Raw genomic sequence first — 144,179 nt, forward strand, 5'->3', positions numbered from 1 at the left:
TACGCTGCCACCTCTACACTCTAACCACTAGGCTACGCTGCCACCTCTACACTCTAACCACTAGGCTACGCTGCCGCCCCTACACTCTAACCACTAGGCTACCCTGCCACCTCTACACTCTAACCACTAGGCTACCCTACCACCTCTACACTCTAACCACTAGGCTACCCTACCACCTCTACACTCTAACCACTAGGCTACCCTACCACCTCTACACTCTAACCACTAGGCTACCCTATCACCTCTACACTCTAACCACTAGGCTACCCTACCGCCTCTACACTCTAACCACTAGGCTACGCTGCCACCTCTACACTCTAACCACTAGGCTACGCTGCCGCCCCTACACTCTAACCACTAGGCTACCCTACCACTTCTACACTCTAACCACTAGGCTACCCTACCACCTCTACACTCTAACCACTAGGCTACCCTACCGCCTCTACACTCTAACCACTAGGCTACGCTGCCGCCCCTACACTCTAACCACTAGGCTACCCTGCCACCTCTACACTCTAACCACTAGGCTACCCTACCACCTCTACACTCTAACCACTAGGCTACCCTACCACCTCTACACTCTAACCACTAGGCTACCCTGACCCCTCTACACTCTAACCACTAGGCTACCTGCCACCTCTACACTCTAACCACTAGGCTACGCTGCCACCTCTACACTCTAACCACTAGGCTACGCTGCCACCTCTACACTCTAACCACTAGGCTACGCTGCCGCCCCTACACTCTAACCACTAGGCTACCCTGCCGCCTCTACACTCTAACCACTAGGCTACGCTGCCACCTCTACACTCTAACCACTAGGCTACGCTGCCACCTCTACACTCTAACCACTAGGCTACGCTGCCACCTCTACACTCTAACCACTAGGCTACGCTGCCGCCCCTACACTCTAACCACTAGGCTACCCTGCCACTTCTACACTCTAACCACTAGGCTACCCTACCACCTCTACACTCTAACCACTAGGCTACCCTACCACCTCTACACTCTAACCACTAGGCTACCCTACCACCTCTACACTCTAACCACTAGGCTACCCTACCACCTCTACACTCTAACCACTAGGCTACCCTACCGCCTCTACACTCTAACCACTAGGCTACGCTGCCACCTCTACACTCTAACCACTAGGCTACGCTGCCGCCCCTACACTCTAACCACTAGGCTACCCTACCACCTCTACACTCTAACCACTAGGCTACCCTACCACCTCTACACTCTAACCACTAGGCTACCCTACCGCCTCTACACTCTAACCACTAGGCTACGCTGCCACCTCTACACTCTAACCACTAGGCTACGCTGCCGCCCCTACACTCTAACCACTAGGCTACCCTGCCACCTCTACACTCTAACCACTAGGCTACCCTACCACCTCTACACTCTAACCACTAGGCTACCCTACCACCTCTACACTCTAACCACTAGGCTACCCTGACCCCTCTACACTCTAACCACTAGGCTACCTGCCACCTCTACACTCTAACCACTAGGCTACGCTGCCACCTCTACACTCTAACCACTAGGCTACGCTGCCACCTCTACACTCTAACCACTAGGCTACGCTGCCGCCCCTACACTCTAACCACTAGGCTACCCTGCCGCCTCTACACTCTAACCACTAGGCTACGCTGCCACCTCTACACTCTAACCACTAGGCTACGCTGCCACCTCTACACTCTAACCACTAGGCTACGCTGCCACCTCTACACTCTAACCACTAGGCTACGCTGCCACCTCTACACTCTAACCACTAGGCTACCCTGCCACCTCTACACTCTAACCACTAGGCTACCCTACCACCTCTACACTCTAACCACTAGGCTACCCTGCCACCTCTACACACTAACCACTAGGCTACCCTGCCACCTCTACACTCTAACCACTAGGCTACCCTGCCGCCCCTACTCTATAAACTATAGTTAGCAAACATTCAAACCCCCCCCCCCCCCCCCCCCCCCCAAAAAAAAACAGTAATTCGTAAAAGGTCACTTTGCGTGTAGAAGTTGTGCTTTCTGTAAAACGTATGTTTGAAGCAGATCATTATCAACCATAAATATAATCTAGACTCCTGTATAACCTACAACTCATGTAGTTTGTTAGTAAATTTTTTTTGTCAATTTTACGCTGGTCAGACAACACGGAGACTGACAATCCGTCTTAATGAACGACGCAGCAACATTACGCGCTGTACTCTCCACATTACTCTCCTGTAGAGAGTTCTTTGGATTTTTTTACATTATGCACATGACACCCATGTTGACTTAGCTAGAAGTTTGATTTGGTGTCCTTTCTGTCATTAATTGCAGGAGCTCACCTACTTGTTTTTTTTTTTTCAATTTTCGCCTAAAATGATATACCCAAATCTAATTGCATGTAGCTCAGGACCTGAAGCAAGGATATGCATATTCTTGATACCATTTGAAAGGAAACACTTTGAAGTTTGTGGAAATTTGAAATGAATGTTGGAGAATATAACACATTAGATCTGGTAAAAGATAATACAAAGAAAAAGCATACGTTATGAAAATAAAATGTTTTAATCATCTTTGAAAGGTCATAATGTATTATTCCAGGTTAGGCACAATTTCGATTTTGGCCACTAGATGGCAGCATTGTATGTGCAAAGTTTTATACTGAGCCATTGAACCATTGCGTTTCTGTTCAAAATGTTGTGTCAAGTCTGCCCAAATGGGCGTAATTGGTTTATTGATACATTTTCAAGTTCATAACTGTGCACTCTCCTCAAACAATAGCATGGAATTATTTCACTGTAATTGCTACTGTAAACTGGACAGTGCAGTAAGATAAACAAGAATTTAAACTTTCTGCCCATATCCAATATGTCTATGTCCTGGGAAAATGTCTTGTTACTTACAACCTCATGCTAATCACATTAGCACACGTTAGCTCAACCGTCCCACAGGGGGGGACACCGATCCTGTAGAGGGTTAACCGTTTGTTTGTAAATAGAGTGGTGGGTGGGATGTTGGGAGGCACCATTTTAAAGAGTTGTCTGACGAGATAACATGACAGTGCTTAATCACCGGAGAGTTGATGAAGTTTGTCATCGGATTAAACATCATAGCACAATTCACTGAGGAATGTTTTGTTGTTCTAACGTGCTTTGTGAAGAGGTGATTTCTTTTAACATCCTTCACCTTTTCATTGGCACATTGCATCCAATCTATTTAGGTACATTTCTTTGGCGTAAACATACTTTCTGTATGTTCTGAATATTCTTTGTCAGTACTACAGATTCGGCGTATATAATAAAGTTGGCTTATTGGTCAACTCTTTTGAGCGTTCACGGATGGTAACTATTTGCGAGCAATAAGAGGTTTTTATCTTTTGGGTTCCTGTAAACATCTTCAATTTAAGCCTACTAGAGAGCGTGTGCCCTCAGGCCTGGAGGAAAGCGAAAGTCATTCCGCTACCCAAGAATAGTAAAGCCCCCTTTACTGGCTCAAATAGTGACCAAGCAGCCTGTTACCAACCTTTAGTAAACTTCCGGGAAAAAATGTGTTTGACCAGATACAATGCTATTTCACAGTGAACAAATTGGCAACAGAATTTCAGCCCACTTGTAGGGAAGGACATTCAACAAGCACAGCACTTAACACAAATGACTGATGATTGGCTGAGAGAAAATGATGATAAGATGATTGTGAGGTCTGTTTGTTAGACTTCAGTGCAGCTTTTGACATTATCGATCATAGTCTGCTGCTGCTAAAACATATGTGTTATGGCTTTACACCCCCTGCTAAAACATGTGTGTTATGGCTTTACACCCGCTGCTAAAACATATGTGTTATGGCTTTACACCCGCTGCTAAAACATATGTGTTATGGCTTTACACCCCCTGCTAAAACATGTGTGTTATGGCTTTACACCCCCTGCTAAAACATATGTGTTATGGCTTTACACCCCCTTCTAAAACATATGTGTTATGGCTTTACACCCCCTGCTATAATGTGGATAAAGAGTTACCTGTCTAACAGAACACAGAGGGTGTTATGTCTTTACACCCCCTGCTAAAACATGTGTGTTATGGCTTTACACCCCCTGCTAAAACATATGTGTTATGGCTTTACACCCCCTGCTAAAACATGTGTGTTATGGCTTTACACCCCCTGCTAAAACATGTGTTATGGCTTTACACCCCCTGCTAAAACATATGTGTTATGACTTTACACCCCCTGCTAAAATATATGTGTTATGGCTTTACACCCCCTGCTAAAACATATGTGTTATGGCTTTACACCCCCTGCTAAAACATATGTGTTATGGCTTTACACCCCCTGCTATAATGTGGATAAAGAGTTACCTGTCTAACAGAACACAGAGGGTGTTATGTCTTTACACCCCCTGCTAAAACATGTGTGTTATGGCTTTACACCCCCTGCTATAATGTGGATAAAGAGTTACCTGTCTAACAGAACACAGAGGGGGTTCTTTAATGGAAGCCTCTCAAATATAATCCAGTTAGAATCAGGAATTTCCCAGGGTAGCTGTTTAGGCCCTTTGCTTTTTTTTCCATTTTTTTGTCTAATGACATGCCACTGACTTTGAGTAAAGCCAGAGTGTCTATGTATGCGGATGACTCAACACTATACACATCAGCTACTACAGCGACTGAAATGACTGCAACACTTAACAAAGAGCTGCAGTTAGCTTCAGAGTGGGTGGCAAGGAATAAATATTTCTAAAACTAAAAGCATTGCGTTTGGGACAAAACACTCACTAAACCCTGAACCTCAACTTAAATCTTGTAATGAATAATGTGGAAATTGAGCAAGTTGAGATGACTAAACTGCTTGGAGTAACCCTGGATTGTAAACTGTCATGGTCAAAACATATTGATGCAGTAGTACCTAAGATGGAGAGAAGTCTGTCCATAATCAAGCGCTGTCTGCCTTCTTAACAACACTATCAACAAGGCAGGTCGTACAGGCCCTAGTTTTGTCGCACCTTGACTACTGTTCCGTCGTGTGGTCAGGTGCCACAAAACAGGCCCTTGGATGTACACAGAGCTAATATTAATAATATGCATGTCAATCTCTCCTGGTTGAAAGTGGAGGAGAGATTGACTTCATCACTACTTGTATTTATGAGAGGTATTGACATGTTGAATGCATCAAGCTGTCTAAACTACTGGCACACAGCTCAGACACCTACGCATACCCCACAAGACATGCCACCAGAGGTCTCTTCACAGTCCCCAAGTCCAGAACAGACTATTGGAGGCACACAGTATTAAATATAGCCATGACTACATGGAACTCTATTACACATCAAGTAACTGACGCAGTAAAATTATATTTTAAAAATGGATTAAAAAAACACCTTATGGAACAGTGGGGACTGTGAAGCAACACAAACATTGGCAAAGACACACACACACTGTATTGTATTGTAATGTTTTTAAAATGGTATAAACTGCCTTAATTTTGCTGGACCCCAGGAAGAGTAGCTGCTGCTACATACAAATTCAAACACTGGTAGCTATATAGCTTCCCAGATGATTTATACACTTGTACAACAAAATGGGGTGGCAGGGTAGCCTAATGGTTAGAGTGTAGAGGTGGCAGGTAGCCTAGTGGTTAGAGTGTAGAGGTGGCAGGGTAGCCTAATGGTTAGAGTGTAGAGGTGGCAGGGTAGCCTAATGGTTAGAGTGTAGAGGTGGCAGGGTAGCCTAATGGTTAGAGTGTAGAGGTGGCAGGTAGCCTAGTGGTTAGAGTGTAGAGGTGGCAGGGTAGCCTAATGGTTAGAGTGTAGAGGTGGCAGGTAGCCTAGTGGTTAGAGTGTAGAGGTGGCAGGGTAGCCTAATGGTTAGAGTGTAGAGGTGGCAGGTAGCCTAGTGGTTAGAGTGTAGAGGTGGCAGGTAGCCTAGTGGTTAGAGTGTAGAGGTGGCAGGGTAGCCTAATGGTTAGAGTGTAGAGGTGGCAGGTAGCCTAGTGGTTAGAGTGTAGAGGCGGCAGGTAGCCTAGTGGTTAGAGCATTGGACTAGTAATCGAAATGGTTCCAAGTTCAAACCCCCGAGCTGACAAGGTACAAATCTGTCATTTTGCCCCTGAACAGGCAGTTAACCCACTGTTCCTAGGCTCTCATTGAAAATAAGAATTTGTTCTTAACTGACTTGCCAAGTTAAATCAAAAAATGAATAGTTTCAGTACCCTTGTACATTGAGAAGGAGATGGATTGGAATCTAGAGTTAATATAAGTAATTTGGTGCCAATGATGTACCTGTTCCATGCATCTGTAAGAAGTATTCATTGTCAAACAAAAAAATCATTTTTGGACAGAACAATTTTTTACAAATCTACCATGTAATTGGTCGGTGGTTTTTGTGATTTGCACCTGTTGAAAATACGATAATGCCTCGAGGCCAGCTTGATTCGCTATATTTGTATAAAGTGCAGCAACATGAAGTGTAACAAACCATTCTCCTTCATCAATGAGTGGATTTTCAACAAGCAACAAGCAACCTGTAGTATCTATAATGTAGGAAAAAGTCAGGTCACTCAAGGTTGAATATGGTAGACTACAAATTTCGATACATTTTCACCTTAACAACCAAACCAGAAACAATTGGTCTCATTAGGAAAATTTGTATGACACTTATGGACCTTATTAAGTCTTTTATATAATGGGAATTACAGGAAAATACATAATAAGGATTTTGAATTATTTTTCTAAAAGCCAGTTGCTCTGTAGACCAAGTTTTAATATGGAATCTAATTCCGTTTTGTGATTAGCTGTGTGGTTAAGCAGAAGGCGTTTATAGTACTTCTGATCGGCAAGCATTTCTTACATTTTCTCAACATACTTGCATGTGTCCTGTACTACAATACTAATCCATACCATCCCCCCCTAATCAAGAGTTTTTTTGTAAGGCTCTTATCATTTGTCAGCTGCTCTAATGCTAATCTCTCTGAGGAAGAACCGGTTGTTAATTCTATATCTCTTATGATTGTTCTGTTGTAAAGTTTGATACATTTTGATACAAGTATTGATCCAGGCTGTATCACAACCGGTTGTGATTGGGAGTCCCATAAGGCGGCGCACAATTGGCCCAGCGTCATCCGGGTTTGGCCGGTGTAGGCCGTCATTGTAAATAATAATTTGTTCTTAACTGACTTGCCTAGTTAAATAAAGGTTAAATATAAATATTTTTTAAATGATAGACGGATTAAAAGTGGGGGGAATAAAATTGCTCTTTGGTTTAAAGACAGATGATGTAGGAGGTCTTTTTTTGAGTGCGAACCAGCTAAACAATTTTGGAATTCTATAAAATGTTGGTCGAAACGCACCTTTTCTGAGGGCAGTGGTCACAACTTTCATATCAGGTTGTACAACATTTTACCCAACCATTTGTAATATTGTTCTTCAGGAAAGACATCCTGCAAAGACACCCAGCTCTGAGATATTGCTGTAAAATACCCCCCATCTACAGAAGATGGTTAGCTTCACCTCTGTCCTTTTGATTATTGGTAGATATTTGGAAATGTGAACCGTCTGGAATGTTCTCTATCCAAATCCACAGTCAAGAAATATCGACAATATTGGTATTTTTTCTGTCTAGCTCACCATTTAGAATATAACATTTCAGATGATCACACAAAATATAAAAATATTCAAAGATATACTGCCCCCCCCCAAAAAATCAACCCTCATTCTGTCTGTTGTTCTGATCCACAGGAGGTTGGCTAAATCCACACTACTGTTGATACCTCTGTTCGGAATCAACTACATCATCTTTGCCTTCATCCCTGAAGACATCAACACGCGAATCAGGATGGTCATTGACCTGATTCTAGGATCCTTCCAGGTAGGATGGTCATTGACCTGATTCTACGATCCTTCCAGGTAGGATGGTCATTGACCTGATTCTAGGATCCTTCCAGGTAGGATGGTCATTGACCTGATTCTAGGATCCTTCCAGGTAGGATGGTCATTGACCTGATTCTAGGATCCATCCAGGTAGGAAGGTCTTTGACCTGATTCTAGGATCCTTCCAGGTAGGATGGTCATTGACCTGATTCTAGGATCCATCAAGGTAGGAAGGTCATTGACCTGATTTTAAGATCCATCCAGGTAGGAAGGTCTTTAACCTGATTGTAGGATCCTTCCATATAGGATGGTATTTGACCTGGTTCTAGGATCCTTCCAGATAGGAAAGAACTAAGGCCTCCATGCAATAATATAGCATGTAGGCCTTAGTATATGATGACTTACTGTACAGTCAGGCTAAAAGTGTTGAGAATTACACAAATAATAATTTTCAAAGTCTTCTGCCTCAGTTTGTATGATGGCAATTTGCATATACTCCAGAATGTTATGAAGAGGGATCAGATGAATTGCAATTAATTGCAAAGTCCCTCTTTGCCAGGCAAATGAACTGAATCCCCTAAAAACATTTCCACTGCATTTCAGCCCTGCCACAAAAGGACCAGCTGACATCATGTCAGTGATTCTCTCGTTAACACAGGTGAGTGTTGAGACCATTGGGGTTGCTTCTCAGCCAAAGGAGTGGGGCTCACTCACAATTTTGCCTAAGAAAACAAGCATGAATAAAGAATGGTTTCTACACATCCTCCGAGAGCAACTTCTCCCAACCATCCAGGAACAGTTTGGTGACGAACAATGTCTTTTCCAGCATGATGGAGCACCTTGCCATAAGGCAAAAGTGCTAACAAAGTGGCTCGAGGAACAAAACATTTATATTTTGGGTCCATGGCCAGGAAACACCCCAGACCTTAATCCCATTGAGATCTTGTGGTCAATCCTCAAGAGGCGGGTGGACAAACAAAAACTCACAAAATCTGACAACTCCAAGCATTGATTATGCAAAAATGGGCTGCCATCAGTCAGGATGTGGCCCAGAAGTTAATTGACAGCATGCCAGGGTGGATTGCAGAGGTCTTGAAAAAGAAGGGCCAACACTGCAAATATTGACACTCTGCATCAACTTAATGTAATTGTCAATAAAAGCCTTTGACACTTATGAAATGCTTGTAATTATACAAAAAATATCTAAAGACACTGAGGCAGCAGACTTTGTGAAAATTAATATTGGTGTCATTCTCAAAACTTTTGGCCACGACTCTATAACTATCTTGTATTGAATTACGGAACACATGGGTCATTCTATGAAAATGGTGGCTTTCCTGTCCTGGCCCTATTCCCCAGGAAAAACAATTAAAAGTTCAAACAATTAAAAGTTCAAACAATTAAAAGTTCAAACAATTAAAAGTTCAAACAATTAAAAGTTCAAACAATTAAAAGTTCAAACAATTAAAAGTTCAAACAATTAAAAGTTCAAACAATTAAAAGTTCAAACAATTAAAAGTTAAAACAATTAAAAGTTAAAACAATTAAAAGTTAAAACAATTAAAAGTTAAAACAATTAAAAGTTAAAACAATTAAAAGTTAAAACAATTAAAAATGAGTTAATGAAACAAAAAATATAGTTTTTTTGTTTTAATTGAAGTGTTTTATAATTAATAAAACATATGTAAGACAGTTATATTGCAAACAATGTTTATATATATATATATATTGTAGAGCACGGTCAGTACCATGAAATTGGCTTGTCCCTCGGGTCAGGAGTCATGGTTTAGTGACATATTTTGAGTTTAAAAAATATATTTTTACTTTAAATGTCATAATACAAAGGAAAGTTATATAGTTATTTAGTGGACTAATCACATAATATGGCTTTATTTTTTGATAGATATGGCAAAATGAGGTGCTGCTGAAAAGCAAACTCTCTACAGACAGCGCAGGCATGCTGACCCACACCCAGAGCAGCCTACCTTCAACAAAAACAGCAGACTTAAAGGATTTAGAGAGTCAAAAAAGAGAGAGTGAAGGATCTCACAGAAAGGGAAAAAAAGACAGGAGCGAACAAAATGGCGGGTCAGACAGGCAAAACACAGATAGAGATTGAGATCAGGAATAACAGTGTTGACCCCCTCCATCCACTCCAGACAGTGAACCCAGTACTGCAGGGTCATAATTGCGACAATGTGTCTGTAGGAAGACATTTGTACTCTGTATCTACAGAGTTCGTCTGACAAGTGTATTGTGTTCTTTTGGCCCATCTTAATCTTTTCTTTTCATTGATATTGGGCAGCAGGGTAGCCTAGTGGTTAGAGAGTTGGACTAATAACCGAAAGGTTGCAAGTTCAAATCCCCGAGCTGACAAGGTACAAATCTGTCATTCTGCCCCTAAACAGGCAGTTAACCCACTGTTCCTAGGCTGTCATTGAAAATATGAATTTGTTCTTAACTGACTTGCCTAGTTAAATAAAGGTAAAATAAAAAATTGTATAGTAACTCCAGCATTTAAATTCTGTACAGCACTTTGTGACATCAGCTGATGTAAGAAGGGCTTTATAAATATTGATGATTGTCCAGTCTGAGATGTGGCTTTTTCTTTGCAACTCTGCCTAGAAGGCCAGCATCCCGGAGTCGCCTCTTCACTGTTGATGTTGAGACTGGTGTTTTACGGGTACTATTTAATGAAGCTGCCAGTTGAGGACTTGTGAGGCATCTGTTTCTCAAACTAGACACTCTAATGTACTTTTCCTCTTGCTCAGTTGTGCACTGGGGCCTCCCACTCCTCTTTCTATTCTGGTTAGAGACAGTTTGTGCTGTTCTGTGAAGGGAGTAGAATATAGCATTGTACGAGATCTTCCGTTTCTTGGCAATTTCTCACATGGAATAGCCTTCATTTCTCCGAACAAGAATAGACTGAAAAAGTTTTTTTGTTTCTGGCCATTTTGAACCTGTAATCGAACCCACAAATGCTGATGCTCCAGATACTCAACTAGTCTAATAACTAGTCTACCACACGGAACCCCACTAATCTACTGACGGAACGTAAGGGGTGGCTAACAGACCTCCATCCTATGCTAGCTTGCTACCGATGCCCTGGCTAGCTGTCTAAATCACCAACCAACCTCTCCACTCACCGGACCCTTTTGATCACTCGACTAAGCATGCCTATCCTTAATGTCAATATGTCTTGTCCATTTCTGTTCTGGTTAGTGTTTATTGGCTTATTTCACTGTAGAGCCTCTAGTCCTGCTCACTATACCTTATCCAACCTATTAGTTCCACCACCCACACATGCAATGACATCTCCTGGTTTCAACGATGTTTCTAGAGACAATATCTCTCTCTTCATCACTCAATACCTAGGTTTACCTCCACTGTATTCACATCCTGCCATACATTTGTCTGTACATTATACCTTGATGCTATTTTATCGCCCCCAGAAACCTCCTTTTACTCTATGTTCCAGACGTTCTAGACGACCAATTCTCATAGCTTTTAGCCGTACCCTTATTCTACTCCTCCTATGTTCCTCTGGCGATGTAGAGGTGAATCCAGGCCCTGCAGTGCCTAGCTCCACTCCTATTCCCCAGGCGCTCTCTTTTGACGACTTCTGTAACCGTAATAGCCTTGGTTTCATGCATGTTAACATTAGAAGCCTCCTCCCTAAGTTTGTTCTATTCACTGCTTTAGCACACTCTGCCAACCCGGATGTTCTAGCTGTGTCTGAATCCTGGCTTAGGAAGACCACCAAAAATTCTGAAGTTTTAATTCCAAACTACAACATTTTCAGACAAGATAGAACTGCCAAAGGGGGCGGTGTTGCAATCTACTGCAAAGATAGCCTGCAGAGTTCTGTCCTACTATCCAGGTCTGTACCCAAACAATTTGAACTTCTACTTTTAAAAATCCACCTCTCTAAAAACAAGTCTCTCACCGTTGCCGCCTGCTATAGACCACCCTCTGCCCCCAGCTGTGCTCTGGACACCATATGTGAACTGATTGCCCCCCATCTATCTTCAGAGTTCGTGCTGCTAGGCGACCTAAACTGGAACATGCTTAACACCCCAGCCATCCTACAATCTAAACTTGATGCCCTCAATCTCACACAAATAATCAATGAACCTACCAGGTACCTCCCCAAAACCTTAAACACGGGCACCCTCATAGATATCATCCTAACCAACTTCCCCTCTAAATACACCTCTGCTGTCTTCAACCAAGATCTCAGCGATCACTGCCTCATTGCCTGCATCCGTAATGGGTCAGCGGTCAAACGACCTCCACTCATCACTGTAAAACGCTCCCTGAAACACTTCTGCGAGCAGGCCTTTCTAATCGACCTGGCCGGGGTATCCTGGAAGGATATTGATCTCATCCCGTCAGTAGAGGATGCCTGGATATTTTTTAAAAATGCCTTCCTAACCATCTTAAATAAACATGCCCCATTCAAGAAATTTAGAACCAGGAACAGATATAGCCCTTGGTTCTCCCCAGACCTGACTGCCCTTAACCAACACAAAAACATCCTATGGCGTTCTGCATTAGCATCGAACAGCCCCCGTGATATGCAGCTGTTCAGGGAAGCTAGAAATCATTATACACAGGCAGTTAGAAAAGCCAAGGCTAGCTTTTTCAAGCAGAAATTTGCTTCCTGCAACACTAACTCAAAAAAGTTCTGGGACACTGTAAAGTCCATGGAGAATAAGAACACCTCCTCCCAGCTGCCCACTGCACTGAAGATAGGAAACACTGTCACCACTGATAAATCCACCATAATTGAGAATTTCAATAAGCATTTTTCTACGGCTGGCCATGCTTTCCACCTGGCTACTCCTACCCCGGACAACAGCACTGCACCCCCAACAGCAACTCGCCCAAGCCTTCCCCATTTCTCCTTCTCCCAAATCCATTCAGCTGATGTTCTGAAAGAGCTGCAAAATCTGGACCCCTACAAATCAGCCGGGCTAGACAATCTGGACCCTTTCTTTCTAAAATTATCTGCCGAAATTGTTGCCACCCCTATTACTAGCCTGTTCAACCTCTCTTTCGTGTCGTCTGAGATTCCCAAAGATTGGAAAGCAGCTGCGGTCATCCCCCTCTTCAAAGGGGGGGACACTCTTGACCCAAACTGCTACAGACCTATATCTATCCTACCGTGCCTTTCTAAGGTCTTCGAAAGCCAAGTCAACAAACAGATTACCGACCATTTCGAATCTCACCATACCTTCTCTGCTATGCAATCTGGTTTCAGAGCTGGTCATGGGTGCACCTCAGCCACGCTCAAGGTCCTAAACGATATCTTAACCGCCATCGATAAGAAACATTACTGTGCAGCCGTATTCATTGATCTGGCCAAGGCTTTCGACTCTGTCAATCACCATATCCTCATCGGCAGACTCGACAGCCTTGGTTTCTCAAATGATTGCCTCGCCTGGTTCACCAACTACTTCTCTGATAGAGTTCAGTGTGTCAAGTCGGAGGGTCTGCTGTCCGGACCTCTGGCAGTCTCTATGGGGGTGCCACAGGGTTCAATTCTTGGACCGACTCTCTTCTCTGTATACATCAATGAGGTCGCTCTTGCTGCTGGTGAGTCCCTGATCCACCTCTACGCAGACGACACCATTCTGTATACTTCCGGCCCTTCTTTGGACACTGTGTTAACAACCCTCCAGGCAAGCTTCAATGCCATACAACTCTCCTTCCGTGGCCTCCAATTGCTCTTAAATACAAGTAAAACTAAATGCATGCTCTTCAACCGATCGCTACCTGCACCTACCCGCCTGTCCAACATCACTACTCTGGACGGCTCTGACTTAGAATACGTGGACAACTACAAATACTTAGGTGTCTGGTTAGACTGTAAACTCTCCTTCCAGACCCATATCAAACATCTCCAATCCAAAGTTAAATCTAGAATTGGCTTCCTATTTCGCAACAAAGCATCCTTCACTCATGCTGATAAACATACCCTTATAAAACTGACCATCCTACCAATCCTCGACTTTGGCGATGTCATTTACAAAATAGCCTCCAATACCCTACTCAACAAATTGGATGCAGTCTATCACAGTGCAATCCGTTTTATCACCAAAGCCCCATATACTACCCACCATTGCGACCTGTACGCTCTCGTTGGCTGGCCCTCGCTTCATACTCGTCGCCAAACCCACTGGCTCCATGTCATCTACAAGACCCTGCTAGGTAAAGTCCCCCCTTATCTCAGCTCGCTGGTCACCATAGCATCTCCCACCTGTAGCACACGCTCCAGCAGGTATATCTCTCTAGTCACCCCCAAGACCAATTCTTTCTTTGGCCGCCTCTCCTTCCAGTTCTCTGCTGCCAATGACTGGAACGAACTACAAAAATCTCTGAAACTGGAAACACTTATCTCCCTCACTAGCTTTAAGCACCAACTGTCAGAGCAGCTCACAGATTACTGCACCTGTACATAGCCCACCTAAAATTTAGCCCAAACAACTACCTCTTTCCCAACTGTATTTAATTTTTATTTATTTATTTATTTTGCTCCTTTGCACCCCATTATTTTTTTATTTCTACTTTGCACATTCTTCCATTGCAAAACTACCATTCCAGTATTTTACTTGCTATATTGTATTTACTTTGCCATCATGGCCTTTTTTTGCCTTTACCTCCCTTCTCACCTCATTTGCTCACATTGTATATAGACTTGTTTATACTGCATTATTGACTGTATGTTTGTTTTTACTCCATGTGTAACTCTGTGTCGTTTTATCTGTCGAACTGCTTTGCTTTATCTTGGCCAGGTCGCAATTGTAAATGAGAACTTGTTCTCAACTTGCCTACCTGGTTAAATAAAGGTAAAATAAAAATAAATAAAAAAAGGCCAGTTTTATTGCTTCTTTAAATCAGCACAACAGTTTTCAGCTGCGCTAACATAATTGCAGAAGGGTTTTCTAATGATCAATTAGCCATTTAAAATGATAAACTTGGATTAGCCAACACAACGTCTCATTGGAACACAGGAGTGATGGTTGCTGATAATGGGCTTCTGTACGCCTATGTAGATATTCCATAAAAAATCTGCCGTTTCCAGCTACAATAGTCATTTACAACATTAACAATGTCTACACTGTATTTCTGATCAATTTGATTATATTTTAATGGACAAAAAAAACGTGTTTTTCCATCAAAAACAATTACATTTCTTAGTGACATTTCTTAGTGAAACTTTTTAACTGTAGTGTACATATTATCTGTAAGGTCCCTCAGTCGAACAGTGAATTTCTAACACAGATTCCACCACAAAGACCAGGGAGGTTTTCCAATGCCTCGCAAAGAAGGGCACCTATTGGTAGATGGGTAAAAGAAATAGACATTGAAAGCACTGTGAGCATGGTGAAGTTATTAATTACACTTTGGATGGTGTCTCAATACACACACTCACTACAAAGATAAAGCCGTCCTTCCTAACTCAGTTGCCAGAAGGGGAAGGAATCCGCTCGGGGATTTCACCATGAGGCCAATGGTGACTTTAAAACAGTTACAGAGTTTAATGGCTGTGATATGAGAAAACTGAGGATGGATTAACAACATTGTAGTTACTCCACAATACTTTTATTGAACCTTTACTTAACTAGGCAAGTCAGTTAACCTCTACGGGAGGAATAATACATTGTAGCCTTTCTCTTGCATTTCAAAGATGATACAAATATAAAAAATTAAAATGCATGTTTTCTTTTACCAGATCTAATGTGCTATATTCTCCTACACTAATATCACATTTCCACAATCTTCAAAGTGTTTCCTTTCAAATTGTATCAAGAATATGCATATCCTTGCTTCAGGTCCTGAGCCACAGTGTTACGGCTTTCTTCCGTCGAAGGAGAGTCGGACCAAAATGCAGCGTGGTTAAATCGAGACATCTTTAATGACGATAAATACGAAACATACAAAAACAACAAACGGAAATGTGAAAACCTACTACAGCCTGTCTGGTGACAACTAACACAGAGACAGGAACAATCACCCACAAAACACACAGTGAAACCCAGGCTACCTAAATATGGTTCCCAATCAGAGACAACGAGAATCACCTGACTCTGATTGAGAACCGCCTCAGGCAGCCATAGACTATGCTAGACACCCCTACTCAGCCACAATCCCAAAACCTATGAAAAACCCCTATACATAAACACAACACAAAATAAACCCATGTCACACCCTGGCCTGACCAAATAAATAAGAAAAACACAAAATACTAAGACCAGGGTGTGACACACAGGCAGTTAGATTTTGGTATGTCATTTTAGGCGAGAATTTTGGGGGAAAAGGGTCCAATCCTTAAATTAAGAACAAATTCTTATTTACAATGACAGCCTACAACAAGACACTAAAGTAATACTGAAACAAATGGGGCAAAGCAATTCACTTGTTGTCCTGAATACAAAGTGTTATCTTTGGGGCAAATCAAATACAACACATTACTGTGTACCACTGTCCATATTTTCAAGCATTATGGTGGCTGCATCATGTTAGGGGTATGCTTGTAATTGTTAAGGACTGGGGAGTTTTTCAGGATAAAATTTTTTAAATTAACAGAATGGAGCCTTGCTCAGTCTGCTTTCCACCAGACACTGGGAGATGAATTCACCTTTAAGCAGGAAAATAACCTAAAACACAAGGCCATATCTACACTGGAGTTGCTAACCAAGAAGACTGTGAATGTTGTGACCAAGCTACAGTTTTGACTTAAATATGCTTGAAAATCTATGGCAAGACCTGAAAATGGGTTTCTAGCTATGGTCATCAACCAATTGGAGCTTGAAGAATTTTGAAAAGCAAAGTGGGCATATGTTGCACAATTCAGGTGTGGAAAGCTTTTAGAAACCTCACCAGAAAGACTCGGGTGTAATTATAGCTGTAATTGCTGCCAAAGGTGCTGCTATAAAGTATTGACTTAGTGGTGTGAATACTAAATAAAAGTAAATTCGATTTTTCTGTAATTTTTTTTTCAATAAAATTTGCAAACGAACCTAAAAACATGTTTTAAGTTTGTAATTATAGGTTGTTGTGTGTAAATGGAGTGATCTGTTTTATTTATTTAAATCGATTTTGAATTGGGGGGTGTATTCATTCATGGGGAATAAATACTTTCTGAACGCGTTGTAAGGATATGAACAATATTCTGTAATTAGTCCCAGTCAGTCTAGTATGTTAACTGTTCAGGATGTAAAGAATGCAATATGTCTATGTTCTCTGCATTCTCCAAAAACAAACAGCGTAATACAGTCATAGGATTTGTAATAATGAGGTTTGATATCCTCCCTGTCCCCATCTGACTCCCATATGAGATTTACGTTCTGTGTTATGAGTTGAGGTTGAGGTTGAGCCAAACGGGCCATTTGCGGTAAAAGAGAAAGAGATACAGAATACCACAGGGAAACTGCTGCAGGAGCTTTTCCTGGCTATTAGGGAATATGAAGTAAACACTTGAATCATATGGCACAGAAAGATACATTTTCATCCATCTAACCAGTTAGATATGTGCACTAAATAGAACTGAATATATAGACAGATTATATAGCATAATGTACAACTCAAGTATGTAAACCCTCGACCCTTAAACTCTCAAGAAGCTCTCTCACAAGTCATTCTGACTTTATATTTTCTTTTCCAAACACCCAGGTCATTTGTGAGAGCAATGATCTAGTTGTTATGATAGCAGTCTTAATTTATATCTGCTTTAAACTCGTATTTTCCCTCGGGAAAAACCTCTCATGTCCTCTCTGCACAAAATTCTATCAGGCCCAGAATTAATGACCCTACCTCATGCTGAATTTGATCATAATCTTTGGGATCATTTTTCAGTCTTCCACAACTGCTCTGGCTGAGTCTCTCTGGGGCAAAGGCCTTTCTATGAAACAGAACACTCATCATCAGGAATCCTAATGATCGATTGTTGTCTCCTCTCTCTCTCTCTCTCTCTCTCTGACTCGCTTTCTCTGTCTGTCTCTCTCTGTCTCTCTCTGTCTGTCTGTCTCTGTCTGTCTGTCTGTCTGTCTGTCTGTCTGTCTGTCTGTCTGTCTGTCTGTCTGTCTGTCTGTCTGTCTGTCTGTCTGTCTGTCTGTCTGTCTGTCTGTCTGTCTGTCTGTCTGTCTGTCTGTCTGTCTGTCTGTCTGTCTGTCTGTCTGTCTGTCTGTCTGTCTGTCTGTCTGTCTGTCTGTCTGTCTGTCTGTCTGTCTGTCTGTCTGTCTGTCTGTCTGTCTGTCTGTCTGTCTGTCTGTCTGTCTGTCTGTCTGTCTGTCTGTCTGTCTGTCTTGTCTGTCTGTCTGTCTGTCTGTCTGTCTGTCTGTCTGTCTGTCTGTCTGTCTGTCTGTCTGTCTGTCTGTCTGTCTGTCTGTCTGTCTGTCTGTCTGTCTGTCTGTCTGTCTGTCTGTCTGTCTGTCTGTCTGTCTGTCTGTCTGTCTGTCTGTCTGTCTGTCTGTCTGTCTGTCTGTCTGTCTGTCTGTCTGTCTGTCTGTCTGTCTGTCTGTCTGTCTGTCTGTCTGTCTGTCTGTCTGTCTGTCTGTCTGTCTGTCTGTCTGTCTGTCTGTCTGTCTGTCTGTCTGTCTGTCTGTCTGTCTGTCTGTCTGTCTGTCTGTCTGTCTGTCTGTCTGTCTGTCTGTCTGTCTGTCTGTCTGTCTGTCTGTCTGTCTGTCTGTCTGTCACTCTCTCTGTGTCTCTCTCTCTCTCTGTGTCTGTCTGTCTGTCTCTCTGTCTTTCTGTCTGTCTCTCTGTCTCTCTGTCTTTCTGTCTCTATGTCTCTCTCAGGGGTTTGGGGTTGCAGTCCTGTATTGTTTCCTAAATGGAGAGGTAATAACATACACACGCCACTCCACAGACACAAAATGGTTCCTAAGATGAGCTGACAATGTTAGGCTAAATTTGGAATACATTTTTGGATCCAATACTGTAAACTTGACATTTTTCTCACACCGAGAGTCTCACTGTGTCTATATGTTAGACACAGAAAGAGATACACCTTGTAGATGAAGACTATCTCTTTCTGTGTCTATATCTTTTCTGACTTATCCCTCTTGCGGTGTCCTATCCCCTCTCAATCTCTCCCCTTCTGTTTATGTTCCTCTCTTCCTCCCTCTCACGTGCTCTCTCCCTCCTCTCCTCCCTCTATCCCCACCAGGTGCAGGGGGAGGTGAAGCGTAAGTGGCGGCGATGGCACATGCAAAGGTTTCTGGGTAAAGGAGACACCAAATACCAGCAGCCCCAGTATCTGGGTAGCAACGGTAACAACTTCAGCACCCAGATCACCATGCTGACCAGGTGTAGCCCCACCACACGTCGAGCTTCCGACTGCCAGGAACACTTCTCTGCTATCTGAGTCCAGCTCTGGGTGGTAACAGAGGGCAGAGAAGAGGAGGCAACAGAGATGAGCTGCACTGAAGCGCTGTTTAGTATTCAGTCAGCACAGTAGAGACCACCAGCCAACCACACACAACAACAGCAATGATAGGCTTAGATCAGGAAAGCCGCGGACCAATTTAACACAATTTATTTAGCTTGTTTTTTGTTTATTTTAGGAAATCAGTTCCCAAGTATTCATACCAACAAACAAAAGACCGACATCGTGTCACAATATAATCAAGGTATGAAATTATTGTTATTTTCAAAATGTATTTTTGGGCTTAGTTGTGGTTGCAGTGTACACATTTTTACATGGGGCAGGAGGTAGCCTAGCGGTTAGAGAGAAGCAAGCCAGCAACCGGAGGTTTGCCAATTCGAATCCCGGGTCTGACGGGAAAAATCTGGCAAAAAGTGAGCTGGCAACCGGAGGGTTGCTGGTATCAACACACTTAACCCTCCCCCACAACAACAGCTCCCCAGGCACTCAGTGTGGCAGCCTCGACACCTCCAAAACCTGTATACTGTATGTATATACCTACGTATGTATGTGTGTCTTTCGGAGGGGTTGGGTTAAAAGCGGAAGTTACAGTTCGGTTAGACTTTGTCTGACCAATTGACGAATAAAGTGATCTAAAGCTTCATAACTATGTTCCGGTCCTCCAACCAGCCGCAATGACAAAAATCAGCCCGTGGCTAAATCTAGTCACCTAATCCCTGGTCTACACTATGTGTTAAATCCAAAAAACCTTCCAGTTCAAATCACCATTGGATATATCTCTGTGTGTGTTGAGTGTTGTGTTAGTCCGTGTGGCAGGGTTGAAGGCAATTCCATTTTAATTCTAGTCAATTCAGAAAGTAAAACCAAATTCCAAATTTTAATCATGGAAAACCATTCAAGACAATTGGAATTTCAGTGTACTTCCTGAATTAGAAATGGAATTGACCCCAACTCTGCTGTGTGACTTGAGATAATCGTAACTTTACATTGGTCTCATAAGCTAGCTACAGAAGCCTGATCCCAGATCTGTAACATACTGTATGTGCTTTAGCCAACTTCTTTGTCATACATGTTTGACATGACAACAAATGAACATGAACAGAGAAGTTGGCCAACAGAAGAGCAACCGGTTATGAGCTACGACTAGGTATTAGGCTAGGAGCTGGGTAACAGGCTAGGAGCTAGGACTGGGTAACAGGCCAGGAGCTAAGACTAGGTAACACGTTAGGAGCTAAGACTAGGTAACAGACTAGGAGCTAGAACTAGGTAACAGACTAGGAGCTAGAACTAGGTAACAGACTCGGAGCTAGGAGTAGGTAACAGACTAGGAGATAGGACTAGGTAACAGGCTAGGAGCTAGGACTAGGTAACAGGCTAGGTGATAGGACTAGGTAACAGGCTAGGAGCTAGGACTCGGTAACATGTAGGAGCTAGGCAACAGGCTAGGAGCTAGGCAACAGGCTAGGAGCTAGGTAACAGGCTAGGAACTAGGACTGGGTAACAGGCCAGGAGCTAAGATTAGGTAACAGGCTAGGACTAGGTAACAGGCTAGGAGCTAGGACTAGGTAACAGGTACGGAGATAGGTAACAGGCTAGGAGCTAGGACTAGGTAACATGCTAGGAACTAAGACTAGGTCACAGACTAGAAGCTAAGACTAGTTAACAGGCTAGGAGCAAGGTAACAGGATAGGAGATAGCTAACAGGCTAGGAGCTAGGACTAGGTAACAGACTAGGAGCTAGGTAACAGTCTACGACCTAGAATTAGGTAACATGGTAGGACTAGGTAAAAGGCTAGGACTAGGTAACAGACTAGGAGCTAGGTAACAGTCTATGACCTAGAATTAGGTAACATGGTAGGACTAGGTAAAAGGCTAGGACTAGGTAACAGACTAGGCGCTTGGACTAGGTAACAGGCTAGGAGCTAGGACTAGTTAACAGGCTAGAAGCTAGGACTAGGTAACAGGTACAGAGCTAGGTAACAGGCTAGGAGCTAGGACTAGGTAACATGCTAGGAACTAAGACTAGGTAACAGACTAGAAGCTAGGACTAGGTAACAGGCTAGGACTAGGTAACAGGATAGGAGATAGATAACAGACTAGGAGCTAGCACTGGGAAACAGGCTAGGAGCTAGGACTAGGTAACAGACTAGGAGCTAGGTAACAGTCTACGACCTAGAATTAGGTAACATGGTAGGACTAGGTAAAAGGCTAGGACTAGGTAACAAATCAGGAGCTTGGACTAGGTAACAGGCTAGGAGCTAGGACTAGGTAACATGCTAGGAACTAAGACTAGGTAACAGACTAGAAGCCAGGACTAGGTAACAGGCTAGGACTAGGTAACAGGCTAGGAGCTAAGACTAGTTATTAACAGGCTAGGAGCAAGGTAACAGAATAGGAGATAGATAACAGACTAGGAGCTAGCACTGGGAAACAGGCTAGGAGCTAGGACTAGGTAACAGACTAGGAGCTAGGTAACAGTCTACGACCTAGAATTAGGTAACAGGGTAGGACTAGGTAAAAGGGTAGGACTAGGTAACAGACTAGGAGCTAGGACTAGTTAACAGGCTAGAAGCTAGGTAACAGGCTAGGAGCTAGATAACAGGCGATAGGACTAGGTAACAGGCTAGGAGCTCAGTAACAGGATTTGGTAACAGACTAGGACTAGGTAACAGGCTAGGAGCTGGGTAACAGGCTATGAGCCAGGGCTATAGATAACAGGCGGATAACAAGAGCTAGGTAAAAGGCTAGGAGCTAGGACTTGGTAACAGGCTGAACTAGGTAACAGGCTAGGAGCTAGGGCTAGATAACAGGCTAAGAGCTAGGACTAAGTAAGTGGCTAAGACTAGGTAAAAGGCTAGGTATGTTACGGGCTAGGAGCTAGGTAACAGGCTAGGAGCTAGGACTAGGTAACAGGCTAGGCCTTGGCAAGAGTCTAGGAGCTAGGAGTAAGTAAAAGGCTAGGACTAGGTAGCAGGCTAGGACTAGTTAACAGGCTAAGAGCTAGCACTAAGTAACAGTCTAGGACTTGGTAAGGGTCTAGGAGCTAGGACTAGGTAACAGGCCAGGAGCTGGGACTATGTAACGAGCTGGGATTATGTAACAGGCTAGGACTATGTAACAGGTTAGGATCTAGGTAACAGGCTAGGAGCTTGGACTAGGTAACAGGCCAGGACTAGGTAACAGGCTAGGACTCGGTAACAGGCATAGGCTAAGTCTAGGTAACAGGCTAGGACTAGGTAACAGGCTGGGAGCTAGGACTAGGTAACAGGTTAGGAGCAAGAGTGATTGACTGGCTGTGCTGGCCAGTTCACGTTACTCAACTTTAGAGTTACACGTTGTCGACGTGGCAGCATCTACATTGGAAGGATCTCAAAGTGAAACGTTATCCACGTGGTCTAGTCTATATTGGAAGCATCTGGTCTCGTCCCTTATCTATCTAGTATCCAGCTGTCCATGATCAACCATTGACGAAGACACTTTTATGTACCAGAATTATGTTGGGTTGAAACATAGCTGGATAACATTCCAAGAAAAGAAGATTGAAGCGGCAAGATGTTTTCATTGTAAGGCAGAGTCTCTTAGTGCATAGTTTGGTGTGCAGACAGTCAGGTATTTTGCTCTTACATTCCCCTCAACCCCCCCCCCCCCCCCTCCCCCTCTCTTAAAAAAATGTTTTGAGTTTCACTACAGATGCACCTGTATGTGTTTTTAATTAAAAACGTAAACTTATCCACTAAAGATCATAAGTGGGAAGGCCAGGCGGTTAGCCATGGTGTTTAGCCATATGGTGAAGTTTCCTCCTATAGCTCCTAACCTGTTGCCACCTCTACGAGGTAAGATATCTGATTTCAATGGTACTGAATTGTTTCCCACTTGGGTTTCTAAAACCTTTCAGAAATCTGTGTTGTTTACCTTGTTGTATTTCATTGTACGTGTGAATACGTGAATGTACCTCTCACCTAAACATGTCATACAATTGTTCCAGCTATGGGCGAATCTACATATACAGTAGGAATGAAGTACGTGTTTTATCATGTGTTTTATTGTGGTTATTTACAGTTCTCAGGTGTTGACTGGATTTCAATGCATATCATGTATTATGTCATTCTTTTAACGTTTATATTTGTGTTACATTGTTCAGTTGTATTATTTTAAACACACTGTAAACACATTGATATTCTCAGTCATTTGATAGGATATCTACAAGAATAACTTATGTTTGACATTCTACGGAATGCTTTGGAACATTCCGAACAACACAAAAAGCGTGGTGTAAATAAAGTGTGGTGTAAATAAAGTGTGGTGTAAATAAAGTGTTTTGTAAATATTGTGCAATTCTGCTTTTGGATTCAGTTTAAATGATGTTCTAGTAAAGACAGAAGCAAATGAAACCCTTTGTGTTTTCTTCTGTCGGAAACAATCTCTGTTCTCTAGTCCTCACGTTTACAACCAGGGAACACGATGACAAATAGATGACTTATCTTAATATATAAATGATATTTGTGATAGACATAGTGGCTCCTCAACCTGTGTCAGGAGACCTATTGTTGTCCGGGAGGGGGGGGGGGGGGGGGGGTATTTTCACAATGCAAATTGTTTATAAATTGTTTATAATAATAATAAATAATAATAGTAATAATAATTATAGGCCTTTAATCGGTTGCATTCAGTGATAAATTTGATCGTCACGATATTTGATGGTTTAAAAATATTCTAATGGTGGTCCTCAAGAGCTTTAGATAGTAATTTGGTGTTTCCCAGAACGGAATAGGGTCGGGAACCGCTGCCTTAGCACTAAAGAGTATTTCACTTCCTGCCTGTCCGTCTCTCAAACAGGAAAGTGTTCTTGGACAAGCCTATGATGATAGAGCAGCGATACTAAAGCCACAACTAGGATCAATCTTCTCTCATCATCACCTCCCTGAGTTAATCACAGACAGAACCAATGACACGCTTTTGACCTTGAGATAGTAAGTGATCAAGTAACATGAGTCCCAAATGGCACCCTATTCCCTATTATAGTGCACTACTTTTGCCCAGAAATAGGGTGCCATGTGTAACTTAGGCTATAACTGCTCCGGTCTGCCTCTGGAAGAAAAGAAAAAACATGGCCTCAAACACCCAGGTAACGTCCCCTAACTGTTTATGATAGGAACATTCCCTCAAAACAACCATTACAACAGCACCATGACCTACAAAACTGTTGAGAAGAAAGTCATTTGTTTTCATTAGCAGTAACATGAGATCCAGTGTACAAACCTATCATCCAACATCTAAATTGACTCCCAAGATCAAGAGGCGTCCATTTCAGTAATATTGGGAATTATAGAACATTGGGCCACTCCAAATACATCCTATATTTACCGAAAGGGTAACTTCATTATACATCTATAAGCGTTTAATGAACGTGATAACAGGTCCCAACCACATTATTAAAGGTTAATGAACTATATCCATAGCATATCTATTCATGGAATGCTACACAAGAGCTCATATTTAGGTAATTTTCAACCGGTCGCTGCCTGCACCTGCATGCCCGACTAGCATCACCACCCTGGATGGTTCCGACCTAGAATATGTGGACGTCTATAAATACCTAGGTGTCTGGCTAGACTGCAAACTCTCCTTCCAGACTCATATCAAACATCTCCAATCGAAAATCAAATCAAGAGTCGGCTTTCTATTCCGCAACAAAGCCTCCTTCACTCAAGCCGCCAAGCTTACCCTAGTAAAACTGACTATCCTACCGATCCTCGACTTCGGCGATGTCATCTACAAAATGGCTTCCAACACTCTACTCAGCAAACTGGATGCAGTCTATCACAGTGCCATCCGTTTTGTCACTAAAGCACCTTATACTACCCACCACTGCGACTTGTATGCTCTAGTCGGCTGGCCCTCGCTACATATTCGTCGCCAGACCCACTGGCTCCAGGTCATCTACAAGTCTATGCTAGGTAAAGCTCCGCCTTATCTCAGCTCACTGGTCACGATGGCAACACCCATCCGTAGCACGCGCTCCAGCAGGTGTATCTCACTGATCATCCCTAAAGCCAACGCCTCAGTTGGCCGCCTTTCGTTCCAGTACTCTGCTGCCTGTGACTGGAACGAATTGCAAAAATCGCTGAAGTTGGAGACTTTTATCTCCCTCACCAACTTCAAACATCAGCTATCTGAGCAGCTAACCGATCGCTGCAGCTGTACATAGTCTATTGGTAAATAGCCCACCCTTTTCACCTACCTCATCCCCGTACTGTTTCTATTTATTTACTTTTCTGCTCTTCTGCACACCAATATCTCTACCTGTACATGACCATCTGATCTTTTATCACTCCAGTGTTAATCTGCAAAATTGTAATTATTTGCCTACCTCCTCATGCCTTTTGCACACATTGTATATAGACCCCCCCTTCGTTTTCTACTGTGTTATTGACTTGTTAATTGTTTACTCCATGTGTAACTCTTTGTTGTATGCTCACACTGCTATGCTTTATCTTGGCCAGGTCGCAGTTGTAAATGAGAACTTGTTCTCAACTAGCCTACCTGGTTAAATAAAGGTGTTCTCAACTAGCCTACCTGGTTAAATAAAGGTGTTCTCAACTAGCCTACCTGGTTAAATAAAGGTGAAATAAAAAATAAAATAAAAAATAAAATAAAAATTTAATAAATGCATCATTGCAAAGACAGCGGAGTGTCAACATTATGGCCGATCTCAAAAGTGTGCTTCTGCCATACCAGTGTTAATGAATATATATGTGAAGTATGTGGACACTTACTGGGAAGGCTTTCCACTAGATGTAGGAACATTGCTGCTATAACAGCCTCCACTCTTCTGGGAAGGCTTTCCACTAGATGTAGGAACATTGCTGCTATTAACAGCCTCCTCTCTTCTTGGAAGGCTTTCCACTAGATGTAGGAACATTGCTGCTATAACAGCCTCCTCTCTTCTTGGAAGGCTTTCCACTAGATGTAGGAACATTGCTGCTATAACAGCCTCCACTCTTCTGGGAAGGCTTTCCACTAGATGTAGGAACATTGCTGCTATTAACAGCCTCCTCTCTTCTTGGAAGGCTTTCCACTAGATGTAGGAACATTGCTGCTATAACAGCCTCCACTCTTCTGGGAAGGCTTTCCACTAGATGTAGGAACATTGCTGCTATTAACAGCCTCCTCTCTTCTTGGAAGGCTTTCCACTAGATGTTGGAACATTGTTGTTATAACAGCCTCCACTCTTCTGGGAAGGCTTTCCACTAGATGTTGGAACATTGCTGAGGGGAATCATCCCACAGGTGTTCGATGGGGAGTGTGGTGTCGGGAAAATAAGCTCACACTCAATGTCAACCAAAACAAAGGAGATGATCGTGGACTTCAGGAAATAGCAAAGGGAGCACCACCCTATCCACATCGATGGGACAGTAGTGGAGAGGGTAGTAAGTTAAGTTCCTCAGCGTACACATCACAGAAAAACTGAAATGGTCCACCCACACAGACAGCATGGTGAAGAAGGCACAACAGCGCCTCTTCAACCTCAGGAGGCTGAAGAAATTTGGCTTGTCACCTAAAACACTCACAAACTTCTACAGATGCACAATCGAGAGCATCCTGTCAGTCTGTATCACTGCCTGGTACGGCAACTGCTCCGCCCACAACCATAAGGCTCTCTAGAGGGTAGTGAGGTCTGCACAATGCATCACCAGGGACAAACTACCTGCCCTCCAGGACACCTATAGCACCCGATGTCACAGGAAGGCCAAAAAGATCATCAAGGACAACAACCACCCGAGCCACTGCCTGTTCACCCCGCTATAATTCAGAAGGCGAGGTCAGTACAGGTGCATCAAAGCTGGGACCGAGAGACTGAAAAACAGCTTCTATCTCAAGGCCATCAGACTGTTAAACAGTGTCGTGTCTTTGGCTATGCTGGATTAAGTGATATGACATGCTATTCTATAAAATAATTTCTCCGTAATTAATATCACCTGATTGAGCTAATCATGTAAATGTAAATAACTAGAGAGTTGGGCACCACAAGGATATCCTTGTCTGTGGCGGGCCGGGCACAGTGCGCGCTAGCACGGTGTTTCCTCCGACACATTGGTGCGGCTGGCTTCCGGGAAGGATGCGCTCTGTGTTAAGAAGCAGTGCAGCTTGATTGAGTTGTATATCGGAGGACGCATGACTCTCCCATGTCTCTCCCGAGCCCGTACGGGAGTTGTAGCGATGAGACGAGATAGTAGCTACTAAAACAATTGGATACAAAATTGGGGAGAAAACAGGGTAAAAATTCAACAATTTTTTTTTTTTTACATTTACTAAATAATATTTATAGAGCTGTTATTTTTCCAAATAAACTCTTAAAGACCTAGTAATATTTTACATCAATATCAATCGTCACCTTAACTAATCACACAGAATCACACAATTAATCATAACTTGATTACAAATCACGTCACAAAGGAAAACGTCCCTAGCGGGCGGAACAGATATGACAGCTTGTCAGAAAAAGGGGCTGGGTTGAGTGAAAGAGCGGGAGACTGAGAACAAAAGGGAAAAAGCCGTGCCATCGTAAATACAGTATCTTATGCATTCTAAATTACCGCCCATTTGGAAAAGGAAAATGCAATAAATATTTATTCTGAGCTGCGCTTCAGTAGGTTGGTGGTAGATGGAAGGCCGTGTTGCCAAACTGAGTCCTTTGTCCTTTGAAGAATGTCTCTGGTGGTCAATTGGATACATTGTGGTAACGATAGACGGGATACTCTGTCTGTTCCTTCCTAGCCTGCGTTTGCAGCTGCGGCCGCTAACTCAACGGCTAGGAGGTATCACTTCTGTAGTGAATAAGAGTTCAAAGTTCATACCATTCGCAACCAAAGCTCACGCTGATGTTGGCTTCGTTCTGTAGTTATTATTTGAACCATTCTGACATCGGACCGTCGTCCCTACATCCTCCGAACAGGAGGTTACATTGTCGTCAAGGCTTTATATAGGAAGTGATAAAAGGGGTGTGTTTCATAGTTTACAACCTCTGTCTCTTCATGGGGGCGGTCCACTGAGTGAGCAGCCCTAACTTATGAAAACCCACATCTCACATTTTAGAAGCTAAAATCATATTTCATCCCATCACGAATAATTTCATATTCAAACATTTAAATTGAACAACAATTCCATGTGAATCCGATAACTCTGATGTGTAGACTTTCCACTGTAGAGTTTATGTCATCTTATCATTGATGAGAATGTCTCGGATGACAACCGAACTGACATCATATTCATTAAGTACCACTGCATATGTTCAATTGGTCGGATTACCAGAATATAGTTCATTTCCCCCCACCTACTGATGTTCCCAGAATCTCTATGTTAACCAAGTTTTTTTTTAAATGTAACCTCAGTAGGGTAGAGAGAGGAAAAAGGGGGAACGAGGTATTTGACTGTCATAAACCTATCCCCCAGGCTAACGTCATGACAAATGCCATCACTAACATTGAATGGCTGCTGCCAACATACTGACTCAAATCTCGAGCCACTTATATAATGTTTACATACCCCACATTACTCATCTCATATGAACAGGGGTATATACTGTACTCTATACCATCTACTGCAACTTGCCTATGCCGTTCGGCCATCGCTCATCCATATATTTTTATGTACATATTCTTATTCATTCCTTTACACTTGTGTGTGTATAAGGTAGTTGTTGTGAAATCGTTAGATTACATGTTAGATATTACTGCATGGTCGGAACTAGAAATACAAGCATTTCGCTAACATCTGCTAACTATGTGTATGTGCCCAATACAATTTTATTTAATTGGATTTGGGGTTGAGGTCAGGGCTCTGTACAGGCCAGTCATGTTATTCCACACCGATCTCGACAAACCATTTCTGTATAGAACTCGCTTTGTGAATGGGGGTATTGTCATGCTGAAACAGGAAAGGGCCTTCCCCAAACTGTTGCCACAAAGTTGGAAGCACAGAATCGTCTCAAATGTCATTGTATTCTGTAGCCGTTAAGATTGCTCGATTTTATACATCTGTCAGCAACGGTTGTGGCTGAAATAACCAAATCCACTAAAAGTTGCGTCCATATACTTGTATATGTGTAGTATAGCTACATACTTAAGTTGAAGGGGTGTCCACATCCTGCTGTATACGTTGTGTATAGCCTGTACCACCCCATCGACCAGCTAACCACCTCAGTCACCGGTTTCATTAGGAAATGCATCAGTGACGTTGTCCTCACAGTGTAGGTTTGCTGCTTTCCGCAATCAAAAGCCTTTGATTAACTTAGAGGGTGGAGCTGAACTGAAAGGACAGGGCTACTGCACACAGAGCTAACGCGGTCAACCCTGAGGCTACGGCTAAAGACAGGAACAAGTACAAGAAGTCCCGCTATTACCTCCGCAGAGTCATCAGACGAGCAAAAGGACAATACAGGAATAAGGTGGAATCCTAAAACACAAGCTCCGCTGCCCGTCGCAGGGGCTACAGTCCATAACGGATGACAAAAAAAGACCCAGCTGTGATCTGCCCAACGATGCCTCTACCAGATGAACTCATTTCATGCACCCGCAAGGCCACGGGGCCCGACGATATTCCAGGGAGTGTTCTCAGAGCAAGCACAAAACAACTGGCAGGCATATTTCAACATAACAAAAATATTTAAAAATGACCACTATCAATTCCTGTTCCCAAGAACTCTAATGGTGTAACGTCTCCTTCCATCTCACACTCTCAAACACATAGATCCCCTGAACGCAGCTCACTCTCCAGATCCCAATCACCTGAATTCTGATCACCTGTTCACACACCTGTATGTCATTATCACACACTATTTAGTTCAGGTCTTTGCACCACATCATTGTGAGGTATTGTTTGTTTTGTGACACACTTCTTTTCGGAGCTCTGTTTTTCCCATAATTTACTACTCCCGTGTATGATAGTTTTTGCCTGCCTCACTAATGACAACTTTTGCCTATTCCCTGCCTGTACTTTAGCCTATCGGATTACTGTTATCTACCTATTGCCTGATCTCCCAGACTACGTTACAAGCCTTTCCCTGCCTGTACTTTTGCTTTTTTGGACCCCCTGCGTATGACCTTCTGCCTGGCCCATGACCCAGAAATCTGCCTCCTCCTGTGGTTCTTTACAATAAACACCTGCACCAACTCTCTGTCTCCCATCGTGTTCATTACGGAATACCTCACCTATAATGACAGATGAATTCAGCGGAGCTGCAACTACGTCTAGCCCGACAAGAGGAACGGATCGAAGAACTCTGCGGACTACTTCGCCAGTCCATTCCTGCTTCCATTTATAATAAATACGACGGCTCCCCAGGGAAATGTCAAGGATTTCTCATGCAGTGACCTGTTCATAGACCATCAGCCCGCTGACTACACCTCTGACAAAGACAGGGTGGACTTCGTCACCTCCCTACTCAATGGCAAAGCTCTGGATTGGGTCACAGCCCTGTGAGCCGCTCAAAGATCTGATCTGTCCTCTGAATCGCGTTTCCACCTGTTCAAGGAGGTGTTCGACCATTCAGCTTCAGGTCGTCACACCGGGGACCTGTTATGTGAGCTGCGAAAGGGCTGTCGCTCCACCACTGAGTATGCCCGTACCATGGCTGCCGGCAGTGGATAGAGTCAACCAGCTCTCCTTACAGTCTACCGGAGGGGTTTTAATCGTGAGTTACAGACTGAACTGGCCTGCAGAGGAGATTTAATGGACCTAAACCAATACAGTCGCCCATGGCCTGCGGGTCTTCCACGCCCTTCTCTCGTCCACCACGGTCCAATAGTCCCGAACCCATGCAACTCGGCTACGCCCCTCTCATGCCTGCCGAGAGACGCCAGAGGTTATGTGAAAATCTCGGTACTTTGCTTCGTTCATCTTTGCCTCAATCCTGACTAGTCTCCCAGTCCCTGCCACCGAAAAACTTCCTCACAGTATGCTGCTGCCACCACCATGCTTCACCGTAGGGATGGTGCCAGGTTTCCTTCAAATGTAATGCTTGACATTTAGGCCAAAGAGATCAATCTTGGTTTCATCAGACCAAATAATCTTGTTTCTCGTGGTCTGAGAGTCTTTAAATGCATTTTGGGAACCTCCAAGATGGGCTGTCATGTACCTTCTACTGAAGAGTGGCTTCCGTCTGGCTACTCTACCATAAACGCCTGATTGGTGGAGTGCTGCAGAGATGGTTGTCCTTCTGGAAGGTTCTCCCATCTCCACAGAGGAACTCTAGAGCTCTGTCAGAGTGAGCATTGGGTTCTTGGTCACCTCCCAGACCAAGGCCCTTCTCCCCCGATTGCTCAGTTTGGCCGGGAGGCCAGCTCTAGGAAGAGTCTTGGTGGTTCCAAACTTCTTCCATTTAAGAATTATGGGTGCCACTGTGTTCTTGTTTTTATGCATGACTGCAAAGCAGGCACCACAACACTAAACATCACAGCACTAAACAATGTATTTGGCACGCCTGCTCCCGCTCCCCCTCTCTGGAGCTCGAGAGAGCCAGGCTGCCCTTCATTACGCACACCTGTCACCATCATTACATGCAGTAGCACTCATTGGACTCACCTGGACTCCTTCCCTTCGTTGACTGCCCCGTCTATATGTGTTTGTTCCTCAGTTGGTTCCCCGTGTCAGCATTATTGTCATTAATGTCGTTATTATTCCCCTGCCCAGATGCAGTTCCTGTTCTGTTTCATGTCTGTTGTTTATTAAATGTTCACTCCCTGTACTTGCTTCTCGTCACCCTGCGTCGATCCTTACTATAGTAATTGCACTGTAATGGTGACAAACAGTCCCACTGTTAGGGCCTACATAAAGCTGTCTCAACAGCAGAGCTTTATTTTCAGCACCATGGAGTGAATCCTTACTACCGCTACACCTGGCTATCAGCGGAACCTTGTTTGGCAGCAAAACAGTTCATTCAGCCTCATTAAATGCCTTTAAAAAAACATAGCTGATATGGCTGATTGACTTAAACAAATGTGGTTTCCACTGACAAGTGAGATGTACAAACTATGGCCTAAGGGAACGATGAGCGGACAAAAGACAATCCATAATTTTGATTAAGGCATTAATGTCCGAGTTTAGACAGATGTTGTCAGTATAACTACAGGTATTTGTTCTGCACTTTTGAAATATACTGAAACAGATTTCAGATCGTGGGTGGTTCTTACAGTATTCTCCCTGTACAGCAAGTCAGAACCGTTGGATAAATAAAGAGGGCATATAAGCAGACAATGAAAGCTCTTACAATATTCGATGATGACATGTATCAAAAAAACTGGTTATAGGCTACAAGTCAGAACAGTAGGCTAAGTTATTAGGGGGGAAAGGGACCAAATTATTAGGGTGAGGCACATAGGCTACTAACAGCTTACTACACAACATACACTTAGTATTACTTTCTTAGCTACAGTATACATATCTCCCTGGCATATTACATCATTTATGCAGCAGCAAACAATACATTTTTGGACTCACTGTTGGGCTGTCCTCACTTGAACAGGGAGGTCTGAGATTTCCCAGTTCCGAGTTTCCAGTTGTTTTGAATGCGGCAAAAGTCATGCTGGATTGATAGTATGGCCAATGTACTAAACCTTTTCTGGCCATGGTGTTGCATGTTAATGTTTATCCTTTTAAGCTTGGAAAAGAGACCCTTAAACCCAGGTTTGGACCACACACCCTCTCCACTGAATAGCAGGCAGGGGAAGCAAAATAGTGATTGCTTTGCAACACTTGCAGTTAGTCACTAACTCCTTCCAAACCACTCATTGTTGAATTTGCGATTTCCAACTTAAGTCCAATGGCCAATGAGCACCGATACGTTTTATCTATAATTTCTCTTCATATGACAAGGTTTGAAAAGGATTTGCTAGTAGATTGTCAAATGTGATTCATGATGATGACTAGTTTGCTAGCGAGTTTGCTTTTTAAAGTATGTTGTTGACATGATCAGTCCAATCAAAGCTATGGTAGATATAACGTGATTTGACGTTATTTTATCTGTGGCCAATGTCCTTGAGCAGTCTGGGAAGGGCACTTCTAATGTAACTATGGCAACAACCAAGGGGCTTGAACTTTCTAGCTCTACCTGTAGATTTTGCAGTGATGCAATGTCCCCATGAATGACAGAACACTGAGCCAATCACGGAGCAACTAGAGAAAATGACCAACCCCTATGCGTTGTACATTCTGCTGTCTGCCTCTCCTCAACAGAAAGCGCTGAGCTTGACTGAATCACCTGCATTTTGGAGCTACCTTACTCAGAAAAGCAAAAAAGAGATCAAGTTTGTATGCAACTTTATTAACTTTTTTAACTGATATGTATCAATGCCAAAATGACATGCAAAACAGGCAGCAAAATAAATAAATAATAATACTAAACAGGTGGGGTTCAAAACAAGTAGGGCTCTGATCCACAGTAAAATAAAAAAAAGTCTGGACTTCAATGGGTTATGGATGATAAACATAATTAGATTTTCTAATGAAAAATATATTATATTACAGGATAAAGGTGGAAGTTTAGATACAATCTCACATGTTTTATCTGTTTAATGAAACGAGACACAGACTTTCACTGACTGAATTTCAAATTATAGAAGCCGTCAATGTGGCTGGATAAAGAGCCTTGAAAACATTGGGATGTCTCCATTTAAAATATGAAGTTATACAACACATGAGCTTCTGATTCAACTGTTGTCTTTATTAGAACAAGTATGAAAACAAGATGTCAAATTATGATTTTGTTGCCTGTGTTTCATTTTTACTAACCCCCTGAAAAGCAGGAGAATTCTAGTATCCATTAATGTTTTAAAGAATCTTGGAGCATCCTAAGACTTCTAAAAGTAATTATCAAAGGACTTGTTTGGCAGCCGGCTTGCTCACGAAGAGCCATACTCCCCCCCCCCAGTGCACAGCCCCATCCCTCTCTTCTTTCTCCCCTCTCTCCTCACTCTCTCCCCTACCCTCCTTTCTCCCCACACTCTCTCCCCTACCCACCTGTCCTCTCTCCACACTCTCTCTCCTACCCTCCTTTCTCCCCTCTCTCCTCACTCTCTCCCCTACCCTCCTTTCTCCCCTCTCTCCTCACTCTATCCCCTACCCTCCTTTCTCCCCTCTCTCCCCTACCCTCCTTTCTCCCCTCTCTCCTCACTCTCTCCCCTACCCTCCTTTCTCCCCTCTCTCCTCACTCTATCCCCTACCCTCCTTTCTCCCCTCTCTCCACACTCTCTCCCCTACCCTCCTTTTGCCCCTCTCTCCTCACTCTCTCCCCTACCCTCCTTTCTCCCCTCTCTCCACACTCTCTCCCCTACCCTCCTTACTCCCCTCACTCCACACTCTCCCCTACCCTCCTTTCTCCCCTCACTCTCTCCCCTACCCTCCTTTCTCCCCTCACTCTCTCCCCTACCCTCCTTTCTCCCCTCACTCTATCCCCTACCCTCCTTTCTCCCCTCTCTCCTCACTCTCTCCCCTACCTTCCTTTCTCCCCTCTCTCCCCTACCCTCCTTTCTCCCCTCTCTCCACAACCCGCCTGTCCTCTTTCCTCACTCTCTCCCCTACCCTCCTGTTCTCTCAATCAAACAATGTACCTCCAATGCACTTATGCGCACATGCACACACACGCACACACTCTTTTCTGTTCCAGTCTAGCTCCAACTAAGAAAGGTAAATCCGACAATCAAATCCAGTTTTACTGAAATCACTGGAAAATATGCTGAAGGAGCCTAAGAGCCAGTCAAATATGAAAAAGTTTAGACAATCATTCAAATAGTACAGATCATCTTTGAATGTAGGGCACAGGTTGTTTATATTGGTTGATGTGCCCCAAGGTACCTTGGATTCACACAAAACACAATGTCACTGCCAAAGATTCCAAGCACAGAAGACAGAGGTTCAGAGTGTCAATATAATCAAGCCTTGGTGTGATACTTCTTGTTATCAACATTATTTTATGAGCAATAATGAACAGCTTTAAAGTAAATAAGCAAGCTTATACTAGTTTACAGTGTTATTGTTTATATGATGTGATTTATATTGCTCAATCCAAGTGGTTGATTTTCATTGACCCTGTGTAAAACAGAATCTACGTCTTCCAAGTTGTCGTCGATAACCAATAGTACAACCTGAATGGGAACCTTAAAGACTTAATTTCCCCAGAGACTCTTAGAACCCATGCAGCCACTTTGGGACTCAATACTTTACAACTACCATAGATAGTCTGGCCTTCATTTCACTATACCTGGTTTTATTGGTCATTTCCATGCCCCAGGACTACCTGACATGATGACTCCTTGCTGTCCCCAGTCCACCCGACCCGTGCTGCTGCTCCAGTTTCAACTGTTTTGCCTTATTATTATTCGACCATGCTGGTCATTTATGAACATTTGAACATCTTGGCCATGTTCTGTTATAATCTCCACCCGGCACAGCCAGAAGAGGACTGGCCACCCCACATAGCCTGGTTCCTCTCTAGGTTTCTTCCTAGGTTTTGGCCTTTCTAGGGAGTTTTTCCTAGCCACCGTGCTTCTACACCTGCATTGCTTGCTGTTTGGGGTTTTAGGCTGGGTTTCTGTACAGCACTTTGAGATATCAGCTGATGTACGAAGGGCTATATAAATAAATTTGATTTGCACAGATATTCTGTCACAGTGACTAACCTGACACAGGCTAGGAGCAGCTCATGGGCACTTAGGTGTAAAGTGCCTTGCTCAAGGGCACAACAGCAGTATAACCGGGAAGCTCCGCCCCTATTCAATCTATCTCTCTCCTCACTCTCTTGTCTTTGTTCAACCATTTGACCTGCCTTATCAACCCTTCCCTCCTCAAAGTATGTCATTTAGAAATGTAGGTTTCCCTCTAGCAGTTAAGCCTAGTGGTTAAGAGCGTTGGGCCAGTAACAGAAAGGTTGCTGGTTCGAATCCCCGAGCCAGCAAGGTGGAAAAATCTGCCTTTTGCCCTTCTGCAGTTAACCCCCAACAATAACTGCTCCCCAGGCACCGAAGACATAGTCAGAGACTATCCGCGTCTGCTGGATACTCCAGGTGTGTACATAAACATTAGACTTGAATTTGATTCTGTTTACTATGATTAACTAGCTTGGCTGATGCGACCCAAGTGACTCACAGCGCAGGGAGAGCTGTGAACACACCGTTCTGAAAAGGAGGCTGTTTGTTAATGCAATATTTGCTCAAATTGTGCGACAGGGTTTGATTGGTTCTCTCAAATGTAATTTTTTCCCCCTCAGTTCAGACCTCTCATTGTTTGAATTTGAAAATCCAACCATTTTAACAGAAGGGGGGTGGTGGGGCTCAAGGGCTGAGTGTGGCTGTGGGTGTTTGAGTGGGAAAGACACAGAGGAGAGCCAACCGGTAAAAGCACAGCCTCCTTCATTACCAACGCATTGTGCCGACAACATCAGAGCCATTCCATACTGAGGTCAGGGAGGACTTCCAGAGTTAGGCGTAATCCAGGCTAATGATTAACTGCAATGGAAAAGTAATTGTTTGTCTGCTTCACTACAGATTGCTCAGGGCCTTCTCAATTTAAAACCCTGAGTTCTCAGGGGAAATTGGATCACGGACTTCAAGGACAGAAAAACTTTGCTTTGCAGGTCTAGTTTGAAATTACCCTTCTGGTGGTGTCTCAGATGCGAATATCTTTTTATCCTGAAACAATCAAGTTATTCACTAAACATTCTCCTCTCCAGATATACAAGGTGACACCACTTTAAGATTCTGCCAGTGGTCCTCCCAACACCATTCTACAAATATTGTCAGGAAGACGATTCCGACCCAGGATCGAAGAGACCCAGAAAGTCCTTCATTGACTTGCAGCCCGTAGGTTTAAATAGTGGATAGGCATGAGGAGGGCATAGGAAGATTGATGGGGAAATTAGATGATAGCATTTGCAAACATTGGATGAAAGGAACAGCATGCAAATATCTGTTATGCATAACTGCACACTCCAAGACAATGTTGTGTAAATGAACCTATGAGCCTCAGCTCCAAATGAATGGAAGATGTAGGCATGAAACTGGGATTGGATGTTTTATATTTATAAAAGGATATATGGTATACAAAATAAATTGTGAGCGATGGCATTCAGTGTACCTCCATCCTTTGCACAAGTCCTCATATTCAAAATGATGATGATTTATATCTAACAGGTAGGGACCTGCACCAGGCGGAGGCGGAAGTGACCAGACCTTACCAGTTTGTGTTGGCTCTTGGCAACAGCTCACAGGTTTTTACAGTCATTAGTGGACAGGCATTGGAGCAAAGTACACTGCTTGGGGAACTGGACGTGTGCTTCAAGTCCTATTATGTGTTTGATATCAACTTTCCCACTGCGCCCCAGCATGGGAATTATTACAGACCACAGTGTATCAGCTGTCAGGTACAGAATCCCCCGCAGTGAGACTGAAAAATACGGATATAAGTATCTATTCCTGTATGTAGTGTCAGAAGTGACAGGAGGAAACACATGTGTTTGTGTTCCTGTGAATGAATAGATCAATGGATAGATGAGCCATGAATCTCCCTGACTCAGAGGGGTTAAATGTGGAAGACACATTTCGGCTGAAGGCATTCAGTTGTGCAACTGACTAGGTATCCATCTTTCCCCTTCTTATAGCAATGCTCTTAAGGAACTGTTAATAGCTCTGTTAAATGTACTTTTTGTTTGTTTTAATGCATTTTTGTTGTTTACTTGCCTTTATGTTGCACGTACATCTTCATATATTTATGATGACTATAAAATGAAATGTTTTTGAAACTGGACTGAAGTGCATTGTGGTACGCTTTCATTCTATCACAACAATTTATTTGAAATACAAATGTTATATTTTGGGGATTGTGAAAAGTGTTTTATGATGGAAATACAGTTATTATGAAGTAATGACCGTCATTGGGGCGGCAGTGTAGCCTAGTGGTTAGAGCGTTGGACTAGTAACCGGAAGGTTGCGAGTTCAAACCCCCGAGCTGACAAGGTACAAATCTGTCGTTCTGCCCCTGAACAGGCAGTTAACCCACTGTTCCCAGGCTGTCATTGAAAATAAGAATGTGTTCTTAACTGACTTGCCTGGTTAAATAAAGGTAAAATAAAAATAATAATTGGTCCATGTCCTTAGTAGAGTGACGTGTGTGTGTACGGTCACCTAAGATAGCTGAAGTGTGTCACTGAATGTGCTAATCTATTAATTAGCTCTGATAACACAGATCTGTGTTATTACCACTTAAAAGACAGACTGTGTCACACACACACACACGCAAGCTTTGTTTTTGTCAGATTGCAATCTCAGTGTGCACATTAGGCTAATGGTTTGGACTGTTCATGAAATAATAGAAATCAATTTTAAAATCATTTTAAAATCATTGCTATTCTAAATATTATACATTCTTGTACATTGTGGACAATTCTCTGATGTGCTGTGATGTATGTTCTGAAATGCAGGCAAAACAAATTAATTATGACATTCAATATTGTATCTTGATTGTGTGTAGGAAAAGGAGGGGGTGAGATGGTACAGAAGGCAAACATATATAAGCAAAATTGAAATTAGCATTACATTGAAAATAACCCAAGGGGTACATAAAACAATGCCCAATGTGCCGGGTCAGTCCAACAACCAACTGTGCTGGGTCAGTCCAACAACCCACTGTGCTGGGTCAGTCCAACAACCCACTGTGCTGGGTCAGTCCAACAACCCACTGTGCTGGGTCAGTCCAACAACCAGATGTGCCGGGTCAGTCCAACAACCCACTGTGCTGGGTCAGTCCAACAACCCACTGTGCTGGGTCAGTCCAACAACCCACTGTGCTGGGTCAGTCCAACAACCCACTGTGCTGGGTCAGTCCAACAACCCACTGTGCTGGGTCAGTCCAACAACCCACTGTGCTGGGTCAGTCCAACAACCTAATGTGCTGGGTCAGTCCAACAACCCACTGTGCTGGGTCAGTCCAACAACCCACTGTGCTGGGTCAGTCCAACAACCCACTGTGCTGGGTCAGTCCACAACCCACTGTGCTGGGTCAGTCCAAAAACCCACTGTGCTGGGTCAGTCCAACAACCCACTGTGCTGGGTCAGTCCAACAACCAGATGTGCTGGGTCAGTCCAACAACCCACTGTGCTGGGTCAGTCCAACAACCCAATGTGCTGGGTCAGTCCAACAACCCAATGTGCTGGGTCAGTCCAACAACCCAATGTGCTGGGTCAGTCCAACAACCCACTGTGCTGGGTCAGTCCAACAACCCACTGTGCTGGGTCAGTCCACAACCCACTGTGCTGAGTCGGTCCAACAACCCACTGTGCTGGGTCAGTCCAACAACCCACTGTGCTGGGTCAGTCCAACAACCCACTGTGCTGGGTCAGTCCAACAACCCACTGTGCTGGGTCAGTCCACAACCCACTGTGCTGGGTCAGTCCAACAACCCAATGTGCTGGGTCAGTCCAACAACCCACTGTGCTGGGTCAGTCCACAACCCAATGTGCTGGGTCAGTCCACAACCCAATGTGCTGGGTCAGTCCAACAACCCAATGTGCTGGGTCAGTCCAACAACCCAATGTGCTGGGTCAGTCCAACAACCCACTGTGCTGGGTCAGTCCAACAACCCGATGTGCTGGGTCAGTCCAACAACCCACTGTGCTGGGTCAGTCCAACAACCCAATGTCAGTCCAACAACCCAATGTGCTGGGTCAGTCCAACAACCCAATGTCAGTCCAACAACCCAATGTGCTGGGTCAGTCCAACAACCCACTGTGCTGGGTCAGTCCAACAACCCAATGTCAGTCCAACAACCCAATGTGCTGGGTCAGTCCAACAACCCAATGTCAGTCCAACAACCCAATGTGCTGGGTCAGTCCAACAACCCACTGTGCTGGGTCAGTCCAACAACCCACTGTGCTGGGTCAGACCAACAACCCACTGTGCTGGGTCAGACCAACAACCCACTGTGCTGGGTCAGTCCAACAACCAGATGTGCTGGGTCATTCCAACAACCCAATGTGCTGGGTCAGTCCAACAACCCACTGTGCTGGGTCAGTCCAACAACCCACTGTGCTGGGTCAGACCAACAACCCACTGTGCTGGGTCAGTCCAACAACCCACTGTGCTGGGTCAGTCCAACAACCCAATGTGCTGGGTCAGTCCAACAACCCAATGTCAGTCCAACAACCCAATGTGCTGGGTCAGTCCAACAACCCACTGTGCTGGGTCAGTCCAACAACCCACTGTGCTGGGTCAGACCAACAACCCACTGTGCTGGGTCAGACCAACAACCCACTGTGCTGGGTCAGTCCAACAACCAGATGTGCTGGGTCATTCCAACAACCCAATGTGCTGGGTCAGTCCAACAACCCACTGTGCTGGGTCAGTCCAACAACCCACTGTGCTGGGTCAGTCCAACAACCCACTGTGCTGGGTCAGTCCAACAACCCACTGTGCTGGGTCAGTCCAACAACCCACTGTGCTGGGTCAGTCCAACAACCCAATGTGCTGGGTCAGTCCAACAACCCACTGTGCTGGGTCAGTCCAACAACCCACTGTGCTGGGTCAGACCAACAACCCACTGTGCTGGGTCAGTCCAACAACCCACTGTGCTGAGTCAGTCCAACAACCCGATGTGCTGGGTCAGACCAACAACCCACTGTGCTGGGTCAGTCCAACAACCCAATGTGCTGGGTCAGTCAAACAACCCAATGTGCTGGGTCAGTCCAACAACCCAATGTGCTGGGTCAGTCCAACAACCCACTGTGCTGGGTTTATGTTACAACCAAACACACTGGGTTGCTTTAAGTCAGCAATATAGTCTACTTTACCCAGAAGCTTGATCAAGTGCTCAACCCAAGGCGATGGGTTACAAGTCCTTCAGACAAAGGACTTCCACAAGGCTGCCATCTCCAACTGTTCACTCAAAAAGACAATAGTTCTGAACTGGGTATGATCTTTTGAACTTCCATTGGTTGAAATCTACTGCTCAGTTGACTCATGTAAATAATGATGTAGTTGACCATTTAAACATTCTAAGGTCAACATCCCCCATAGTGTTCACATTTCTCTCATGTAAATAATGATGTAGTTGCCCATTTAAACATTCTAAGGTCAACATCCCCCATAGTGTTTACATTTCTCTCATGTAAATGTTTCAGCTACATAAAAATATATTTAATATATAATATATAATAATATTTATATGTTAAGACACTGAATACATGTTGTTTGTTTGTTAGTTTCTTCTATGAGAAGTTAACTTTAAATGTTGTGATTTGGTTTATGTAGATACAACATTTCAATGTTAACACACAGTAACCTAAAACCTGATCTACAGTGCATTCGGAAAGTATTCAGACCCCATTCGCTTTTTCCACATTTTGTTACGTTAGAGTTATTGGATTAAACAAAAATAATTTACCTCGTCAATCTACACACAATAGCCCATAATGACAAAGCAAAAATAGGTTTCTAGAAATGTTTTCAAATGTATAAACATTTTTTTAAAAGTATTTACATAAGTATTCAGACCATTTTCTATGAGACTGAAAATTGAGATTAGATGCATCCTGTTTCCATTGATCAACCATGAGATGGTTCTACAACTTGATTGGAGTCCACCTGTGGTAAAGTAAATTGATTGGACATGATTTGGAAAGGCTCACACCTGTCTATATAAGGTCCCACAGTTGACAGTGCATGTCAGAGCAAAAACCATGCCATGAGGTCGAAAGAATTGTCTGTAGAGCTCCGAGACAGGATTGTGTCGGAAGGGTACCAAAAAATTTCTGCAGCATTGAAGGTCCCCAAAAACACAATGGCCTCCATCATTCTTAAATTGAAGAGGTTTGGAACCACCAAGACTCTTCCTAGAACTGGCCGCCCGGCCAAACTGAGCAATCAAGGGAGAAGGGCCTTGGTCAGGGAGGTGAGAAAGAATCCGATAATCACTCTAACAGAGCTCCAGAGTTCCTCTGTGAAGATGGGAGAACCTTTCCAGAAGGACAACCATCTCTGCAGCACTCCACCAATCAGGCCTTTATAGTAGAGTGGCCAGACAGAAGCCACTCCTCAGTAAAAGGCACATGACAGCACACTTGGAGTTTGCCAAAAGGGACCTAAAGGACTCTGACCATGAGAAACATGGCAAGCGTCACGTCTGGAGGAAACCAGGCACCACTCATCACCTGGCCAATACCATCCCAACGGTAAACCATGGTGGTGGCAGCATCATGCTGGGAGGATTTTTTCAGCGGCAGGGACTGGGAGACTAGTCAGGATCGAGGGAAAGATGAACGGAGCGAAGGACAGAGATTAGAACAAGCTTATTTTATGATACATAAGACCCCATTAGTTTCACACCGTGTGAGTCTGATGTCAGGGGGAGCCTGTAAAGATACTGAGTGTTGTTTTTTTGGTTGCTGATTTTAGTTGAGAATGCACAGAGAGAGGAGTTTAAAAAAAAATCTAAGTTGCGAAGATCTCATATGTATTTTGTGTCTGCACTTAAATCAAAGATGTCATATGCTTGTTTGTATGATGATAACATATGAAAATCTTCCAGGAATCTTAAGGTATCTGTTTTGTATAACACGTTGTATTTTCCATTTCAGAAGACTGGATTACAGAGTTATCAGGTGAGGAAATGTTTCAGGAATGGCAATGCGTCAGCGATACATTTTTATACCAATTTCTTCTCTTCCATATTTTTCTTCTGAGCTCAAGGCTACATGACCCATCGTCATCTTTCAGATCAGAAAGCGCTGTACTCAGAATGGTGCAGTCACAATGACCAAGAACTCAAGACTTCAAGGACACAAGGATGATTCAAACTGAATGAATTTGTACACGAGTCATACCGAGCTGAAAAGTAAGACAACATTTTTTATTTTTATATGGAACCTTAGACTATCAATATGAAACAAAGCATATCAAACTGAATAACTAGACTATTTGGCAGCATGTAAAGATTAATGCCCAAGCAATGACTAAGTGCATGTTTCTGACTATCCACAACAGGTGAGTTGATGGGCAATTAGTCTCGCTTCACCAAACTCACGGGTCTACTAGCAGCCAACAAGAACATACGGTGGTATATGATTTATGAAACACGAGGCCACATGTCTACACTGCCGTCTGGATTTGCGTCTGAGCCCAGGCAGGAGAACTAGAGCATATCAATCCACATCAAAGCAGGTCCTGTCCTGTTTAACTCTACGGTAGATCAGCGTCTTTCAACTCACAAGGCTTCATCCTCTAACCATTACAAGACTCACTGGGTGTGGCCCGAATTGACACCCAATGGCCTTGTTGTAGCCTTAAACTCCACAAGGAACGAAGACGTCTCATTGGTCAAAAAGTAGTGGATTACTTTGGGTAGCCATGAACTCTTTCTTGGTTTCCGAGGGGAGCATTACGCCACAATAAGCCCATGCCATCCCACGGATCTATCTTTTAGAGACACTGTTGGATAAAACTACAGCAGTGTTTGTTAACTCCAGTCCTGGGGACCCACAGTTAATAAGCCCAATTTTTACGATTGTTCTCAGGTGACTGTAGAAAGGTTACACAGAATCTGGAATCAGACAAAGTTACTCAGAATACAAAATCGAACAGAAAGTTGGGTGAAGTTTATCACCGTTTTTTCCCCTGACATTTTGTAGTTTGATATTCTGTCTTGGGTACAAACGAAAACAGAGATGATGGCTGCTAGTGACATTGTCTTGGCAGGACAGCTTCAAAAGAGACATAGGCATTATATCTCAACCTAAGAAGTGCCTTGAAGTTTTGTTTTTTGAAAGGTTTCAAAGACTCACTCCACAGATAAATGTGGTGCAGAAAGAGAGCGTGAGAGATTATTTTAAAAGACAGTATGTGTGTAATAGCAAAGTTTAGCCAATTGAGAAAATGTTAAATAATAAAACAGACAGGATGAGGAAGCTGACTGACACAATCAGTGGAGAATTACCCATGAGTCATTGTGCTGAGGGAGTCACAATGGACAGTTAGCCTTCACACATACAAAAAAAACAGTAGACATATTGAACAAAACATCGTTTTTTTTGTGACAGGTGCAAATGAACCATACATTATACATCAGTTGAAAATGTAACTAAGTGCCTCAATTATTCAGTGGACAAGCGTCCTAAACCCAGAGCCCTTTATCGAAATTAAAGACTAACGAAACCCATGGCTTTGCTGCCACCTGGAGGTCACGTCTTCTAATTAATTTTGTAAAACTACTAGAGTGGGCGGGTACGAACACAACATACCATTGTCTCAGCAAGTGCAACGTCAGCAACGCGTAGACTAAAGGAAGTGAAACCTACATGACTCGCCTTGACTTTAGTTTTGGAATTGTTTCAGGTTATTCGTTCCCAGTTTGACTGTATGTTTTCGAATAGGTGAGTACTGGGTTTTATTCATTCACATCAAAGCCATTTGACTAAATTCAACATTACCAATATATATCGTCTTGTTCCTCGTACAAGGTAAACAACCAAGGCTTGCATTTTTCAGTCACCGGGGGTTTAATCACAGAACAATGAGAGTTAGTTATACAAATATTTGGTGTATTCATTAGCCAAACAGTTGCAAACAGTTGAGTTTTGCAACGACAACCAGTGTTTCTATTGGACAAATTCAGGTAGGGTCCCTCCCCGTTTCGTTTGCTTCCGTACGTTCTTCAACAGAATTGCCGTAATGAATACGCCCATGTTTTATCCATTGAACAGGAGCGGGGAATTAAAGTGTCTCTGGTCAAGAATTACCAACGCTTAAAGGTGAAGTATGCAGAAATCGCTCCACCCATTTCCTGGTTGCTAAAATTCTAATAGTTTGCCTAATTTCAGTTTGTGACAAAAAGAAAGTAAGAGAGAATCAGTGTAACATCTAAACCTCCGTGAAATGTATTTTAGGTTTACATGGAACAGATCTTCCCCGTGTTTATACACACACTAAGAAACCTAGTAGTGTATCTAAATCAAATCAATCTTTTATTAGTCACATACACATATTTAGCAGATGTTATTGCGGGTGTAGCGAAATACTTGTAATGTCCCATGCCCAAAACTTTCTGGATGAACAAAAGCAAACCCTGTGTACGCATCTTGTCTTGTGGCTGTCCTCTTGAGCCTCACGTGTGTGTGTGTGTGTCATCAGGGGCTTGACTTGTACTCATCTTGTCTTGTGGCTGTCCTCTTGAGCCACACGCGTGTCATCAGGGGCTTGACTTGTACTCGTCTTGTGGCTGTCCTCTTGAGCCACACGCGTGTCATCAGGGGCTTGACTTGTACTCATCTTGTCTTGTGGCTGTCCTCTTGAGCCACACACGTGTGTGTGTGTCATCAGGGGCTTGACTTGTACTCATCTTGTCTTGTGGCTGTCCTCTTGAGCCACACGCGTGTATGTGTGTCATCAGGGGCTTGACTTGTACTCATCTTGTCATGTGGCTGTCCTCTTGAGCCACATGCGTGTCATCAGGGGCTTGACTTGTACTCATCTTGTCTTGTGGCTGTCCTCTTGAGCCACACACGTGTGTGTGTGTGTCATCAGGGGCTTGACTTGTACTCATCTTGTCTTGTGGCTATCCTCTTGAGCCACACGTGTGTGTGTCAAGCCCCTGATGACACACATACACGCGTGTGGCTCAAGAGGACAGCCACAAGACAGGGGCTTGAGCCTCACGTGTGTATGTGTGTCATCAGGGGCTTGACTTGTACTCATCTTGTCATGTGGCTGTCCTCTTGAGCCTCACGCGTGTATGTGTGTCATCAGGGGCTTGACTTGTACTCATCTTGTCTTGTGGCTGTCCTCTTGAGCCACACGCGTGTGTGTGTCATCAGGGGCTTGACTTGTACTCATCTTGTCATGTGGCTGTCCTCTTGAGCCACACGTGTGTGTGTGTCATCAGGGGCTTGACTTGTACTCATCTTGTCATGTGGCTGTCCTCTTGAGCCACACGTGTGTGTGTGTGTCATCAGGGGCTTGACTTGTACTCATCTTGTCATGTGGCTGTCCTCTTGAGCCACACGCGTGTGTGTGTCATCAGGGGCTTGACTTGTACTCATCATAATGGCCCGAATGGCATAAAACACATGGAAACCATGTTGTTTGACGTATTTGATGCCATTCCACAGATTCCGCTCCAGTCATTACCACGAACCCATTCTTTACAATTAAGGCATCGTCCAACCTCCTGTGCTCGACATCCAAGTAAACAAACAGTGGCTGTGTTTACACAGGCAACCCAATTCTGATCAATTTGCCCAATTATTTGGCGAAATCTGATCCGATTGGTCAAACGACCAATTAGTGGCAAAAATATTAGAATTGGCCTGCCTTTGTCAACACAGCCAGTGTGTGTGTACAATGTAAATCACTGTGTTGACTCAAAACATTTCCCAGGGTAGAAATGTACTACTGCACACTAAGGCCGCATTTACACAGGCAGCCCAATTCCCCCCCGGTGAATCAGACACAAGAAGTTGGCCAGCACTCACTCGAGATTTGGTTCTGGATAAGTACTTTAATCTGCTGAAATGTTGATCTTATTTTCTATCACAGATTGACAGGATGAGTGACCTTCCCATCTACAACCCATTGGTCCTGATCGGTGTGGGCTCCAGCTTTGCCTTCTCTGGCTTGTTTTACCACTTATACAAAGAGAAGAAAGATGAAATGGTCAAGCTGAAGGTATACACACACACACACACACACCACCCACACACACACACCACCCACAAATCCCACACACACACCCCACACACACAACCCCCCCCCACCACACACCACACACCACACACACACACAAATGCAGAAATGCAGTACAGTTTCTGTGTTTCATTTCTCTCTCGAATAGGAAATACCCAAATTCGTCCCGGATCAACACTTGGTAAGGATCCTCAAGGCATCGCCCCACAGAAAACTGCAGTACGTCGCAGTAGAAGGTAAGTGTTAGCCCCCCTCTGAAACAGATTAAACCGCATTAGATTAAAAGAATGTGTTTATTACCAGTATATATTTGAGACGTGTGAAGTGTTCTTGTTCCAGGTTTGGTCCAGGCAGACGGCGACACTCTGACCAGTCAGTTTGTCCCAAGATGCTTTGGGGTGATCCAGAAAATAGCTGTAGAGGAACACTGGAAAGTGTGGAACAACATCACTAGAACATGGTTAGTACACAGTTCTATACATTAGCCATAATACAGCGTTATGTACACATGCACTACGCGACCCAAAAATGTGGACACCTGCTCCTCCATCTCATTTCAAAATCATGGGCATTAATATGGTGTTGATCCCCCCTCCCCCCTGCTGCTATAACAGCCTCTACTCTTCTGGGAAGGCTTTCCACTAGATATTGGGGCTGCAAGTAGCCTATTGGTTAGAGCTTTGGGCCAGTAACTGAAAGGTTGCTAGATCGAATCCCCGAGCTAAGATAAGAAAAATAAGAATTTGTTCTTAACCGACTTGCCTAGTTACATAAAATAAAAATGTTGGAACATTGTTGCGGGGACTTGCCCCCATTCAGCCACGAGTGTTAGTGAGGTCAGGCACCGATGTTGGGTGATTAGGCCTGGTGTTCTATGGGGTTGAGGTCAGGGCTCTGTGCAGGCCAGTCAATTTTCTCCACACCAATCTCAACAAACCATTTCTGTATGGACCTAGCTTTGTGCACGGGTGCATCGTCATGCTGAAACAGGAAAAGGGCCTTCCCCAAACTGTTGCCACAAAGTTGGAAGCACAGAATCACCAGACCATTATTCCTCCTACACCAAACTTTACAGTTGGCACTATGCATGGGGGCAGGTAGCGTTCTCCTGGCATCTGCCAGATTCATCCGGTCGGACTACCAGATGGTGAAGCGGGATTCATCACTCCAGAGAACATGCTTCCACTGCACCAGAGTCTAATGGCAGCAAGCTTTAAACCACTCCAGCCGACGCTTGGCATTGCGATCTGCTCAGCCAATAGAAACCCATTTCATGAAGCTCCAGACGAACAGTTATTGTACTGACGTTGCTTCCAGAGGACAGATGATTTTTTTTTACACGCTTGTGTGGCCTACCACTTCGTGGCTGAGCCATTGTTGCTCCTAGACATTTCCAGTCACTGAGCTCTTCAGTATGTTTGTCTATGGAGATTGCATGGGTGTGTGCTCGATTCTATACATCGGTCAGCAACGGGTGCGTCTGAAATAGCCCGAATCCTACTCATTTGAAGGGGTGTCCACATATGAGTGTGTAATATATAGTGTATCGTGGCTATACCATGTGATCCAGCTCAAAGTGGAACTTGGAATCATGTAGCTCTTTAAGAATCATATTTTCTGACAGTAGTCTACGTCACCTAAAAGTAATGCAATCCAACACAAGTCAGTACACACTAAGGTCAACACCATGTTCTCTCCCCCCCGCCCACTCCTCTTTTCTCAGGAACTCCAGAACGACCAACAGGAAGGAGACTAACAACGCCGTCCCCTTCAGTCTGGTTGAACCGGGCGCCTACATCACCGACATCACCGTCAAGGTCCATTCCCCTCTGGAGGCTTCCGGCTGGTTCCTGGAGAGAGTTCACTGCAGTGTCAAACACGCCCAGGAGGGCCTGGTGGACGTGTTGTTGGAGGGCCTCAGCGGCGAGCGGCCCATGGCGCAGATGGAGACGGAGGAGCTGCTCCGTGTTGGAACCACTATGACAGGTTTCGGGGAGGTGGTGCTGGAGGGAGGGACAGGGACGACCATGAGGCTGCAGGCGCCACAAGATGGCCGCCGCTACATCCTGGTCCCCACGGACTACAAGGGGTTTATAGAGAGACATGAGGGTACGGCCAATCTGTGGATGAGGCTGACGGCGCTGTTTGGGATTACGGGAGCATCGCTGCTGGCCGGGGCGGTTTATAGTACGATGGGGAAAAAGGACAGAAAGGATTAGTAGTGTTGATGCCCAAATCGACTACCTTCTACCGAGCCCTGCTGCACAGGTTTTAAGCAATATGTTGAAAATTTAACCCAGCCTATCAGAAGGTGAAGTATTGCTTAAACTTATCCTATTTCTTTGTAGATATAAATATATTTTGTTCGACGGATTATGTCCTAGGTGAATGGTAAATGTCTGTGGTGAATATTATTACACCACTCAATTTATAGGATTATGGAGGACCATAAGGTATTGCAAGACCATGTCTTGACAAATCCCGTCCACAGGGTATCAGTGGCACATCAGAAACAGTGTTTAAGTCGATGCATTAACAACGGAGTACTTATACTGGAACGTAGACCCAGCCATTTTCTTTTCTTTAAAAAAATAAAACGATATGTTCTGAATCGATCATTTTCCAAATATCTAGTTTTAATCATACTTGTTTCAAAATCATTCCTTGCCCGGGTCGCTGCGGTTTAGTTGAAGTAATGTCTTTGAGATGGGGTTGTATTATGTGATAAGACGTATGTGTGACTAACATCAGCAGGTGACTTTGCTAGTATAGAACACAACTAGCTCTATACAGCATTAAACCACTGTGGTTACCAGGGTCTCATACTGAACACGCAGAGCAGTGTCTGTGACATTCTCTATTCATTGGGTGATGGTCTATTTTGGGAGTATATTAAAAACTACTCCATTTTTTTGGTGTTTTTAAATCTTTCTTTTATTAGGGTGTTAAACCATACCACAGCTTTCCTTCTTGTGACATTGTGAGCAAGGTGTCTGCTTGCGCTGTACACAATGACTAAATATCAACAACGTCATTTCCTTTTGGAGAAGCAATATGAAGCTGCCACAGTGTCCAAACTGATAACCTTTGACATTCTGGGACGGCTTTCCCCAGACACAGATTTGGCCTAATCCGGGAATTAAAAAGAATCCTCAAATGGAGAAAGTCCCACTAAAATAGATTTTTACTCCAGGACTAGGTTCAGGGCTGTATTCGCTTCGTATCGTGGAAGATCTACGTTATAGCTCAATTTAAAGGCAATGTCGGCTCAAATCGGAAATTACCTTTAAATTTTTAATGTGGATCTTCAAGCGATACGGATTGAATCCAGCTCTTAATCTGTCTGGGGAACCGGTCCTTTAAGTGCAGATTTAAAGTGAACCACAATGGAAACCATGGAATTCTATTCACACGGTTCTCAAGTCTTCAGTCTTCATTCCTCTTCTTCCGCACTCTCCTTCCTCCGAAGACTCATCATCCTCCTCACTCTCCTTCCTCCGAAGACTCATCCTCCTCACTCTCCTTCCTCTGAAGACTCATCCTCTGCTTCTTTCAACCACTGGATAAACTTCTGGAGCTGAGGAAGACAGGAAGACCTCTGTGTTTAGGCCTGGGGTCTGTACAGGACGTACAGTGCCACACACTGAGGTACGTCTAACTGCCCCCTCCATTGGAAAACAATCCCTTTACCCACACAATGCCTTTCTTGCTGTTATGTATAAGCTCTGTAAGTGGTACTCACTCCCTGGTTCTTGCGTAGCTGTCTGCTCTTGTCATTGGTGGCTCCGGTAGAGAACCATTTTAGGATGGCCTCCTCCTCCAGGATCTCCAGCTGGTACATTTTCATCAGCACCTACAGGGAAGACAACAGACATGTTAACGTCCAACATCACAAGAAGTAAGAAGCAGGGGGTTGGAACCGGTTTTTGGGCACAGAACTGAAAATGTATTTTTTTTTTTTTTTGAGGAACAGAATCCGAAAGGCAAACGAAAGTGATTTCTACTGTTTCGGGACATAACTGTTATTTAAACAATGATGGGGAAACGGTTATTAACATTATTTTACGTATATGCAAAGCCCTCACACTCACTCAGAAAGTTATTCTAGTGTCTGCCTGTGTGACAGTATAACTTTTAGACCGTCCCCTCGCCCATACCCGGGAGCGAACCAGGGACCCTCTGCACACATCAACAACAGTCACCCACGAAGCATCGTTACCCATCGCTCCACAAAAGCCACGGCCCTTGCAGAGCAAGGGGAACTACTACTTCAAGGTCTCAGAGTAAGTGACGTCACCGATTGAAACGCTATTTAGCGCGCACCACCGCTAACTAAGCTAGCCGTTTCACATCCGTTACACCTGCCTGCCTGCCAGAACGTGTGCCAGGGTTTCAGTTAGGAACATGTGGTGCCAGGAAGACTTAAATTTAACGGACATCCATATGTATTCAGGTCCGACCTGGCCTTCAATAAAACAAGGAATATTGGCCAAATGAGAGACACATTTAAGTGTCCGTAAAAGCAGCCTATAACGCCAAAGTTCTCAACTCAGTCCATGACGACATTTAAACCTCTCCTCGACATGTACCCTACTCACTGTCGACAGACCTACTCTGCTTTCTCTAACTTCAATGCATTTAAACCTCTCCTCGACATGTACCCTACTCACTGTCGACAGACCTACTCTGCTTTCTCTAACTTCAATGCATAAGGCGTCCATCTTTGTAATCAACAGTGGCCAAGGCTCATCTCTCACTCTCCCCACAGCAGGCACACGGGTGTGCAAGGACTATGAGAATGGTGCTGAAGTGCAGGCTATGATAGACAGCCTCTCCCTGGACAATTTGGCCAACTACAATTTTATTTATTCTCTTTCAAGTTAAAACATGACAGTTAGGGCTACCGGCTCATGGAAACTCTGGTGTGTGCGTGTATAGGGAACCTGCCCCCCACCCCCCCCTCAGGAGAATAGTCTAGCACCCTACTAGACATTACAACCTGCCCCTCCCCCTCAGGAGAATAGTCTAGCACCCTACTAGACATTACAACCTGCCCCTCAGGAGAATAGTCTAGCACCCTACTAGACATTACAACCTGCCCCTCCCCCTCAGGAGAATAGTCTAGCACCCTACTAGACATTACAACCTGCCCCTCCCCCTCAGGAGAATAGTCTAGCACCCTACTAGACATTACAACCTGCCCCTCCCCCTCAGGAGAATAGTCTAGCACCCTACTAGACATTACAACCTGCCCCTCAGGAGAATAGTCTAGCACCCTACTAGACATTACAACCTGCCCCTCAGGAGAATAGTCTAGCACCCTACTAGACATTACAACCTCCCCCTCAGGAGAATAGTCTAGCACCCTACTAGACATTACAACCTGCCCCTCCCCCTCAGGAGAATAGTCTAGCACCCTACTAGACATTACAACCTGCCCCTCCCCCTCAGGAGAATAGTCTAGCACCCTACTAGACATTACAACCTGCCCCTCCCCCTCAGGAGAATAGTCTAGCACCCTACTAGACATTACAACCTGCCCCTCCCCCTCTGGAGAATAGTCCAGCACCTTACTGGACATTACAACCTGCCCCTCCCCCTCAGGAGAATAGTCTAGCACCCTACTGGACATTACAACCTGCCCCTCCCCCTCAGGAGAATAGTCTAGCACCCTACTGGACATTACAACCTGCCCCTCCCCCTCAGGAGAATAGTCTAGCACCCTACTAGACATTACAACCTGCCCCTCAGGAGAATAGTCTAGCACCCTACTAGACATTACAACCTGCCCCTCAGGAGAATAGTCTAGCACCCTACTGGACATTACAACCTGCCCCTCCCCCTCAGGAGAATAGTCTAGCACCCTACTGGACATTACAACCTGCCCCTCCCCCTCAGGAGAATAGTCTAGCACCCTACTGGACATTACAACCTGCCCCTCCCCCTCAGGAGAATAGTCTAGCACCCTACTAGACATTACAACCTGCCCCTCAGGAGAATAGTCTAGCACCCTACTGGACATTACAACCTGCCCCTCCCCCTCAGGAGAATAGTCTAGCACCTTACTGGACATTACAACCTGCCCCTCAGGAGAATAGTCTAGCACATTACAACCTGCCCCTCAGGAGAATAGTCTAGCACCTTACTGGACATTACAACCTGCCCCCCCCCCCTCAGGAGAATAGTCTAGCACCCTACTGGACATTACAACCTGCCCCTCCCCCTCAGGAGAATAGTCTAGCACCCTACTGGACATTACAACCTGCCCCTCAGGAGAATAGTCTAGCACCCTACTAGACATTACAACCTGCCCCTCCCCCTCAGGAGAATAGTCTAGCACCCTACTGGACATTACAACCTGCCCCTCAGGAGAATAGTCTAGCACCCTACTAGACATTACAACCTGCCCCTCCCCCTCAGGAGAATAGTCTAGCACCTTACTGGACATTACAATCTGCCCCTCCCCCTCAGGAGAATAGTCTAGCACCTTACTGGACATTACAACCTGCCCCTCAGGAGAATAGTCTAGCACCTTACTGGACATTACAACCTGCCCCCCCCCCCTCTGGAGAATAGTCTAGCACCTTACTGGACATTACAACCTGCCCCCCCCCCCTCTGGAGAATAGTCTAGCACCCTACTAGACATTACAACCTGCCCCTCTGGAGAATAGTCTAGCACCCTACTAGACATTACAACCTGCCCCTCAGGAGAATAGTCTAGCACCCTACTAGACATTACAACCTGCCCCCCCCCCTCTGGAGAATAGTCCAGCACCTTACTGCCCTGATTCCGAAATTATGGAGAGATTTTTAACTACAGAAGAATGGATTAAACTTGTCAATGCTAGCTAAGGATAATATAGTTATCACATTTCACATTGGATTTATTAACAAACAAAACAGGGTAAGATGTGTTTTTATTCTAAATCTGGTGCTGCTCTGCAAAAGAAAAGGGAAGAAAAAGGAGCAGAAAGGAACGATATAAACCGTTAATTCATTTTGGTTCCAACTGGTTCAGAGCTAGATTTTGCATGGCCACAACAGTGGAAGGGAACAGAAAATTAAATAATGATTCTGTTCAGAACAAAACAATTGGAAAATTATTAAATTATTTATCCGAGCCAGAACGGCTCATAAGGGCAGGAGCCCATTTCGTGTTTCTGTAGCATAAGGCAGCTTAATGTACAAGTAGAAGGAACACTCCCTGGACGGGACTCTATCTATACAAGTAGTAGGAACACTCCCTGGACAGGACTCTAGTTTATCTATACAAGTAGTAGGAACACTCCCTGGACAGGACTCTAGTCTATCTATACAAGTAGTAGGAACACTCCCTGGACAGGACTCTAGTCTATCTATACAAGTAGTAGGAACACTCCCTGGACAGGACTCTAGTCTATCTATACAAGTAGTAGGAACACTCCCTGGACAGGACTCTAGTCTATCTATCTATACAAGTAGTAGGAACACTCCCTGGACAGGACTCTAGTCTATATATCTATACAAGTAGTAGGAACACTCCCTGGACAGGACTCTAGTCTATATATCTATACAAGTAGTAGGAACACTCCCTGGACAGGACTCCTAGTCTATCTATTGCAGGTCTACATACTACACACTCTACACGCCTTGACAATAGCCGTTTGGGAGTCTCCTGCTCTAAGAACACAGACAGTCCAGACAGACAACCCACCTTGACCATAGCAGTCTGATGAGTGTCCTGCTCCAGGAACAGCTCCTCCACAGCAGACAGGCAGTCCAGGTGATCCTGAGCTCTCTTGATGTAGTTCTTAAACACCGGAGACCACGTCTTCAGCAGCTGAGAGGCAGGGGGGGAGGAGAAGAGAAAATAGGCTATTCTTTAAACCATCTCGCTCTCTCTGTCCCTCATTACACCTCTAACTGTTTTTTTGGGGGGTGGAGATAAGAGCTGGTCATTTTTGTAAGTGATTTGTCTGTAGAAATGAAGAGATAAATAAATAAATAATATATATATATATATTACTGGTTGTAGAACAATCAATTGGGGTGTGGTGGTTGTGAGTACTTACAGGCAGTAGTGAACCGGTGTACTGTAGGGTGGTGAGCTGCGTCCCCTGCTGTTGGAAGGGGTACTCCAGAACAACTCTGGTCAGAATCTGCATTACCTCCTTGAGAGTGATGTTATAGGCATACCTGGTGGGAGAGGGGAAGTACCAGATCTATACTCTGAAGATGGTAGCGTGGACAACATTTAGCTGGATCTGTTATAAAAGGGACTGAAAAACTAGTGCACTTCAACCAGAGTTTGCACTTATCTGAAGGGCACTTATCAGGAGCAGAGTGCTAGTTACTCATATCAGGAGCAAAGTATGACACACACTTATCAGGGTTATGTGGGGTGGCAGGTAGCCTAGTGGTTAGAGTGTAGAGGCGGCAGGTACCCTAGTGGTTAGAGTGTAGAGGTGGCAGGTAGCCTAGTGGTTAGAGTGTTGGACTAGTAACCGAAAGGTTGCAAGATCGAATCCCCGAGCTGACAAGGTAAAAATCTGTCATCCTAACCCTGAACAAGGCAGTTAACCCACTGTTCCCCGGGAAGGTCGTCATTTTCAATACGAATTTGTTCTTAACTGACTTGCCTAGTTAAATTTTTAAAAATCAGGAGCAGGAGCATACTCTTATCAGGAGCCGACTACTGCTCACTAATCAGGAGCCGACTACTTGCTCACTAATCAGGAGCCGACTACTTGCTCACTCATCAGGAGCCGACTACTGCTCACTCATCAGGAGCCGACTACTGCTCACTCATCAGGAGCCGACTACTGCTCACTCATCAGGAGCCGACTACTGCTCACTCATCAGGAGCCGACTACTGCTCACTCATCAGGAGCCGACTACTGCTCACTCATCAGGAGCCGACTACTGCTCACTCATCAGGAGCCGACTACTGCTCACTCATCAGGAGCCGACTACTGCTCACTCATCAGGAGCCGACTACTGCTCACTCATCAGGAGCCGACTACTGCTCACTCATCAGGAGCCGACTACTGCTCACTCATCAGGAGCCGACTACTGCTCACTCATCAGGAGCCGACTACTGCTCACTCATCAGGAGCCGACTACTGCTCACTCATCAGGAGCCGACTACTGCTCACTCATCAGGAGCCGACTACTGCTCACTCATCAGGAGCCGACTACTGCTCACTCATCAGGAGCCGACTACTGCTCACTCATCAGGAGCCGACTACTGCTCACTCATCAGGAGCCGACTACTGCTCACTCATCAGGAGCCGACTACTGCTCACTCATCAGGAGCCGACTACTGCTCACTCATCAGGAGCCGACTACTGCTCACTCATCAGGAGCCGACTACTGCTCACTCATCAGGAGCCGACTACTGCTCACTCATCAGGAGCCGACTACTACTCACTTGAGAGAGTTGATCTCGAGGACCAGGTTGTCACAGACGATGTTCTCCTCCAAACCTCTCTGTAGTGTCCCCAACACTTCCAACTGGAAAGCTACACAAACACATTATTGCTATGGCATGTCATTTTGGATTAGTATCATCAATTCAACGAATCAATTCAGAAATCAATCGGTATCCCCTCACCATTGACGTCATCAATCTCTGGTGAGACACTGCGACTGCGATCCTGAGATTCCTCGCTGGCCTCACTCTCACTGTCACTCTCTGGATCAGGGTTAAGCACCAGGCCTAGAGAGACAGGATATATATTTTATGACTGAGGGCATGGACAAGTGGCCTCACCCAGTCTCTTCGCCCTCAACAGACTACTTTGCATACGTTTTGTTTTGAAAGTGGCCTACCCCATAGACACTGTGCCAGCTCTTCATCCTCAGTGTCGTTCATACTGGCCTTCCAGATATAACCTTTACCCTCAGGTCCTACCTCGGCTGGATTAAATGCTGGACAGATGAAACAGGGAATACTGTTACAGTACAGACAACAAGGTTTTGCTCACTGTCATTGACATAAATATCTCAGATATGTCCTCAGATACCTTTGACATTTTATTTCTAAAAACAGATTTCCATAACATTGAATAACAATATAACTTCGGGAAACAAGATCATGATACATTTCATTTTAAAACATTGTTTGTGGAATTATCAATGGTTGAAGAATCACATAAACCCACGACAGTAATAAATAAACCCACGACAGTAATAAATAAACCCACGACAGTAATAAATAAACCCACGACGGTAATAAATAAACCCACGACAGTAATAAATAAATCCACGACAGTAATAAATAAACCCACGACAGTAATAAATAAATCCACGACAGTAAACAGTAATAAATAAACCCACGACAGTAATAAATAAACCCACGACAGTAATAAATAAACCCACGACAGTAAACAGTAATAAATAAATCCACGACAGTAAACAGTAATAAATAAACCCACGACAGTAATAAATAAACCCACGACAGTAATAAATAATCCCGACAGTAAAAAATAATCCCACGACAGTAATAAATAAACCCACGACAGTAAACAGTAATAAATAATCCCACGACAGTAATAAATAAATCCACGACAGTAAACAGTAATAAATAATCCCACGACAGTAAAAAATAATCCCACGACAGTAAAAAATAATCCCACGACAGTAATAAATAAATCCACGACAGTAATAAATAAACCCACTACAGTAAACAGTAATAAATGAACCCACGACAGTAATAAATAAACCCACGACAGTAATAAATAATCCCGACAGTAAAAAATAATCCCACGACAGTAATAAATAAACCCACGACGGTAATAAATAAACCCACGACGGTAATAAATAAACCCACGACGGTAATAAATAAACCCACGACGGTAATAAATACTGAGAATGTGTACAACGTAGAGAGAAGGGGTTGGCCACCCTGATCCTGGAGCCACTTCATGTTTTTGATTTAACCAACCTGGAAGTTCCGGTGTGTTGAATTTAGGCCAATCACTGAACTGATCAATTAGTTCAGATGGTCGGTCAGGTGTGGTGCCTCGTTAGAACAAAATCCTGCAGGACCTGCAGCACCCCAGGAACTGGGTTGTCTACCTCTGGTATAGAGCTGAGTTAGCTAAATTCAGTCCTGGGGGGGGTCTGTTTTGGTTTTTGCCCCAGCACTACAGCTGACTCAAATAGTCAAAGCTTGATGATGAGTTGGTTATTTGAATCCGCTGTGTAGCGAGGGGGTCTAATACACACCTTTCTGCCTGGTCTTGTCTTTGCTGTGTCCCACTTCCTGGTCATCACTGAGGAATTCATCATCATCATCTTCCTCCTCTTCCTCAGGGTGATGCATAGACACCACAGTCCCTTCTGGGAGGGACAGGTTCGGACCAATCACCACCTGGGAAACAGGCAACATGGAAAAATACTCCTAAAGTACTCAAAAATGACTAGTTTTATAAGCTTACTGTAGCTAATAAAATGTTTGATATTAGGAAAGAGTAAAAGGTAAACAGTTAAACATGTTTCATGCTGGCATTTACAATATGTAGCTAATGTTTACATAAATATTTCCATTAGCAGCTACATTGTAAAGTACTTAGAGAGGTACTGAAAAGCACTATAGAAACACAGTCCATTATGCATATTGAAGAGGGTAACATGTTGTCATTAAAACAGTGTTATTTGGTTGTAAACACTTTGTTGCCTTACGTTGTACGCGAGGACACACTGTTTGTTGAGGCGTACAGCCTCTTTGACCACAGCCCCATCACACACCACTGACTGGTGAATCTCTACGTTGCTGGAGATGTGTACGTTGTTCCACATGTGGGCCCGGTCTAACACCACGTTGTCCCCTACAGAGAGACATCAGAGAGAGGCGTCAGACTGCCAAGCTTCTCCAGGATCACTGGCATCTTGGAGAACCTGGCAGGCTAGTAAATGCAGAGCAGATTGAAGGAAAACTGCACCTTGGATTCACTCAATGTTTATTTAATTATTTTATTTATCTACATTCTATCAAATCAACTGGCAGTACCGTATCTACATTCTATCAAATCAACTGGCAGTACCGTATCTACATTCTATCAAATCAACTGGCAGTACCGTATCTACATTCTATCAAATCAACTGGCAGTACCGTATCTACATTCTATCAAATCAACTGGCAGTACCGTATCTACATTCTATCAAATCAACTGGCAGTACCGTATCTACATTCTATCAAATCAACTGGCAGTACCGTATCTACATTCTATCAAATCAACTGGCAGTACCGTATCTACATTCTATCAAATCAACTGGCAGTACGGTATCTACATTCTATCAAATCAACTGGCAGTACCGTATCTACATTCTATCAAATCAACTGGCAGTACCGTATCTACATTCTATCAAATCAACTGGCAGTACGGTATCTACATTCTATCAAATCAACTGGCAGTACGGTATCTACATTCTATCAAATCAACTGGCAGTACCGTATCTACATTCTATCAAATCAACTGGCAGTACGGTATCTACATTCTATCAAATCAACTGGCAGTACCGTATCTACATTCTATCAAATCAACTGGCAGTACGGTATCTACATTCTATCAAATCAACTGGCAGTACGGTATCTACATTCTATCAAATCAACTGGCAGTACGGTATCTACATTCTATCAAATCAACTGGCAGTACGGTATCTACATTCTATCAAATCAACTGGCAGTACGGTATCTACATTCTATCAAATCAACTGGCAGTACGGTATCTACATTCTATCAAATCAACTGGCAGTACGGTATCTACATTCTATCAAATCAACTGGCAGTACCGTATCTACATTCTATCAAATCAACTGGCAGTACCGTATCTACATTCTATCAAATCAACTGGCAGTACGGTATCTACATTCTATCAAATCAACTGGCAGTACCGTATCTACATTCTATCAAATCAACTGGCAGTACCGTATCTACATTCTATCAAATCAACTGGCAGTACGGTATCTACATTCTATCAAATCAACCGGCAGTACCGTATCTACATTCTATCAAATCAACTGGCAGTACGGTATCTACATTCTATCAAATCAACTGGCAGTACGGTATCTACATTCTATCAAATCAACTGGCAGTACGGTATCTACATTCTATCAAATCAACTGGCAGTACCGTATCTACATTCTATCAAATCAACTGACAGTACGGTATCTACATTCTATCAAATCAACTGGCAGTACGGTATCTACATTCTATCAAATCAACTGGCAGTACCGTATCTACATTCTATCAAATCAACTGACAGTACCGTATCTACATTCTATCAAATCAACTGGCAGTACGGTATCTACATTCTATCAAATCAACTGGCAGTACCGTATCTACATTCTATCAAATCAACTGGCAGTACTGTATCTACATTCTATCAAATCAACTGGCAGTACGGTATCTACATTCTATCAAATCAACTGGCAGTACGGTATCTACATTCTATCAAATCAACTGGCAGTACCGTATCTACATTCTATCAAATCAACTGGCAGTACGGTATCTACATTCTATCAAATCAACTGGCAGTACGGTATCTACATTCTATCAAATCAACTGGCAGTACGGTATCTACATTCTATCAAATCAACTGGCAGTACGGTATCTACATTCTATCAAATCAACTGGCAGTACGGTATCTACATTCTATCAAATCAACTGGCAGTACCGTATCTACATTCTATCAAATAAACTGACAGTACCGTATCTACATTCTATCAAATCAACTGGCAGTACCGTATCTACATTCTATCAAATCAACTGGCAGTACGGTATCTACATTCTATCAAATAAACTGACAGTACCGTATCTACATTCTATCAAATCAACTGGCAGTACGGTATCTACATTCTATCAAATCAACTGGCAGTACGGTATCTACATTCTATCAAATCAACTGGCAGTACCGTATCTACATTCTATCAAATCAACTGGCAGTACGGTATCTACATTCTATCAAATCAACTGACAGTACCGTATCTACATTCTATCAAATCAACTGGCAGTACCGTATCTACATTCTATCAAATCAACTGGCAGTACCGTATCTACATTCTATCAAATCAACTGGCAGTACCGTATCTACATTCTATCAAATCAACTGACAGTACCGTATCTACATTCTATCAAATCAACTGGCAGTACGGTATCTACATTCTATCAAATCAACTGGCAGTACCGTATCTACATTCTATCAAATCAACTGGCAGTACTGTATCTACATTCTATCAAATCAACTGGCAGTACGGTATCTACATTCTATCAAATCAACTGGCAGTACGGTATCTACATTCTATCAAATCAACTGGCAGTACCGTATCTACATTCTATCAAATCAACTGGCAGTACGGTATCTACATTCTATCAAATCAACTGGCAGTACGGTATCTACATTCTATCAAATCAACTGGCAGTACGGTATCTACATTCTATCAAATCAACTGGCAGTACGGTATCTACATTCTATCAAATCAACTGGCAGTACGGTATCTACATTCTATCAAATCAACTGGCAGTACCGTATCTACATTCTATCAAATCAACTGACAGTACTGTATCTACATTCTATCAAATCAACTGGCAGTACCGTATCTACATTCTATCAAATCAACTGGCAGTACGGTATCTACATTCTATCAAATCAACTGGCAGTACCGTATCTACATTCTATCAAATCAACTGGCAGTACGGTATCTACATTCTATCAAATCAACTGACAGTACCGTATCTACATTCTATCAAATCAACTGGCAGTACCGTATCTACATTCTATCAAATCAACTGGCAGTACGGTATCTACATTCTATCAAATCAACTGGCAGTACGGTATCTACATTCTATCAAATCAACTGACAGTACCGTATCTACATTCTATCAAATCAACTGACAGTACCGTATCTACATTCTATCAAATCAACTGGCAGTACCGTATCTACATTCTATCAAATCAACTGGCAGTACGGTATCTACATTCTATCAAATCAACTGGCAGTACGGTATCTACATTCTATCAAATCAACTGGCAGTACGGTATCTACATTCTATCAAATCAACTGACAGTACGGTATCTACATTCTATCAAATCAACTGGCAGTACGGTATCTACATTCTATCAAATCAACTGGCAGTACCGTATCTACATTCTATCAAATCAACTGGCAGTACGGTATCTACATTCTATCAAATCAACTGGCAGTACCGTATCTACATTCTATCAAATCAACTGGCAGTACGGTATCTACATTCTATCAAATCAACTGGCAGTACCGTATCTACATTCTATCAAATCAACTGGCAGTACGGTATCTACATTCTATCAAATCAACTGGCAGTACCGTATCTACATTCTATCAAATCAACTGGCAGTACCGTATCTACATTCTATCAAATCAACTGGCAGTACGGTATCTACATTCTATCAAATCAACTGGCAGTACGGTATCTACATTCTATCAAATCAACTGGCAGTACGGTATCTACATTCTATCAAATCAACTGACAGTACGGTATCTACATTCTATCAAATCAACTGGCAGTACGGTATCTACATTCTATCAAATCAACTGGCAGTACGGTATCTACATTCTATCAAATCAACTGACAGTACGGTATCTACATTCTATCAAATCAACTGGCAGTACGGTATCTACATTCTATCAAATCAACTGACAGTACGGTATCTACATTCTATCAAATCAACTGGCAGTACGGTATCTACATTCTATCAAATCAACTGGCAGTACCGTATCTACATTCTATCAAATCAACTGGCAGTACGGTATCTACATTCTATCAAATCAACTGGCAGTACCGTATCTACATTCTATCAAATCAACTGGCAGTACGGTATCTACATTCTATCAAATCAACTGACAGTACGGTATCTACATTCTATCAAATCAACTGGCAGTACGGTATCTACATTCTATCAAATCAACTGGCAGTACGGTATCTACATTCTATCAAATCAACTGGCAGTACAGTATCTACATTCTATCAAATCAACTGGCAGTACGGTATCTACATTCTATCAAATCAACTGGCAGTACGGTATCTACATTCTATCAAATCAACTGGCAGTACGGTATCTACATTCTATCAAATCAACTGGCAGTACCGTATCTACATTCTATCAAATCAACTGGCAGTACGGTATCTACATTCTAACAAATCAACTGGCAGTACGGTATCTACATTCTATCAAATCAACTGGCAGTACCGTATCTACATTCTATCAAATCAACTGGCAGTACCGTATCTACATTCTATCAAATCAACTGGCAGTACGGTATCTACATTCTATCAAATCAACTGGCAGTACCGTATCTACATTCTATCAAATCAACTGACAGTACGGTATCTACATTCTATCAAATCAACTGGCAGTACCGTATCTACATTCTATCAAATCAACTGGCAGTACCGTATCTACATTCTATCAAATCAACTGGCAGTACGGTATCTACATTCTATCAAATCAACTGGCAGTACCGTATCTACATTCTATCAAATCAACTGGCAGTACCGTATCTACATTCTATCAAATCAACTGGCAGTACCGTATCTACATTCTATCAAATCAACTGGCAGTACCGTATCTACATTCTATCAAATCAACTGACAGTACGGTATCTACATTCTATCAAATCAACTGACAGTACCGTATCTACATTCTAACAAATCAACTGGCAGTACGGTATCTACATTCTATCAAATCAACTGGCAGTACGGTATCTACATTCTATCAAATCAACTGACAGTACCGTATCTACATTCTAACAAATCAACTGGCAGTACCGTATCTACATTCTATCAAATCAACTGGCAGTACGGTATCTACATTCTATCAAATCAACTGGCAGTACCGTATCTACATTCTATCAAATCAACTGGCAGTACGGTATCTACATTCTATCAAATCAACTGACAGTACCGTATCTACATTCTATCAAATCAACTGACAGTACGGTATCTACATTCTATCAAATCAACTGACAGTACCGTATCTACATTCTATCAAATCAACTGGCAGTACCGTATCTACATTCTATCAAATCAACTGGCAGTACCGTATCTACATTCTATCAAATCAACTGGCAGTACCGTATCTACATTCTATCAAATCAACTGGCAGTACCGTATCTACATTCTATCAAATCAACTGGCAGTACGGTATCTACATTCTATCAAATCAACTGGCAGTACGGTATCTACATTCTATCAAATCAACTGGCAGTACGGTATCTACATTCTATCAAATCAACTGGCAGTACGGTATCTACATTCTATCAAATCAACTGGCAGTACCGTATCTACATTCTATCAAATCAACTGGCAGTACGGTATCTACATTCTATCAAATCAACTGACAGTACGGTATCTACATTCTATCAAATCAACTGGCAGTACCGTATCTACATTCTATCAAATCAACTGGCAGTACCGTATCTACATTCTATCAAATCAACTGACAGTACCGTATCTACATTCTATCAAATCAACTGGCAGTACCGTATCTACATTCTATCAAATCAACTGGCAGTACCGTATCTACATTCTATCAAATCAACTGGCAGTACCGTATCTACATTCTATCAAATCAACTGACAGTACGGTATCTACATTCTATCAAATCAACTGGCAGTACGGTATCTACATTCTATCAAATCAACTGACAGTACGGTATCTACATTCTATCAAATCAACTGACAGTACCGTATCTACATTCTATCAAATCAACTGGCAGTACCGTATCTACATTCTATCAAATCAACTGGCAGTACCGTATCTACATTCTATCAAATCAACTGGCAGTACCGTATCTACATTCTATCAAATCAACTGACAGTACGGTATCTACATTCTATCAAATCAACTGACAGTACGGTATCTACATTCTATCAAATCAACTGGCAGTACGGTATCTACATTCTATCAAATCAACTGGCAGTACCGTATCTACATTCTATCAAATCAACTGGCAGTACGGTATCTACATTCTATCAAATCAACTGGCAGTACCGTATCTACATTCTATCAAATCAACTGGCAGTACCGTATCTACATTCTATCAAATCAACTGGCAGTACGGTATCTACATTCTATCAAATCAACTGACAGTACCGTATCTACATTCTATCAAATCAACTGGCAGTACCGTATCTACATTCTATCAAATCAACTGGCAGTACGGTATCTACATTCTATCAAATCAACTGACAGTACCGTATCTACATTCTATCAAATCAACTGACAGTACGGTATCTACATTCTATCAAATCAACTGGCAGTACCGTATCTACATTCTATCAAATCAACCGTATCTACAAAACTAGTTCAAGCCACATAATCCCAAAGGCTGTAATATTGTTTCCTAAAAATCATGTTTACAGTTTAATTATTATTTTCATTCACATGATTTGATTGACTGTTATTGAACCTAATACAATGTCAAAGTGAATCGTTAGTTTTGTCAACAACAACAACAAATTTTTTTTTGAAATGAATCATATCAATTGTTTAAAAAAGTAAATCAACTTTGTATCGCCTTATTCGCGAGTGTCGGTGGAAAGTGTTTTGGGGACATGACGAAAACATTCATACACGCTAATAATAGCTCAACAATTAACTAGAGGGTACAAGATATGTTTTGAATTGACTATCGAGGTCAGTCTTTTCTATCATATCTACTATGACTTTTCAGACTAACATTTTCCCAAAAACTTTTCCAGGCCTGGAAAACTCCATTTCAAAATGCCATGAATTATCCAGGATTTCCATGACCTTACGAACCCTGTAGAAACAGTAACGGTATAATACCTATGGTGCAGTTGTTGCCGATGACACTGTTTGATATGTGACAGTTGGCTCCGATGCTGGTGTCTCGACCAATCAGAACGTTCTCCTCCATCTGGCTGCCGTGCCCCAGGCTGACCTCGGCGCCCCGATAGACGTTATGACGGGAGTGGGTACACCCCTGCCCCTGCTGGTCTGTGAAGTTCGCCTCGGGGGTGAGGGGATAGACCCAGCGACGTACCATGTCCGAGGAGACGGAGTCGTACATCTGCAGGTTGGACACGCGTGCTCCATAGCCATCCTGTGTTACATACAGGTGGATCTGGTTGCCCAGAATCTAGAGCGGGAGGACATAGTAGACTTGTTTGCTCGGTAAGGACGTGTTTAAGCTTTGGTCGGGGTTATTGGGATGTTCTGGTTTCAATACAACATACAGTTGTATCTTTATATACAGTATCATAATCACTGAATTTCTTTTCTCATACCTCTTCATTGACCAGAATCCCTCTGACAAAGTCATTCCTGGTCTGGTAGTCAAAGTTGTCTGTGAAGAGTTCAGCTACCTGTAAACAAAGCCAGTGTCATGTCTTCCATACAACAGACTTGCAGCTCACTCAGTCCCCCCCTGGTTAAAGACGGGTAATTCCACAGTAGAGGAATTACGCTGAGAATCAGATTTTCTCACTTTAGAATGTATTCCAAACAAAAACCATTGAATTCAAAAGTTGACCATATAATACAACTCTATGCACAATGATTACTTTGAACAATTTATACAGTGAAGCAAAACAATATATATATACATTTCCTGGAAAAACTGTGCAGATGCAAACTTTGTGGAAATATGGTTTGTTACTCTTTGAAATCAATGGATTTTGTTTGGTATACATTTTAAAGTGAAAAGCTGGAGTCTCTGCGTAAATCCTTTACCATGGAATTGCCCAGACAGTAGATTACCTGTGGGGAACAGATACTGATGTGGCAGTCCAGCAGATCATGTCTGATTTCAAACTCATCACTTCCATGTTGGAAAATGTTCTGCAAGACAAAACACAATAGTCAGTCCACCACTCCTGAACATCCACACATTCTGAAAAGAGGTTCAGGACTTAATATCTAAATGTTTATCTTTGCTTATAAACTTTGTGTTTGTATCTCTACTACTTGCTTTGCAGTAAATTTACCTTTTGGGGGATCCCATGGAGAACTGCTACGTTCCCATGGAGAACTGTTACATTCCCATGGAGAACTGTTACGTTCCCATGGAGAACTGTTACGTTCCCATGGAGAACTGTTACGTTCCCATGGAGAACTGTTACGTTCCCATGATGAACTGTTACGTTCCCATGGAGAACGGCTACGTTCCCATGGAGAACGGCTACGTTCCCATGGAGAACGGCGACGTTCCCATGGTGAACTGCGACGTTCCCATGGAGAACTGCGACGTTCCCATGGAGAACTGCGACGTTCCCATGGAGAACTGCGACGTTCCCATGGAGAACTGCGACGTTCCCACGGAGAACTGTTACGTTACCATGGAGAACTGTTACGTTCCCATGATGAACTGTTACGTTCCCATGATGAACTGTTACGTTCCCATGGAGAACTGTTACGTTACCATGGGGAACTGTAGCTTCTTAAGGCCCTGTGTCTTCTGGTAGTGGAGGACCCGCTTGCTCTTGCTGTCCATGGCAACGATCACGTCATCCTCCTCGCAGCGAGACTTGTGGCCCGGAGATGACTCTTTGAACACCATGGTCATCACAGAGATGTTCTTGTCCACCTTACGCCGATGCCTTCATGAACAACATAAATCCTAGTGTTAATACGTGATCAATATGAAAAAGGTATACAAATAGGCCTAGCTGCCCCATTGGTGTATTACATTTTCTAAACTGGGTGGTTCGTGCCCTGAATGCTGATTGGCTGTAGTATATCAGATTGTATACCACGGGTATGATAAAACATGTATTTTTACTGCTCTAATTACATTGGTAACCTTAGCTGTGGTATATTGGCCATATACCACATCCCCCTCAGTCCTTATTGCTTAAGTCTACAGCTGATTCCTAGTCAAGTGCTCATCACAATCTTGAATAGCTGGATTAAATGTGATACATTAAAGCAGGGCTGGCGCAAAACCCGGTATCTATGGAACGCCGTTTGGGTCTTTGCGTGTCAAAAAATATGTTATTTGACGCGTTAAATTAGCTTTTAATTTGAGACGTCAAATAACACAGTTTTAACATAGTAGGTTGTGTGTTCTGAATTTGCAGGTGCAATCCGTGCGCCACCATTATCAGGAGCACTGTCAAAGCTGCACACACACAAAAAAAAAGTCTGCAAACAAACAAACACCGTCCACGAACGATGTGTTTACAATACCGCGTTGGTAATAAAGCATAATTTGCTCGACCGCAACTTCTGGGGTAGCTAGCTAGCTTTAGCTTGGTACTTAGCTTGCAACCAGCCTGAAAACTATGACCAGTAGAAACTGCAGTCATTTTCATTATTCTCAGCAATGATTTAGGAATCCTTGTGAGTAATTATTAGCTAGGTAGCCACTTGTTGTTCGCCAATTGAAATTGAACTTCAGTTCATGAAAATAAAAAGCTAGCCAGCTACCCTGTTGCCCAAAGCTAACGTTATAAGCAGCCAGATAGCTTCATCTGGCCAGTGAGTCTCGACCGGACCGGGTTGTGTGTTGTGAAGTTAGCCACAATAAGGATTAGGCACAATTTTGGAATTGGCGGTTTGCCTTCAAAATAAAAGTACCTCTTTTGAAAGTGATGCAGAAGGTTACAATTGGTGGAATCATGCCATATTTAGACTAGATAATGTTAAACAAGGTTGGAATGTGAAGAAATGGAAATGGGGTATCAGTCTAGTCGGTGACACCCACAGAACACAACTGTGAAGAGTTTATGCAAATATTAGCGTTGTGACTGTGTGAAATCACCTCCCCAGTCAAGCCTATTGTGTGTATTGACATTCATATTGCACTGTACAGCTTTACCTAAGGATTGAGGATCAATTAAATGGGGTATCAGTCTACTCAATACCCAATATATTTTTTCCCAACATCCTCCTCAGAGTTATCAGACTCAAAAACATCCACGCAGTATTGGTTTTCCTCTGGAATACTGTTCAATACACATAGATTGACAATAAATGTGTCTCAATTCACAGTTGTTTCATTGTCCTGCAATAAGAGCTACGACACTAATGTTCTCTGGGTGTCACTGAGTAGACTGAAACCCCATGTCATTGATCCACAATCCATAGGTTAAGGCTGTACAGTGAAATAAGGATCCCCCCCCCCCCCCCCCCCCCCCAATGCAACTCTAAAGTATAATACATCCAGTGAGATTTCAACAGATTTTTTGTCAAATTAACAAATGATTTGTCTTTTATTGATTTTATATAACAATATTCCAACCATGTTTAGCATGAGCTATTCAATTATGGCATAATTCTACTATTTGCATCACTGTCAATGACATACTTTCATTTTGAGGTAGCCTAGTGGTTAGCGCGTTGAGCCAGTAACCGAAAGGTTGCATGTTCGAATCCCTAAGCTGACAAGGTAAAAATCTGTTGTTCTGCCCCTGAACAAGGCAGTTAACCCACTGTTCCTAGGCCCTCAATGAAAGTAAGAATTTGTTCTTAACTGACCTGCCTAGTTAAATAAAAGGTAAAAAAAATAATGGCTTTATTTTGAAGGCAAACCGCAAAGTCCACTATTGTGGCTAATCATTATTGTGGCTAGCTTCACACAGATGGGTTCGCCCACCATTATTCAAATAAGAACTGTCCTATAAATCAGGGTTATTTTAGATGATGACAGCTAGCCAGATAGTTAGCTACTATAGCTACTGAAACAGATTGTCGTTTTGTTATGTTTTTAAGGAAGAACATTGTTTGCATCCCTCAGCTAGCTAGCTTTTTTTTCTTTTCGAAATGACCAGCACTGTAGGTGCGTGAGACAACTTTACCAGCAGCATCATAGCATACGTATCAATGAATCATTGTGACATATTAAAATACGAGTGATGGTGTAATCAATGTGTAATAACTACGTAGGAACACGTTAAATTCTTATGTGAAGTGCAGTCATATTCAGGTCCTGATTGGTCAACAAGCATATTTGACACGTCAAATAGTGTTCTTTCACATGTATCTCTTTTTGACATTTAAAGACCCAAACGGTGTTCCATAGGTATCTGTAGCTCTCCAGGATGAGGTTAGGCCACCCAAACCCTCCTCCTGGAGAGATGCTGGGTGTGCTGGCTTTTCCTCCAGCCCTGTTGTCTACTAAGGTCAAGGGTCAAAGGTGACTGACCGGTGCTCCTGTAGGGCCTGGCTGACATCGATGTTGGACACCACGTCTCCGTAGACCAGGATGAAGTCGTTCCTCACCAGATTCTTGGCGTCCACATCCCGCAGCACGTCGCCGAGGGAACGGTACAGATCAGAGGTGATGATGTGGACCACGTTTGGAGAGGTGGGACGACACCACTTGGACTTACTGTTGGAAGAATTGAGGGAACATTTATATTGAGAAAACCCTGTGTGTTTGTGTTTGGGCCCTAAATAGTGTCAATGACTACTTTTTCTTGGTCAGAGTGTATGTGTGTTCTTACAGCAGGTGGTCCTTGATCTTGTTGGACATCCAGCAGCAGAAGACAAATGTCTCCTGAACACCAGTGGATGTTAGGAACTCCAGGGTGTAGTCTATCATGGCCACATTGCCCAACGGTAGGAGAGCCTGGATGGCACAAAACCACAGCAGAGATGGTGTGATGAGTGCAGAGATGATGTAAGGAGTGCAGAGAAGATGATGTGAGGAGTGCAGAGAAGATGATGTGAGGAGTGCAGAGAAGATGATGTGATAAGTGCAGAGATGATGTGATAAGTGCAGAGATGAGTGCAACAATGACCATCAGGTTTGGAGTCTCACTTATAAAAGCATAGGATGGTGTCGGGAAATCTGAAGTTCTGAGTGACGCTGGCTAGCACTCACGTGATATTTGGTTTTGGGTTAGACTGATGACCAGAATGATGGCAACTTTATTTTTAGTTATTTATTTTATGTAACTAGGCTAAGAACAAATTCAGTTAAAAACAAATTCTTATTTACAATGACGGCCTACCAAAAGGCCTCCTGTGGGGACCGGGGCCTGGGATTAAAAATAAACAATGAATACAATATAAATATAGGACAAAACACACATCACAACAAGAGAGACAACACTACATAAAGAGAGACCTAAAACAACATAGCAAGGCAGCAACACATGACAACATAGCGTGGTAGCAACACAACATAACAACATGGTAGCAGCACAACACAGGGTACAAACATTATTGTGCACAGACAACAGCACAAAGGGCAAGAAGGTAGAGACAACAATACATCACACAAAGCAGCCACAACTGTCAGTAAGAGTGTCCACGATTGAGTCTTTGAATGAAGATTGAGATAAAACTGTCCAGTTTGAGGATTTGTTGCAGCTCGTTCCAGTTGCTAGCTGCAGCGAACTGAAAAGACGAGCGACCCAGGGATGTGTGTGCTTTGGGGACCTTTAACAGAATGTGCCTTGCAGAACGGGTGTTGTATGTGGAGGATGAGGTCTGCAGTAGATCTCTCAGATAGGGGGGAGTGAGGCCTAAGAGGGTTTTATAAATAAGCATCAACCAGTGGGTTTTGCAACGATTATACAGAGATGACCAGTTTACATAAGAGTATAGAGTGCAGTGATGTGTCCTATCAGGAGCATTGGAGGCAAATCTGATGGCCGAATGTTAAAGAACATCTAGCCGCTCGAGAGCACCCTTACCTGCCAATCAATAAACTATGTCTCCATAATCTAGCATGGGTAGGATGGTCATCTGAATTAGGGGGGGGTTTGGCAGCTCAAGTCTAGATTTAACTTTAGCCTGAAGCTTTAATATGTGCTGAGAGAAAGACAGTACACCTTACTTGTATGAGGTGACTACCTCAAGCTCTAAACCCTCAGAGGTAGTAATAACACCTGTGGGAAGAGGGGCATTCCTCTTACCAAACCACATTACCTTTGTTTTGGGGGTGTTCAGAACAAGGTTAAGGGTAGAGAACACTTGTTGGACAAGTTCATTTAAAAAAAAAGGTTTATAACCAATGTCCATTTACTAGCAGGATTAATAAATTAACATTGTTGTTGTTATTGTGCTTTTGTCACGATTAGCCTAGCTACATGGATCTGATGGTGTCCCACTTAAAAGAGATAATCATATATAATGCCATCTGGAACAGTGATACAATTGCTGGTTCGCTACCTGGCTAAACTACAGACGAGATCTGTTGACATGTGGCTCCTACAGATTTTATACCACGAATATTACTAACTAGTTAGGAGGAAAACATATTGGCCATAGCTGTTATGAAATGTTGCATTTCAAGAACACGAGGTTGGTTGCATGCAAGAACTGTAGCTAGCTATGCTATGCTAGCGCTGTCATCCATTGACAATAGCATGCATGTACTTAGCCCTAGATCATGACTCTCAGTTCCATCTGCCACCTAGAGTTTTCGAGCGCTAGCATGCACTATTAAGCCATGGCACCATCGCATACCCTGGGTTGGTCTTTGGAGATGGGGAAAAACCTCCGGTTGAAGCTATCGGCGACTAGCACAGCTTGAAGCGGCTGCTCCTCTTCCTCCTGTTCACTGGTGACATTACCTTTCTTCTGTTTTCCTCCTCTGCTAGACATGGTGTTTGTCTGATAACTAGGTAGCTAGTTAACGTTACTAGCAAAATTTCAACAACCTTTCGTCAGATAGTACCAACCACAGATAGAACAATGAGTCAGATGTTGCACCGGATGTATAAATCTGAAGCATCCGGTTGGCGTTTTCACTCACCACCAAATATGGCGACAAGAGGAATCCCAGTGGCCGAACGACATTCTGCTCATTTTCTAATTTATGAAACATTTGATCTTAATTTTATTTATTTATTTTATTTTACCTTTATTTAACCAGGTAGGCAAGTTGAGAACAAGTTCTCATTTACAATTGCGACCTGGCCAAGATAAAGCAAAGCAGTTCGACAGATAAAACGACACAGAGTTACACATGGAGTAAAACAAACATACAGTCAATAATGCAGTATAAACAAGTCTATATACAATGTGAGCAAATGAGGTGAGAAGGGAGGTAAAGGCAAAAAAAGGCCAAGATGGCAAAGTAAATACAATATAGCAAGTAAAATACTGGAATGGTAGTTTTGCAATGGAAATATAAATATATTAATATAGTTCTTGTTTTTATTTTAACCAGGCAAGTCAGTTAAGAACAAATTCTTATTTACAATGACAGCCTACCGGGGAACAGTGAGTTAACTGCCTTATTCTGGGGAAGAACAGATTTCTACTTTGGGGGTTTGATCCAGCAACCTTTTGGTTACTGTTCCAACTCTCTAACCACGAGGCTACCAGCCCCAAACTGAAATCTAAAACCTCTTCCCCCACCTAAAATCTATACGTTCCCTAAGGGAAATATGCAAATACATGCTAGAACGCGCAAATAAGATCTCGCTAGATCGTGCTTGGCTCTGCCCAACTTCTTGCTTGTTCTGCCCACTATGATTAAGGTAGTGGTCTATCTTGAGTTAATTATAAAAATCTTTGGTACAACTACGGCGTCTGCGTTGGGACAGGTCATCCTATTTTGTGGGATTTATCAGCGGTTGGCATCCAACGTTAATGGTGCAATACCGCCACCTCCTGTACTAGGTGTGGGCTATGAAATTGATAACTCAGTTCTTCCTCCAGACCCTTATTAAACCGGTCAATGCAACATCGCCTGAAGGTTTACTTATTAACAACTCAGTTCAACTTGGCTCCTCAATACCATTCTTTCTTAAACCTCCCATACTGCTGACACTGAAATAGGATGTGTTCCACAGTTTGTATCTCGTCCTGGCAGTGATCACACTTCCTTCCAGTAGAGAAAATGTTTGAATGTTTTTTAAAGTACTTAATATGCATGTTTTCAAACAGTTCCCTAACAGTTTACCAAACTTGTGCGATTTCAAAGAATGAAAGTATAGGAAGCGTAACTTTTTTCACCACGACCCTATTTAAAACATTTTTAACCCCCTTATCTTCTATTTTTTTATGTTTTTTTTTATGACTACATCAATGCACACTTCCCATTTTGATGTTTTTCCTACTACTGTATTTTCAAAGTGCTGTTGAGCCTTGTTAGTCCCAGTATCAGCCTTGTGATTACACTTTCCTCCCTTCTCCTGGTTCTTGGGGTGGCAGGTAGCCTAGTGGTTAGAGCATTGGGCCAGTAACTGAAAAGTTGCAAGATCAAATCCCTGGGCTGGTAGAAATATGTTGTTTTGAACAAGGCAGTTAACCCACTGTTCCTAGGCAGTCATTGTGAATAAGAATTTGTACTGACTTGTCTAGTTAAATAAAGATAATAATAAAAGTATACAGCTGTTGTCCCTTCACTGCCATCTTCCAGCAGCTCTTGTAGTTTTTTTAATCACTGTTCTTATTAACCCCTTATCTTTTTGGCTTATTGATTGTAATTGCCATGGGGCTGCCGTCTTATCGGCTCTTAACCAACCATGCTATTTTGATAGTTTTTTCGCATTGTTCATAACTTGTTTTGTACACAATGTTGCTGCTACCGTCTCTTATGACCCAAAAAGAGCTTCTGGACATCAGAACTGCGATTTCTCACCTCAGATGAGACAAAACGTTTTTCTTCAAAGAGTCGGAGGGTAGGGTAGGGATATACTAAGGACACTCGACACAGGCCCAGATCCACATCATTCGCTGGAGAAGGAAACTGAGATTTTGCGGAAGAAGATCAGGATGCCTTGTGAGGATCAGGAGACGAGTGACTAATCTGCCTTTGCCTTTCGTTCTGCTAGCTAGCGTTCAATCGCTGGGAAATAAATGAGACGAATTGAAAGCACGTACAGTATATGGTACCGATGGGACATTCAAATCTGTTTCACAGAGTTGTGGCAGAACGACGACATAAAGAACATACAGCTGTTATATACGCTATCGGCAGGATAGAACAGCAGCCTCTGGAAAGACACGGGCCTGTGCATATATGTAAACAACATCTGGTGCAAGATATCTAAGGAAGTCATGAGGCTTTGCTCGCCTGAGGTAGAGTATCTCATGATAAGCTGTAGACCAAACTATCTACCTAGAGAGTTTTCATCTGTTTTTTTCGTAGCTGTCTACATACCACCACAGACCGATGCTGGCACTAAAACCACACTCAATGATCTGTATTCCGCCATAAGAAAACAGGAAAATGCTCATCTAGAGGCGACGCTCCTTGTGACCTGGGACTTCAATGCAGGGAAACTTAAATCAGTTTTACCTCATTTCTATCAGCATGTTAAATGTGCAAAGAGAGGGGGGAAAACATTCTAGACCACCTTTACTCCACACACAGAGACACGTACAAAGCACTCCCTCGCCCTCCATTTGGTGACCATAATTCTACCCTCCTGATTCCTGCTTACAATCAAAAATTAAAGCAGGAAGCACAAGTGACTCCATCTATAAAAAAAGTGGTCAGATGAAGCAGATGCTAAACTACAGGACTGTTTTGCTTGCACAGAATATGTTCCGGGATTCTTCCGATGCCATTATGGAATACACCACATCAGTCATCAGGCTCTATCAATAAGTGCATCGACGACGTCGTCCCCACAGTGGCTGTATGTTCAGTACATACTCCAACCAGAAGCCATGGATTACTGGCAACATTCGCACTGAGCTAAAGGGTAGATCTGCCGCTTTCAAGGAGCGGGACTCTAACCCGGAAGCTAATAAGAAATCCCGCTATGCCCTCCGACAAACCATCAAACAGTCAAAGCATCAATACAGGGCTAAGATCGAATCGTACTACACCGGCTCCGTCACTCGTCGAATGTGGCAGGACTTGCAAACTATTACAGACTACAAAGGGAATCACAGCCAAGAGCAGCCCAGTGACACGAGCCTACCAGATGAGCTAAATAACTTCTATCCTCGCTTTGAGGCAAGTAACACTGAAACATGCATGAGAGCATCAGCTGTTCTGGATGACTGTGTGATCATGCTCTCCGCAGCCGATGTGAGTAAGACCTTTAAACAGGTCAACATTCACAAGGCCGCAGGGCCAGACGGATTACCCGGACAGCTACTCTGAGCATCCGTTGACCAAATGGCAAGTGTCTTCACTGACATTTTCAACCTCGCCCTGTTTGAGTCTGTAATACCAACATGTCTCAAGCAGACCACAATAGTCCCTGTGGTCCCTATTGTTATTTACTACTGCTCTTTAATTCTTAACTCTTACCTTTTTTAAAGCTATTTTCTTGAAACTGCATTGTTGGTTAAGGGCCTGTAAGTAAGCATTTAACTTTTAGGTCTACACCTGTTGTATTCAGTGCATGTGACAAATAAAATTTGATTTGAACTCAAGGACTCTAAAGGCAGTATCTGTCCTTCCTGTTTAGGGCCCTTAGATGCATCAGTGAATATACATTGAGTGTACAAAACATTAGGAACACCTTCCTATTAATGCATTGCACCCTCTTTAACCCTCAATTCTTCAGGGCATGGACTCTACAAGGTGTCCATGTACACCCAAACCAGTGTGCCTGGCATCTACTACCATACCCCGTTTAAAGACACTTCAATCTTTTGTCTTGCCCTGTCACCCTCTGAATGGCACACATACATAGTCCATGTCTCATACACATCTCAAGGCTTCTATAACCCGTCTCCTCCCCTTCATCTACACTGATTGAAGTGTATTTAACAGGTGACATCAATAAGGGATCATAGTTTTCACCTGGATTCACCTGGTCAGTCTGTGTCATGGAAAGAGCAAGTGTTTTTTAAATTTTATTTTATTTAACTAGGCAAGCCAGTTAAGAACACATTATTATTTACAACAACGACCTACTCCAGCCAAACCCGGATGACGCTGGGCCAATTGTGCGCCGCCCAATCACCGCCCAGACGTGATACAGCCAGGCTTCGAACCAGGTACTATAGTTACACCTCATGCACTGAGATGCAGAACCTTAGACTGCTGCGCCTCTCGCCACTTTAGACCGCTGTGCTCTCAGTGTATTCACGAAAGCATAGTAGTGTTCTTAAACGTTCACTTACAATATCTACTGGATCTACTTCTTCCTCACCAGCTCTTTTACCCTGTAAATTGTTGCTTTGATTTGAAGCAACGTTAGGTGTACTGCTGGCTGCAGGAGCAACCCGAGGCCTGATAACAGGACCAATCACAGAGCGGCTGAACTCCTTCCCAAAACGGCCCCATCTCTTACGAAGTGCCTTAAATATAGAGCACAACGTAAAATTCTATCAATTTTAATTTGTCCTTTGTCATGTTTTTCCAACTTGATATTAACCCACTTAACCAACATTTCACCATCATTGTAAATGCCTCGTTATTGTTATTGCGTCAACAAAAGTCATTTCTGAAGATTATTCAATTCACGTGATTCATTTACGTCTGTCCCACATTAAGGTCAACCCCCGTTACGTGAACTGAACTTGTTTGTTTAATATGGTGAAACTATTATTTTAAATGATTTCTGGAAGAAACATTGAACATCTGAATCAGTGTATAAGCAGGTGAGCTGGTTCTAGTCATTTGGCCATTTTCTGGTGTTTTGTGGTGGAAAACTGAGCATGTCAAGCATTACATGTCAACACTGTTAACCCATAGATAGTCTTTGCCTTCAGTCAGTAGCGATGCTCTATAACCTGTTAGTTCACATGCCTTGACCCCGTGAACCTGTATTTAGGCCTAAAGGCAGAGACAATAAGAAGCCACAGTGGCAGAATCAATTCAACCACACCTGAAAGATTAGTGGAATCTGTTTTGGGTAGCTGGAGAGGTAGGATGGCTGACAGTGAAGGTGAACAGGTGGTCACGGGTCAGGTGAGGAATGGATGAGACTGAGGCAGGAAGTACTTTAACCATAAAGTGGTATATTTACTGGGTAGTGTGTGGTGGATTCATGGACGCACAGAACGCCTGGATTAGATGGAGTAAAGGAAGAGAAAGCAGCGAGATCGGGGCGATGATGATTTCCTCCTTTTAATGAGTTGAGATCTGTCGGACATTTCCGCCTGACCTGATTAAAGCGCCCCTGGCCCAGCTAAGCCATGAATTAAAGGATTCTTCCACCAACTCCACGGGCCTTTTTCTACAATACCTTTGTTTCATCACAAAACCGGAGAGCAACATCTGTCAGGTGAAGTCCACAAATCATTTACATGTAACAGTTACATGATCTCCACTATGGTCAAGCAAGTTAATGTTTACGTCATTTTTGGACAATGAAACTATTGATTTAGAACAACTATTGATTTAGAACCACTATTGATTTAGAACCACTATTAATTTAGAACCACGATTTAGAACCACGGAGAGTTACCACAAGCTGCAAAGAAAACAATCGCTGCCTCCACTCTTCCAGCACCATTTCAACATCTAATCACATAATGCTTCGTCTAATAGAGTGACAACTAAAATATACCCCCCAAAAAATGTGTCCTATCAATGTAAACTACATATGATGTGACTGTCCATCGTGAATATTTCTGTGTGTGTGCGTGTGTGACATCCTCCTCTTTCATGTTGCCTAAACAGTCTATACTTTTAGCTTTTGTTGTCCTAGGCTACCTGGCTAAAAAGCTTGCTCACTAGAGCACAATGTATGAATTAATGTTTGGATCAGAATTGCCATTATAATCATTGGCCAGCACGGAGAATGAAGTAAAACCACAAGTCCAAATCCCCATCTCCATCCATGGCTAATTTAGGAAAGTGACAATTTTAGCCACCAGAGGACAACAACACAACGAGATGTAACAATTAAATGTTTTTTCTGTCAATTACATTTCTGGATGCTGGTAATGTGATTGGTTTGAAGCCAAATCCAAACTGGCTTCTCTTGACAATTGCTTTTTGGTGCGCCAGGACCATTCATAGCTGAGCTCACTCAGTTTAGCTCAACGTTGATTGGCTAATATTTTATACTATTTTTTATCAAAGGAGGCCGAATGCTCGCTGGCAACAGCAGCAACAATATCATACTCTTTTTGACCAGACCACATCAGATAGTTAGGCTACACATACTGAGACAGAGGGGCAATTTTTTCTTCGCTCGGATGCCTTCTCCGGTGAGATACATTCAGCCCCTTGCGAATTGAAGGAAATTTATGACACACAGAGATGAAAAATACGTTATTTTGAATGTTTTTCGAATTGTACATTTTTTTTAGCATCCATGAATACAAGCCACTGCATTCAATTTCCCTTCCCTGCTGTACACAACAATCTTCCATTCCCCCTGTCAGAAGGGGATTTACGGCCGTTTTAAGATTAAAACCTCAAATGTTACGGTCAACCCTGTTCCCTTAATAACACTTACTAGTCTTATTTATTTCATGTTTTACTGGGGTGTACCTAATGAACATAAACCCGATTCCGATCAAGCAAATTGAGTAAAATATAGTATTGAGATGATTGTAGTTAAAGTTAAATCCAATTCCCTTACCTCATGGCCCTGTTCATGGGATAAATAGCTCAATTATAAAGTAGAGGCTATTTTCATCAGGTCTTCAGTCATCCCAGATGTAACAGCTGCTGTAGAGGTCAAGGCTATTTGTAAACGCAGTGGGAATTAACAATAAATAAACTCTCCTGTAGGTGAGATCCTTGGGACTGAACTAAAACATACAGGTTCCTTAAAAGTGGTGCCTGGGAAAGACAACAATATCAGCAATGTTTTATGTATTTATCCAGGCAAGTCAGATAAGAACAAATTATTAATTACAACGACGGCGACACTGGGCCAATTGTGAGCCGCCCTATGGGACTCCCAATCACAGCAAGTTGTGATACAACCAGGAATTGAACCAGGGTCAGCAGTCACACCTCAAGCACTGAGATGCAGTGCCTTAGTCTTAGAATGCAACAACACAATATATTTATTTTAGTTTTCAGCATCACAAGAATCTCCTCTATGCAATTTCCATACATCTTCAGCTCTGAACAGCTACAAGACTAACTTCAAAGGTTACAGATTAAACGATCCGTTGCTTTGGTGTACTTCCTGTATCTCTGCCATCGACTGTATGGGATCAAAATGGAGTTTGAAGAACAGCTCAGCAGCTGTGGTTTGATACCATCTCTATGACGGAGGGTCATAAAACAATCCTAAACAACTTTAGGCTGCATGTATTTCTGACACTCAGTTTCAGAACATGGCCATTGGCCGCGGAGAAGGTCACAGACTGGGTTGACTACTTCTTGTATGCATGACCTTAATATTACATTTGGCCCCTCCATTGACGTCATACTGCATGCTGAAAAGTGAAAACCTCATAACCTATACCAGCCATCCTCAACAGGTGGACTGCGGTCCCCATCCACACCCAGAACGGGGTCATTATGGACAACAGGTCCCGACAAAACAAATTATAGTATATATTTATTTGTTTTTTAAGGAACTCAGTCAGGCTTTCAACTTACCCTTGAAGTTTTTAATTGTGGAATGCACAAGCTGCAATTTCATAATTTGCAGTTTTTCCTCTTGTTGTGTCAGTCAAAGGGAGGTATTTATGACAGTTGATTAAATAGCAAGTTTATTTATGACAGTTGATCAGTAAGCCCATGTCAGCTAACGTTTTTAAGCCCATTGATTTTGTTATTGAGACTCTCAGATATCACATGAAAAAACACAAGACGTGACTAAATGTCACGTCTTATGTGGGCGGGGGGGGGGGGGGGGGGGGGCATTTGTATGACTGGACCATTTAAAATATAATTTGAGTACCCCTGACCTATACTGTGGAACACACAGAGATCCGATGCAGACCAGCACATTATTTTCACCATATTAGTCCATCATGAGGTCCTCACGTTGCCTTTATTGGCCACTGTAATAAATTTAGAGCAAAATATGGGTCCTGGAAAATAAGATGTGAGTGAACCGAGCTCAGCTCAGTTGTCTTGTGGATCCATGCCACAGCTTGTGACATTTCATTTCCAGATATAGATTTTTACTGGCTGTGACATTTTAATGGATGAAATCATGTTAAAAAAAATGCTGACATGAGCCAAGGTGTTGGGGTGTCTCCTGTCTGTGGTGATGAAACTACAGACTAGGGGCTCGATTCAATCCATAGACCAGAAGATCTGCGTTGTACCACGGGTTGACATCTAAAGGGACATTTCCTATTGAGCCGATATATGCAGCGTTTACCGTGAATTCAGTCTCCGGCGACATTGCCTTTAAATGTCAGTCGCACTACAATGCAGATCTTCCACGCTACGGATTGAATGGAGCCCTGAGTCACGTCCTTAAAATGTATTGGATCAAGACTTCCATTCCGAATCCTCCCGGCCCTGCCAAAATACGTCAAATATGTACAATGCCAGTTTTATTATGCCAGTTTACTAATGCCAGTTATTAATAGTGTATCAGGGGTATTCAACTTCTGTTCTGGACAGCCATCCACATGGTGTTCAAACTTTTATTCCAGCCCAGCACACAACACAACGCCTTCAGCTAAATCGTCTGATCATAATCTTCAATTTAGTACTGAAATCAGGTTCAGTACGTTAGTGCTGTAGTGGAAGAAATACAAATCAGTTCATTCAGGAAGTAAATTGTGCACAATTACTTTTTTTTTATGAGAAATAAAAGTTCACTTCCTTGAATTGACTTGAAATGATTTGAAATGAACCCCAGCCCTGATCTCAGTACAGTGCTCAGTACATTGTGAAAAGACCCACGGCTGTAAAGACAGTTGAGGTCTTTGTGGCCAAATAAACAGTGTTTAAACAATTTGATATTTGAAAGTGTTATACCGAACATTGAAATAGTGTGCTGACCGTTTTAGACAACTGAAATGTGAGACAAATCAAAGTCCCTCCAGCATCTCCAAAATATCATATTCTAGATGAATAAATACACATTTCATTCAACAGTTTAATGAGCGATTATTGAAAACCAAATACAAAATGACACTAAAACAATTGTGAAAATATATATAAAGTTGTTGATAAGGAATAATACCACAAAAATGTAACTAAATATTCTCAGATTATATTTTATGAAAACTATTGGGGCAACATGGACTGACTCCATTACAGTACTTGAGGGGCCGTGGTTGTAATATTGGAATAAATTTGATAAATAAACGAGTCATTTTTTATTTTAACCTTTATTTAACCAGGAAGGGCTTATTGAGATTTAAAATCTCTTTTTTCAAGAGCGTCCTGGCCAAGATAGGCAGCACCAAGTCATTACAAAAACAAAAAAACAACAAGTCATTACAAAAACAAAAAAACTACATGAAAAACTACAAGTAATCTAGTAAAAAACATAGAATTCACAAGAGTAAAACACAATCAAAAACAGCTAAATGAAAACATTGACAGGTCAGGGGAATCAGTCTCAAGATCATTCATCAGTGATTTAAAAACATTGACAGGTCAGGGGAATCAGTCTCAAGATCATTCATCAGTGATTTAAAAACATTGACAGGTCAGGGGAATCAGTCTCAAGATCATTCATCAGTGATTTAAAAACATTGACAGGTCAGGGGAATCAGTCTCAAGATCATTCATCAGTGATTTAAAAACATTGACAGGTCAGGGGAATCAGTCTCAAGATCATTCATCAGTGATTTAAAAACATTGACAGGTCAGAGAATCAGTCTCAAGATCATTCATCAGTGATTTAAAAACATTGACAGGTCAGGGGAATCAGTCTCAAGATCATTCATCAGTGATTTAAAAAATGATAACGTTGTCCTAATGATTAAAATACATCTCATTTACGTATATTCTGTGAAATTCCATTGAGAGACAAATATGATATTACAAAGTCATGTAACGGGAGTGTGTGGGATGCTCCCTGGAGTGGGTGGGGATAGTGAGACACAGAAATACATCCAATCCATTTCCTTCACCAGGGTGGTCCATAATTAACTTTTGCTTGGTTGGCACTTTCAACCAGATATAAGGAGGCTGAGGACCCAGCATTCATAAGTCAGATATCTTCTTCTTCTCTGGTAAGACTCTCTCCACCTCCTTAGATTTTTACAATCACTCATCATCTGAGGTAGTAGCTAAATGCAACGTTTGAATTGAGTTCTGCATTTTCTTTGTGCACGTCTCTTATACGATTTTACAATATGCAATCAAGTGGCATTGATTAAAACTGTTTGTATTATTATGATTTTAACATTAAAGGTGTTATCATTCAAATCTATAACTTTAATTCACAGTCAAAAGTGGTGCTCCTGTAAATTGAGGGGGGTGGTCTCGAATGTAACTGGGTTTTCAGAGGTATTTATTGAAATTATTGACCGAATGTCTAGTCATCTAAGTTGCCACCAGTAAAATGAAAGTTTCCAGTTGCACCCTGTAGTTGAATTGGACATGGCTGTAATGATTTGGGTTGAATGATGCCATTCAAATTGTTTTCTAGCCTTTCAGGGGACTAAATGATTAGGCTTCAGAATTCACAACACCCTAATGTTTCACAGGCTCAACCAAGAAGTACAACTTCATCTGTAGGAGGGGAAAACGAAGGTGAGACGTTGTTTAAGTCTTCATATAAAAACGATGAAAATATACTGTGAGGGATATCGCTCATCTAACTCTGTTGACTGTGGAGGAAGCACCACAGAGTCACTCTAGTTTCCTTGTTTCATCTCTTTCCTAGTAATCCGTCACCATGAGTACGGACGCGGAGATGCAAATCTACGGCAAGGCTGCCTTGTACCTTCGTAAGCCTGAGAGGGAGAGGATGGAGGCACAAGCCGCACCTTTTGATTCAAAGAACGCCTGCTATGTGACAGACAAGGTGGAGCTGTACCTAAAGGGTTTGGTCACTGCCAGGGCCGATGGCAAGTGTACAGTGACAGTCACCAAACCTGACGGCAGTAAGGAGGTAAGTCTGATCTGAAGAAGTATTCAAGTTCATGTTTGTGCCATTACTCTTTTTCTTGAAAAATCATCAACATGAATGAAACCAAATGCCTATAAGGCCATATGAAATCAGTAACAAAATATAGATGAAGAAGTATTTTAGTTTTTTTGTAAGCAGAGTCTAACCTTTAACAATGGAATGAATGATTTATATTGAGTAGTCAAGAATATCCATGTATGTGTCAATGGGTGATAACAGAGTAGTTGGATTCAACTGGGATATGCATTTCAAAAAGATTGAACTAAATAATGAGCAAAACGCATTCAGTCATGTCCAGTTTGATCTGTGTGTAATGTAGATTTCTGACTGTTTCAGGAAGGAAAAGAGTTCAAAGAAGCAGACATCTATCAGATGAATCCCCCTAAGTACGACAAGATTGAGGACATGGCCATGATGACCTACCTGAATGAAGCCTCTGTGTTGTATAACCTCAAAGAGCGTTATGCAGCATGGATGATCTATGTAAGAAACCTGCATAAACATACACACACACATACATCAACTTAAGAAATACACACTTCCAGGACTACACATACATCAACATAAGAAATACACACTTCCAGGACTACACATACATCAACATAACAAATACCTACTTCCAGTACTACACATACATCAACTTAAGAAATACACACTTCCAGTACTACACATACATCAACATAAGAAATACACATTTCCAGGACTACACATACATCAACCTAAGAAATACACACTTCCAGTACTACACATACATGAGCGGTATAAACCAAAACATACCACTTCAGTAGACCAACAAGAAAGCAAGTACATTTATCTGATTTGATTGAATCCCTTTCATCCAGACCTACTCTGGGCTCTTCTGTGCCACGGTGAACCCCTACAAGTGGCTCCCCGTGTACGACGAAGAGGTTGTCAATGCCTACAGAGGGAAGAAGAGGATGGAGGCTCCACCCCATATCTTCTCCGTCTCTGACAACGCCTTTCAGTTCATGATGATTGGTAAGAGCTCTCATGGATGGATGGATGGATGGATGGATGGATGGATGGATGGATGGGTGGATGGATGGATGTGTGGGATGGGTGGGTGGATGGATGGATGGATGTGTGGGTGGATGGATGGATGGAAGGAAGGAAGGAAGGAAGGATAGATGGATGTGTGGGATGGGTGGGTGGAGGGAGGGAGGGAGGGAGGGAGGGAGGGAGGGAGGGAGGGAGGGAGGGAGGGAGGGAGGGAGGGAGGGAGGGAGGGAGGGAGGGAGGGAGGGAGGGAGGGAGGGAGGGAGGGAGGGAGGGAGGGAGGGAGGGAGGGAGGGAGGGAGGGAGGGAGGGAATCTACTGTTTCTCATGTAGGTTTGAACATTTTGTAGTGAAAATCTGATTTCATTAGCCTTAGAAAATGTTCCAAAATGAAATTCATAATATACCCATAATGTTGCTTAAGTATAATAAACATGATGTTTTTTGTTTCCAGATAAGGAGAACCAGTCCATCCTGATTACGTAAGTTGTTTATGCTGAGCGATTAACCAAAATGTCTGTTATTATTTTTAATAACTAGGGAAAGGGGATACCTGGTCAATTGCACAACTAAATGCATTATACCATTCCCCCTCTGGCCTTATTGCGTAATTAAACATCATTTAGTCACATTACTTTACTTTAATTCAATATTTCAGTTGTATACATCACATTTGTTTTATTTGATGACTTTATTATTTCATTCCAAGTCAATATCTATTTTCTAGAGAGCTGCTGCCTATGTTGTCTGACAGAATCACTGTTTTAGTAGTTCTTCAAAGTTAATAAGGCATACTTTTATGACTGCTGAATACCAACTATCCATCACTTAGATCATATATTTTCAGGTAGAGATACCTGGTGAAGCAACATCTCTATATCCTTCTCCATCGCACGTCTTCCGTCTCTTCTCTCCCTCTCTGTGTAGGCGCACAATGGATTATAGTCATTGTAGTTAACACACTCAAACTGGTGTGCCTGGCACCTACTACCATACCCTGTTCAAAGGCACTTCAATCTTTTGTCTTGCCCTGTCACCCTCTGAATAGCACACATACATAGTGATAATAGAGAGACATATGTGATCATATCACAATGTAATCCAGGTTTGAAATTATAATGTTTTTGTTCAATCTGTTTGGGTTTCTTGCAGGCAATTTGCAGTGCACAAATTATTTGCAATTATGTTCCGGCCCCCTCCTCTGAAACAAAACAACATCTGCTTTAATGTATTTGGGATGATTTTGGACTAGGCTATGTGCAATAATACATCAATGAGTGGGAATATTTGTTAATGATTTACTTCTGTTAGAAAACAGGTCAACAGTGTATATTTTAATGGTATTTCTTAGTGAAAGCCAATCTGACGCATTCTGTGACTAAAGCCCCTCTTTCTCTGTCATATTAACCAGTGGAGAATCCGGTGCAGGAAAGACTGTCAACACCAAGCGTGTCATCCAGTACTTCGCCACCATTGCAGTATCTGGTTCCAAGAAGGAAGTAGACCCCAGCAAAATGCAGGTAGGTTGTGCCTTTTTAACACATTTCAGTTTGGTGTAAACGTTTTTCTCCAGCGGTGAATCTTGTTTCAAGAAAGAGTTTACCAGTTTCTAAGCAACTTGTGTGTTTTTCTCAATCAGGGGTCTCTTGAGGATCAGATCATTGCAGCTAACCCTCTGCTGGAGTCTTACGGTAATGCCAAGACAGTGAGGAACGACAACTCGTCTCGCTTTGTAAGTTTGAAGGACATACTGTGGAAGTGACATTATATTTGTAAAAAAAAATTTTCAGTAGTTCCTTATAGTTATAACAGTCCAACAAACTAACATGTCAAGGGGTCCTATCAAATACCTATTTCTAACCCCCATGCTCTACTACAGGGTAAATTCATCAGGATTCACTTCCAAGCAGGCAAACTGGCTAAAGCTGACATTGAGACCTGTGAGTTGGATTTGATTGTTTCTCAATGCTTTCCATAATTCACACAGAATATTTTAGGAGAAACATTCATCACATGTAATTCTCTCTCTCTCTCTCAGACCTGCTGGAGAAGTCCAGAGTGGCCTTCCAGCTGCCCGATGAGAGAGGCTACCACATCTTCTACCAGTTAATGACAGGCCACAAACCTGAACTAGTTGGTAAGGAAAAGTAGAGGTTGATGTGAAATTATTCACACCTCCATCTGTGGAACTTTAAAAATGTTTAAAAAAATCATTGTTCATCTATTAATACTATTACAATGAGTACATCCAAGATAACAAGGCATCTAGACATGTGTCTGGTCTTTATAGATGTTTCATGGGAAAGACTGTGATGCACTACTCTAGAAGCTTCAGTCCAGTCTTTTGATGCTATTTATTATATACTACATAGAAACTCAGCAAAAAAACAAACGTCCTCTGACTGTCAACTGTGTTTATTATGTGTAAATATTTGTATGAACAGTATGGCCGGTGGCATTGTCATGCTGGAGGGTCGTGTCAGGATGAGCCTGCAGGAAGGGTACCACATGAGGGAGGAAGATGTCTTCCCTGTAACGCACAGCATTGAGATTGCCTGCAATGACAACAAGCTCAGGCATCGGTGTAACTCTCATTCCTTCGACAATAAACGCAAATCCGACCATCACGCCTGGAGAGACAAAACCGCGACTCGTCAGTGAAGATCAATTTTATCGGTCATGTCTGGTCCAGCGACGGTGGGTTTGTGCCGGTGATGTCTGGTGAGGACCTGCCTTACAACAGGTCTACAAGCCCTCAGTCCAGCTTTCCAGTTTTCATAACTCCGACTTAATGCCCACCGTCTGTAAAATGTTAATGTCTTAATGACCGTTGAACAAGCATAGGAAACAGTGTATAAACCATTTACAATGAAGATCTGTGAAGTGATTTGGATTTTTACGAATTATCTTTGAAAGACAGGGTCCTGAAAAGGGGACGTTTCTTTTTCTGCTGAGTTTATCCTTGAGTCCATCTACTGAGTAAAGGAGGGTGAGATACTGTAAAGGTGGGACAGGGGAATTCTACTAGATTTAACTGAGAAGCCATTCTCCGTTGTCCACAGAAATGACGCTCCTCACCACAAACCCCTACGACTTCCCCATGATCAGCCAGGGTCATATCGCTGTGCCCAGCATCAACGACAAGGAAGAGCTGGATGCCACAGACGTGAGTTATACAAAGTGCTAACCAAACTCTAGACATGGAACGGGTAGGAACATTGTGCAATTCCAACTTGGTGTCAGATGGGCACCTTTGTGTTAGTTGACATGTGTCTCAAACCACTTGTCATGCCTCCACACTTCACCTTTAAGTACATGTAAGACAAGAGAGTGCCACTAAATGTCCTGCGGAACTGTGTAAAACTGCTCTTGTGCTGCCACATAATAGTGTTGGCCAAAAGTAATCATGTGAAACAGAGAAGCAAGTCAATTCTATCCATCCCGTCTATTCTGGAGTGAGCACAGAACTGTAGTGTTCTGTAACAGACCAACCTACTGTTGAGTTCATCACTGTTGTACTTCCTCTCTAATTCCAGGATGCCATTACGATCCTGGGCTTCACTAATGATGAGAAGATGGCCATCTACAAGTTGACAGGAGCTGTAACGCACCATGGCAACTTGAAATTCAAGCAGAAGCAGCGTGAGGAGCAGGCCGAGCCAGACGGCACAGAGGGTGAGTCCCACTCATAGATATACAACATGTAGAGCTTTAGTCCCATTCACCAACATAGAAATAGAAACGGTAAGACAGACAGTACCACATCAAGGTCAGGTAGGAGATACATGATGGAGACTAAATTCCAACCTCCACAAAGATTTGAAACAAGAGGATGAGGACGAAAATCAAAACCTGTCCAGTGTAACATCAGAAACAAGCGATCTTGAGTGTCTGAGTCTGTTGATGTTGGTTCTCTCTCCAGTGGCTGATAAAATCGGCTACCTGCTGGGCCTGAACTCAGCGGAGTTGCTGAAATGTCTGTGCTACCCCAGAGTGAAGGTCGGCAACGAGTATGTGACCAAGGGACAGACGGTGGCTCAGGTAAAGTGAAACACAGCATCTACCATTTTCTGAGCACCGGAATTCTTTCGGGGATGAGAACATTGCCTTTTTTTTTCAATAGTAGGTCTAATGTTGTTTTTCCAAGCGCTTATCACCTTCTGGCTAGATATGGTCAATATCTCCTGTATTCATTTGAGGTATTATCTTTGCAGGTTTATAATGCAGTCATGGCTCTGGCCAAGTCCATCTATGAGAGGATGTTCTTGTGGATGGTCATCCGTATCAACGAGATGTTGGACACCAAGAATCCAAGGCAGTTTTATATCGGTGTGCTCGACATTGCCGGGTTTGAGATCTTTGATGTGAGTATGAGACCAGAACAAGACAATTAATTGTGATTGAGAGGGATTACAGCCTTGTACGATGAAATGATCCCTTTTGAAATTCCTTCAACAGTACAACAGCATGGAGCAACTGTGCATCAACTTCACCAATGAGAAACTGCAACAGTTTTTCAACCACACCATGTTCGTCCTGGAGCAAGAGGAGTACAAGAAGGAGGGAATTGTCTGGGAATTCATTGACTTCGGCATGGACTTGGCTGCCTGCATTGAGCTTATTGAGAAGGTAAACTGTCTGTAAGGATAATACTGGACCACAACAGCAAAGCTCATAGCGAGTGATGTGTGTTATACTATCACAGAGGTACAATGTCTCCAAATATGTGACCCTAAAAGAATTGAATCCTATAATAGCATGTTTACTAAAGGAATAAATGTTTCTTAAATCTCTTTTCTTAAAGCCATTGGGCATCTTCTCCATCCTTGAAGAGGAGTGCATGTTCCCCAAGGCTTCAGACACTACCTTCAAGAACAAGTTGAACGACCAGCATCTTGGCAAAACCAAGGCGTTTGAGAAGCCCAAGCCTGCCAAAGGCAAGCCAGAGGCCCACTTCTCTCTCGTACACTACGCCGGCACTGTGGACTACAACATCACTGGCTGGCTGGATAAGAACAAGGACCCCCTGAACGAATCAGTTCTTCTGATGTACGGGAAGGCCTCAGTCAAACTGTTGGCTACCCTGTACCCTGCTGCCCCACCTGAGGGTAAGACTAGCATCACATATCTACCTCAATGACCTGATACCCCTGCACATCGACTCGTACTGGTACCCTGTGTATCTATAGCCAAGATACTGTTACTCATTGTGTATATTTCCACATGTTATTATTTTTCATCTATATATTTCACTCTAAATTGTAGGGAAGGGCCCGTAAGTCAGCATTTCACTGTTGATCTACAACTGTTGTTTACAAAGCACGTGACAATTTCAATTGTTCTTGTCATTTAACGTATTACAATGTCTCAGGGTTATTCACTGGGTTAATTTTCTCCTACAATATGTGTTAATTTACACCATCTCAGCGATACCAATTGCATTGAGATAAGTGTGAAGATATCCCGACATGATCTGGTTTATAATTCGTGTGCTTGCTGAAGACACCACAACTATAGATATCTTACATCTTATTATTATTCTATTTATTCTGCTCTAGGAAATGTACTTCTAATTATCTCTTGCCTTTCCCCTCATTTTAACAGATAAAGCCAAGAAAGGAGGCAAGAAGAAGGGTGGTTCCATGCAGACTGTGTCGTCCCAGTTCAGGGTGAGCTTTTGAAATGTATCTATTCAGACCTTCAAAAGGTGCAATGATAATCATGAATGATTTCTAAGAAAATGGTTTGTAAACCCTCTTACAGGAGAACTTACACAAGCTGATGACCAACTTGAGGAGCACTCATCCTCACTTTGTGCGCTGCCTGATCCCCAACGAGTCAAAGACTCCAGGTGTATATTGAGTTAAATAGGACATCTTATCAGTACAATTTCACTAACCTTAACCATCTGAATCTTTAACCTGTTTATGAGTATTAAAAGAGACTTGGTTTGTGTTTCCAGGTCTGATGGAGAACTTCCTGGTTATCCACCAGCTCAGGTGTAATGGTGTTCTGGAGGGTATCAGGATCTGCAGAAAGGGCTTCCCCAGCAGAATCATCTATGCTGACTTCAAGCAGAGGTACATGCAGACAAATACTAATGCGCACAGTCACTGCACACACACACACACACACACACACACACACACACACACACACACACACACACACACACACACACACACACACACACACACACACACACACCTGCGTTAAGGGTTTTCCCAGCATAAGCATAGGCATTCCTTTCACATAATTTGACCAACCTGTTACAACTTGACACGTTAAAAATGTCTCCTCATTCAGGTATAAAGTACTGAATGCCAGTGTCATCCCAGAGGGCCAGTTCATGGACAACAAGAAGGCTTCTGAGAAGCTGCTTGGGTCCATTGATGTAAATCACGAGGATTATAAGTTTGGACACACCAAGGTCAGTCAAATACAACCCAGCCATGGCTGATAACAAAACACAACTACAATGATAATATAAACCTCAACCATTCAACATCTCTCCAGTTGATATATCCATGATATTGTTCTTTCTTGTTCATTGAACTAATTGAAAAGGTGGATAAACATAGTACCTTTTTTTCTCCATCATATTCAAACATCACAAGTATAGAACAGAGAAACTCAACTCATTATCATGTGCATTGTGTTAGAGTGGTATGGCTGCAGTTATATCAGTAGACATTATTCATCTACAACTGTACAATAACTAACAACTTATAAACAACCTATCCCGTGGTTTGTTTGTAAGAATTGCAATGTTTATGTTGTTCAATTCAGTCTAGTGGTGTTGTTCCCCTCTTTGTAGTCAACCATTTATATCTGTCCCCATCTGACTGTGGTTCCATTGACAACGTTAACCTGTTTCAGGTGTTCTTCAAAGCCGGTCTGCTGGGTGTCCTGGAGGAGATGAGAGATGAGAAGCTAGCAGCTCTGGTCGGCATGGTCCAGGCTCTCAGCCGTGGATTCCTCATGAGGAGAGAGTTCTCCAAGATGATGGAGAGGAGGTGAGAAAGAGTAGACATCTTGGCAAAGCGTTCTGTCTACCCCCTGTATGTAATGCATTATTATTACATACTGTATGTGATGTCAGTTGATCAGAAGGAGAAAGTATGTCTTCTCATGCTCTACTAACGCTGCAGTTTGGGAAACTGGCAAGCTGTTCAATAGGTCATTTAAATTTGGGATATTAACATATTCATTTCTTAAGAATACAAAATGCCTCATGAGCTCAGAACCTGTCAGTCCTGTCATCGAGAGAGCTGTCTATGAATTTAATAGAGGTTACATTTAAATTTAGACAGAAAAAAATAACATATACTGGAAAAACTTTTCATTTGCAAAGTTTGTTAGTAGAATTACAGTAAAATCTCCTTTAGTTTAATTCTGTTAAATAACTGTTTATCTGCACAGTTCTTCCTGTGAAAGTGTTTTTGTAAAATTGTCCTCATGCATAGAGTTGTATGGTTTGTTAAAACCTGTTGGGAACTCCACCCCCCCCCCCTTTATAAATATTTAACTTTCACACATTAACAAGTCCAATACCTCAAATGAAAGATAAACATCTTGTTCATCTACCCATCATGTCAGATTTTTTAAATGTTTTACAGAGAAAACACAACATATATTTATGTTAGACCACCACCAAACCAAAGAAAAAAATGCAGCCATTTTTTCCAGCCAAAGATAAAATCACAAAAGCAGGATTAGAAATAAAATGAATCACTAACCTCTTGAAAATCTTCATCAGATGACAGTCATATGACATGTTACACAGTACATTTATGTTTTGTTCGATAATATGCATTTTTATATCCACAAATCTCGGTTTACATTGATGCCATGTTCAGAAATTCCTCAAAAATATCCGTAGGAATTATAGAAAGCTACGCCAGATAACAGAAATACTCATCATAAACTTTGACTAAAGATACATGTTCTACATATAATTAAAGATACACTGGTTCTTAATGCAACCGCTGTGTCACGTTTTTTTTAAACGTTACGGAAAAAGCCTAACATCTGAGATGGCGCTCAGACGTAACCGCCATGTTGGAGTCAACAGAAATACGAAATTACAACATAAATATTCCCTTACCTTTGATGATCTTTCATCAGAATGTAGTGCAAGGAGTCCTAGTTCCACAATAAATCGTTGTTTTGTTCCATAATGTCCAATACTAGTGTCCAAGATGTAGTGTAGCTGCATTTGCTATCACTTTCAGCTCAAGTGCCCAAAAACTGACTGCTGGTCCAAGATAACTCGCACGAAAACTTCCAAAAGATATATTCCAGGTCGAATAAACTGGTCAAACTAAGTAGAGAATCAATCTTCAGGATGTTATTATCATATATATCCAATAATGTTCCAACCGGATCATACGTTTTCATCTGGGGCCCAATGGAACAGCCATAGCACCCACAGAGAAATGCGTCACAGCAAAATGGCATTCTGTCGGGATTGCCAGCATTCTGACTATTTTCCCTCCCATTAGGTCAAAGTTCACAGCAAATGCTCCATTACACTTTCTACTGAATGAGGACATCTAGTGGAAGGCGTAGGAAGTGCTTCCAGATCCATATCTTGTTGGGAAAGGAGGGGACGATGACGTCATGATTAAACTTTGAAATAAATGCCCCAACTTTCAGAATTTCATTTCTTGTTTGGAAGATTGCCTGCCCTATGAGTTCTGTTATACTCACAGACATAATTCAAACAGTTTTAGAAACTTCAGAGTGTTTTCTATCCAATAGTAATAATATTATGCATATATTAGCAATCTAGGACAGAGTTTGATGCAGTTCACTATGGGCACGCAATTAATCCAAAGTGAAAATACTGCCCCCTATCCTCAACAAGTTTTAATTAAACTTTGAAATAAATGTTTTTTTGTTTGGTAAATATTTTAAAGTGTCTTCCATGACCATGCCTGTTACATTTCTCAAGCCCAATTCCTCAACTGTATACCAGAATGTAGTGGGGTGGCAGGTAGCCTAGTGGTTAAAGCATTGGACTAGTAACCGAAAGGTGCAAGATTGAATCTCCGAGCTGACAAGGTTCAAATCTGTTGTTCTGCCCCTGAACAAGGTAGTTAACCCACTGTTCCGAGGCCACAATTGAATAAATGAAATTGTTCTTTTAACTGACTTGCCTAGTTGAATAAAGATTTGTTTTTAAATAAGCATGCCACTCTATCCTTTCTGTCGACCAGAGAGTCCATCTTCTCCATCCAGTACAACATCCGCTCATTCATGAATGTGAAAACCTGGCCATGGATGAAGTTGTACTTTAAGATCAAGCCCCTGCTGCAGAGCGCTGAGACTGAGAAGGAGCTGGCCAACATGAAGGAGAACTATGAGAAGATGAAGACAGACCTGGCCAAGGCTCTGGCCACCAAGAAGCATTTGGAGGAGAAGTTAGTGGCCCTGGTGCAGGAGAGGGCAGACCTGGCCCTCCAAGTCGCATCTGTGAGTGACCAACGACCCTCATAAAGGCATATTTACACACACATCAATACACACACACACGCACACTGTGAAGTATGTGGCTAACTCCCACATTTTTATAGCTCACGTTAAAAATATATTTCATGAATTTATATTGATTTGCTCTGATCTCTGACTAAATGAAGTCTATTTTTTGATACACAAAGTGAGGCCTCTGAGTTTTTTCTCCTGTTCTGAAACCAGGAAGGTGAGAGTCTGAACGATGCTGAGGAAAGGTGCGAGGGGCTCATCAAGAGCAAGATCCAGCTGGAGGCCAAACTCAAAGAGATGACTGAGAGGCTGGAGGATGAGGAGGAGATGAATGCTGAGTTGACTGCCAAGAAGAGGAAGCTGGAGGACGAGTGCTCTGAGCTAAAGAAGGACATTGATGACCTGGAGCTCACCCTAGCCAAAGTGGAGAAGGAGAAGCACGCCACTGAAAACAAGGTCTTGTGTTTTTACCAGTGACAGTATAACCACCAAACAATAATCAACTCGAAACATAGCTTAACAGAAATGGAATTCAAGTCGTATTGTGGGTGCAGGAAAAATGAAAAATTGTTGATTTTCAGTTGCGGAGTACTTCCCACACTCATTTCACGTTTCCCCCTCGTTTATGAATTCCATTCAGTACACTGGCATGGTGTACACTGCCATCTAGTGTTGAATATATGGTACTGTACTTGGTGACCCATTTCTAATATAATTTAATGAATGCAATATATATCAAACTAAATCTCCTCTTTAAAGACTAATTTTGTTTGGCGGTTTTCAGGTTAAAAACCTGACAGAAGAGATGGCGTCTTTGGATGAGAGTGTTGCCAAGCTGACCAAGGAGAAGAAAGCCCTCCAAGAGGCCCACCAGCAGACACTGGACGACCTGCAGGCAGAGGAGGACAAAGTCAACACTCTGACCAAGGCCAAGACCAAGCTGGAACAGCAAGTGGACGACGTGAGAGGAGTTTGACATTTTGGCCATGATAGTATGTGAGATGATATTATCTTCAGTTGTTAAGATTTGAACAATATGTGTTTTCTTCTTATAGCTTGAGGGTTCTCTGGAGCAAGAGAAGAAGCTCCGTATGGACCTTGAGAGAGCCAAGAGAAAGCTGGAGGGAGATCTGAAACTGGCCCAGGAGTCCATAATGGACCTGGAGAATGACAAGCAGCAAGCCGATGAGAAAATCAAGAAGTAAACACACAGTATTACCTGCCATATTGATCAAAACAATAGTTGTTCTTGACTAATTCTTGTAATTATGAGTGACCATTTGCACGTGATTCTTGAAAGAAAACTGAATGGTATGATACTCTCTCTTTACAATATCAAACCAAAACTCTGCAATCTACGTGTTTGTGTTTCTTAGAAAGGAGTTTGAGACCAGCCAGCTCCTCAGCAAGGTTGAGGATGAACAGTCTCTGGGAGCTCAGTTGCAGAAGAAGATCAAGGAACTCCAGGTACAGAACAGGATCTCAGCTCCAGTACAGGAAAGCCAACAGCTGAATCATTTCCTGAAAAGAATTAATCTGGCAGCACACATTTTCCCTGGTGGCTTCTGATGGCTCAGTAGAATGGAAGATGGTGCTTCTTACTGGTCCTTCTTACCATTGTAAAGATGGTGCTTCTTACCATTGTGGTTTTGGTTCCTGCATGGGAAAGTTTCGACTGAATATATTAGTGGAACTGGCTTTGTGTGAACACATTCAATTGTTTCAACTGCATTGTAGTGTTCATTCCTCCTGCTCCTGCCCCCTGTTCTAGGCCCGTATTGAGGAGCTGGAGGAGGAAATTGAGGCTGAGCGTGCTGCCAGGGCTAAGGTTGAAAAGCAAAGGGCCGATCTCTCCAGGGAACTTGAGGAGATCAGCGAGAGGCTGGAGGAGGCCGGAGGCGCCACTGCTGCTCAGATTGATATGAACAAGAAGCGTGAGGCTGAGTTCCAGAAGCTGCGTCGTGATCTTGAAGAGTCCACTTTGCAGCATGAGGCCACAGCCGCCGCTCTGCGCAAGAAGCAGGCCGACAGTGTGGCTGAGCTCGGGGAGCAGATCGACAACCTGCAACGCGTCAAGCAGAAGCTAGAGAAGGAGAAGAGCGAGTACAAGATGGAGATTGATGACCTCTCCAGCAACATGGAGGCCGTCGCCAAGGCTAAGGTGAGTAGTGATATTTTGATCAAGCAGCGTTGAGGAGGGTCAAAATACATTACCATTCAAGAGAACTGCAGCTGACAGGAATCCCATATATAAAGTAATGATGGAACATGTTTCACTAACAGGGCAATCTGGAGAAGATGTGCCGTACTCTTGAGGACCAGCTGAGTGAGCTCAAGACTAAGAATGATGAGAATGTTCGCCAGGTCAACGACATCAGTGGACAGAGGGCCAGACTCCTGACAGAAAATGGTACCATCATCAACAATGAACAACAAACTGATGCTTTCTTTCAGTAAAACACAATAACATGTATTGGGGGATATATCCTGATAGTCCAGTCCATAATAGTTTCTAGCGTAATATTCACCACATCACAATGCCCTACAATACCTAAAAATACATTTTCAATCTTAGGAGGTCAGAGACCCCATTAACAAGGTATCCCTCTATCCCTGCAGGTGAGTTTGGACGCCAGCTGGAGGAGAAGGAAGCCCTGGTGTCTCAGCTGACCAGAGGAAAACAGGCCTTCACCCAGCAGGTGGAGGAGCTGAAGAGGCAGATTGAGGAGGAGGTCAAGGTAAGGGACATAAAACGGACACTACCGACCACAGAGTTAATAGCCATATCGTCATATGTGACTACGCCACCCTCAGAGACTTCTACTGTCATTTGCTGTACTATCTCTCTAATATCTCTTTGTCGTTCTCTTTCACAGGCTAAAAACGCCCTGGCCCACGGTGTCCAGTCTGCCCGCCATGACTGTGACCTCCTGAGAGAGCAGTTTGAGGAGGAGCAGGAGGCCAAGGCAGAGCTGCAGCGTGGCATGTCCAAGGCGAACAGTGAGGTGGCTCAGTGGAGGACTAAGTATGAAACTGATGCCATCCAGCGCACAGAGGAGCTGGAGGAGGCCAAGTGAGTCACACGCAACAGCAACAACTCAAATATAGAGGTGGATGGTGAGGGTCCATATGTATTGTAACATTCCTACACCTTCTGTCGTCAAACAGGAAGAAGCTGGCCCAGCGTCTGCAGGACGCTGAGGAGACCATTGAGGCGACCAACTCCAAGTGCTCCTCCCTGGAGAAGACCAAGCAGAGGCTGCAGGGAGAGGTGGAGGACCTCATGATTGACGTTGAGAGAGCCAACGCCATGGCCGCCAACCTAGACAAGAAGCAGCGTAACTTTGACAAGGTGAAAATAAATAAACCTCACGCTAGGTTGACATTTTCTGTCTGCTATGTGATCAATTGTGGTATAATTGTAGCATTTTTCTGATTTAAAAGTCTTCATCAATTACTTGTAATGAAAATCCCATGGATTCGCCCTAGGTCCTGGCAGAGTGGAAGCAGAAGTATGAGGAGGGTCAGGCTGAGCTGGAAGGAGCTCAGAAGGAGGCTCGCTCTATGAGCACTGAACTCTTCAAGTTGAAGAACTCCTACGAGGAGGCTCTGGATCATCTGGAGACTCTGAAGAGAGAGAACAAGAACCTGCAACGTGAGCATTTGACAGCAGTTTTACTTGGCTCATGTTTGACTGGGGTATTGAAGATGGGGAAAACTGTAACCATCAACATTTATATTACACCATTTTAAAACAGTCTAAAATAAAATAAAAACTTAACTTGTAATCGTAAATTCCATCTGGAGTGCCAGAGTGCGCTCTGGGCGTTCGTAAATTCCATCTGGAGTGCCAGAGTGCGCTCTGGGCGTTCGTAAATTCCATCTGGAGTGCCAGAGTGCGCTCTGGGCGTTCGTAAATTCAGAGCGTTGTCAGATTGTCCGTTTGTAAATTCATAGCTTATTGCTCTCGGAGAGTTCAGAGCACACACTGGACACTGGCCTACGAGTAGGTTTAATCCGAGCGTTCTGACCTCACAACAGCAGTCAAGCACCCAAGCTATCTGGCTAACGTTGGCTAGCTACTTCCAGACACAAATGAGAGAAGACCTCACTCTGACCATGTCACTCACCCTAGCAGAGCTGGTTAGGCTGTTTTCATGTTATCCAGAGCGTTGGTGACTGTATCTGTGCTGCTGGCAACAATTTAAATACGCTTTATTGCCGACGTTTACTGACATCGACCATATTCAAAGGGTGTTGAGCATTCATAAATTCATCAGTTATTCTGTGCTCTGGCACACGCAGACGAGAGTGCTCTGAAATCAGAGTAGGTAGCCAGAGTGAATTTACAAACGCACCCTCAATGTCAACTTCAGCGCATTGGAGATATCCACTGAAAATCACCCAAGTCTGAACTGCTCCTGTGTTTGTGTGTGCAGAGGAGATCTCTGACCTGACTGAGCAAATCGGAGAGACTGGCAAGAGCATCCATGAGTTGGAGAAGGCCAAGAAGACCGTGGAGACAGAGAAGTCTGAGATCCAGACCGCTCTGGAGGAGGCTGAGGTACAAACTGCAGCTGTTTGATGGGAAAAGCAGTGTAACGATAGCCAGTGACAGCTACAGTTCAATGCTCCCCGTATTTGTGTTTATTATAGTTATATATATTTAATTCCTTGTGTTATTCACATCCAAATGCGTTGAACACAATTTACCCGACTGCTTCTCCTTGTCCAGGGAACACTGGAGCACGAGGAATCCAAGATTCTGCATGTGCAGCTGGAGCTGAACCAGATCAAGGGTGAGGTGGACAGGAAGCTGGCTGAGAAGGACGAGGAGATGGAGCAGATCAAGAGGAACAGCCAGAGGATGATTGACTCCATGCAGAGCACCCTGGACTCTGAGGTCAGGAGCAGGAATGACGCCCTGAGGGTGAAGAAGAAGATGGAGGGAGACCTGAACGAGATGGAGATCCAGCTGAGCCACTCCAACAGGCAGGCCGCTGAGGCCCAGAAACAACTGAGGAACGTCCAGGGGCTGCTCAAGGTAAAGGGACCGGGATATCAGGCTCAAACATCTGAACATGGGGAGGGATTTGTTTGTGAATCTGTAGAAGAACAGAGAACAGAGAAATGTAGAAGAACAGAGAACAGAGAAATGTAATAGTGTTGACTAATATACTGTAGAAAGGTAGGGATATTGGGGAAATTCTTACCAATGAACAGTTCTATCACCAATCCTATCGCCTCTACTTCCACACGTCCTAATGAACCTATGTCATTTTGAACCCCAGGATGCCCAATTGCACCTTGATGACGCTGTCCGTGCCTCAGAGGACATGAAGGAGCAGGTAGCCATGGTGGAGCGCAGGAACGGTCTGATGGTGGCTGAAATTGAGGAGCTGAGAGTTGCTCTGGAGCAGACTGAGAGAGGCCGCAAAGTGGCTGAGACTGAGCTGGTAGATGCCAGCGAGCGCGTTGGACTCCTGCACTCCCAGGTGCGGCTCTAAGCCATTTCTCATTCAACTCAACCAAGCATACCTTTCCTGCCTTGTAAGTTCTCTTGAGATTCAAACAAATGGTCTTGTTTCATCCTCCAGAACACCAGCCTTCTGAACACCAAGAAGAAGCTGGAGACTGACCTGGTGCAGGTGCAGGGAGAGGTGGACGACATCGTCCAGGAGGCTAGAAATGCAGAGGAGAAGGCCAAGAAGGCCATCACTGATGTGAGTCCTTATGATCTATTGAATTACATCCAATTGATTTGTCACCAAGGGTCAATGGTTGCTGGGCTGGTTTACCACAACAAAGATCTCAGTTGGGTGTTATGATTGGTGCCAAATGGTGCATAAATTAAACAAACTACCATTCCAGGCAGCCATGATGGCTGAGGAACTGAAGAAGGAGCAGGACACCAGCTCTCACCTGGAGAGGATGAAGAAGAACCTGGAGATCACAGTCAAGGACCTGCAGCACCGACTGGATGAGGCTGAGAATCTGGCCATGAAGGGAGGCAAGAAGCAGCTCCAGAAACTGGAGTCCAGGGTGAGTTATCAGCAGGGTGGATTAGGACATATTGAAAGACTGATTTCTGGAAATGTATTTGATAACATACTCAGGACCATTGTGTAATGACTTTTTCTCTCAATAACCCACCAAGATAATGAACAGCTGTTAACATTACAGACCCTTCAATTAGACAACAATTTTGCCTCCTTGACTGAGAGTTATTGAGACTGAGTAGAACAATATACATCTGTTTTACAAAGATTTGTTATGTCTGATTTCACCCCCTCGAACAAATGCCTACGTTAATTTCGTCCAAACAAGGTTCGTGAGCTTGAGACTGAGGTGGAGGCTGAGCAGAGAAGAGGTGCAGATGCAGTCAAGGGAGTCCGCAAGTATGAGCGCAGAGTCAAGGAGCTCACTTACCAGGTAAGAGAAAGCACCTTCTTCAAACACTTCCCACTGAGCACACTGGTTAAATCAACATCGTTTCCACGTCATTTCATTGAAAATACGTTGAACCAATGTGAAATAGGTGTTGAATTGATGCCTTTGCCCAGTGGGTAGACACAAACACAGACAGGTTTGTGTATGAATCTACTGGGCTTTGATTCTTTGATCTTCTCCCACAGACTGAGGAGGATAGGAAGAACGTTGGCAGACTTCAGGATCTGGTAGATAAGCTGCAGATGAAAGTAAAGGCCTACAAGAGACAGGCTGAGGAAGCGGTGAGCACCCTTCATTTGTCAAATACTCTGAAAGCATACATTCAAAAACATATTTCTTCCCTAGGAGACATTTCAACATTTTAGTTTATGCTTTTCAAATGCCTCGCAAAGAAGGGCACTGATTGATAAGATGAAGAAAGCTGATGCTGAGTATCCTTTTGAGCATGGTGAAGTTTTTAATAAGGCTTTCAATGTTGTATCAATATACCCAGTAACTACAAAGATACAGACATCCTTCCTAACGGAGTAGCCGGAGAGGAAGGAAACCGATCAGTAATTTTATCCTGAGGGCATTGGCGAGTTTAAAACGGTTACAGAGTTTAATGGCTGTGATAGGAGAAAACTGAGGAAGGATCAACATTGTAGTTATTTTACTAACCTAAATGACAGCGTGAAAAGGAAGCCTGTCCAGTATAAAAATATTCCAAAACATGCATCCTTTTTGCAACAACCCTCAGGGCACAGACATTTCTTGGTCTAGTTTTGAATTTTGTTGTCAACTAACTGAATTCAACGTGAAATCAACAACAAATGTCACCACTTCTATGAATTAAGGTAAAATCTTGGTTGAAAAAAAGACAAAAAGACTTGATTACTTGTTGCAAATCAAATCAGTTTTCCATGTTGAGTCAACATCATCACTTTTTTTTGGTTGTATAAACAACGTTGATTCAACCATTTTTTGCCCATCAGGAAGGCACTAAAGTAATACCGCAAAAAAAGCATAGTATTTTCAAGCATGGTGATGGCTGCATCATGTTATGGGTATGCTTGTCATCGGCAAGGACTGGGGAGTTTTTCAGTACAAAAAAAAACAGCATGAGCTCGGCAAAGACCCTAGAGGAAAAACTTGGTTCAGTCTGCTTTTCACCAGACACTAGGAGATGAATTCACCTTTCAGCAAGACAATAACCCATAACACAAGGCCAAGTCTACACTGGATTTGCTTACCAGGAAGGAATGTTCCTGATTGGCCAAGTTACAGTTACAGTTTTGACTTAAATCTGGTCTTAAGTCTAATCTGGTCTTAAGTCTTAAGTCTATGGTGAGACTTAAATATGTCTGTCTAGCAGTGATTAACATCCAAATCGACAGTGCATGAAGAATTTTGAAAGTAATAATGGGCTAATATTGAACGGTCCAGGTGTGTTAAGCTCTCAGAGACGGACCCAAAAAGATTCATATTGACTCAGGGGCTACACATATATATATATATATTTTTTTTATATTTTTATATACATGTATACACATACAAAAGTATGTGGACACCCCTTCAAATATTTCAGCCACATCCGTTGCTGACAGGTGTATAAAATCGAGCACACAGCCATGCAGACTATAAAATGTGACGTAAACAAAGGGGAGTTAGGCACGTTACGTCCCTGGAGGGAGTGGTTTGATCCCCCATCCCACCAATCACTTTCTCTACTGTATCATCTATCTCCCTACATACTTTGTAATCCTAAATTTGTCATGTACAAATAAAAATAAAAACTTAAAATACTTCTAAAAATCATATTAATTTGCTACCTGAAGCTTCAAACTTTGAATGCTGATGTTGTACTCTCCCTCTCTGTTCCTCACACAGGAGGAACAAGCCAACGGCCACATGTCTAAGTTCCGGAAGGTTCAGCATGAACTGGAGGAGGCTGAAGAGCGTGCTGACATCGCTGAGACTCAAGTCAACAAGCTCAGAGCCAAATCTCGCAGCACTGGAAAGGTACAGAGCTGCTAGTAATTCTACATCTGACTCATGCTCAGATATGACCACATCAACACCACCTATGATTCAGTCTTCACAGAAATCAATATTGACCTTTAACACTCACTATCATGTAGGTATTTCAGACTGCTAATAAGCACATTTCATGTAGCGCAAAAAAAAAACTAGATTAAGGCTGAACCTTAAATGCTGGATCCATTATACTCTTTCCAAGTGTAAACACACTCATGAATACAGATTTGTCATTTTCTTTTCTTTTACAGGGCAAAGAAGTTGCTGAATAAACAAGAGAAGAAGTTGCTGAATAAACAAGACAAACATCTTATATCATTTTCCTGTGTTGCATAAAATATGATTTTCATGGTGAAAATGATTGTTGATTAAAAACATGTAGGCCTACATACCCCTTGTGACGGTGGACTTATTACTCATGAAACAGTTTGTTCATACCATAAAAATATTGTAATTTGTACCATATTGTATTCTGGGATTCCAACAACAAATGTCACGTATTTTGGTAAACAGATGAGTGATGGGGCTGGAGAAATGCAACCAATCTGAAATTCATAGACTGAGCTATGGATGCCTAAAATCTCAAATTAACCCTTTACACTTGGAGGGGATATATTGACCTACAGTATATGGAAAGGCCCAAATTGGAACATTTCATTAAATAAAGAGAGAAGCTTACGCATAACCGTGGTAGCAATTGAAAGGGAACACTGGAGATTATGGTGAAATTCTCAGAACAAAGTTCTCAGGAAACAGACTGATTTACACATCATCTTTGGTGATCAGACTATGTAAACATGCTGTAAATGTGGTGGTGGAAAAATAACCCAATTGTCATACTTGACTAAACATGAAGATACCTTCTGTGGAAGAGCAGGGGGTTTGGTCGAGATGTTTACACATATCAGATACAGACAGAATTGCATTAGCTCAGTTTCAAGGGTGTTGATTTAAATAAGAAACAAAAAGGACTTCACTGGGAAACTGTTCTCTGGGCTCCTGCTGTCTCCAGTGGAGAACAAAACCCAACTCCCTCCGTTATCTCTGGTACTGCCCACAACTATACAGGAGTAACCTCTCTTCCCCAGTTACCACCCCCATGTACTGCCGTTCTGGCAGCTTTATGGGACTCGTCCAGCTGGTGAGCGATTAGCCCTTTGATTACTCACCAACGATAATCATCCTCAATTATTCCTCTCCGGAGAGCCCGTCGAGACCTGGCACGTTCAGCAGAGGGAGACATCGCCGCGTGCTGTCGACTCCTTCTGCCACGAGGCCTCGATGAGTCTCCCCTGGGTGGCTAAACTGCGGTACACCACACTTCATAAAAAATGACTCAAATAAAAGTGAGTCACCCAGTAAATTACAAATTGAGTAAAAGTCAACGCCTCTGGTTTTCACTATAAGAAATAATTTCAAATTCCTTATAAAACGCTGACCAGACGGTACATTTTTCTTGTTTTTTCAGTTTCATTTACCGATAGCCACGATCACATTCCAACACTCAAGCATCATTTACAAACTAAGCTGTTGTGTTTATTGAGTCCGCCTTATCAGAGGCAGAAGGGAGGACCATGTGTTCTATAGATGTATTGGACCATTTTCCTGTCCTGCTAAGAAATCAAATGTCATGAATTGGGTGTCAGATAAAATGTTTGAGTAAAATGTATATATTTTCTTTAGGAATATATTGGAGTAAAAGGAAAAGTTGTCAGAAATATAACTAGTAAAGTACAGATACCCCCCCAAAATATGTTTATTTAGCTACTTTATACCACTGAATAAATGGCTAATGCATATCTGACCAAATTATGACCGAGATAAATGGTAAAGGAAATGACAAACATGATAATGATTTATCATTAGCCAATAGAGTTGTCAGATATACACTTCTGGAGAGGGACACTCTGTCCTTCCCTGGCTTGTGTCCTCGTCAAACTCGGGGTCGATGTAGAAGAACAAAAGATACGTCCACTTCCACTTTACGGTTCATCCGCTGCTCCTCAAAACAGCGACAGTGGGAGGAGGAAAGAGAAACGTGTGTCAAACATTCAGATAGACAAGACTCAATATGGAGGTCAATGTCCCTAAACCAAGCAAAATAAATGTAGATGAAGCTACATGTGAGCTGCGGTACTTCCCCAAAAAGTATTGCAGTCAATGAAGAGATGAACACGCCAAAATGTGCCCACTGATGCACACGTAAAACAACAAAAAAAGGTTCTTACTTTGTATTTTATTATTATTTTGAATTCAATATCGTTCAGCCAGACCGATGTTGTAATGGTTTTCTTCCGTTGAAGGAGAGGAGGACCAAAATGCAGCATGGTTAGTGTTCAACATGTTTAATAAGGACAATAAACGTGAACACTACAAAATACAAACTGTGAACAAACCGAAACAGTCCTATCTAGTGCATAGACACAAAGACAGAAGACAACCACCCACAAAGTACCCACAGAATATGGCTGACTAAATATCGTTCCCAATCGTTACAATACCAGCTTTGACATTTTATGTGTACCCATGAGTTCACTGCCAAGGTCTGAGATTCCAAGACCGTTCTTGTCAGCAACACAACACACATATATTGGTCCTGCATATTGTGATCACTTTTTACAGACTGAAACATTATACAGTGCCTAGTGAAAGTTTACACAGCCCTAGCACAGTTTAAATAAAGCTGCCTTAATTAAATATAAAAAGGATTAAATGAATTTAATAACTAATAATTCCTACTGATCTACACAACCTCCTCCACATTTTCAAAGTGAACGAAACATTTCCAAATGAAGACAAAATAAGAAATGAAGACGTCTTGATTGCGTATGTCTTCACAACCCAGGGATAATACTTGGTGGAATCACTCGGGGCCGTCCTCCCGACCCCCTCACAGACTAGAATCAGGGCACCCACTCCCATGAGGTTAATTGACCCACAGTCCCACACGGTGACATGATATCATTGACGTGACATCCAAATGAACGATAGAAAACTCATTGCGCAAATGTTACTATTCCAAAAAATGTTTGTGCGGGTGTCCCGTATCGCCCCGGGTGGCTACCCATGTCGCCTATACCTAAATCCACCACTGCTCCTAAGGCACACCGACCAGCACTGAGTAAAGTGATGGACCCCCTGAATTACACAACAAGGCAGTGTGGGCCACGCCCTAATTAACAATGAGCCACACCTGGGACTGGTAGACCAACAAGGGCCCATTCACAATGCATCAACCGGTTCTACCCTGTTACATATTCCCACAGCATCAGTTAAACTGGACAACCTTCAACGCCTTATTCTTATTTTTAATATATATATTTCTTAACAATACAATTCACAAACGGCAACATACATCCACAACATCATCCACAAACTTACCTGCCACATGGCCTGAAACTGCATCATTTTGTTTCTCCTTCAGTCGCCACATCTCCAGAAACCCCATCCCACCTCCAGTTCCCCCATCCCACCTCCAGCTCCCCCATCCCATCTCCAGCTCCCGCATCCCATCTCCAGCGCCCCCATCCCATCCCCAGCTCCCCCATCCCATCTCCAGCTCCCCCATCCACATCTCCAGCGCCCCTATCCCATCTCCAGCTCCCCCATCCACATCTCCAGTGCCCCATCCACATCTCCAGCTCCCCATCCATGTCTCCAGCTCCCCCATCCACGTCTCCAGCGCCTCCATCGACATCTCCAGCTCCCTCATCCACATCTCCAGCGCCCCCATCCCATCTCCAGCTCGCCCATCCACATCTCCAGCTCCTTCATCCACGTCTCCATTTCCCCCATCCACGTCTCCAGCTCCCCCATCCACGTCTCCAGCTCCCCCATCCACACCTCCAGCTCCCCCATCCCATCTCCAGCTCCCCCATCCACATCTCCAGCTCCCCCATCCCATCTCCAGCTCCCCCATCCCATCTCCAGCTCCCCCATCCACATCTCCAGTTCCCCCATCCCATCTCCAGTTCCCCCATCCCATATCCAGCACCCCATCCCATCTCCGGCACCCCCATCCCATCTCCAGCACCCCCATCCCATCTCCAGTTCCCCCATCCCATATCCAGCACCCAATCCCATCTCCAGCTCCCCCATCCACATCTCCAGTGCCCCATCCACATCTCCAGTGCACCATCCACATCTCCAGCTCCCCCATCCATGTCTCCAGCTCCCCCATCCACATCTCCAGCTCCCCCATCCCATCTCCAGCTCCCCCATCCCATCTCCAGCTCCCCCATCCACATCTCCAGTTCCCCCATCCCATCTCCAGTTCCCCCATCCCATATCCAGCACCCCATCCCATCTCCAGCACCCCCATCCCATCTCCAGCGCCCCCATCCCATCTCCAGTTCCCCCATCCCATATCCAGCACCCAATCCCATCTCCAGCTCCCCCATCCACATCTCCAGTGCCCCATCCACATCTCCAGTGCCCCATCCACATCTCCAGCTCCCCCATCCATGTCTCCAGCTCCCCCATCCACGTCTCCAGCGCCTCCATCGCCATCTCCAGCTCCCCCATCCACATCTCCAGCGCCCCCATCCCATCTCCAGCTCCCCCATCCACGTCTCCAGCTCCCCCATCCACGTCTCCAGCTCCACGTCTCCAGCTCCCCCATCCACGTCTCCAGCTCCCCCATCCACGTCTCCAGCTCCCCCATCCACGTCTCCAGCTCCCCCATCCACGTCCCCAGCTCCCCCATCCCATCTCCAGCTCCCCCATCCCACCTCCAGCTCCCCCATCCACATCTCCAGCTCCCCCATCCACATCTCCAGCGCCCCATCCCATCTCCAGCTCCCCCATCCATGTCTCCAGCTCCCCCATCCACATCTCCAGCGCCTCCATCGACATCTCCAGCTCCCCCATCCACATCTCCAGCGCCCCCATCCCATCTCCAGCTCCCCCATCCATGTCTCCAGCTCCCCCATCCACGTCTCCAGCTCCCCCATCCACGTCGCCAGCTCCCCCATCCACGTCTCCAGCTCCCCCATCCCATCTCCAGTTCCCCCATCCCATATCCAGCACCCCATCCCATCTCCAGTTCCCCCATCCCATCTCCAGCGCCCCCATCCACATCTCCAGCTCCCCCATCCACATCTCCAGCACCCCCATCCCATCTCCAGCTCCCCCATCCACATCTCCAGCTCCCCCATCCACATCTCCAGCTCCCCCATTCCATCTCCAGCTCCCCCATCCCATCTCCAGTTCTCCCATCCCATCTCCAGCTCCCCCATCCCATCTCCAGCTCCCCCATCCCATCTCCAGTTCTCCCATCCCATCTCCAGCTCCCCCATCCCATCTCCAGCTCCCCCATCCCATCTCCAGCTCCCCCATCCCATCTCCAGCTCCCCCATCCCATCTCCAGTTCCCCCATCCCATCTCCAGCTCCCCCATCCCATCTCCAGTTCCCCCATCCCATCTCCAGCTCCCCCATCCCATCTCCAGCTTCCCCATCCCATCTCCAGCGCCCCCATCCACATCTCCAGCTCCCCCATCCCATCTCCAGTTCCCCCATCCCATCTCGATCAGCCCCATCCCATCTCCATCAGCCCCATCCCATCTCCAGCTCCCCCATTCCACCTCCAGCATCCCCGCCACTCACGCACTTTCAACATTTAGATAATAAAGCCTTTGACCTTTCCGTTGTGTTAATGATGTAGGATTAGTTGATTCCCAGTTTTTAAGTATATGTTTTTTCAAGATGATTGATGAGAAAAGTATCATCCAACCCATCAGGTTTCTCACTGCACCCTCATATGACATGTCTTGAAATATGCAGACAGACAGATCCAAAGTATGTTTACATGGTAATACTTCTGACAACCAGCTTTCTAACTCCGCCCATAACTTTTGGACGTCATAGAATTCCCAGAAGGCATGGGTTATTGAGTCATTGTTAACACCTTCTATTCAACATTCCCCCCCATGATTTAAATCAGTCTTTCAATAGTGTGACTGGATGTGATGTGTTTCACTTCTTACCATTGATCATTGGTTGGGCCGTCGAGTGGATTGGGCTGCCACTTGTCTTGGATCTTCCAAAATCTTGGCTAGGATGAGTCCCCTGCTCCCCCAGACGCTTTTGTTCCAACAGCTGCAGCTGAAAGGAGGGTGTGGGATTCCCAGTTTTATTGATGTTCTTAGTTATGGACTTTACTTTTCTTGTCCTTGACTGTGTCTTCCTACAATCTGTCTTGTCTTGACATTTGAACATCTAAAAATAAAGCTGTCCAAAAAGAAGCAGATATTTGACTGGTCCGTATAATGGCCATGTCAAGTATAAGTCTGCTTTGTATATGGTCATATCTTCTGGTGCACGGCTCAAATGACAATAAAGCAACGCCAAATGACTTTAGATATAAATTGCTGTGGAAGCTGGATGTATTTCTGACACATGCCCATATTGCGCTTGTAAATGATCCGTTGCTTTGGTGTACTTCCTGTATCTCTGCCATGGACTGTATGGGATCAAAATGGAGTTTGAAGAACAGCTCAGCAGCTGTGGTTTGATACCATCTCTATGACGGAGGGTCATAGAACAATCCTAAACAACTTTAGGCTGCATGTATTTCTGACACTCAGTTTCAGAACATGTCCATTGGCTGCGGAGAAGGTCATTGACAGGGGGTAAAAAACAACCAGCTCAGTTGTTTTGTGGATCCATGCCACAGCATGTGACATTTCACATCCAGATTTAGATTTTTACATACCTGTGACATTTTAATGGATTGAATCATGTAAAAAAAAAAAATGCTGACGAGAGCCAAGGGGTTGGGGTGTCTCAGGCAAACTCTTGTCTGTCGTGATAAAACTTCTTTGCGAGCACAGACTAAGGGTTTGATTCAATCCGTAGAGCAGAAGACCTGCGTTGTAGAGTGGTTGATATTTAAAGTTACAGTTTTTTTCAAGGCTTTGGTGTAATTTTCACAAGTCTGTGGTATATTTTCACAACTCTTAGCAGATCATCAAAAAGGCCGTTGTTTCAAAACTCTAAGCACCTTTTCAATTGACTCACACATAATCACACAGTCACCTTTTCATCATACTTAATCGGTGTTTAATCTAGAATGATCATATACAGCACTTGCTTGTCACAATGCAATGTTCACTTTACTTTTGATGTGATTGTCATCTGATTTGTTAAAATACATTTTTACTATTACTTAATCCTCCTTCTCTTAATTGATAATCACTTAACCGTTTGGTAAACCTATACATTTTAAACTGCCTTGTGTACTATTTACATATTTTGAGACCTACAGAACAAAAATGGTATGTTTGTAAAGTATGATCATGATGATTTTACTTCAGAATATACAGTGGGGCAAAAAAGTATTTAGTCAGCCACCAATTGTGCAAGTTCTCCCACTTGAATAGATGAGAGAGGCCTGTAATTTTCATCATAGGTACACTTCAACTATGACAGACAAAATTGGAAGAAAAACATCCAGAAAATCACGTTAGGATTTTTTATGAATTTATTTGCAAATTATGGTGGAAAATAAGTATTTGGTCAATAACAAAAGTTTATCTCAGTACTTTGTTATATACCCTTTGTTGGCAATGACAGAGGTCAAACATTTTCTGTAAGTCTTCACAAGGTTTTCACACACTGTTGCTGGTATTTTGGCCCATTCCTCCATGCAGATCTCCTCTAGAGCAGTGATGTTTTGGGGCTGTTGCTGGGAAACACAGACTTTCAACTCCCTCCAAAGATTTTCTATGGGGTTGAGATCTGGAGACTGGCTAGGCCACTCCAGGACCTTGAAATGCTTCTTACGAAGCCACTCCTTCGTTGCCCGGGCGGTGTGTTTGGGATCATTGTCATGCTGAAAGACCCAGCTACGTTTCATCTTCAATGCCCTTGCTGATGGAAGGAGGTTTTCACTCAAAATCTCACGATACATGGCCCCATTCATTCTTTCCTTTCCAGCCAAGGCAGCAGCTACTCTTCCTGGGGTTTATTATGGATCCCCATTTGTTCCTGCCAAGGCAGCAGCTACTCTTCCTGGGATTTATTGTGGATCCCCATTAGTTCCTGCCAAGGCAGCAGCTACTCTTCCTGGTGTTTATTATGGATCCTCATTAGTTCCTGCCTAGGCAGCAGCTACTCTTCCTGGAGTTTATTATGGATCCCCATTTGTTCCTGCCAAGGCAGCAGATACTCATTCTGGGGTCCAAACACATTAAGGCACTTACATTACATATAAAACAAAAGATAATGTTATATGATGTACTTTTTATTACACCACTACATTTCTACAATACAACATTTCTAACACCACAGTATAACAATATTACAATGTAGGTGTGTGTAGAGTGCTAGCGATTGTGTGCATATGCGTGTGTATGTACCTTTGTGTGCATCTCTTCACAGTCCCCATTGTTCCATAAGGTGTATTTTTACCTGCTTTTTTAATCTGATTCTACTGATGTGGAATATAGTTCCATGTAGTCATGGCTCTATGTAGTACTGTGTGCCTCCCATGGTTTGTTCTGGACTTGCGGTTTGTGAAAAGACATCTGGTGGCATGTCTTGTGGGGTATGCATGGGTGTCCTAGCTGTGTGCTTGTAGTTCAAACAGACAGCTTGGCACATTCAGCATGTCAACACTTCTAACAAAAACAAGTAGTGATGATAGTCAATCTCTGTTCCACATTGAGCCATAAGAGATTGACATGCATATCATTAATGTTAGCTAAGCCAGCCGTGCTGCCCTGTTCTGAGTCAATTGTAATTTTACTAAGTCCCTCTTTGTGGCACCTGACCACATGATTGAATGGTAGTCCAGGTGCAACAAAACTAGGGTCTGTTGGACCTGCCTTGCTGATAGTGTTGTTAAGAAGGCAGAGCTACACTTTATTATGTACAGACTTCTCCCCATCTTAGCTACTGTTCTTCCAATATGATTTGACCATGGCAATTTACGATCCAGGGTTACTCCAAGCAGTTTAGTCACCTTAACGTGCTCAATTTCCACATTATTCATTACAAGATTTAGTTGAGGTTTAGGGTTTGGTGAATGATGTGTCCCAAAAACAATGATTAAAAATGTTGAAATATTTATGACTAACTTATTCCTTGCCACCCATTCTGAAGCTCTTTGTTAAGCGTTGCAGTCATTTCAGTTGTTGTAGTACTGTATAGTGTTGAGTCATCCGCATACATAGAAAAACTGGCTTTAGTCAAAGCAAGTGGCATGTCATTAGTAAAGATTGAAAAAGAAAGGGGCCTAAACAACTGCCCTGGGGAATTCCTGATTCTACCTGGATTATGTTGGAGAGACTTCCATTAAAGAACACCCCCACGTGTAACTTTTATCCACAATATAGCAGCAGGTGGAAATCCATAACACATACGTTTTACCAGCAGCAGACTATGATCGATAATGTCAAAAGGCGCATTGAAGTCTAACAAAACAGCCCCCACAATCTTTTTATCATCAATTTCTCTCAGGCAATTATCAGTCATTTGTGAAAGTGTTGTGCTTGTTGAATGTCCTTCCCTATAAGCATGCTGAAAGTCTGTTGTCAACTTGTTTACTGTAAAATAGCATTGTATCTGGTCAAACACAATTTTTTTCCAAATGTTTACTGAGTATTGGTAACAGGCTGATGAGTCAGCTATTTGAGCTAGTAAAGGAGGCTTTAATATTCTTGGATAGCGGAATGACTTTTGCTTCCCTCCAGATGTCACGCCCTGACCATAGTTTGCTTTGTATGTTTATATGTTTTGTTTGGTCAGGGTGTGATCTGAGTGGGCATTCTATGTTGTATGTCTAGTTTGTCTGTTTCTGTGTTTGGCCTGATATGGTTCTCAATCAGAGGCAGCTGTTAGTCATTGTCTCTGATTGGGAACCATATTTAGGTAGCCTGTTTTGTCATTGTGGGTTGTGGGTGATTGTTTCCTGTGTCAGTGTTTGTGCCACATGGGACTGTTGCATTTATATTCACTTTGTTATTTGGGTATTGCGTTATGTTCAGTTTATTCTATTAAAACATGGATACTTACCACGCTGCGTTTTGGTCCGATCCTTGCAACACCTCTGACGAAGAGGAGGAAATCTGCCGTGACACCAGGCCTGAAGGCACTACTTGTTTTTGTTAGAAGTGTTGACATGCTGAATGTGCCAAGCTGTCTGTTTGAACTACAAGCACACACTTTGCATTAGGCTCAAATTTAATATATGACAAATAGGAGTGGCAATATTGTTGGCTATTTTCCGCAGTAATTTTCCATCCAGATTGTCAGACCCCGGTGGCTTGTCATTGTTGTCTTCCACTCGAATTCAAAAGTACAATGCTTGTCTTTCATAATTTTGTCGGATATACTTGAAAGTGTACTGATAGTGTTTGTTGCTGGCATGTCATACCTAAGTTTACTAATCATGCCAATAAAAAAGTAATTCAAGTAGTTGGCAATATCAGTGGGTTTTGTGAAGAATGAGCAATCTGATTCAATGAATGATGGAGCCGAGTTTGCCTTTTTGCCCAACATTTAATTTAAGGTGCTCCACCACTTTTTACTGTCATTCTTTAAATCATTTATTTTTGTTTCATAGTATACTTTATTTTTATATAGTTTAGTCACAATTTCTAAATTTGCAGTACGTTTGCTGCCAGATTTGCCATACCTTTTGCCTCATACCTCTCAACCATACAATATTTCAATTCCTCATCAAGTCAAGGGGATTTAACCATTTTTACAGTCATTTTCTTAATGGGTGCGTGCTTATTAGTAACCGGAATAAGCAGCTTCATAAATGTGTCAAGTGTAGTGTCTGGTTGCTCCTCATTACACACCACAGACTAGCAAATATTCTTTACATCATCAACATAAGAATCACCTGAAAACTTATTGTATGACCTCTTATACACTGTATTAGGCCCAGCCTTTGGAACTTTGGCTTTCCTAGATATGGCTACTATTTTGTGATCACTTCATCCTATGGATTTGGATACTGCTTTAAAGCAAATTTCTGCAGCATTAGTAAAGATGTGACCAATAGGTGTTTGATGATTTCATTCCTATGCTGTATGTAACTACTCTGACAGATAACCTGAACAAGGTTGCAGACACTGGTTACAGGTAACATTTTTTTACAGGTTGAAAGCCAGTCATAATTTAAGATACCTCTCTGTTGATATCACATACATTATCAAACAATTGAAACATATTATCCAAATACTGACTGTTAGCACTTGGTGGCCTAGAGCAGCTTCCCACAAGAATGGGCTTTAGGTGAGGCAGATGAACCTGTAGCCATATTACTTCAGCAATATTTAACATGCAAACTTGTCCAAGCTTGACAGGAACGTGGTTCTGAATATAGGCCGCAACACCACCCCCATTGGCATTTCTGTATTTTTGGTAGATTTTATAATCACGTATTGCTACCAACGTATCATCAAAGGTATTATCAAAGTGAGTTTCAGAGATAGTCAGCATATGAATGGAAGTTATTGACTTCATGAACCTTGATTCTTAACATGGGTTATTTTTAGTACTTTTCTGTGATGCTTAATTGTTTTTAATGCTTTACTGGGAAGTTTATCATAAGTAGACCTGCTCATGTTATTTATATTGGAGCGAATAGTGCATGTTGAGCAGCACACAGTGGCCTTCCAACTTCCAACTAGGGCACAGTGTAACACTGGTTCATAGGCACATGATGACTGCATAGAATAGCTGCAGGATCAACAGAGGTTTTCAGGGCAGTTAGGGAGACATAAATTAAGTGACTTACATTGTGTCTGCCAACGCCCCGGGGATAATGTACATTTGATTCAGTATTATGACAACTCAGCGTCATAATGGTTGGGATTAACTGATCTTGGGTCCTTGATAAGTCATTGTCTCAACGCGGCCTTGAAATGCAGGAGCCAAGATGATTTGGATGGACTCCATCATTCCTGAAGGGTATCGTCTGTTTCCAGAAGGTTGCCAAGTTATCTATAAAAGTGATTCCAACAGCGCTATAGTAGCTGAATCTTTCACATCCGCGGCCCAACGATGGTACCGGACCTGAAATCATTGGCCAATTTTTTGTGTAATCTTTCAGTGATAGAATCAGTTCTTTAAAATACATTTTCAGAGGTTCCGAGCTAGCCCTCCTGATGTGGACCCCACATGGACTACGACAGTGTCAGCTACCGGCATCTGTCGTAGAACAGTCAGAAGCAGCTTTGTAATGTACTCCGGATCCGATCTCGAATCGGAAGCCCCTAAGGGAAGAAGGCGCCAGAATTTCTGGATCCAGGGCGGCAAAGCCGTTTCTGGTCTGTGTCCGGTCCGGGCTTAACGACCCCAAGGAGGTCCACGTTGCAACAGGACGCTTTCTTTGACTTCCACGGCGAATGTCATATCTCCATGGCTGGTTGGTTGGGTCGAGAACAGGAACATCCCCTAAGTCATCCAGGAGCATCCTACTAGCTCCGTTTCTCCAGGGAAGGGGAAGATCCCTTCGGGGAAGAATCCCTGCAGAGTGACGGCCAGTTGGCTGTGGTGAGCTGACACGGAGACAACACTTCCAGCAGACCAGAGTGGCGTCCGACTACTGGGGTAGAAGAAAATGAAAAAGTAGGTGGGCGTGGATTCCCCAGTAGCTTGTGTAGGTTCGCCACTTGTTTGCTAAGAGTAGCCGCTTCACCCATGTAGTCCTCTGCAAGCAAACAGTTGCTACATTGAAAGTCTGGGCGGTCCACATTGTCCCCGGGAATAGTGCAAAATATACACAGCTCCTACAGCATTGAAAACGTTTAATAGCGACCTCCATTTGAGACTGCCGACTCAGCTAGGCTAGCTGAGTTTCCGTGTCTCTCTCTTTACGAATCTGGCAGGATCCCAGGACAGATAGTAACGTTCACAGCAACTGAGCTGCGGGATGTGGGTCTGTGAGGTTCAGGAGGGAACATGATTAGGGATCCTCTCTGGAATGTAACAGCCATGTTTCCCAATAATAAACTTCACCTGCACCCAGTGTAGGTAGGGTGTGTGTTCCCTGAGGTATCCCAACCAACGTCTCTGTTATAGCCTGTCTGAGATCATAGTGATGTCTGCCAGACAACACCCCCACCAACACCTCACCACAGGGAGATAGATACTGCCGAGTCCTCATCAGAATCCTTCTCCTAATAGATGCTCTGTTTGTCCACAATCAGCACCACTACCGCAATCACACAGAATCAGAAGTAAGGCTAAGACAGATTGCTTGGTGGATATACTAACGGTTAACACCTATGCTGTTGTTCTAGACGACGGACACTTTCTCTGAGAGAGCGTAGCGCCTCAGTGTACCAGGTAGAAGATTTGGAGAAAGACACCAGGCGGGTTTTCAAAGGAGCAGCTTCATTCAGTACGTGTTGTATTGAGGTAGTGTATTGAGGTAGTGTATTGAGGTAGCGTTGTATTGAGGTAGTGTTGTATTGAGGTAGTGTTGTATTGAGGTAGTGTATTGAGGTAGTGTATTGAGGTAGCGTTGTATTGATGCAGTGTTGTATTGAGGTAGTGTTGTATTGAGGTAGTGTTGTATTGAGGTAGTGTTGTATTGAGGTAGTGTTGTAGTGTTGTATTGAGGTAGCGTTGTATTGATGCAGTGTTGTATTGAGGTAGTGTTGTATTGAGGTAGCGTTGTATTGAGGTAGCGTTGTATTGAGGTAGTGTTGTATTGAGGTAGTGTTGTATTGAGGTAGTGTTGTATTGAGGTAGCGTTGTATTGAGGTAGTGTATTGAGGTAGTGTTGTATTGAGGTAGTGTTGTATTGAGGTAGCGTTGTATTGAGGTAGTGTATTGAGGTAGTGTTGTAGTGTTGTATTGAGGTAGTGTTGTATTGAGGTAGCGTTGTATTGAGGTAGCGTTGTATTGAGGTAGTGTATTGAGGTAGTGTTGTAGTGTTGTATTGAGGTAGTGTTGTATTGAGGTAGCGTTGTATTGAGGTAGTGTTGTATTGAGGTAGTGTTGTAGTGTTGTATTGAGGTAGTGTTGTATTGAGGTAGCGTTGTATTGAGGTAGTGTATTGAGGTAGTGTTGTAGTGTTGTATTGAGGTAGTGTTGTATTGAGGTAGCGTTGTATTGAGGTAGTGTATTGAGGTAGTGTTGTAGTGTTGTATTGAGGTAGTGTTGTATTGAGGTAGCGTTGTATTGAGGTAGTGTTGTATTGAGGTAGTGTATTGAGGTAGTGTTGTAGTGTTGTATTGAGGTAGCGTTGTATTGAGGTAGTGTTGTATTGAGGTAGTGTATTGAGGTAGTGTTGTATTGAGGTAGTGTATTGAGGTAGTGTTGTATTGAGGTAGTGTTGTATTGAGGTAGTGTTGTATTGAGGTAGTGTTGTATTGAGGTAGTGTTGTATTGAGGTAGTGTATTGAGGTAGTGTTGTAGTGTTGTATTGAGGTAGTGTTGTATTGAGGTAGTGTTGTATTGAGGTAGTGTTGTATTGAGGTAGTGTTGTATTGAGGTAGTGTTGTATTGAGGTAGTGTATTGAGGTAGTGTTGTAGTGTTGTATTGAGGTAGTGTTGTAGTGTTGTATTGAGGTAGTGTATTGAGGTAGTGTTGTAGTGTTGTATTGAGGTAGTGTTGTATTGAGGTAGTGTATTGAGGTAGTGTATTGAGGTAGTGTTGTATTGAGGTAGTGTTGTATTGAGGTAGCGTTGTATTGAGGTAGTGTATTGAGGTAGTGTTGTAGTGTTGTATTGAGGTAGTGTTGTATTGAGGTAGCGTTGTATTGAGGTAGTGTATTGAGGTAGTGTTGTAGTGTTGTATTGAGGTAGTGTTGTAGTGTTGTATTGAGGTAGTGTATTGAGGTAGTGTTGTAGTGTTGTATTGAGGTAGTGTATTGAGGTAGTGTATTGAGGTAGTGTTGTATTGAGGTAGTGTTGTATTGAGGTAGTGTTGTATTGAGGTAGCGTTGTATTGAGGTAGTGTATTGAGGTAGTGTTGTATTGATGTAGTGTTGTATTGAAGTAGTGTTGTATTGAGGTAGTGTTGTATTGAGGTAGTGTTGTATTGAGGTAGCGTTGTATTGAGGTAGCGTTGTATTGAGGTAGTGTTGTATTGAGGTAGTGTTGTATTGAAGTAGTGTTGTATTGAGCCACAGAGTCAGTAACTAGCAGTTTGGAGATGGATTTAGTAGCTCAAATAGTTTAGCAAGTACATTCAAAAGATGAGACAGCATATTCTGTACACGGGACCAAATACTAAAGCTTTGACAACTTTCAAATCAAATCAAATGTTATTAGTCACATACACATGGTTAGCAGATGTTATTGCGAGTGTAGTGAAAATATGCTATTCTGTTTGTCTGAAATAGGCTACATTTTTTATTGATATCATGTTTCTTTAGACCTGCCTAAAATAAATAATGGATTTATTGTGATGGTGTAGGCTGTATTGAATCGATTTATTAGACCTTTTAAAATGTAGAAGTTCAAAAGGTTCGCATCTGTAGCTTGTAGGCTATGGAAGCCCGGAGATGCCAAATTAATGAATGGTTAATTAGCGTGCAACCAGCAGTTATTAGCATGTTACCGGCTGGCAAAAATGTAATGATCACCAGAGCCCTACATATATGTCTTACACATCATTATTACATACTTCTCAACCATATATTTATATGTATATATTCTTATTCCATTCCTTTACTTAGATTTGTGTGTATTTGTTAGTTGTTGTGGAGTTGTTAGATTACTTGTTAGATATTGCTGCACTGTCGGAATTAGAAGCACAAACATTTTGCTACACTCGCATTAACATCTCCATGTGTATGTGACCAATAACATTTAATTTGATATGATTTATAAATGTGTTAATAAATGTACAAATGCGGGAGTCACGATTGATAAATATATATATACATATATCTGTTTTTACTAATTCATTCTAAGTGTTTTATTACAATGTGTTATTATAAAATGCTAGCCAATAATCTTATCCATTCATATTTTTTAAACTAGGCAAGCCAGTTAAGAACAAATTCTTATTTATAATGACAGCCTACCGGGGGACAATGGGTTAACTGCCTTGTTCAGGGGCAGAACGACAGATTTTTACCTAGTTAGCTCAGGGATTCGATCCAGCAACCTTTTGGTTTAATGGCCCAACGCTCTAAAACACTAGCCTACCTGCCGTCCTATATTGCTTACCTCGATATAGCTGTTTATTACACTCTGAAGTAAATCGCTTTTCAGCTGAGCTGGCTTAAAAATATATAAAATTAATAGTGAATAGTTACAATACAATATATTCCTTTTACATTACACGTCATTTAATCCTTTACATTACAGGTGTTATGTCTTTCTAAAAGACAGCTCTAGCAACTTGTATAGGAGCCACCATCAGTAGAGATATTTGTTGAAATGTTGACGCATGTAATTGGATGCACTACTTGCTGCTGGATGCACTAGTTGAGCAGGAGGCTGGGCTAACCATCTGTAAGGAGGCTGGGCTGACCATCTGTAAGGAGGCTGGGCTGACCATCTGTAAGGATGCTGGGCTGACCATCTGGAAGGATGCTGGGCTGACCATCTGGAAGGATGCTGGGCTGACCATCTGTAAGGAGGCTGGGCTGACCATCTGTAAGGATGCTGGGCTGACCATCTGTAAGGATGCTGGGCTGACCATCTGGAAGGAGGCTGGGCTGACCATCTGGAAGGATGCTGGGCTGACCATCTGGAAGGATGCTGGGCTGACCATCTGGAAGGATGCTGGGCTGACCATCTGGAAGGATGCTGGGCTGACCATCTGGAAGGATGCTGGGCTGACCATCTGGAAGGATGCTGGGCTGACCATCTGGAAGGACCCCATCAAGGCCTTTGCATTTCTTGGACTATTGCTCTCGTGTTCAAGGCAGCCAAGGTTTATTGTTTGGTATATCTGCCAACATTTTCCAAACAGCCTTATTCTGGCACTGATGCCACTGATATTAGATGTGTAAAACTCATTTGTCAAGTATTTTGACAAATTCACTTACAAGGTATTAAAGAGTCATCCTTAAGTCAGGCCCTGATCGTCTAATGCTTATGGCTGTAGCTAAACTAGATCATTTAGCAGATAAGATTTGCTTATATTTGCCATTATTTTATATTATTTTATAGTAAGAAGAAGAAGAATAAACTATAAAACATAGCTGAATAAAATAGAAAGGACAATTTTTCCCAAATGATTTCCAAGGGAGTTCGCTATTCTGTGTTGAGGGGTTAGCAAAGTGACGATTGAAACATATCATATTCTTAATTTAGAGTTATTTATGCAACTTTAGTTGTGACACAAATCTTAGGCTACACAGTGCATTCGGAAAGTATTTCCGACCCCTTCCCCTTTTCCACATTTTGTTAAGTTAACGCCTTATTCTAAAATGGATGAAATAAAACATTTTCCTCATCAATTTACACACAATACCCCACAATGACATCACAATACCCCATAATGACATCACAATACCTCACAATGATAAATCAAAAACAGGTTTCTAGAAATTTTAGCTAATTTATTAAACATAAAAAACAGAAATACATTATTTACATAAGTAATCAGTCCCTTTGCTATGAGACTTGAAATTGAGCTCAGGTGCATCCTGTTTCCATTGATCATCCTTGAGACGTTTCTACAACTTGATTGGAGTCCACCTGCTGTAAATTAAATTGATTGGACATGATTTGGAAAGGGACATACCTGTCTATATTAGGTCCCACAGTTGACAGTGCATGTCAGATCACAATCTAAGCCATGAGGTCGAAGGAATTGTCCCTAGAGCTCTGAGACAGGATTGTGTCGAGGCACAAGTGAAGAGAAGGTTACCAAAAAATATCTGCAGCATTGGAGGTCCACAAGAATACAGTGGTCTCCATCATTCTAAAAAATAGAAGAAGTTTGGAACCACCAAGACTCTTCCTGGAGTAAGGGCCTTGGTCAGGGAGGTGACCAAGAACCCGATGGTCACTGGCAGACCTCCAGAGTTCTCTGTGGAGATGGGAGAAAATTCCAGAAGGTAATCTCTGAAGCAGTCCACCAATCAGGCCTTTATGGTAGAGTGGCCAGATGGAAGCAACTTCTAAGTAAAAAGCACATGAAAGTCCACTTGGAGTTTGCCAAGAGGCACCAAAAAGACTCTCAGACCATGAGAAAACAAGATTCTCTGGTCTGATGAAACCAAGATTGAACTCTATGGCCTGAATGCCAAGCGTCACATGTGGAGGAAACCTGGCACCATCCCTACGGTGAAGCCTGGTGGTGGCAGCATCATGCTGTGGGGATGTTTTTCAGCGGCAGGGACTGGGAGACTAGTCAGGATTGAGGGAAAGATGAACAGAGCAAAGTACAGAGAGATCCTTGATGAAAGCCTGCTCCAGAGCGCTCTTAACCTCAGACTGGGGCTAAAGTTCACCTTCCAACAGGACAACGACCCTAAGCACACAGCCAAGACAACGCAGGAATGGCTTCGGGACATGTCTCTGAATGACCTTGAGTGGTCCAGGCAGAGCCCGGACTTGAACACAATCGAACATCTCTGGACAGACCTGAAAATAGCTGTGTAGCGACACTCCCCATCCAACCTGACAGAGCTTGAGAGGATCTGCAGAGAAGAATGGGAGAAACTCCCCAAATACAGGTGTGCCGAGCTTGTAGCGTCATACCCAAGAAGACTCAAGGCTGTAATCGCTGCTTAAGGTTCTTCAACAAAGTACAGAGTAAAGAGTCTGAATATTTATGTAAATGTGATATTTCCGTTTATTTTTATATATTTGCAAACATTTCTAAAAACCAGTTTTTGTCTTGTCATTATGGGGTATTGTGTGTAGATTGATGAGGGGAAAAAAATAATTTGATCCATTTTAGAGTAAGGCTGTAATGTAACATGTGGAAAAGGTCAAGGGGTCTGAATACTATCTGAAGGCACTGTGTTCTGATTTCTAATACATTCTAAGGCTGACACACCTGCTTCCGCTCTCTGGCACGTGAGGGCGCCAGGCTACCCTTTATTAAGCACACCTGTCACCATCATTATGTGCAGCTGTGCCATATGGGACTCACCTGGACTCCTTCACTTTGTTGATTGACTTCCCTATTTCTGTCTGCTCCTCACTTTGTTCCCTGTGTCAGCATTGATTTCGTTAATTTTCCCCTGTCCAGACGCTGTTCCTGTTCTGTTTAATGTCTGTGTTTCATTAAATGTTCACTCCCTGTACCTGCTTCTTGTCTCCAGTGTCGATCCTTACAAAGGCTGCATGATGTGTCTCTAATGATGATATGAAAAAAGTTGCATGAAAGGCATGCACTATGCTATCTTGGGCAGGCTGCACACACTTCATCAGTCTCTCATTCACAATTTAACAAGCACTTCATCATAGAGTACTTAATCTGCCCCCCTAGAGCGCCAGCCCGCACAAAAGCCAGCAGAGTTGGAGCCAGCGCTGCCACCAAAACCGATGCATCTCTTCACACGCCAAAGCCGGAACAGGTCCCAACATTGCCTGCTTCCCTCACAGGCATGCTTGGCCCAAGCAAACACTTTAGACAGAGTCCCAGGTGGCTCCCTCACCAGACCTGCCAGCATCTTTTTCAGCCAGAGTGTGTGTGCGCTCTTTAGGAAACAAGGGATCACTGAAGTAGTCAGCATGCTGGCATGGCTTTGCCTGATACTTTACATTCTTGGTCTACCAGTGTGTGTGCCTGGCTGTGGGAGAGAGAATGTGTCTGCGTGGATGCACTCTTTAGGAACAGCATGACCAGTGCAATCTAGTATCAACACAATGGGTTTGTGATAATACTCTCAATTATCCACTCAAATGCATTAATCAACTTGCCTTCCACTCTCCTCGATATTGTAAATGATAAAATGATGGTTAATGCTGTCAGGGTTTACTTGAACCAAGCTGAACCAACCTGTTTAAGACCAAGATAAAAGCAAGTAATGTATTCAGTAATGTTACACTTATACACATACCAGGGGCTTCAAGTTGCAATGAGCCGAGTCTTGTAGATCTTTGTAAGCAGGTATTACATCAAAATGGTCTGATCTTAGATCTCCACTATATCTATCATGCCACATACATAGTGCAGGCCTCAGGCATTTATGGGACAGCTAAACATAGAATCCAGTTTGACGGGAAAGGTTGGCTTCAAGGCCAAGCAGACAGTTACATTTAAATAACACAGCTATGGGGTTTGAAGGTTGTTGTTTTATAGTTAACCACAGTTTAGATTGTTTGTGTGAGAACAATGATTCTTAGATACACCTGTAAACTCCAAAAAATAATGATCCTGGAGATCAAAGAGGATTCGAGAAGGTCCTGATTAAGGGACCAGTAACCGAAAGGTTGCTAGATCGAATCCCCAAGCTGACAAGGTATAAAAATCTATCGTTCTGCCCCTGAACAAGGCAGTTGACTCACTGTTCCTAGGCCGTCATTGTAAATAAGAATTTGTTCTTAACTGACTTGCCTAGTTAAATGGTTAAATAAATAAAATAATTAAATCATGTTGAAAAGGAATTGGTCTATTATGAATTAGAAGTGTAGTCAGTAAGACATTACTATTATGAATTAGAAGTGTAGTCAGTAAGACATTACTATTATGAATTAGAAGTGTAGTCAGTAAGACATTACTATTATGAATTAGAAGTGTAGTCAGTAAGACATTACTATTATGAATTAGAAGTGTAGTCAGTAAGACATTACTATTATGAATTAGAAGTGTAGTCAGTAAGACATTACTATTATGAATTAGAAGTATAGTCAGTAAGACATTACTATTATGAATTAGAAGTGTAGTCAGTAAGACATTACTATTATGAATTAGAAGTGTAGTCAGTAAGACATTACTATTATGAATTAGAAGTGTAGTCAGTAGGACATTACTATTATGAATTAGAAGTGTAGTCAGTAAGACATTACTATTATGAATTAGAAGTATAGTCAGTAAGACATTACTATTATGAATTAGAAGTGTAGTCAGTAAGACATTAATTAGCAGTCCCACACAGTCATCCTATTTCCTAAGTAAAAATAGCCTTTGAATGACCAAAACATCACTCATAATATTTTTACGCAATTAATTTAAAATGCTCAGAGTTTAAGAAATTGTACCTTTTTCTCTCATCTCTATCTATCAGAAAGCTTCAAAGAATACGCTGTGTGAGCGGGGAGCTTATATTCATGAGCCCGCCTTAATGAACACTTCTTTGAAACGTCCTTGTGGCCTTTGCCAGATAACAAGGTAAACAATTGGCCACTTGTCATTGATGACAAGGTAAACAATGGGCCACATGTTATTCTGAGCCTAAATATTATGCCTCGAGCCAATTTTGTCTGCAAAATGCTCTCATGGTCAACAGAGCTGATCATGAACTGTTGGATATCAGACAAACAGCAGCAATAGACAACTTAATTTTCTATTGTTTTGTAACTATACTGAACAAAAATATAAACGCAACATGCAACCATTTCAAAGAGGTTAAATAAATAAATAAATTAGGCCCTAATCTATGGATATCACGACTGGGATGGTCACAGATACCTTTTTTTTTTAAAGTAGGGGCGTGGATCAGAAAACCAGTCAGTATCTGGTGTGACCACCAATTGCCTCATGCAGCGCGACACATCTCCTTCACATAGAGTTGATCAGCCTGTGGAATGTTGTCTCACACCTCTTCAACGGCTGTGTGAAGTTGCTGGATATTTTGGTTGGAACTGGAACACGCTGTCGTACATGTCAATCCAGAGCATCCCAAACAATGGGTGAAATATCTGGTAGGTATGAAGGCCATGGAAGAACTGGGACATTTTCAGCTTCCAGGAATTGTGTACAGATCAATACGACATGGGGCCATGCATTATCATGCTGAAACATGAGGTAATGGTGGCGGATGAATCTCTGTGCATTCAAATTGCCATCGATAAAATGCAATTGTGTTTGTTGTCCGTAGCTTATGCCTGCCCATACCATAAGCCCACATCCACCATGGGTCACTCTGTTCACAACGTTGACATCAGCAAACCGCTCACCCACACGACACAATACAAGTACTGTCATATTCTCTAAAACGACGTTGGAGGCGGCTTATGGTAGAGAAATGAACATGCAGTTATCTGGCAACAGCTCTGGTGGAAAATCCTGCAGTCAGCATGCCAATTGCATGCTCCATCAAAACTTGAGACATCTGTGGCATTGTGTTGTGTGAAAAAACGGCACATTTTAGAGTGGCCTTCATTGTCCACAGCACAAGGTGCACCTGTGTAATGATCATGCTGTTTAATCAGCTTCTTGATATGCCACACCTGTCAGATGGACTATCTTGGCAAAAGATAAATGCTTACTAACAGGGATGTAAACAAATGTGTGCACAACATTTGAGTGAAATATGCTTTTTGTGTGTATGGAACATTTTGAGGATATTTTATATCATATCATGAAGCATCGGACCAACACTTTACATGTTGTGTTTATATTTTTATTCAGTAGAATTACAGAATACAGTTTGCTGATACACCTCTTCTTCACAATAATTAGTAAAGCCCAAGTCACCTTTGAAGCTTAGACGTAAGGGACTGTACATGTAAACAGCATACAATAAGTCTACTGGAGAATTGATTGGTGTCGCTGCATTAACATAATGAATGACAATATGTTCAGAATTTATTTGATCATTTACAATAGGCCAGCATAACCAAAATAGTTATCAGCATGAACACTCAAGAGACATAAAGGTGAGAAATAATGATGAGACATCATGCCTAATATCAGTGATGTAGTACTTAAGTAAAAAAACTTTAAAGTACTACTTAAGAATAGTTTTTTGGGGGTATTTGTACTTTACTTTACTATTTATACTTATGACAACTTTTACTTTACTACATTCCTAAAGAAAATAATGTACTTTCTACTCCATACATTTTCTCTGACACCCAAAAGTACTTGTTACATTTTGACAGAAAAATGGTCCAATTCACGCTCTTATCAAGAGAACATCCCTGGTCATCCCTACTGCCTCTGATCTGGCGAACTCACTAAACAGAGAACATCCCTGGTCATCCCTACTGCCTCTGATCTGGAGGACTCACTAAACAGAGAACATCCCTGGTCATCTCTACTGCCTCTGATCTGGAGGACTCACTAAACAGAGAACATCCCTGGTCCTCCCTACTGCCTCTGATCTGGAGGACTCACTAAACAGAGAACATCCCTGGTCATCCCTACTGCCTCTGTCCGGCGGACTCACTAAACAGAGAACATCCCTGGTCATCCCTACTGCCTCTGATCCGGCGGACTCACTAAACAGAGAACATCCCTGGTCATCCCTACTGCCTCTGATCTGGATGACTCACTAAACAGAGAACATCCCTGGTCATCCCTACTGCCTCTGATCTGGAGGACTCACTAAACAGAGAACATCCCTGGTCATCCCTTCTAGCCTCTGATCTGGAGGACTCACTAAACAGAGAATCAAATCAAATCAAATCAAATTTATTTATATAGCCCTTCGTACATCAGCTGATATCTCAAAGTGCTGTACAGAAACCCAGCCTAAAACCCCAAACAGCAAGCAATGCAGGTGTAGAAGCACGGTGGCTAGGAAAAACTCCCTAGAAAGGCCAATACCTAGGAAGAAACCTAGAGAGGAACCAGGCTATGTGGGGTGGCCAGTCCTCTTCTGGCTGTGCCGGGTGGAGATTATAACAGAACATGGCCAAGATGTTCAAATGTTCATAAATGACCAGCATGGTCGAATAATAATAAGGCAGAACAGTTGAAACTTCCACAGTCAGGTGGAAGTTGAAACTGGAGCAGCAGCATGGCCAGGTGGACTGGGGACAGCAAGGAGTCATCATGTCAGGTAGTCCTGGGGCATGGTCCTAGGGCTCAGGTCAGTTGAAACTGGAACAGCAGCATGGCCAGGTGGACTGGGGACAGCAAGGAGTCATCATGTCAGGTAGTCCTGGGGCATGGTCCTAGGGCTCAGGTCCTCCGAGAGAGAGAAAGAAAGAGAGAAGGAGAGAATTAGAGAACGCACACTTAGATTCACACAGGACAACGAATAGGACAGGAGAAGTACTCCAGATATAACAAACTGACCCCAGCCCCCCGACACATAAACTACTGCAGCATAAATACTGGAGGCTGAGACAGGAGGGGTCAGGAGACACTGTGGCCCCATCCGAGGACACCCCCGGACAGGGCCAAACAGGAAGGATATAACCCCACCCACTTTGCCAAAGCACAGCCCCCACACCACTAGAGGGATATCTTCAACCACCAACTTACCATCCTGAGACAAGGCTGAGTATAGCCCACAAAGATCTCCGCCACGGCACAACCCAAGGGGGGGGCGCCAACCCAGACAGGATGACCACAACAGTGAATCAACCCACTCAGGTGACGCACCCCCTCCAGGGATGGCATAAGAGAGCCCCAGCAAGCCAGTGACTCAGCCCCTGTAATAGGGTTAGAGGCAGAGAATCCCGGTGGAAAGAGGGGAACAGGCCAGGCAGAGACAGCAAGGGCGGTTCGTTGCTCCAGAGCCTTTCCGTTCACCTTCCCACTCCTGGGCCAGACTACACTCAATCATATGACCCACTGAAGAGATGAGTCTTCAGTAAAGACTTAAAGGTTGAGATCGAGTTTGCGTCTCTGACATGGGTAGGCAGACCGTTCCATAAAAATTGAGCTCTATAGGAGAAAGCGTCTTGTGACCGTAGCGTACGTGTAGGTATGTACGGCAGGACCAAATCAGAGAGATAGGTAGGAGCAAGCCCATGTAATGCTTTGTAGGTTAGCAGTAAAACCTTGAAATCAGCCCTTGCTTTGACAGGAAGCCAGTGTAGAGAGGCTAGCACTGGAGTAATATGATCACATTTTTTGGTTCTAGTCAGGATTCTAGCAGCCGTATTTAGCACTAACTGAAGTTTATTTAGTGCTTTATCCGGGTAGCCGGAAAATAGAGCATTGCAGTAGTCTAACCTAGAAGTAACAAAAGCATGGATTAATTTTTCTGCATCATTTTTGGACAGAAAGTTTCTGATTTTTGCAATGTTACGTAGATGGAAAAAAGCTGTCCTCGAAATGGTCTTGATATGTTCTTCAAAAGAGAGATCAGGGTCCAGAGTAACGCCGAGGTCCTTCACAGTTTTATTTGAGACGACTGTACAACCATTAAGATTAATTGTCAGATTCAACAGAAGATCTCTTTGTCTCTTGGGACCTAGAACAAGCATCTCTGTTTTGTCCGAGTTTAATAGTAGAAAGTTTGCAGCCATCCACTTCCTTATGTCTGAAACACATACTTCTAGCGAGGGCAATTTTGGGGCTTCACCATGTTTCATTGAAATGTACAGCTGTGTGTCATCCGCATAGCAGTGAAAGTTTACATTATGTTTTCGAATAACATCCCCAAGAGGTAAAATATATAGTGAAAACAATAGTGGTCCTAAAACGGAACCTTGAGGAACACCGAAATTTACAGTTGATTTATCAGAGGACAAACCATTCACAGAGACAAACTGATATCTTTCCGACAGATAAGATCTAAACCAGGCCAGAACATGTCCGTGTAGACCAATTTGGGTTTCCAATCTCTCCAAAAGAATGTGGTGATCGATGGTATCAAAAGCAGCACTAAGGTCTAGGAGCACGAGGACAGATGCAGAGCCTCGGTCCGATGCCATTAAAATGTAATTTACCACCTTCACAAGTGCCGTCTCAGTGCTATGATGGGGTCTAAAACCAGACTGAAGCATTTCGTATACATTGTTTGTCTTCAGGAAGGCAGTGAGTTGCTGCGCAACAGCCTTCTCTAAAATTTTTGAGAGGAATGGAAGATTCGATATAGGCCGATAGTTTTTTATATTTTCTGGGTCAAGGTTTGGCTTTTTCAAGAGAGGCTTTATTACTGCCACTTTTAGTGAGTTTGGTACACATCCAGTGGATAGAGAGCCGTTTATTATGTTCAACATAGGAGGGCCAAGCACAGGAAGCAGCTCTTTCAGTAGTTTAGTTGGAATAGGGTCCAGTATGCAGCTTGAAGGTTTAGAGGCCATGATTATTTTCATCATTGTGTCAAGAGATATAGTACTAAAACACTTGAGCGTCTCTCTTGATCCTAGGTCCTGGCAGAGTTGTGCAGACTCAGGACAACTGAGGTTTGGAGGAATACACAGGTTTAAAGAGGAGTCCGTAATTTGCTTTCTAATAATCATAATCTTTTCCTCAAAGAAGTTCATGAATTTATCACTGCTAAAGTGAAAGTCATCCTCTCTTGGGGAATGCTGCTTTTTAGTTAGCTTTGCGACAGTATTAAAAAGGAATTTCGGATTGTTCTTATTTTCCTCAATTAAGTTAGAAAAATAGGATGATCGAGCAGCAGTAAGGGCTCTACGGTACTGCACGGTACCGTCCTTCCAAGCTAGTCGGAAGACTTCCAGTTTGGTGTGGCGCCATTTCCGTTCCAATTTTCTGGAAGCTTGCTTCAGAGCTCGGGTATTTTCTGTGTACCAGGGAGCTAGTTTCTTCTGAGAATTTTTTTTAGTTTTTAGGGGTGCAACTGCATCTAGGGTATTGCGCAAGGTTAAATTGAGATCCTCAGTTAGGTGGTTAACTGATTTTTGTCCTCTGGCGTCCTTGGGTAGGCAGAGGGAGTCTGGAAGGGCATCAAGGAATCTTTGGTCATCCCAGTCATCCCTACGGCCTCTGATCTGGAGGACTCACTAAAAACAAATGTGTTGTTTTTAAATTAATGTCAGAGTGTTGTAGTGTGCCTCTGGCTATCTGTAAATTACACACAAAAAAACAAGAAATTGTGCTGTCTGGCTTGAATAATACAAGGAATTGTGCTGTCTGGCTTGAATAATACAAGGAATTCTTTATTATTAATATTTGTCCTTTTACTTTTGATACTTAAGTACATTTTAGCAATTCCATTTACTTTTGATACTTAAGTACATTTTAGCAATTCCATTTACTTTTGATACTTAAGTACATTTTAGCAATTCCATTTACTTTTGATACTTAAGTACATTTTAGCAATTCCATTTACTTTTGATACTTAAGTACATTTTAGCAATTCCATTTACTTTTGATACTTAAGTACATTTTAGCAATTCCATTTACTTTTGATACTTAAGTACATTTTAGCAATTCCATTTACTTTTGATACTTAAGTACATTTTAGCAATTCCATTTACTTTTGATACTTAAGTACATTTTAGCAATTCCATTTACTTTTGATACTTAAGTACATTTTAGCAATTCCATTTACTTTTGATACTTAAGTACATTTTAGCAATTCCATTTACTTTTGATACTTAAGTATATTTAAAACCAAATACTTTTAGACATTCACTCAAGTAGTATTTAACTGGGTGACTTTCACTTTTACTTGAGTCATTTTCTAGTAAGGTATCTCTACTTTTACAACAGTATGACTTTTGACTACTTTTCCCACCACTGCCTAATATTGGCACCCGGCCGCAGGACCCACTAATTTGTACAGTTTGTAACATTCATCTCCCGTCCGAATGCTTGAAAAAAAACAATACCACGGGGGTAACAAAATATGATATAACATCACATTAAAGTGAATTACTTAGGCTTTAGGAAATGCAACCAACTACAGAGATTGATGGGGAGGGGAGCGGGAATGAAAGGGGGCCCATGTACCCCACTTCAATCAAGCAGACTTCAGTCACCCACTTGGCCTCAGTCACCCACTTGGCTTCAGTCAAATCGAATCAAATCAAATTGTATTTGTCACATGCGCCTTACAGTGAAATGCTTACTTACAAGCCCTTAACCAACAATACAGTTTTAGAAAAACAAAAGTCAAACAATTAAATTAAAATAACGAGGATTCATACAGGGGGTACCAGTACCGAGTCAATGTGTGGGGGTACAGGTTGGTCGAGGTAATTGAGGTAGTATGTACGTGTCGGCACAGTATGGGTAAAGTGAATAGATAATAAACAGCGAGTAGCAGCAGTGTAAAAAAGGGGGGGGGGGGTCAATGCAAATAGTCCGGGTAGCCATTTGATTAACGTTCAGAAGTCTTATGGCTTGTTAAGGAGCCTTCTGGACCTAGACTTGGTGCTCCGGTACCATTTGCCATGCGGTAGCAGACAGAACAGTTGGGGGGAGCCTTCTGGACCTAGACTTGTTGCTCCGGTACCATTTGACATGCGGTAGCAGACAGAACAGTTGGGGGGAGCCTTCTGGACCTAGACTTGGTGCTCCGGGTACCATTTTCCATGCGGTAGCAGACAGAACAGTTGGGGGGAGCCTTCTGGACCTAGACTTGGTGCTCCGGTACCATTTGCCATGCGGTAGCAGACAGAACAGTTGGGGGGAGCCTTCTGCACCTAGACTTGGTGCTCCGGTACCATTTGCCATGCGGTAGCAGACAGAACAGTTGGGGGGAGCCTTCTGGACCTAGACTTGGTGCTCTGATACCATTTGCCATGCGGTAGCAGACAGAACAGTTGGGGGGAGCCTTCTGGACCTAGACTTGTTGCTCCGGTACCATTTGACATGCGGTAGCAGACAGAACAGTTGGGGGGAGCCTTCTGGACCTAGACTTGGTGCTCCGGTACCATTTGCCATGCGGTAGCAGACAGAACAGTTGGGGGGAGCCTTCTGCACCTAGACTTGGTGCTCCGGTACCATTTGCAATGCGGTAGCAGACAGAACAGTTGGGGGGAGCCTTCTGGACCTAGACTTGGTGCTCCGGTACCATTTGCCATGCAGTAGCAGACAGAACAGTTGCTAGGATTGCTGGAGTCGTTGACAATTTTTAGGGACTTCCTCTGACACCGCTTGGTACAGAGGTCCTGGGTGGCAGGAAGCTTGGCCGCAGTGATGTACTGGGCCGTGCACACTACCCTCTCTCGTGCCTTGCGGTCGAACGCCGAGCAGTAGCCATACCAGGCGGCGATACAACCAGTCACGATGCTCTCGATGGTGCATCAATAGGACTTTTTGAGGATCTGAGTACCCATGCCAAATCTTTTCAGTCTCCTGGGGGGATTAGGCATTATCGGGCCCTCTTCATGAATGTCTTGGTGTGCTTGGACCATGATAGTTTGTTGGTGATGTGGACACCAAGGAACTTGAAGCTCTCAAATTGCTCCACTACAGCCCTGTTGATGTGAATGGTTGTGTGCTCGGCTCTCCTTTTCCTGTAGTCCACGATTAGCTCCTTTGTCTTGATCACGTTGAGAGAGAGGTTGTTGTCCTGACACTACACTGCTAGGTCTCTGACCTCCTATGGTCAGCGCTTACAAGATCCACTAACCCACTGTCAATGATGGTACATCATCCTTATTCAGGATTAGCTTCCTGGCAACACCCACCGAATGTCCTCCCTAATTGACAAAGCAACTTCACTTGAAATGTGCACTGCACACTGCACACTGCACACTGCACAATTTTCAGTGCACCCTGTCCACCCAAAATGTGAAGCAGCCACTTCTGTCAGATGTCTTCATTCTTCGTAAAATAGTGTAAAGTTAATATTACACTATGACATCCAGTCACAACACAGTGTGCTTTTGCCGGCATGCTGGTAAGTAGCTTGCTAGCTAACAGTCAAACCACAGATGAAAGGTTACCAGTGTCTTTGGTCGTAGGCACACATGTGACGATGGTTTTAAGGTGGTTCATATTTCAATTCATTAAAATGATAAGACACTACTGTTGGTGTATAACATTTCTGGCTTTATGTGACATTGCTTAAACCAGGAAGTAAATCCTTGGTCATGACTTCCTCTTGAATCCACAAGGGGAGGGGCACCACTAACTTTATGATCAAACTTGATCAATGTAGCAGCTACAGTCATTTTTCATACCTAGGTCACCCCACAGTACTTTGAACTGGTTTCATACAAATATCATCCAATTTTGATTTACAAGGTGTTATAACCATATCATAATGCATATAAGCACTTAATTATAACCACTTCATAATACATTATACGTCAGCTTCAAGTGTTTGAAAAACTGTGATGTCATATTTTCAGATTCAGCTAATATGGAGTGTTCAGCTTGGAAATATGAGGTAAAAAAAAATGATATACGTTTAAAAAAAAGGAAGTATATAATCGATAACTTGAACTGCTTAACAAAGGATGTAGATAGTCATAGTGCATTGTAACCCACAGTATTATAGCCACTACACTATGACAACCTTACAGTGATGCCAAGCCAAATAATGCAGCAAATCTGATTCCAACCCTACAAAATGAACATTACTTCAATTTCACAGTCAATTCCATACAGCATTATGATCACTAAATTACGTTGATGGATATTATGACAGTTTTGACAGCTATTACAGTGAGTCTCTCAGAATATGTCACTGTTCATGGGGTGGATGTCAGGGCCAGATAGATCCTTTCATCACGTCTTCAGTCAGACTGCTATCCTCAGTGTCCAACAGAAACAACAGCTGCCATAGAGGTCAAGGCTATGAAGCAAGTGCTACAGACACTAAACAGTCAGGGACAACTTTATTTTCTCATTCATGCACAGACAGGAACACAATCAGTCAAGTGTGCGACTGGTGGGGAAACTGCAAATGAATGGACTGTGCTGTACCTTACTCTTACTTATATCAGACTGGACCCCTGCTCCTCTAGTTACTGGTCCTCTAAACCCTAACCATTGGAACTGACCGGACCCCTGCTCCTCTTGTCCTTGTTACTCCAAACCATAACCCTAAACCTAACCCTTAGAGCTGACTGGACCCCTGCACCTCTACTTCCTGGTCCTCTAAACCCTAACCCTTAGAGATGACTGGACCCCTGCTCCTCTAGTTCCTGGCCCTCCAAACCCTAACCCTTAGAGCTGACTGGACCCCTGCACCTCTACTTCCTGGTACTCCAAACCCTAACCCTAACACTTAGAACCTACTGGTCCCCTGTTCCTCTAAACCCTAACCGTTAGAGCTGACTGGACGCCTGCTCCTCCAGTTCCTGGCCCTCTAAACCCTAACCCTTAGAGCTGATTGGACCCCTGCTCCTCTAGTCCCTTGCCCTCTAAACCCTAACCCTTAGAGCAGACTGGACCCCTGCTCCTCTAGTCCTTGTTCCTCCAAAGCCTAACCCTTAGAGCAGACTGGACCCCTTGTCCTCTAGTCCTTGTTCCTCCAAAGCCTAACCCTTAGAGCAGACTGGACCCCTGCTCCTCAAGTCCTTGTTCCTCCAAAGCCTAACCCTTAGAGCAGACTGGACCCCTGCTCCTCTAGTCCTTGTTCCTCCAAAGCCTAACCCTTAGAGCAGACTGGACCCCTGCTCCTCTAAACCCTAACCCTTAGATCAGACTGGACCCATGCTCTAGTCCCTGGTCCTCTAAACCCTAACCCTTAGATCAGACTGGACCCCTGCTCCTCTAGTCCCTTGCCCTCTAAACCCTAACCCTTAGAGCTCACTGGACCCCTGCTCCTCTAGTCCCTGGTCCTCTAAACCCTAACCCTTAGAGCTCACTGGACCCCTGCTCCTCTAGTCCCTGGTCCTCTAAACCCTAACCCTTAGAGCTCACTGGACCCCTGCTCTCTAGTCCCTGGTCCACGTTACAAACGGCATATCACATTCAACAAAGCAAACATTCAAATACCTGTTATGGAAGGTAAAGTAAAACACAAACTGGTTTGTTCATCAATACCGGTATATTGTAAAATACGCTATACCACCCAGCCCTGGTTTCAATGCTCCAGCAACCTCCCCTTGTGAGGATAACGGCACTGAGCCTTTTAATAAAATGTTTTCTGAGATGGGAGGACACATTGGAAAGGATCTTAGACAATTCCTCCATACAGAATCTTTCCCAGATCCTTGATATCCTTTGTCTGCGCTTGTGGACTACTCTCATCAATTCAAACCACATGATTTCATTGGGATTCAAGTCCGGAGACTGAGATGGCCATTGCAAAAATGTTCACGATGCCGTTGAGCTTAACAAAGGCCCCAGGACCAGTGGAAGCAAAATAGTCCCATAACATTAAAGGTCCACCACCATATTTTACAGTAGGTACAAGGTTTGTTTCTGCATATGCATCCATTTTTCGACATCAAACCCTCTACTGGTGTGCGTGGCTGAAAATGTAGCTCAGTATTTGTATAATTTATTTTATACAGTCTTTTCTGCTCATCTTTATCAAAGGGTGCCAATAATGTTGACTGACTGTATATTTCTCCCATCTGCAACACAGCAAAGCAGAGATAGACGACAGACATTAACATTTATGTTAACGGTCTGTCACAAGAGACTATACTCTAGAGGACTGTGATGTCACTCTTTCCTAAGGCTGGTCTGGACGAGTCGCCCCTGCTACCCAAGATGCTTGTTCTGCCAACAGCTGCAGGACAAGCGACCTTGAAGGAAGGGAGGGGGTGGGATTACCGCTTTCATCAATGTTCTCTTTTGTATTTCACACTGGTCTGTATTTGGCTTTGTCTGGTCTGTATTTGGCCATATCACGCTGGAGCGCAGCTCAAATTGCAGCAGATGTGGTTTGATACTCATTACTATGGCGGGGTGGTAATAAAGCCATCGTGCTATGGTGGCTGCATTTACTTCTAACACCCAGTTTGTGAACATATTGAAGACAAGGTCATTGTAAATAAGGCTTGTAAATAATCCTGTTTTGGTCTACTGTGTCTACTGTGTCTTTGACTTCCTGACATTGAACCTTATTTAAGTCCAAAGGTTTAACAGATCTGTTTGATTGGGTGGTTATGGGGGATGTAAATCTTGCTAAAAGACACAATAACTCACCTTTGGACTAATTAATTAATACTTTTAAGAAATATGTTTAATTATACATTTCAGACTTGCTGTAAAAGTAAAGCCAAGGACAACCTACACTGTAGAGCAGAGGGATCCGGTGCAGGACAGCACAATATTTTGACCATATTAGTAGACCCTGTCTTCACATTGCTGACATTGGGTACTGTAATAGATTTTACCACGGAGATATGGCCTGGAAAAAAACAAGCTCTGAATGAGCTGAGCCTTGCACTGGCCTCTCCAAGTCTTTCAAAGGGGACCAGGAGTGTTATGTGGATCCCTGCCACCGCATGTGACATTACACATCCCAAAATAGACCTTTTACCGTGGGGACATTGTTATGGATTAAATCATGTAAAAAAAAAAAATCTGCTGTTGTGAGCCAACGGCTCATGTCTGTTGTAGTGAAAACTACTTTGTGAGTGTAGATGTAGTATAAAACACCATTAATGTGTACTGGATCAAGAGTTTACTTAGCAACCACATAAAGGCTCCGCAGTCCAAAAATATCAGACTTTTAGAATGACAGTAATGACAGTTTAGCATACTTATCGACAGCTGACGGTCAACAATACCATCGGGGTTTGGCAATGGTTCTGACAGCTGCAAGGTGTGCAGACTTATGTTCCATCCCAGCAACACCCTATCACAGCTTATTGCGAAATAGACAAATTAGCCTACTCATTCGAAATTCATTGTTCGTTGTGTATTATACACCATTTTTTTCATAATCGTGTACATTACAGCATTTTCTTACGAATTCCAATTTATTGTGTCTAAAATAAGCTAGGTCAACTCTGTGGCTAACGTTAACTAGGCTGAAATAAGCTAGGTCAACTCTGTGGCTAACGTTAACTAGGCTAAAATAAGCTAGGTCAACTCTGTGGCTAACGTTAACTAGGCTAAAATAAGCTAGGTCAACTCTGTGGCTAACGTTAACTAGGCTAAAATAAGCTAGGTCAACTCTGTGGCTAACGTTAACTAGGCTAAAATAAGCTAGGTCAACTAAGTGGCTAACGTTAGCTAGGCTAAAATAACCATTTGCTAGCATGTTAAGGTTAGGGTTTAGTTAACATGCTAGCTAATTAGTAAGTAGTTGCACAGTTGCTAATTAGCTAAAGTTGTCAATGATGTGATTCTAACACGCAACATTTGGTTTGCTAGTCCTTTGCGTTATCCGTCCTGACCACCACCCTCCTATTGTTTCTGTCTTAAGTAACCTACTGTCTTTATCTGATTGAAATGCACTGTATATTAGTGTACTGTACACACACAAAAAAAACGAATTTCCAATAAATAATTTTGATGTTTTTCACAATAATCTGTGATAGTGGGTTGATCACAGCTCATAGTTTTCATTTAGATGAGCCAGGTGTGTTGATGCTGGGACTGGTTTAATAAAGCATGTGCACAGCAGCTCTCCAGTCAGGTGGATCGAATCCTGAGCTGACAAGGTCAAAATCTGTTGTTCTTCCCCTGAGCAAGGCAGTTAACCCACTGTTTCCCCGGGCGCCGATGACATGGATGTAGATTAAGGCAGCCCCCCTTCCCCAGCATCTCTCCGATTTAATTCTGCTTTCTTTTTTTATGCGGAAGACACATTTCAGTTGAATGCATTCAGTTATACAGCTGACTAGGTATCCACCTTTCCCCTTCCTGTCGAGGGCTTTGGTCCACAGCATTCATCGTCAGCACACCTTTACTCCTTCCTGTCCAGGGCATTCATCGTCAGCACACCTTCACCCCTTCCAGTCCACAGCATTCATCGTCAGCACACCTTTACCCCTTCCTGTCCACAGCATTCATCGTCAGCACACCTTTACTCCTTCCTGTCCAGGGCATTCATCGTCAGCACACCTTTACCCCTTCCTGTCCACAGCATTCATCGTCAGCACACCTTTACCCCTTCCTGTCCAGGGCATTCATCGTCAGCACACCTTTACCCCTTCCTGTCCAGGGCATTCATCGTCAGCACACCTTTACCCCTTCCTGTCCAGGGCATTCATCGTCAGCACACCTTTACCCCTTCCTGTCCACAGCATTTATCGTCAGCACACCTTTACTCCTTCCTGTCCAGGGCATTCATCGTCAGCACACCTTTACCCCTTCCTGTCCAGGGCATTCATCGTCAGCACACCTTTACCCCTTCCTGTCCACAGCATTTATCGTCAGCACACCTTTACTCCTTCCTGTCCAGGGCATTCATCGTCAGCACACCTTTACCCCTTCCTGTCCAGGGCATTCATCGTCAGCACACCTTTACCCCTTCCTGTCCACAGCATTTATCGTCAGCACACCTTTACTCCTTCCTGTCCAGGGCATTCATCGTCAGCACACCTTTACCCCTTCCTGTCCAGGGCATTCATCGTCAGAACACCTTTACTCCTTCCTGTCCAGGTACCGTTTTAACACTCCTTTACACTGCTCATTCCATTATGAGAGTCCTCCCTTGGCTGTGAAGTCAGTTTTTGACCTTTGTGGCCTACTGTACAGGTGTGCCCTCTGGCTTGGAGTGAAATGTATATAATTACTTTTACATTGATCTTTGTAAATCCCCCTCCACCTGTAATGGTTAAATTGAAGATTTGGTAAACTGATGTTAAGGGAAGCTTCTAACCAACTGTTTATCTTAGAGAAACATGCCCCTCAGGTGTCAAATATCAAGTATGCTACATCTCTTCCCATTCAAATATCTTTCATGTCATGAACTCCATTGAAATAATCTTCACGTGCGAAGGCTCTCGCTATCCACAAACGAGTCCAAGAAAATGTGTTGTGTCTCTGTGTGGCATCAGTGGCCAAACTTAGCTGTGTGCAAGTGTTGGCTGATAATCACTTCAAAGGTGTTAAACAATAAGCCTTGAATGCAGAGATGAGAATAGCATAGCCCAAGAAATGTAAAGATTGTTTGCCTTGCCTACTCAACATATGTCTCCTGCAACGCCCCCAATGGAGTTTCCAACTTGATTAACATTGTGACATTGTCACATCGTTGCACAGGTTTGGAGAATGTTGTTATCAGTTTACTAGTAGGGGATAGGATGAGACATCTAACATAAACAGAATGCCACATTAATTTAGCTGAACCAATTGGAAATAACTCCCTTTTATTGAACAACAGCTGATTGCAGAAGTTTGACAGAAAAGATTCACTGGATATTAAAAGCTGTGAAATTATTGACTTAAACATTTAAAAAATAAAATAAATATTATACCATGAACAAACACATCTCTTAACAACTACATACCGCAGTAGTATATCAAATCTTAGGGATAAATCTCAGATCTCCAATTTGGAAAAACAAATGAATTGTTTTGGCCACAGGATTGGTGGTTTCTTTTGGTATCATTTGAAAGGGTTACATGTGAAGCTTCGACAATACCTTGGTGAAACAATTTAAACAAGTGTTGTTAGTATCATTCACAGCAGCATTCAAAACACATGTTCAACATCATTCATATTTATCAATTTCACAATGAAAATGTGTATTTTTACTGTCGCAATCCCTAAGCACCCTGACACATTGTTCACTCAAAAGGCTAGTGGGCAGTGTAACAGGGGTGTTTATGCCAATTCAGTAATCTAATGTTTATGATCGGTTGGTTGAATTTGCATGCCAATAAAACGTATTGCCGTTGGCCACGCTTGTTGATAGCGGGAGATCGAATGTCAATTCTTCCCAGTCTAATATTTACATACAAGTTTAGTAGACCATGTTCTAAACTTAATCTCTGTATTCTATTCATGTAAATTAACATGTGTAGAAGTTTAGTATGTACAGCAGCAGAGGGTCAGTCACAGCGCTTTACTCTTGAAGCATGTTAGGGATAAAATCCCTTGCTCAAGGTCGACCGAGGTTTAAATTGTACATTTCACATTTTTAAGCTAGATTAGCTTGATTTCACTTTCCAGACGCAATGAAACCAACGGAATAGTCCCAAAAGTGTAAACCCAAACCGTCTGACACTCAAGGCAGGTTCAAGCAAATTCGATTTGAACCCAGGTGTGGAAGGCACCTGAGCAATTTGATGCTATTGTAACGTGTTAATTAAACTTACCGGAGACTAGCATTACTGCCACAACCCTATGGATATAGGCTTTAGTAAAGGATGAATTGACATGAAATGTTAATGAATAGGCTAAATTACTTTATTGTAACTATTCCGTATAAATGTTATATCAGTTTTATTGAAGGCAGCTCAGCTGCTATGCGGTTTACCGCAGAGGCAGCTAATATTGCAGTCAGCAATATGAGTGGATAACATTATTGGGTATCATTTTACAATAACACCTTATAATAAAGCACTTATAATGGATTATAACTAGTTTACTCATCATTTATTAATCATTACTCCCACATTTGTACATGTTAATAAGCTACTTGTTCACGCATTTATAAACACTTAACTTTTACAGTATGTCATAATGATTCGTAAGATGCTTAATATAGGTCCTTATAAAACCATTTACTAATCATTAGTTAAGTATTTTTTGCATAACCTAAAGTGAGGGCTATTTATACTTTACAAACGTTTCGAATGACCAGTGTAATTGCGCGCAAAAAGACATGCCATTTGTGGACATTCCTGCAGTAGGCTACCTGACGCTCCTTAATGTATGTCTCAGAATAGCCTAGAACATATCAACGGTAAAGAATAAGGAGTGTGATGCTCCTTGGCGTGGGAGGGGCTAGTGAAACACAGACACACAGAGATCTCTCATCCAATCCATTTCCTTCACCATGGTGGTCCATAATTAACTTTTGCTTGGTTGGCACTTTCGACCAGATATAAGGAGGCTGAGGCCCCAGCATCCATAAGTCAGATACCTTCTTCTTCTGTGGTAAGACTCTCTCTCAACCTCCTAAGATTTGTTTATTTGTCTCATCTTTGCGCTCATCGTCTGAGGTAGTAGCTAACTGCACTGTCTGAATTGAGTTTTTACATAAAGAAATGTTTTGCCTGTCTCTTGTAATATTGACAAAATGCAATGAAGTGGCATTGATTTAAAATGTAAAAAAATATTTGTTTTACTTAAAATCTGGCACTTTAATTCACAGTCAAAAGTGGTGCTTCTGCACTTGTTTGTAAATTGAGGGGTTGGTCTCGAATGTAACTGGGTTTTCAGAGGTATTATTGAAATTCTTGACAGAATGTCTAGTAACGTAAGTACCAAAAAATGGTATAATAAGTTAAAAAGTTACCAGTTGAACCTGTAGTTGAATTGGACATGGCTGTAATGATTTGGGTTGAATGTTGGCATTCAAATTGTTTTCTAGCCTTTCAGGGGACTAAATGATAAGACTTCAGAATTCACAACACCCTAATGTTTCACAGGCTCAACCAAGAAGTACAACTTCATCTGTAGGAGGGGAAAAAGAAGGTGAGACATTGTTTGAGCCTTCATATAAAAACGATGAAAATATACTGTGAGGGATATCGCTCATCTAACTGTTGAATGTGGAGGAAGCACCACAGAGTCACTCTAGTTTCTTGTTTCATCTCTTTCCTAGTAATCCGTCACCATGAGTACGGACGCGGAGATGCAAATCTACGGCAAGGCTGCCTTGTACCTTCGTAAGCCTGAGAGGGAGAGGATGGAGGCACAAGCAGCACCTTTTGATTCAAAGAACGCCTGCTATGTGACAGATGTCAAGGAGCTGTACCTAAAGGGTTTGGTCACTGCCAGGGCCGATGGCAAGTGTACTGTGACAGTCACCAAACCTGACGGGACTAAGGAGGTAAGTCTGATCTGAAAAGTATTCAAGTTCAAGTTTGTGCCATTACTCTATTTCTTGAAGAAAAAAAATCATAAAATTGATTTTAAAAAACAATATGAAAATCAGTAACAAAAGACAGATTAGTATTGTTTTTGTATAAACAGAATATAACCTTCAAGCACACAATTTTCTTACTGCTATTTAAAATGGCATGAATTATTGATATTGAGTAGTCAAGAATATCCATGTATGTGTCAATGGGTGATAACAGAGTAGTTGGATTAAATTAAAATATACATTTTTTGATCTAATTAAGGAGCAAAAGGCATTCAGTCATGTCCAGTTTGATCTGTGTGTAATGTAGATTCCTGACTGTTTCAGGAAGGAAAAGAGTTCAAAGAAGCAGACATCTATCAGATGAATCCCCCCTAAGTACGACAAGATTGAGGACATGGCCATGATGACCTACCTGAATGAAGCCTCTGTGTTGTATAACCTCAAAGAGCGTTATGCAGCATGGATGATCTATGTAAGAAACCTGCATAAACATACACACACACATACATCAACCTAAGAAATACACACTTCCAGTACTACACATACATCAACATAAGAAATACACACTTCCAGGACTACACATACATCAACTTAGAAATACACACTTCCAGTACTACACATACATCAACTTAAGAAATACACACTTCCAGGACTACACATACATCAACTAAGAAATACACACTTCCAGTACTACACATACATCAACATAAGAATACACACACAAAGTACTACACATACAGTGAGCTCCAAAGTATCGGGACAGTGACAGATTTTGGGGATTTGAATGATACAATGACTATGACGTTAAAGTGCAGACTGTCCGCTTTAATTTGAGGGTATTTTCATGAATATGGGGTGACCGTTTGGAAATTACAGCACTTTATGTACATAGTCCGTCCCCCCCCCCTTTTAGAGGACCAAAAGTATTGGGACACGTATGTATATCAAAGTAGTAAAAAGTTAAAGTATTTGGTCCCATATTCTTAGCGTGCTATGATTAAATCAACATTGTGTTGGATGCATTTGCTGTTTGGTTTGGTTATGTTTCAGATTATTTTGTGGCCCAAGAAAATGAATGGTAAATAATGTATTGTAAATAAGATTTGAATATGTTTTCTAAATACTCCTACATTAACGTGGCTCCTACATAATTACGGATAATCTTGAATAATGATGAGTGAGAAAGTTATAGACGCAAAAATACCCCCCCCCCCCCCCCCCCCCCAAAAAAAAATGCTAACCTCGCCCTGTTACTGTAATGGGGATGAGGTTAGCATGTCCTGGGGGTATGCTAACCCCCCACTGTTATTGTAATGGTGAGGGGTTAGCATGTCTTGGGGTATGCTAACCTCCCCTGTTATTGTAATGGTGAGGGGTTAGCATGTCCTGGGTGTATGCTAACCTCCCCTGTTATTGTAATGGTGAGGGGTTAGCATGTCTTGGGGGTATGATAAATTGACAGTCTGCTCTTTAACCTCATTGTCATTGTATAATTTCAAATACAAAGTGCTGGAGTACAGAGACAAAACAACAAAATATTTGTTACTGTCCCAATTACTTTTTGAACTGTAAATTAAATGGTAGAATACATGCCAATACAGTAGACCAACATAAGTATACCAAAGTACACCCACATCCTCACATAAAATCCAGGTAAAAGTCATTCTGATTTACTAATCCCTGAATTCAAATGAATCCCTTTCATCCAGACCTACTCTGGGCTCTTCTGTTGCCACTGGTGAACCCTACAAGTGGCTCCCCGTGTACGACGAAGAGGTTGTCAACGCCTACAGAGGGAAGAAGAGGATGGAGGCTCCACCCCATATCTTCTCCGTCTCTGACAACGCCTTTCAGTTCATGATGATTGGTAAGAGCTCTCATGGATGGATGGATGGATGGATGGATGGATGGATGGATGGATGGATGAATAGACGGATGGATGGACAGATGGGGGTAGGGAGGGGAATCTACTGTTTTCTCATGTATGTTAGTTTCATTAGTCTCCAATTGTAAAATATTGCTGTTACATTCAATGGACAACCTTCAATGTTATGTCATAATTATGTACAATTCTGGCAAATGAATTACGGTCTTTGTTAGGAAGAAATGGTCTTCACACAGTTCGCAACGAGCCAGGTGGCCCAAAACTGCTGCATATACTGATTGCACGGAACGCAAGTGACAAAATTTCACTCGTTAAAAGAAAGTCATGTTAGCAGGAAATATTAACTAAATATACAGGTTTAAAATATATACTTCTGTATTGATTTTAAAGAAAGGCATTGATGTTTATGGTTAGGTACACATTGGTGCAATGACAGTGCATTTCACGAACGTGCTTGTTAATCATCACCCGTTTTTGAGAAGTAGGCTGTGATTCGATGAGAAATCAACAAGCACCCCATGATTATATGCAACGCAGGTCACGCTAGATAAACTAGTAATATCATCAACCATGTGTAGTTTATTATTATGTTTAGATTGATTGTTTTTTATAAGATAAGTTTAATGCTAGCTAGCAACTTACCTTGGCTTCTGCTGCACTCGCATAACAGGTAGTCAGCCTGCCACGCAGGCTCCTCACGGAGTGCAATGTAAGGCAGGTGGTTAGAGCGTTGGACTAGTAGCGGAAGGTTGCAAGATCGAATCCCTGAGCTGACAAGGTAAAAATCTGTCGTTCTGCCCCTGAACAAGGCAGTTAACCCACTGTTCCTAGGCCGACATTGAAAATAAGAATTTGTTCTTAACTGACTTGCCTTGTTAAATAAAGGTAAACAAAATAAATAATGATGAATAAATAAAAATCGGCCACAATCGGTGTCCAAAAATGCCAATTACCAATTAATATGAAAACTTGAAATCGGCCCTAATTAATCGGCCATTCCGATTA

General features: G+C 42.8%; 5 protein-coding genes and 1 long non-coding RNA gene across 9 annotated transcripts in view; 5 read left to right on the forward strand and 1 right to left on the reverse strand.

Moving 5' to 3' along the window:
* vipr1a (vasoactive intestinal peptide receptor 1a) overlaps window positions 1-23,637 on the forward strand; it is a 130,277-nt gene extending 106,640 nt beyond the window's left edge. The window contains exons 11-14 of one of the 2 annotated variants that reach the window (XR_004206410.1): window positions 7,723-7,852; window positions 18,658-18,699; window positions 19,028-21,128; window positions 21,385-23,637. Coding sequence is in view for 1 of the 2 variants with exons in the window: in XM_031810660.1 (XP_031666520.1) it covers window positions 7,723-7,852; window positions 18,658-18,699; window positions 19,028-19,225 (370 nt within the window). In the remaining variant the exon portion in view is untranslated. Of the gene's footprint in view, window positions 1-7,722; window positions 7,853-18,657; window positions 18,700-19,027 lie in introns of both variants that reach the window. The other variant, XM_031810660.1, reaches the window with a different exon arrangement.
* A 20,887-nt stretch (window positions 23,638-44,524) lies between these two features.
* mul3 (mitochondrial E3 ubiquitin protein ligase 3) lies at window positions 44,525-49,875 on the forward strand. Of its 2 annotated transcripts, XM_020474130.2 has the most exons (6): window positions 44,527-44,655; window positions 44,986-45,033; window positions 46,817-46,945; window positions 47,112-47,199; window positions 47,303-47,423; window positions 48,687-49,875. In XM_020474130.2, exons 3-6 carry the CDS (start codon window positions 46,826-46,828, stop codon window positions 49,180-49,182), a joined length of 825 nt encoding a protein of 274 aa, XP_020329719.1. In that variant the 5' UTR covers window positions 44,527-44,655; window positions 44,986-45,033; window positions 46,817-46,825; the 3' UTR covers window positions 49,183-49,875. The 2 variants fall into 2 exon arrangements, with proteins under 2 accessions (XP_020329718.1, XP_020329719.1); XM_020474129.2 differs by lacking the exon at window positions 44,986-45,033 and having other exon boundaries at window positions 44,525-44,655.
* A 4-nt stretch (window positions 49,876-49,879) lies between these two features.
* Window positions 49,880-72,634, reverse strand: eif2b5 (eukaryotic translation initiation factor 2B, subunit 5 epsilon). Its single transcript, XM_020474128.2, has 16 exons — window positions 72,365-72,634; window positions 70,393-70,517; window positions 70,092-70,277; window positions 67,368-67,545; window positions 66,707-66,787; window positions 66,235-66,312; window positions 65,774-66,086; window positions 58,630-58,775; window positions 58,174-58,318; window positions 56,776-56,874; window positions 56,558-56,662; window positions 56,375-56,465; window positions 55,017-55,140; window positions 54,659-54,784; window positions 50,706-50,816; window positions 49,880-50,540 (listed from the first exon to the last, which is right to left on the reverse strand). The coding sequence occupies exons 1-16, from the start codon at window positions 72,500-72,502 to the stop codon at window positions 50,478-50,480; spliced, it is 2,109 nt and encodes a 702-aa protein (XP_020329717.1). The 5' UTR covers window positions 72,503-72,634; the 3' UTR covers window positions 49,880-50,477.
* A 10,207-nt stretch (window positions 72,635-82,841) lies between these two features.
* Window positions 82,842-103,523, forward strand: LOC109882032 (myosin heavy chain, fast skeletal muscle-like). 2 transcript variants are annotated; one of them, XM_031809863.1, is made up of 41 exons: window positions 82,846-82,876; window positions 83,354-83,399; window positions 83,533-83,760; window positions 84,115-84,261; window positions 84,621-84,777; window positions 85,250-85,277; window positions 86,207-86,315; window positions 86,435-86,527; window positions 86,675-86,735; window positions 86,834-86,932; window positions 87,858-87,961; window positions 88,332-88,470; window positions 88,718-88,836; window positions 89,010-89,159; window positions 89,254-89,424; window positions 89,600-89,903; window positions 90,400-90,464; window positions 90,559-90,646; window positions 90,758-90,875; window positions 91,102-91,225; window positions 91,675-91,811; window positions 94,017-94,272; window positions 94,495-94,737; window positions 95,066-95,242; window positions 95,337-95,482; window positions 95,658-95,748; window positions 96,053-96,442; window positions 96,565-96,691; window positions 96,901-97,019; window positions 97,158-97,354; window positions 97,450-97,633; window positions 97,771-97,936; window positions 98,721-98,845; window positions 99,017-99,325; window positions 99,573-99,776; window positions 99,879-100,004; window positions 100,153-100,323; window positions 100,609-100,713; window positions 100,917-101,012; window positions 102,601-102,732; window positions 102,999-103,138. In XM_031809863.1, the coding sequence occupies exons 3-41, from the start codon at window positions 83,545-83,547 to the stop codon at window positions 103,017-103,019; spliced, it is 5,814 nt and encodes a 1,937-aa protein (XP_031665723.1). In that variant the 5' UTR covers window positions 82,846-82,876; window positions 83,354-83,399; window positions 83,533-83,544; the 3' UTR covers window positions 103,020-103,138. The 2 variants fall into 2 exon arrangements, with proteins under 2 accessions (XP_031665725.1, XP_031665723.1); XM_031809865.1 differs by lacking the exons at window positions 99,017-99,325; window positions 99,573-99,776; window positions 99,879-100,004; ... (3 more) ...; window positions 102,601-102,732; window positions 102,999-103,138 and adding an exon at window positions 103,452-103,523 and having other exon boundaries at window positions 82,842-82,876.
* A 36,813-nt stretch (window positions 103,524-140,336) lies between these two features.
* Window positions 140,337-143,041, forward strand: LOC116358569 (uncharacterized). Its single transcript, XR_004206317.1, has 5 exons — window positions 140,337-140,355; window positions 140,850-140,895; window positions 141,026-141,253; window positions 141,614-141,761; window positions 142,999-143,041. It is a non-coding gene; the product is annotated as an uncharacterized LOC116358569 (long non-coding RNA).
* LOC116358568 (myosin-2-like) overlaps window positions 143,036-144,179 on the forward strand; it is a 1,961-nt gene continuing 817 nt past the window's right edge. The window contains exon 1 of the mRNA XM_031809866.1: window positions 143,036-143,156. Within this exon, the coding sequence (XP_031665726.1) occupies window positions 143,096-143,156 (61 nt within the window). The 5' untranslated portion in view covers window positions 143,036-143,095. The remainder of the gene's footprint in view (window positions 143,157-144,179) is intronic.

This window comes from Oncorhynchus kisutch, linkage group LG30 (assembly GCF_002021735.2).
Source record: "Oncorhynchus kisutch isolate 150728-3 linkage group LG30, Okis_V2, whole genome shotgun sequence".
Lineage (NCBI taxonomy): Eukaryota > Metazoa > Chordata > Actinopteri > Salmoniformes > Salmonidae > Oncorhynchus > Oncorhynchus kisutch.

Coding starts and splice junctions, on each gene's coding strand:
- eif2b5 (XM_020474128.2), bottom strand. CDS start 72,502: ATGTCTAGCAGAGGAGGAAAACAGAAGAAAGGTAATGTCACCAGTGAA. Junction 58,776..65,773: donor CGGCAACAACTGCACCATAG/GTATTATACCGT, acceptor GTCTCTCTGTAG/GGGACAACGTGGTGTTAGAC. Junction 55,141..56,374: donor CTCGAGATCAACTCTCTCAA/GTGAGTAGTAGT, acceptor CTCTCCCACCAG/GTATGCCTATAACATCACTC.
- mul3 (XM_020474129.2), top strand. CDS start 46,826: ATGAGTGACCTTCCCATCTACAACCCATTGGTCCTGATCGGTGTGGGC. Junction 47,200..47,302: donor GCAGTACGTCGCAGTAGAAG/GTAAGTGTTAGC, acceptor TTCTTGTTCCAG/GTTTGGTCCAGGCAGACGGC. Junction 47,424..48,686: donor AACAACATCACTAGAACATG/GTTAGTACACAG, acceptor CTCTTTTCTCAG/GAACTCCAGAACGACCAACA.
- LOC109882032 (XM_031809863.1), top strand. CDS start 83,545: ATGAGTACGGACGCGGAGATGCAAATCTACGGCAAGGCTGCCTTGTAC. Junction 86,316..86,434: donor TAGACCCCAGCAAAATGCAG/GTAGGTTGTGCC, acceptor TTTCTCAATCAG/GGGTCTCTTGAGGATCAGAT. Junction 90,465..90,558: donor CTGTGTCGTCCCAGTTCAGG/GTGAGCTTTTGA, acceptor ACCCTCTTACAG/GAGAACTTACACAAGCTGAT.